Source organism: Dasypus novemcinctus, chromosome X (genome assembly GCF_030445035.2).
Source record: "Dasypus novemcinctus isolate mDasNov1 chromosome X, mDasNov1.1.hap2, whole genome shotgun sequence".
Lineage (NCBI taxonomy): Eukaryota > Metazoa > Chordata > Mammalia > Cingulata > Dasypodidae > Dasypus > Dasypus novemcinctus.
This window is the reverse complement of record NC_080704.1, coordinates 29,765,233-29,909,411: the sequence shown is the minus strand read 5'-3', so window position 1 is coordinate 29,909,411 and position 144,179 is coordinate 29,765,233. Positions and strand designations below refer to the sequence as shown.

Genomic DNA, 144,179 nt, shown 5'->3' with positions numbered 1-144,179 from the left:
CCTGTGAAGCCATCTGGCCCTGGGCTCTTCTTAGTTGGGAGATTTTTGATAACCAATTCTATCTCTCTGCTTGTGATTGGTTTGTTAAGATCATCAATTTCTTCTTTCGTCAATATGGGCTGCTTATGTGTTTCTAGGAATTTGTCCATTTCCTCTAGATTGTCATTTTTGTTGGAATATAGTTTTTCAAAATATCCTCTTATGATAGTCTTTATGTCTGTGGGGTCAGTGGTGATATCGCCTTTCTCATTTCTTATTTTGTGTATTTGCATCTTCTCTCTTTTTTTCTTTGTTAGTGTTGCTAAAGGTTTGTCAATTTTGTTAATCTTCTCAAAAAACCAGCTCTTGGTCTTGTTTATCTGTTCAAGTGCTTTCTTATTTTCTATTTCATTTAGTTCTGCTCTTATCTTTGTTATTTCCTTCCTTCTTCTTCCTGTTGGGCTACTTTGTTGTTGTTTTTCTAATTCCTTCAAATGTGCAGTTAGTTCTTCAATTTTTGCTCTTTCTTCTTTTTTGATATATGAATTTATGTCTATAAACTTCCCTCTCAGTACTGCTTTTGCTGCATCCCATAAATTTTGGTATGTTGTGTTATCATTATCATTTGTTTCAAGGTAGTCATTGATTTCTTTTGAGATTTCCTCTTTGACCCACTGTTTTTCTAAGAGTGTGCTGTTTAATTTCCAAATCGTGGTGTGAAATCTGGGCTTCTGTCCCTTGCAAATCTCCAGCTTGACTCCACTGTGGTCAGAGATAATGTTTTGTATGATTTCAATCTTTCTGAATTCCTTCAGCCTTTTTTTGTGGCCTAGCATATGATCTATCTTGGATAATGATCCATGTGCACTTGAGAAAAATGTATATCCTGCTGTGTTTGGGTGTAGCAATCTATATATGTCTATTAGATCCAGCTCCTCTAATATACTATTCAGATGTTTTGTTTCTTTGGTGATTCTCTTTTGAGATGTTCTGTCCAGAGTTGATAGTGGTGTAGTAAAATCCCCCACTATAAATTGTGGATGTATCTATTCTTTCACTTAGTTTTTCCAGCGTTTGCCTCACGTATTTAGAGGCACCCTTGTTAGGGGCATAGATATTTATGATTGTTCGATCTTCTTGACAGATTTTCCCTTTCACTAAAATGTAGTATCCTTCTTTGTCTCTCACAATTGTTTCACATTTAAAGTCTATTTTGTCTGATATTAATATAGCTACTCCTGCCTTTTTTTGGTTATTGTTAGCTTGTATGATTGTTTTCCAGCCATTCACTTTCAATCTCCATGCGTCTCTGGGTCTAAGATGTGTCTCTTGTAGGCAGCATATGGATGGGTCATATTTCCTTATCCAATGTCCCAGTCTGAATCTTTTGATAGGTGAGTTTAATCCGTTGACATTCAGTGTTATTACTATCAAGGAATTATTTGTGTTAGCCTTATTTTGATTGGATTTGTGTTTGTCATATTTTTTTTGTCTTTTTTTTTTTGTTGTTGTTGGTCTTATACTCTCCTCCAACTCTGCCTTTCCTGTTTTTTCCTTTCTTCCTGCAGAACTCCCTTTAGAATTTCTTGAAGGGGAGGTTTCTTGTTGGTATACTCTTTCAGTTTCTGTTTGTCTGCGAATATTTTGAACTCTCCATCATGTTTGAATGCTAGTTTAGCTGGATAGAGTATTCTTGGTTGGAGATTTTTTTCCTTTAGTACCTTGACTATATCATACCACTGCCTTCTTGCCTCCATGGTTTCAGAAGAGAAATCAGCACTTAATCTAATTGAGCTTCCCTTGTATGTGATGGTTTTCTTTTCTCTTGCTGCTTTTAGGATTTTCTCTTTGTCTTGAGCATTGGATAATTTGACAAGTATATGTCTTGGCGTGGGCCTGTTGGGGTTTATGACTTGTGGAGTGCGCTGTGCTTCTTGGATATGTACATCTGTCTCTTTCAGTAGATTTGGGAAGTTTTCAGCCATTATTTCCTGCAACACTCCTTCTGACCCCTTTCCCTTCTCTTCACCTTCTGGAATGCCTATAATACGTATGTTTGAGCGTTTTGCATTGTCATTCAGGTCCCTAAATCCTAACTGGATTTTTTCTATCTTCTTATTGACCCCTTCTACTATCTGTTTGATTTCTGAGGTACTGTCTTCCACATCACTAATTCTCTGCTCTGTCTCTTCTAGTCTGCTGATATTTGCTGCAAGTGTATTTTTGATTTCTTGAACTGTGGTGTTCATTCCCATCATATCTGTTATGTTTTTGCATATGTCTGCAATTTCCCCTCCAAGTGATGTCTTCATGTTGTTAACCTCTTTCATTACTGCATCAAATTTGTCGGTGATAAATGTTCTGAGTTCTTTCATTGCTTGTGCCAAGTTTTGCTCCCCTTCGTGCTTATTGGTTTGTTGATTGGATTCAGTCATGTTTTCCTGATTATTGGTTTGGTTTGTAGATTTTTGTTGCTTTCTGGTCATCTCTTTATTTTGACGAATTTAATCAGTTCCTTAGCTTCTTTGTCTGCTTTTGGAGGTTAATTAGTTGTTATTTTTGCATAGGTGTTATATCTTCTCTTTGTCACTTTTTTCTTCTTATTCAAGTTACTTGTTGTTGGTTAAGTTCACTTTAGAAGAAAGTATTAGTGTTGGGGAAAGGCAATTGTGTCAGCAAGGGAAAAGTGTAAAGTAGTATTAGTAATGTATGTTAACAAAGCAAGAATATGAGATCTGGGAGGATGGAGGTTAGATTCATGTAGATTGTACAGAGTTATAGCTGTAGGTAGAGTACCTTTTATTAAGTAGATGACTGAATATGGGCGGAATATGGTATGAACTACAAAGCTATTGTTTTCATGAGAGAGGGAAAAAGAAAAGAAAGGTAATAGTTTCAATAGTGGATAACAGACAGAAAACAGAGCAAAGGTATTAGAAATTAAGAGTTAGACACTTTGTGGATCAAAGAATGGGAGGTGGGGGTTGGAATATAGTAGAGACAGTAGATGATAGTGGATATCAAGATGCAGGGGAAGGGGGATAGTGTAGGTAACCTAAATCAGTTCACACAGAAATGAGGCAGTGGAGGATGGGAAAACCCAGCAAATGTGAGGTGTTCCCTGTAGCACCTATTGTGTACTTGAATTAAAATAAAATAAGTGGAAAATGAGGGACAAGAGGGAAAGAGAAAACCGAAAAAAAAAACTAATTATAATAAAGAAAAAAAGAAAGACAAGAAGAAAGGAAGAAAGAAAAAGAGGATAAGCAAACGGTGGGGAACAGATAGGGGGAAGAGTGATACAGGTATACACGTGTCACATTTGCAACACTATCTAAAACAACAACCAAAAAAACCCCTAAATAACTGTATATATTTAAAAAAAGGACTTTGGGGGACACGCTAGGAGAAAAGACTAGGGGATAATGCAATATTAGCAATCAGGGCGTCAAAAAGAGTAAAAAATAAGATAAAGTGAAAATAAAAACAAAACAATATGAACCAATATAGATAAAACACAAACGTTAAGGTCCAAAGCACTCAAGGATCCCAGGTAGACCCCAGAGCGTGATGGATTCAGGGGTGGAAAGTCTGAGACACTGAAGACTCAAGAGGTGTGAGTCTGGGGTGTGGACCGCCAGAGTCCAGGGGACCCAGACCTGGGAACCTCAAATCTGGTCCACGGAAAGCTTAGGAGCCCCGCAGTGCAACACAGCCCTCAGGGATCCCTGTAGCTGGGTGCCAGCCCCGTGGGGGAAGCCAGATCCCCGAATTCTAAATTGAATGTCTAATCCCTGAAATTCACCTACTCCTCAGGGTATCAGCCTTTGGACAGCTCCCTCCCTGTGCTCCCTCGCAACGGCCACTTGAGGGCGCCTCTACACCACGGCCCGTTCAATGACCCAGATCCCAAGCCCCACCGGGTGGGGTGGGCTTCAGCTGGAAACGCGGAAAACAGACTCTAAGATCCGAAATCCCAAACTTCGCAAAATATTCCCCAATCAGCTTCCAGACGTGTCCTCCTCCCTCACTGCACCCTACAACAGTCTCCCAATTGTGTCCCCTTATTGCTCAAAATCCAATTCCGTTGCAGATCGGCAGCCGGACCTGTGGGGATGGGGCTCCAGGCGGAAGCGCTTTCCCCCCTGTCCGGCGACTAAAACGTCCCCCGCTTCACAAGAAAACACCGTCTGTCTCCCCAAATCAATCCGCCAAGGAGTCTTGTCCCAACAATCCCCCACCAGCCAGCACAGTATCCGCGAATTTCTCAGCACCGCAAAGCCTCCAGATAAAGGAAAAAAAAACAAAAACCCTGGCCACCGCGGCTCCGGAGCTGCAAGAGCGCCCCCTACCGCGGCTCCGCCCACCCAAGGAGGGAACTTCCCGCGCCCAGCTGGGATCTCCGTTTATATATTATAGATGTATCCTCTCTGTTACCTTCCCACTGAATTGACGTCCAGACACCTTCCAACCAGCAAAAATCCCCGAAACAGCGCGGTCCTAAAGAGCCTTCAACGCTGCCCAGCCGCCCCCTGCAGAGACACTACCAGGCAAGCTCACGCAGCCACCATCTTGCCAGCCTCCCTGATTACATGTATTTAACACCTTTTTCCCCCTCCCCTCTCGCCCACAACGACAATCAATCTTCATTACTTGAGGGACCATATTCAGAGATACTTGCAACAATGTTGAGGGCTTGACATACTTGACTGCCCTAACCCATTGGGAGCCACTAATTCTCTCAAGAGATACAATTCCCTCTGTTTGAGAACATCAGTCCTCCCCAGGATGTGGGTATACCTTCATTCTTATTGTATGGGCCTCCACCCAATGATACAATCCACTATGACAAAATGAGCACTCACACACTCCACAGAAGTTTTCTCTGTGTCAGATGCGCCCCCCCCCCCAAGCATCCCAAACAGGCAATCTTTCATATTACATTCTCTAAAGAGTTTTCCCTGCACCACAATTTCAACCACATACCTGACAATCTCCCATGATCAAATGTTTCCCTCTCCCTCTCCCCAATTTCTTGGGCAATCTGACCCATCCTCCCATCCCTAACGCCCCTCAAGCCCACACAGCCCCACCCAAAGTTATCCCTATGCCCCCATTTTATCCCTTCCCTGTACAAATATTTCCCTCCAGCTTATCATAGATTTCACCCAAGTAGCTGTCAGCTCACAACCTTCCTCTACCCTCCAACTACCTTTAAGTTTATCATCCAGTGTCTAGCTCTCTGAGACAGCTTGGTTAACTTATTTCATATCATTAAGGTCATGTAGTATTTGTCCTTCAATGCCTGGGTTGCTTCACTCAACATAAGGTTCTCAAGATTCATCTTTGGTATCACATGTGTTTGTACTGTATTTGTTCTTATAGCTGAGTAGTATTCCATTGTATGTATATACCATATTTTATTTATCCATTCATCTGTTAATAGACATTTGGGTTGATTCCAACTTTTGGCAATAGTGAATAGTGCTGCTATGAACATTGGTGTGCATATATCAGTTTGTGTCCTTGTTTTCAGATCTTCTGGGTATATACTCAGCAGTGGAATTGCTGGGTCATATGGCAAACCTATAGCTATTTTTTGAGAAACTGCCAAACTGTCCTCCAGAATGGCTGGGTCCTTCTGCATTCCCACCAGCAGTGGATGAGTGTTCCCATTCCTCCACATCCTCTCCAACAATTGTAGTTTTCTGATTTTTTGATAGCTGCCAGTCTTATGGGTGTAAGATGGTATCTCATTGTTGTTTTGATTTGCATTTCCCTAATAACTAGGGTTTTGAGCATTTTTTCATGTGTTTTTTAGACATTTGTATACCTTCTTTGGAGAAGTGTCTGTTCAAATCTTTTTCCCATTTTTTAAATGGGCTGTTTGTTTTTATTTTCAAGATATAGGAGTTCTTTATATATGCAAGATATAAGTCTCCTATCAGATATATGGTTACCAAATATTTTCTCCCATTGTGTAGGCTCTCTTTCCACTTTCCTGACAAACTCCTTTGAGGTGCCGAAGGCTTTAATTTTGAGTTGCTGAAGGCTTTAATTTTGAGGCAGTCCCATTTATGGTCTTTATGGTCTTGGCTCTTCTATTTACGTCTTTGACCCATCTTGAGATGATTTTTGTATAAAGTGTGAGTTGATAATCCTCTTTCATTCTTTTACATATGGATATCCAGTTCTCCAGTCACCATTTGTTGAAGTGGCCATTCTCTCCCAGTTGAGAGGGTTTGGTGGCCTTGTCAAATACCATATGGCTCTCTATATAAGGATCTCTATCAGAACTCTCAGTTCGGTTCCATTGGTCAATGTGTCTATCCTTGTGCCAATACCATGCCATTTTTACTACGTAGCTTTGTAGTATGTTTTGAAGTCAGGTAGTGTGATTCCTTCCATTTCATTTTTCTTTTTCAATATGTCTTTGACTATATGGGGCTTCTTTCCTTTCCAAATAAATTCCATAGTCTCTCTAGTCCATTAAAGAATGATGTATTGATTTTTATTGGGATTGCATTGAATCGGTAGATAAATTTTGGTAGGATAGGCATCTTAATAATATTTAGGCTTCCTATCCATAAACAGGGAATATTCTTCCATTTATTTAGGTCTGCTTTGATTTTCTTGAACAGAGTTGGGTAGTTCTCTGTGTATAAGTCTTTCACTTTTTAGTTAAATTTATTCCTAGGTATTTGACATTTTTATTTACTATTGTGAATGGTATTTGATTCCTAATTTCCTCTTCAGATTGCTCATTATTGGTGTACAGAAATGCTTCTGATTTTTGTGCATTTATCTTGTAACCTGCGACTTTACTGAACTCATAAGTTCTAGAAGCTTTGTTGTAGACTTCTCAGGGTTTTCCATGTATAGAATCATATCATCTGCAAATAGTGAAATTTTGACTTCTTCCTTTCCAATTTGGATGCTTTTTATGTCTAGTTCTTGCCTCAATGCTCAAGCAAATACTTCTAAGACTATATTAAATAGGAGGGGTAATAGTGGGCATCATTGTCTTGTTCCTGATCTTAGAGGGAAAGATTTTAGGATTTCACTATTATAAATGATATTAGCTGTGGGTTTTCCATATGTTCTCTTTATCATGTTCAGAAAGTTTCCTTCTATTCTGATCTTTTGCACTGTTTTTATCAAGAAAGGGTGCTGTATTTTGCCAAATGTTTTTTCTGCATCTATAGATATGATCATGTGATTTTTTTCCCTTCATTCTGTTTATGTGGTGTATTACATTAATTGATTTTCTTATGTTGAAACATCCTTTTATACCAGGAATGAACACCACTTGGTTATAGTGTATAATTTGTTTAATGTGTTGTTGAATATGATTAGCAAATATTTTGTAAGGGATTTTCACGTATAGGTTCATTAGAGAGATTGGTCTGTAATTTTCCTTTCTTGAGGTCTCTCTGTTTGGCTTTGGTGCTAGGGTAATGTTGGCATCATAGAATGAGTTAGGCAATGTTCCTTCTGTTTCAATTTTTTGGAAGAGTTTAAGCAAGATTGGTGTTAGTTCTTTCTGGAATGTTTTGTAGAATTCACCTGTGAAGTCATGTGGCTCTGGGCTCTTTTTAGTTGGGAGGTTTTTAATGACTGCTTCTATCTCTTTACTTGTGATTGGTTTGTTGAGATCATCAACTTCTTCTTTTGTCAATGTAGGCAGTTTATATGTTTCTAGGAATTTGTCCATTTCCTCTAAATTGTCCTTTTGGTTGGAATATAGTTTTTCAAAGTATCCTCTTATGATAGTCTTTATTTCTGTCGGGTTAGTGGTGATATCCCCTTTCTCATTTCTTATTTTGTGTATTTGCATCGTCTCTCTTTTTTTCCTTGTTAATCCAGATAAGGGTTTGTCAATTTTATTGATCTCAAAGAACCAACTCTTGGTTTTGTTTATTTTTTCAAGTGCTTTCTTATTTTCTATTTCATTTAGTTCTGCTGTGATCTTTGTTATTTCTTTCTTTCTTCTTCCTTTGAGGTTAGTTTGTAGTTTTTTTAACTATTTCTTCCAAGTGTGCAGTTTGTTCTTCAACTTTAGCTCTTTCTTCTTTTTTGATGTATGAATTTATGGCTATAAATTTCCTTCTCAGTACTGTTTTTGCCGCATCCCATAAGTTTGGATGTGTTGTTATCATTTTCATTAGTTTCAAGGTAGTTATTAATTTCTTTTGAGATTTCCTCCTTGACCCACTGTTTTTTCTAAGAGTGTGTTGTTTAACTCCCAACTCTTGGTGCCAAATCTGGGTCTCTGGCCCTTGCAGATTTCCAGCTTCATTCCACTGTGGTCAGATAAATTATTTTGTATGATTTCTATCTTTCTGAATTTATTGAGACTTTTTCTGTGGCCCAGCATGTGGTCTATCTTGGAGAATGATCCATGTGCACTTGAGAAGAATGTATATCCTGCCGTATTTGGGTGTAATGTTCTGTATATATCTATTAGGTCCAGCTCCTCTAATATATTGTTCAACATCTTTGTTTCTTTATTGATTCTGTTTTGAGATGTTCTGTCCAAAGTTGATAGTGGTGTATTAAAGTCCCCCACTAGGCACCCTTATTAGAAGCATAAATGTTTATGATTGTTCTTTCTTCTTGAAAGATTATCCCTTTCACAAATATGTAGTGTCCATCTTTGTCTCTCACAATTGTTTTGCATTTAAAGTCTATTTTGTCTGATATTAATATAGCTACTCCTGCCCTTTTTTGGTTATTGTTTGCTTGTAAGATTGTTTTCCAGCCATTCACTTTCAACCTCCTTGAATCTCTGGGTCTAAGAGGTTTTTCTTGCACACAGCATATAGTTGGGTCATATTTCCTTATCCAATCTTCCAGTCTGAGTCTCTTGACAGGTAAGTTTAATCCATTGACATTCAGTGTTATTACTTTCAAGGAATTACTTATATTAGCCATATTTTCTTTAGATTTGTGTCTGTCATATTCTGTTTGATTTTCTTTTTCTGTTTTTGTCTTTTTAGTTGCTCTTACACCTCCAACTCTGTCTCTCTTGTTTTTTTCTTTCTTCCTGCAGAACTCCCTTTAGTATTTCTTGAAGGGCAGGATTCTTCTTGGCATACTCTCTTAGTTTCTGTTTATCTGTGAATATTATGAAGTCTCCATCATTTTTGAATGCTAACTTTGCTGGATAGAGTATTCTTGGTTGGAAATATTTTTCTTTTAGTACCTTGACTATGTCATACCACTGCCTTCTTGCCTCCAGGGTCTCAGATGAGAAATCAGCACTTAATCTTATGGAGCCTCCTTTGTATGTGATGGTTCTCTTTTCTCTTGCTGCTTTTAGTATTTTCTCTTTGTTTTGAGGATTGGATAACTTGACAAGTATATGTCTTGGGGTAGACTTGTTGGGATTTATGCTGTTTGGGGTGTGTTGTGCTTCCTGGACATGTACATCCATCTCCCTCAATAGGTTTGGGAAGTTTTCAGCCATTATTTCCTCCAACACCCCTTCTGTCCCCTTTCCCTTCTCTTATCCTTCTGGATGCCTGTAATACATATGTTTGCATGTTTTGCATTGTCATTCAGGTCCCTAAGTCCCTGCTGGATTTTTTCTATCTTTTTATTGACCAGTTCTATTATCTGTTTGATTTCAGATGTACTGTCTTCCACATAACTTAATCTCTCCTCTGCCTCTTCGAGTCTGCTATTATTTGCTGAGAGTGTATTTTTTATTTCTTGAATTGTGCTGTTCATCATCATCATATCTGTTATCTTTTTGTGTATGATTGCAGTTTCTTCTGTATTCTCTCCAATTGTTTTCTTCATATTCATAGTCTCTTCCTTCACCTCATCAAATTGGTCCCTAATATATGTTTTGATATCTTTAATTACTTGTTCGATGTTCTGTTCTTCTTCCTGGTTTTAGTTTGTTCATTGGATTGGGGCATGTTTTCCTGATTATTGGTTTGTTTTGTAGTTTTTTGTTGCTGTCTGGTCATCATTTTATCTTGACGGGTTTAGTCAGTTGCTTAGCTTCTTTGTCTAGTTTGGAGTTTAATTAGTTTTTGTTTTTCCATGCGTGTTAAGTCTTCTCTTTGTCACTTTGTTCTTCTTATTCTATTTCCTTGTTGTTGGCTAAGTTCACTTGAAGGAAAATATTAGGGCCAGAGAAAGCAAAAGGAGTAAGAAAAAAAAATGAATAATAGTAGTATTGATAGTAAATATTAACAGAGGAACCATGTGAGATATCGGAGAATGGATATTAGATTCATATAAGGTATAGAGTTATAACAGTAAGAAAAGTAGAGCACATATAATGAGACAGTAATCTGAATATGGGGAGGAATATAGTGTGAATTAAAAGGCCTGTGTGTTCAGGAGAGAGGGAAAGAAAAAAGAAAGGACAATAATATAAAGAGTGAATATAAGGCAAAAAACAGAACAAAGGTATTAGTAATAAAAAGTAAAAAAATTAGGGGGGCAAAAAAGAGAGATGTAATGTAAGAGAAACAATCAATGATCGAGGATAGAAAGATGTAGAGGAAAGGGAATAGTGTTGGTGGCCAAAATCAATACACACAGAAAAGAATAAATGGAGGATGAGGAAGTAGAGCAAATGTGAATCTCTCCCTGCAGCACCTAATGTAAAAAGAATAAGAAAGCAGAGAAAGAAAGAAAGGGGGAAAAAAGGGACAAAAGGGAGTGGGGAAGTAAGCAGGAAAAAGAGAAGAAAAAAAGAAAAAAGGGTCTTGGGGGGGATAAATAGGAAGGAAAAACAAGGAAAAACCAACCAAATACTAGGGAAAGTTTCAAGCAAGGAATCCTGTTTGCAGTTAAATAAAACGCTTAGGAATCTGACGTTCCCCCTTTTCTCTCTTCCTCACTTCCCTCTCTCCCAGGCAGCAGGAAAGCTGCCTGAGATGTCCAGTAGGAGATTCAAGTGGGTCCTTGTTGAATCAGCTCTGCACAGAAAACAATGACTCTTAATTTCCAGAGAGAGAAAGCACCCACACCTCACCAGGAACCCCAAGTATGCTATTGGAGGCTTGGAAAGCACCTCCTATAGGCCCTCTCCTTTAGGTGTGCTATGAGAGGGCTTACTGATTTTCTGACTCCACCTTTTCCCAGGCCAAGTTTCCTATCCCAGGGTATTTAGGTGAATCAGGCTTTCTCAGCAGATTCGCCACTCCTCTCTTTCCAGACTCTCTCCAAGCCAGCCGGTATGCTCCTCCAAGTGCAAAAAAAGAAAAAAGAAAAGAAAAAAAGAGGGGAAACACCAGAAAATTGAACCCACACTAGCCAGGCCCCCCACCAAATCCCTCCCACCCACGGAGTCAGTCCAAAACTGGAGGGCTAAGGCAATCCCGGACCACTGGGACCGCTGGACTTGGGAAAGGGAAGTCCAGGACTCTGCAGACCCAGGGCACATAGGTCCGTGGAACACGGGCTGTGGGGGCTCAGGGGATACGCACCTGGGGACCATGCATCCGGGGACCATGGGGCCCAGGAACGTCACCGCACAACTGACAGATCTCAGGAAACACGGCGGCTGCCAGCCCCAGGCGGAAGCTAGTTTTTTGTTTTCATTTTCCTTTTGTTTTTCCTACTGCTAAGCAATTTAATATTTATTTTTAAAATAAAGTTTAACAAACAGAAAAACATTTAGTAATTATTTTCAAAAGACTATGATTTATTTACTGCAAAAGATCTCTTATAGTACTATACGTGTCTTAGAGTATTTAAGAAGAATGTTCTTTGCCGCCTTCTAGAGCAAATGTCTCTTTTCAGTTCATCTCATGATGTTTTCTTTAAAATTTTTTATTTATTTCTCTCCCCTCCCCACCCCCAGTTGTCTGCTCTCTGTGTCCATTTGCTGTGTGTTCTTCTGTGTTCGCTCTTATTCTTGTCAGGAGCACTGGCAGGAATCTGTGTTTCTTTTTTTTTTGCATCATCTTCTTGTGTCAGCTCTCCGTGTGTGTGGTGCCACTCCTGGGCAGGCTGCACTTTCTTTCGCGCTGGGCGGCTCTCCTTACGGGGCGCACTCCCTGCGCGTGGGGCTCCCCTACGCGGGGGACACCCCTGCATGTCATGGCACTCCTTGTGCGCATCAGCACTGCACAAGGGCCAGCTCCACACAGGTCAGGAGGCCCTGGGTTTGAACCCTGGATCCCCCATGTGGTAGGTGGATGCTCTATCCACTGAGCCAAATCCACTACTTCATGATGTTTTTGAGAGCTCTTTCAGCAGACAAGCAACATATTTTAAAACTGTGTTATGACTTCAATTATTTTCAAAAGAGTAAACAATAGATTATCAGAAATAGTTGGATTTTTCACAGAGACTTTGGTTGCAATAACTACATTTGGATTGTTAATTGTTGCCTATTGCTGCATAATAAATCTCTACAAAACTAGTGGCTTAAAACAAACAAAAAATATGTATTATGTCACAGTTTCTGGAATTCAGGAGACTGGTAATGACTTAGCTGTGTGGTTCTCACTGAGGGTCTCTCATGAGATTGCAGTCAAGATGTTGGCTGAAGCTGAAATCATCTGAGAACTTGACTGGGGCTGAAGAATCTGTCCAAGTTCACTCATATGTCAGTTGGCAGGAGGCCTCGGTTTCTAAGCATGTGAGCCTCTCCAGGGATTGCTCACAGTATGGCAGGTGCCTTCCCCTGGGTGAGTAATATTAGGTAGAGCAAGCAAGCAGGAAACTATGGTGCCTTTATGTCCTAGAGCCTCTAAAAGCACACAAGGTTACTTTCATTTTATTTAGTTGATCATAGATCAACCCTGAAGCATTGAGGGAGGGCTATACAAGAGTCTGGATACTAGGAGGTGAGACCCCTGGAGTCCATCTGAGAGGCCAGTGACCACAGAGAGTATATGTGTCAGGGCTTGATCAGACAAGCAGAACCAGTAGTAGTGATATAGAAGAAGAGACTTTTGGGATACTTGCACAACTATGGAAGCTGGTTAAAGGAGTCTGGGTAAATCTCCTTTGCACCTGAAGTTACCAGGGTCAACAAATAAGAAAGATGGACAGAAAGTGGGGGAGAACAAAGACAAACTGGAGCTCACAAGGAAAAGCTAAAAGTCATGAGGGCAACTTGAAACCTAAGAAGATAAACTAGAAGAAGAAAAGACCAACTAGAATGTGCATCCATCTCTCATCACTTCCATTTCCAATGATGTGGGTGGCTGCAGGATCAGCTGGGAGCCCTTCAACATGGACCTGCCTCTCTGGCCAAGGATTCTGTGAAGATGAAGGCTGTAACAGTATAAAAAGTTGCAGGCCTGGCTGCCAGCCCACAGCAACATGGTGAGTCAGCACGTCAGTGACAACCCGTATAAGCTGCCAGAGGTCCTGCCTTTTATCATCCTTCAGAAGATAACAACATTTGTGCATTTATTTCCACCTTCTAAACAGCATGCAAATTTTCACTGTGGCCATCATCAGCCTGGAAATATATAGGGAAGGGAATTCACAGAACATAGTTCCAGTTTAGCTAAGTTGATGCTACAGATAGGAAAAAAAAGAAAAGAGAGTATAACTCTGTTATAGCTGTTCCTCCTGATCATATTTTTAAAAGAAGAGCTTTTTTGACAAATGTTTGAGAAAATATGTCAGTATGATGTGGGTCAAAGTGTAAGGCCTTTGTTATGTGCTTCCTTTCCCTGGTGGTAGCAGTTAAGAGGAAGATTTTAAGTCGATATTACAGGAGTGGGTGGAACTATTGGGAAGCAAGCCGACCAAGAAGAGAGGAAAGTAGAACTGAGCATGCTCAGAGGAGCAGCTAAAGTTATGAACCTATCTGGTTGGAAATTACTGGTCTAGGGCAGCTGGTTCTCCATCATAGACTTAGAGATTTGTAAATGTGTGGAGGAGAAAGTTGCTGAATTACACGTAGTGTGTGTCAGGAATTGTACACAATCACAAGCCTAGCTTAGGTACACTGACAGGAAAGTAAAACCAATTGAGCAGGAAACGTGGGGTCAGTGTGCGTTGTGATACAAGGATTCTGGCAAGGCCTCGCTGACTTTGTGATTTTGTCCAGGCCATAAAATAACATGCTGCCTTATGAAATTGTATCGCTTACAAGTGTCTTATGATATCTTCTGATCATCACAACAGATCTCCCTAGTTGTCAGGTCAGGCATTATGATCCTCTGCATTTTATGGATATTAGTTAAGTGTGAAAGAGTTTAACCTAAGTACTCAAGCTCCCAAAGATTGTGAGGCTAGCAATGGCCAGAAATGTGCATTAAATAAGGTTTTCTGAGGCCAGCGTATCCTTCCCTTGAGGGTACTGATGTCCATTTTATCAAGTAAGAGGAGGCTCACAGGACATCCATGCTGAGTTTGCAGCAACTCTTGCCACACACCATGAAAAGAATTAAAAGCTCACATTTCTTTTCATGTTTAATTTGACTACCACAGGAAGAAGCCAATTACCAAGTACACCCTCACGGTTTTTTTTTAATTTTGTGAGTCTTTTCCTGATGGTTATTATTGCACCTTGATAGAACAGTAAAGAAAATACTTCCCTAACACATCCAACTCTTCCACTTTTCAAACTTTACACCCAGTCCTTGTCACTATGAATTCATAACTCAATGTGCCATAGCATTAATAACATTTCATATCCTCCTTCTATTTCTTAGTGTGTTATAGAATAGTCTCTGAATTTTCATATCGTCTCTCTTAGGTCCTTTTTTGGTTGCCAGTATTCCGTCAAGTACTCACCCTCACTCATCAACCTATTCCTCATTCTCTGATAGGTAGTCACAGCCAAAAGTGATAATATTATTCTTTGTTATGGGTTACTTAAATTTTAAATATACTCAAAGTAGAACCCAAACACTATGACTGAATTGGTTTGGAAGCATTTTTCAAATGTTCATTACCATGCCTTAATTTCCCCATGTGTAATGAGATTAAGTAAATGTTTACTAAAGGTATCCCCCCCTTTTGTTAAATTTTTTTAAAAAGCCCCATAGTTAGCTATGTTCACAACCAGGCTTTTTTTTACTTCCCCCTCCCCCTTATGGCTTTTTGCATGCTTTCTGCTGTCTGTGTCCATTTGCTGTGCGTTCTTCCGTGTCTGTATTTATTTATTTATTTACCGCCCCCCCCCCACCTTGTGGCTTGCTCGTTGTCTATTCTCTGTGTCCATTCGCTGCACTCCTCTGTGTTTTTTTGCCTGTCTCTCTTTTTGTTGCCGTCACCTTGCTGAGTTAGCTCTCTGCAGCACTGGCAGGCCAGGCCAGCCTGCCTTCCCAAGCAGGCGCTGGGACGCAAACCCAGGGCCTCCCACATGGTAGACGGGAGCCCAACTAGTTGAGCCACAGCTGCTTCCCTATCCCCTTATTTTTCTTTTTATGTTGAAAACGCTCATTGACTAGCAAAATCTCAAGTCACTACCCCTAATGTCAACACTGACATCATGCCCTACCGAAGTCTTCAGTTCTTCAAGTACTGCAAGTGCAATTTTTTTCCTTCTCCATTGCTGGGATTAATAGCTGCTGAGAAGAGTATGTGCAGATCATGTAATAAGGTCTACAACCACATCAGCTCAGGGCACAGAAGTCAAACACAGAACCTCAAGTTTGCAAACCCTTCTTGAAGAGTGAAAATAAGCAAGTTCACTCTCAGTGTTCTCAGCTTATGGCAGATTCCATGTGTTCATGTTCAGGTTTCTCAGAATTGACTTTTTATAGGTATCACCGAGCCTTATGAGGAGCATTTGGGTGTCTGGGTGAAGGGAGAGATGGATGTCCTGGATCACTGTGCAACCAATAGTAGTCTAGGGATGGGCTGGAATAGAAGCAAGTCCAGGGCAATAGTATCATCTGTCTTTCTTGTCTTGAGTTCCTTCTTCAAAGTGACAAACGTTAGCATGCTAATCACAATTTTCATTTTATGAAATATCACACCTGCCTGGGTGGCATGGCAACAAAGAGAGACTCCACTTGTCACCATAAACCACCTTTTCCTAAGCAAGAATTTTGTGTAAAGTTATCTGTTAGCATGCACTTTTATAATAAAAGCACTTTCAAAGAGGTTCATTTCCCTTGTAGTTTTTTTGATGAAGGTCTTCATCTAATTTCTCATCTAGGAATCCAATAGTATCAGGAGTCTCACAAAATGTCTTTACTGTAAATGCATCTGCTACAGAAGAAGGAAGCTTCATTGTCCTCGCAGATTGTTTTTGTAGGCTCTCAAAAATTGCTGGTGCCTCTTGTGCTCCATTACTAAAATAATAGATGACAAATATCTCATTTTAATTTGCATTTCTTGAATGGTTTTTCATAGACTATATGCTCCCAGCAGGTAGGAACTTTTGTTGGTTTTCTTCAGTACTGTAATCCTAGCACCTTAAACAGTTCCTTGCATGTGGTAGGCAATAGTACTCTGGGTTGACTGGGCTCAGCTGGGCAGTTCCTCTGTGCCACATGATGTTCATCTGTGTCACTCATGCAGCTGCATTCAGCTGGATGCTTAGCTGGAATGGCTGGGGTATGGCAGGGCCTCTTCTCCCTTCAGCTGTCTAAGTAAAATTCTCAAATGGTGCCTCATGCCACCAAGAGACCCCAACCTAAAAGCCCAAACTACAGAATCATTTCATAAAGCCATTGAGCATTTTCCAAATGGGTTTTATAGAATCATTGATTAAATTGAGAAAATGGTATTGGGTTATTATTGTATTATATGATTATTGTATCATATAAAATATGATAATTCAAAGAAAACAAATACACTAATGACCTGTGGTATTTTTCCATAAGACAAATAGGAACTGCCATCAGTGATTGCTATTAAAAATAAAATATTGCAACATTTCACTTAAAGTACCTCAGTTTTGAAAGACATATACTAGATATGTAATTCAGAGCTTGCTTTGAATTAATTGGGATAACATATTAACATTAAAAACATTTCATCATAATGTATTTTTCAAGTTTGTTTTCAAAGTATTATTTTTCAGAAGCCATTAGCATATGAGTGCTAACAATGAAAGAGTGTCTTACGAATATCTTTCTCTTCAATATAGTATTTTACTAAATATATATTTCCCTTTAGAACCTCTCAACTGCAGAAGTAAAACAAAACATTGATTCTAAATTACAACAATTTTAGGACAAACCACTGTCTGTAACTACAGAATAATTGGAATATAACTCCTTTACAGAGGGACACAAAACCAACATTAGTAGCTACAGCACTGGTGAAATTGTGTTTTAGGGCACTGAGAAAAAGGCAGGAAATTGCAATGATTGCTATTTCTCTCTTTACAAAATCACAGCAATCAGTCAACAAAACAGATCAAAATATTGCAAGGCCTGGTTTCATTGACTTTTCTCCACATCTTGATTTCACATTTTTAATATGTGGGTTTTTGTTTGTTTGGTTTTTTTTTTTTTTAGAAAATTATTCTCTTAACATTGGCAATCAATTTAGCCTGCGTTTAGATTTGGCTAGCTCCATTTCCCACACCATTACCATGGTCTAGGAATCAATATTTCTGGCTTGACTTCAGGTTGCATCTTTAAAAATAATACTTTTCTGTTTTGCAATCTATAGTCAGCTTAGTGCATCTTTTATTAGACCAACCACTACCTTTGAAGAAATATTATTTTTAAAACTACAATTGGGTTCTTGAAATTATAAATTCCTTAAAACTATGAAAATATTTGAATTTTAATCTATCAAGATGTTGCTATAACGCTTCAATTAAGTAAGTTATTACAATGTGCACCATATATAAATTTCAAAAATCTTTTGGAAGCATATTTCAGCAAATATTTATTAGATTTCTGCTTATCTAGAATGCTGAATAATTACTGTCATATTTTGTTATATTTAAAAGGATAAACACCCATTCAAATTGAGAAATTGAGGGAGGTTACCTGTTTAAGATGCTTAAAGGGGATAATCTGATGCAGGACAGGCTTCTAGGGAGTGTGTGAGTGTTCAGTTTGTCATGGTGGGTTATATCATTGGATAGAGACCCATATAATGAGAGTGAAGGTATACCCACATCCTGGGGAGGACTGATGCCATCAAATGGAGGGAACTGTATCTCTCGAGAGAAATGGTGGCTCCCAGGGCATTAGGGCAGTCGAGCATGTCAAGCCCTCAACACTGCTCCAAGTATCTCTGAACATGGCCCTTCAAGCAATGAAGCTTGACTGTCACTGTGGGCCCTAAGGGGAGGGGGAAAGAGGTGTTGAATAGATGGAACCAGTGTAACTGTGAGGGCAATAGAAGTGTTCCACAAGAGTACGCAAGGATGGATATAAGACACATTAAATTACACCAAAAATGTATAGGGAAGGTGTTTTAAAGTAAAATGAACTTCGGATAGTAGTATATGTTTTCTTTTGTAGAACTATTGAAACAATTACTTTGAGTCAGTATTAAAGCTTCAAATAATCCAAATACTTCCTGGTATACCATCAGTTGTAGTCCTAATTAAATAAAAGACTGATCCACTTCACCCACTATTTGGTAAGCATTTTTACAATATATAATAACCACTGTTGATGTGTGGATTGGACACATGCATACATTTTTTGGTGGGAATATCAACTGAGGCAATTTGCAGAGAGAGAAGAAGGTGGTTTAACAATACCTAGAAAGGAATAGCATGAACACAAATTAAATTCAACTATTTTACTTCTAGAAATCTAACCTTCAGAGATAATAATTCAAGTAAATGCAATTAAATGCAGGGCTATTTTTTTAATTTAGCAATTTTATGTAGTAAAAATATGAAATCAAGTAAATTATCCATCAAAATAAAAATGGTCAAATTATGAAAAATTCACACAGTGGAATACTCTATAGCCATTTAAAGGATTGAGGTATACATCTATAAGTTCTGATCTGGAAAGATACAATATATTAATGGAAAAAAGGCAAGTTGAAGAAAATACGTATTGCATAATCTGGTTTTAATTTTACTTTTATATCCTGTGTATATATATGTGTATATATATGTGCATATTAGTACATGTATATGTAAATATAGAAAACAAAACCTATTACTACACAATAAAATTTAATATTGACCATCTATTTGAAGGAGTAGAACAGGGCATTTTTTATTTCTAACTTCAATTAGTTAAAATATATACCATGGGAGTTAATAATTAGAATATAGGTCACAGGGTAGAGAATGGAAAGCTGAGGATTAATCTGTGCAGAATTGGCAAAAGGCTGTTTGTAAATCTTTGAAAATGAATAGAAATGGTGAAAGCATATCATGGTGTTTGTAACTAGCAGGGCTATTTATTATATGGGTAAGACAGTGGGTGGAAGGGAAAGTCTAAAGTCATGTATATTACTAGAAGGAAAGCTAAAAAACTGTAACATGGGATTGTATAAGATAGTAAAACCTCATGTAAAACATGAATATGGATGATATTGCATATATAAAACAGTTTTTACAAAATATATTTACAAATATACTGGATAGAAGGAAAAGAATAGCAGCTATGTAAGCAGGGGAAGCATAGATTGACAGGTGATGAGTTTTGTTTGTTTTTTGTTTCTTATTATTATTGGAATAATGAAAGGGCTCTAAGAATGACTGAAGTGATGAATGCACAAATATGTGATTACACCGAATACCATCGATTTTACACTTTGGATGGATTTATAATTTATTAATCTGTATCAATAAAATTGACTTGCTAAAAAATATGCCATGGAATTCTTGGTTATTTTAACTCATATTTTTCAAATAGTGGAAAAAGAATATTGGCATTTGTGAAGAAGACTTTAAGATACAGCTATACTATACAAAAACAAGCAGCAGAATAAAAATATGAATTATAGTTTTAAAGTGAAAAAATCTTGGAACCAAAATGAAACAGGCATTACTGAATAGAGTTTTCATTTATCTGCAGCAGATAAGTGTTGTACCACATATGAGTGTTGTACCATATAAGAGTCAAAGGAGCACACTGATCCTGACCCTTGTCCATTCCAGCTCTCCTTCTGACTGATCATTCCAATATTTCTTTAAATAGTAAGTTGCCGTGGTTTAAATATTCTTCCCATTGAGAGACAGGGGAAGCCCTGTAACTACTTTGATCAGTAGAATGCAGAGGATTGGATATTATCTGACTTCCAACACTAGGTCATTAAGAAACCAGCCACCATGTAAAATGTCTGACTGCCTTGAGACCGCCATGCCAGAGAGGTCACTTTAGGTGCTCCAGTCAACCACCCCAGCTAAGCTCCCAGCTGACCAACAACATCAACCACCAACCCTGGGCATTAGCCATTTTGGATACCCAGGTGAGCCTTCAGGTGACAGTAGCCCCAGCTGACATATCATGGCAACCACATGAATGTCCCCAAAGAAAAACCACTCAGGGAGCACTTCCAGAATTCCTGACCCACAAATTCATGAGCAAAATAAAAGTTGTTTGAAGCCATTTGTTACACAGCAATAAATAACTGGAGCATGGACTCATTTAAAAGTCCAAGAAAAGTAAATGCTGGGTAGAGATTTGGGACCTGTCTCTTTAAGATCAATTGGAATGAAAATCCTAATCTTTCCCAGTTTCTTAATTTTCACTATTTGTGTGGAAGAAGAGTTTGTATAGTCCAATCAAGTTTTATAAAAGATGGTTTACTTCAACAGGATTCTTTGGCCAATATTCTACATGAGGAGTAGATGGGCTTAGGCAAAGTTACTTCAATATTCACCTTTATTTTAGACTTTACTAACCCATGAAGAAATCTATTAGAGACTGAATATGATCATGTTTTATTGTTCTTTACTTGGCCTTTCACTTTCTGTAAGGATTATATGGAAGCAGTTCAATATTGCCCCTAGCTGCTTATGTTTACATACATTTCTGAAAAAGCCAAAGCAATTGAGAAGTATTCTATTGTCAGGTCTGGTAATAAATATTAGTGGAACAAAACAGTAGTGTATTCTGCCTCCTTTGCTTCTTTTTCACATGTATGTTACTGACTGAAAACCATGTCTGAATGTGCTAGTTGTATTTCCTGCCCATTGAGGTAAATACCAAACCAGGTATTTTCCTATAGAATAATGCCATGGTTTCATTGCTCTGCCTGCTATATAATTATCATCAGAAAGAATGACTTACATTGAACTATTTTAAAAAATAACATTTTTGACACATATTTTTTAACATTATCTATATCTAGCAACGTTCTACAGCAGGTCAGATCACTTTATTTAGGAGTATAATTTGTAAGAAGTTTATCTTCAAAGATTCACTAGATATTACAATTCTTAATTAGGTAGGCGGTTGATGGATATTTTCATATTTTATAGTCATAGCAGTTGATTGGTCACATCTGCATTATATGTTTCCAGACGAAAATTATTGTGACTATGTTTTATGCCAAAGAATGTATTTGGTATCCTAAATACTCATTTGTCTCTGTGTTGTGGCAAGGAAAATATTGATCATGACTGGCTGCAGTTGATTACTTTGTCAAATTTGTATGCATGGGTGGAGCTGCCATACATACAGACAGGTTTTCCATTTAGGTTCCTCAATTTTTGTATAAGGTGTCACACTTAGGTTTAACTCATCTCTGAAGCATACAGATTTATTCCTATTCAGCTACAAAGAATATTATCATGCTGAGTTCTTGCCAGAGGAACTTACATATCTTTATTAGCCATATCTTATTAAAAGCACAAATGAAACAATTAGATTTATGAAAGATTGACAGTTGTGCAGATCATTTATTTCTTTAGTTCTAAAGCCTCTAAAGCTTCTATGCCCAATACAGTAGCCACTAGTCACATATGGCTATTGAGCGCTTGAAATGTAACCAGTCTGAATTGAGATGTATTGATATGGCAAATACCCACTGGATTTCAGAGACAGCACAAAAATGCAAAATATCACATTAATAATATTTATGTTGGGAAATGGATGTGACTCAAGCAATTAGGCTCCCATCTACCATATGGAGGGTCCCAGGTTCAATTCCTGGGGCCTCCTGGTGAAGGGTGGGCTGGCCTGCACGGCACAGAGAGCTCATGCAACAAGGTAACACAAGAAGGGGAGACATAAAGGAGAGACAGTGGGAGACACGACAGGCCAGGGAGCTGAGGTGGCTCAGGCTACTGAGTGCCTCTCTCCCACGTTGGTGAGTCCTGGGGTCAGTTCCAGGTGCCTCCTAAAGAGAAGATGAGAAGACAAGCAGACACAGAAGAACACACAGCGAATGGACACAGAGAGCAGACAGCGAGCACAAGTGGTGGTGGGGGGAAATCAAGAAATAAATCTTTAAAAATTATGTTGATGCTAACTACATGATGGAATGATAATTTTTAGGATAGGTTAAATAAAATATATTAGTAATTAAATTTCACATGTTGCTCCTCCTTGTGACTTGCATTAGGTATCTGTTGTACAGCAATGCTGTACAGCATGTTTCGATTAAACATGAAAGAATTGTGTGCAGGGACCACATAGGTTTTATGCCCCAGCCAAGCATTGCTGTATTGTTCTTGGTTTTATTGGTACCACTGGCCTGCCTTAAGGGATAAATGTAAGAAATTTTCCTTAATAAAAAAACAGTATTGCATATTTTAGGGTTGTTGTTGAGGATAAGTAACCACATAACATAGGATATCCCTAGGGGTTCTGCACAAGTCAGTGTAGGCTGGGCTGGGCTGCAGTAACAGGCAACCTTCAAAATCTCAATGACTCCAGATAACAAAGACTATCCCCTTAGGCTTTTTTCCATCACAGGTTGGAGAGAAGGTGATCTGGTCACTGTAGTCACTCAAGGACTAAGGCAGATGGGGAATCCACCATCTCACATGCTGCGAACCAGAGGGAAAGGGACGTCTATAAGATTTCATGCCAACAATAAAACAGTATAGCCCAGAAGAAACTCCAGTTACCTACACAGAGCTCTCATTCATAACAACTAGTCACACTGCTCCATCCCAAGATAAGCAATCCAGGAAGTTCAGTTTCCCACATACCCAGAAGCAGAGGAGAAACATGGGAGAGCACCCAGGCAATAACTAGCACAATGACCTATCAAAGAAATTTCTCTCCTGTATCAGTACTGGAAAGAAAGAAAAAACTTAAAATTTTAAGTTGTTAGAGATATCCATTCAATTAAAACAATGAGAGTATTTTACCATACAATATTTATCTTATTACTGATCATGTTTCCTTATTTATTTTGGCTGATCTTAATTTAGGACCAAATGTGTAATTAACCTTTAATAGCATGTTCTAGACTCCTTGGCTTCTTATTGTTCTGCCTTTAGCTTCCCTTCTCCCATATTTTCCATCAAATTATTTTAATCTGCTTGTGTCACATACACTTTTGTCAAATACTTTAGATCATTTTTGGAATAAAACATTTGTATGCACACCCATACATGAGAGAGGAAGAGAATGACTTTAAGAAAATTAATAGTGAATAATTGATATATTATGGTTTGTAAAATTATACTAATTGATACTCGTTATCACCATAGGTTTAATAATTAAAGAGTAAGTTTATAGTGTTCAGTGTTTGAAATGTATACTGGTATTGATTTTACCTATACACTCTTAAAATAAAAAATGGTTTTCCTTCTCAATAGCTAGCTCTTCATTATTCCCTCTGCTGTCCTAGGGGAGTGATTGAATTGTTCCTTTTTCTTTTTAAAGAACTTTTTTTGTTTCACTCAGTGTGTATATACACTACTTCAGGACAAAAATTCAATGATTTTTATGAGTGACTAGAAATAAACTAAATGTAAAGTGATTAGGGTAAAGTTTCCTTAAGTAGTTTATGCAAATATAATTAAACCTGAATTCAATGCTGGTTTGAGGTCAAAACTATTAAAGACCTTGTCACAACTGTTAAATCCAAAAAATCTGTTGTATAATTTTGGCCTGCTACACATATAAATCATGATGATATATTTTATTCAAATCTTAGTCTTAACCTTTCTAAACAGTTGCAATGACATCTACCACATAGGGTTAATGTACATAAAAACCATTAAATGTCCCTCTGACCCTGTGAGCATGGATCATTGGCAGTTGAAGACACCAGCATACACCTTTCAATGACCAATATCGGTTTATAAAATTACTTTATTGAAATTGGTAAATGCATTAGACACTGAGAAAACCTGTGGAGAGAGTGCCATGTTTCCCATAATTCAAAGGATATTGGCCATGCCTGCGTAGACAGGGACAAAGGTTGCCTAAATGTGTGCTATTGAACATGCATGGGGATACCCATTATCATGGGTTGGGTGTTCCCTGTTATCGTAAAACAGTATGACCAGTTTTCATTTTTCCCCATTTTTTTTCTCTTTCTCAATAGCTCATCTTTCTATTTCTAACACTGATCTCATTTTTGCTAGGTAAATGGAGACATCAATAAGATGCTACTTGTATGAGACTGCAGCCCAGTCAACGGTTTAGGGCTAGAGATATAAATTGCAAGTGGTGAAGTGGTTCTTGTAGCAGTCAGTTTGTATCATATTATGCTACAGTCACAGACAACACTCCCCTCCCCCCATTTCAGTGGTTTACACCAACAACACTGTTTATCTCCTGCATCTGTTATTTGTGGAAAGAGAGACAGCTGTGGCTCTGCTGGGCTTTGCTCAGTTCTGTGCCACGTCTTCTTCATTCTCAGAATCAGGCTGAAGGAGAAGCTAATCAGGGGAAGTTCCAGCATCATAGCAGAGGGAAAATGAGCAAGACTTTTGCTATTTAAGTGTCTGTTCCTGATTGCCATCTCTCATTCCTGTTCACATTTCTTTGGTCAATACAAGTCATATGGACTGGGAAAGTATACTCCGCCCCCTGGCTAGCACTACAAGTCTCATGCCACTGATCAGCAATAGATAATCCTCATAGAGGCAGAGGAGAATATTTGGGAACAATTATTCAATCCACATCATGTAAGGATGTGATAAAGATAGTGTACTCACTTAATGTACTCCAACATGAAGGTCAAGCATAGAGCTAGCAGAAGAAGGAATAACAGATTACGAAAAACCAGGGAGTCTGTTTTATTTCGTTTAGTTTAGTTTTGTTTTTTGAGGTACCAGAGATTAAACCTGGGACCCAGGGAGTCTGTTTTGTTTTTTTTATTATTAATACTTTTTTTTATTTCAAGCAAATCCTTTAGCTTATACAAATGTTACATTAAAAACACAGAGGATTCCCATAGTCCCCACTCCCTACCCCTCCCACACTTTCCCACATTAACAGCATCCTTCATTAGTGTGGTACATTTGTTACAATTGACGAATACATATTGGAACACTGTCACTAAGTATGGATTATAGTTTATACTCTGTCCCACACAATTTTGTAAATTATGACAAAATATGTAATGGCCTGTATCCATCATTGCAACGTCATTCAGGACAATTCCAATGTCCCAAAAATGGCCCCATATTACACCTATTTTTCCCACTGTGTTCCTCAGAATCTCCGGTGGCCACTGCCTCCACATCAATGATAAAAGTTCTTCCATTGCTAGAATAACAATAAGTCTATACTAGAATAATAGTAAGTCTACTCTAGTCCATTGTTCATTCCCCAATCCTGAGGATTCTGAGATGGTGATGCCCACTCCACCTCTAATTGAGAGGAGGCTTAGATCCCATGCAGCAGATGGAAGGGACTATCTTGCTAGCAGTTGCAGACTCTCTTTGTTCCTTGGGATGGTTATTGTCCATCATCATCTCCTTGTTAGCTGTCCTGGGTGAGTCCAGTCCAAGCAGCTGAAGAGTAGGTGTTGCAAGTCTGTTGAAATTCAGGGCCCAACTGACACATAGACAGCCCAAAGAGTTAAGTCTCTTGGATATATACCTACCAAGTCTAGTACTAACTATACCTTTAAATAGAAGGGGCAGAGGAGCCATGTGTAGGGAAACCATAAATGAGTTCAACTCTGTCACACTGGGGAGTGTAAATTCCTAAGTAGGGCCCACTTTTCAAAAGAAAAGTTTCATAATAAAGTCAATATCAAGGACCTGTCAATGGTCTATCCTCCTTCACGAGGCACTGCCCCTGTATTCGGGATTCTTGCTGTCCTATTAGAGAATGTGGCAGAACTTCCTAGGATGGGAATTTTATATTCTTTTGGTTATTGTGTGGATCTCCACTCACCATAGCAATGCCCCATGAACACATGAACACATTCATATGCCTTATAGGTATGCCCCAGGTGAACCTCCTCCATGTATCACCATCACTGACACCCCGCACTAATGATCCTCCCCTGTCACAGTTGTGACCCTTCTGTGATCTAAAACTTCTTAAAAAATGAAACCAACAAAATAACCAAATAAAATTAATAAGAAAATGAAATAATGGTAGATTTTTTAATGATTTATTTCTCCCCACCCCCTCATTGTTTTGTGCTGTGTTTTTGTCTTTTTTTAAGGACGCACCAGGAACTGAACCCAGGACCTCCTATGTGGCAGGGAGGTGCCTAATCACTTGAGCCACCTCCACTCTCTGCTTTGTTGTATCTCTCATTATGTTTTCCTCCTTGTGTCTCTTGTTTCATCAGCTTATTGCACCAACCCATCACATCAGCTGGCTGTTTTGCATGTCTTCTTTAGGAGGCACTAGGAACCAAACCCAGGACCTCCCATGTATAGGCGGAGGTCAATTGCTTGAGCCACATCCACTTCCCCAATAATGATAGTTTTAAAAATAACAAATACAAAAAATGTCAAAAAATTTGAAATAATAAAAAGATATTTTTGACATTGTCTTTCATCACTGTCACATCTATTGTCTTATATGTACAATGACATTTTCTTCCATATATTCCCCCAGTATCTTATTTTTATCATTTTCTCTTCAAAGAAGCTTTAGGTTACAGAAAAGTCATGTACAGAATGTAAGAAATGCCCATATGTCCAACATCCTCCCCCTTTTCCCCTCTCCCCTATTAATAACATTTTACATGTGGATGGTACATTTGTTACAATTGATGTACAAATATTGAAGCATTGCTATAATCATGGCTTTTCATCAAAGCTAAGAGTGTTTTTCAAGTAGGAGAGTATGGTCAAATGTATTTAGTGCTCCTAAATAGTCTGAGAATGATATGCACTTGTCCACTGTTTTTCTCAATATTAAAAAGGCTGGTGACCTCAAAAAGTGCACTTTAAATATCATTTTGAAAGTGGAGTAGAGTAAAATCAAGAGAGAATGGAGATTTCTTGTTCTGACACAAGGTAGTCTGAATTAGCATAAAAGTTATCCTATGCTATAAACCCCTAGAAATCCTGGATAAACTACAATAATAGCAAAATATATTGCTAAGCCTTAAAGAAAGAAAGGAAAATCCCCAAATGCCAGAAACAAAGAGGAGGTGGAAAGATAAAGCAATAACACTGAGCTGGTTGTTATAGAGGTGGTGGTGAATAGGGAAAGAGCTTAATAGAACCCATAAACTCCTTGTAAAGCTAAACCTTGGATTTTAAAGCCTACCAAAATATAGGGAGAAAAATGCCTTGCAGCAACATAAGGTTAGCATTAGAAAAGGTGTCCCTAAATATAACAGGGGAGTTAAAGGGCTGCATCCTTTGTGAAGGCGAATTAGATAAATTCTGCCCAACTCTCCAGAAAGTCAAAATGGAAGCTCTGGGTAGAAACAAAGTGCCCATGTAAAAATTGAAAACCACAACTATGGTACAAATGTTATGATTTATTAATTCTGGCTGATGGGTACTGTGATGGCTAGGCTAATGTGTCAACTCGACCAGGTAATTGTGCCCAATTGTTTGGTTGGGCAAGCACTGGGATAATTGTAATACAGGGCATTTATGGACTTTAGTCACCATTGACTTTACTGCAGTGGTAAATCATAGATAGCTGATTACAATTCCATCAGTCAGGGAGATTGCCATCAGCAATGAGTGACACTTTATCCAATCAGTTGAATGCCTTAAAAGGGGAAGTGATTCCAGCATTGAGTGGGAATTTCCCAGCTTGTCTTTGGACAGCCAACATCTCCCTGAACTCATCAAGGACCTTCATTGGACTTTCATTGGGGCCCCTGGTTGCAGCCTGCCTGCGGAACCTGGACTTGTGCATCCCCATGGTCGCGTGAGAGACTCTGATAAAATCTCTTACTATTGACAGATATCTCTTATTGATTCTGTTTCCCTAGAGAACCCTGACTAATACGGGTACCTAGATGATATGGTTATTCCCTAAATTTTTCTGTGTTTGGAATATTTTCTATTTAATATGATGCTAATTTGGAAGTGCTGACAGAGATGTGATGATATGACCATTATCAGATACCCAAGTAACTTATGAGGGAATAGTCAGGTTGTCAAGGGAAATATCAAAAATAATCTAAACTATATATACAGATATGCAAAAGTAAGTTTTGTGACAATAAAACCACAACAGACAAACAAAGAAACCAACAAAAACAGCTTCCTCACTCCTAAATGGATATATAAGGATAGAGAAAGAAGAAATGGAGAAGGATCAGTGAAGGGATTTCTCTGGATAGAGCTATTGCTGTGATGGAAGTCCTTATCTCCCTCCTCCACAAAAGGAGGGAAGTGGGGATGCCACCTTCCCACCGCAAATCTATCGACAGGGAACTTCTCTGAAAGCTTGATAAGTTTTTCCCACCATTGGCAAACACAATGGACAGTTGGCTGGCATAGCCTGGAGAATCTTCAGACAAAGGATTCTGGCTATTAGTTGGAAGCAGCAGAGCAGAGAGAGGGTTATTTGGAGCAAAGAATGAATGAGCTTCTCCTAGCTAGTTTCATTTTAAATGAGTACCACTCCTGCTTGCGACTTCCACAGAGAGTCTTTGTAGAAGGATCCCCAAGATGATAATAGACTGAGGGAAGTAGAGGCAGTCAGAAGCAAGTGCCTGCTGACAGAAGAGTCTGGTAGGGGAGTCTCCAGAGATCCTATGAAATATGAATCCACAATTTTGTACCTATCCACCAGCGGGTGCTGACACCAGGTGACAACTGCCCGTCATAAAACTGCTTTCACATATTCCCCTCTTCCCCTGGCTTTAATATGGAGATTTAAAATAAATAGACACATATCCACCCATACCTCAGCAAATTAGGGAAGGAAGTTAAATACTAAGAGAAGAGATCCCAAACCCATTTGCCACTACAAGGTGCCCACTCAAATCAAACCCTCCTGGGATAAGAGGAGATGATTTTATGGTTAAATCAATTGCAGAGTTTTGATTCTTGGCAGGAATTGGACATCATAATTTCTGTGTGTTATACAGTGGCTCTAGCCCTCCCAATCCTTAAGATTGAGAAGAAACATTGTTGAATTAAATCCAAATGACAACAACAACAACACACACACAAAAAAAAACAGTTAACCCACTGAATAAAATTTGACAAGACACTGGGAAACAAAAATAAAATTGGAATTTTATTTCATACCAGGGAATGTGCTTGTTCAACATATTAGTTACGCATAATTTTTAAAAAATTTAAAATGTAAATGAGAAAAACTGAATGGGAAATGAAGTAGAGACAGTAAGTATAGACAAGGATTTAAGCCTTTCTAATTCTGGAAGGAAGAGAGAAAAATGATTAATAGCTGGGGAAAGGGGAATAAGGGAACAAATGTGAAGTTTTAACTGGGGAAATATTAGAGAATGCTTGTATGCCCCCTCCAGGGATAGTAGAGAAACTAATTATACAGAAGAAAGAAGGAATAACTGATTTTAGAAAAGGCAGAGTGTCTAGACTATACAGCACAAAATGACTGTAGGCTTTTGATAGAAGGAAGAGCCTTCTTCCACTATAACAGGAAGGAAGAAAAAGAATGTGACCATGGATGTGATAGGTGTCCAGATTTAGTGATGAGTGAACTTCAGAGTTTCAGATTGTTTCTCTTTCTTATATAAACTATAAGACAAAGGTCATCAGTTGAATGTGTGTATAAAGGGGCAAGACGATGGATTAGAGGAGATGAAGTGTTTCTCTTGGAAACTGGGAAAAATTACCAGAGAAATGTATTATATATCTATTTGAAGTTTACTGTAATAAAGTAATTGACTGTAATAAAGTAATGTGATTTTTCTCCAGTGATATTAATTAAATGACATATGTGTATAATTAAAGGGGAGTTTTCCCTGGTACATATTATAGACAAAAATAAGAGCAAGATTATTAAGATTGTTTGCAAGAGAGTGATCATAAGGATGGAACATACAATTTTTTAAGCTGGTCAAGGATGTTATAGAAGATATAAGGGGCGTGATGGGGAGTGAAAAGGGTGTTACAATGAAGTAAACAATCATTTGAGTAAGAATCGCAGAATAAATGAGCAGCGAGGACAAGAGGCTCTGGTGAGAGAGTGTGATGTTTGGAATTGGTATTTCGCAGGTGATATTTACTAGTGATGCCAAAGTTTAGGACGTGTGCCTGAGATTGGAAGAGGTATAGGTAAAGATCACTTAGTGACAAGAAAAAGGAAAGGAGAGGCTAGACGCCGGCATGGGACATCCATTGTGTCTGCTTAGGTCCTCTGCTAAGTGGATACGGAGTGGGTGTCAGGAGTCCGAGAGTGTAATGGGGGAGAGCAATACATGTGAATGATAAGGAAACAAGATTGCACACAGAAAGTCCTCAGATCACAAAGTGTATCTTCCGCCTGTGAAAGGAAGGCAGGTAAGGAGAATACGGCAGGAGAGCCTTAGACTGCGATGGAGCTGAAAAAGGTTTTGCCCAATCTAATAGTGAGCTCTGGAGGACGGATTGCCCATTAGAGGAGTTCTGCCCCTGTCAGAAAGGGCAAGGGCGCTGTCCTCTCACCACACTCACTTGTCTTGGCCCTAACACTACAGAAGACCCTGAAGGTGCTGCGGCAGGAGGCAGTCAACCAACTGCACTCCTCACAGCCGAAGGGCATATTCTCTCTTAAAGAGGAATCTGAATGGCACATCTTCACGGCTGTCCCAGCCACTTGCCGGTGAAGTAGGTGGAAGCACAAAAAATAATTATAGCCTAATGGCATGGGCTGCCAAACCTCTGTGATTACAACAGAGAAAAATAGAAAAAGTGTAGCAAAAAGCAATTTGAAGCAAGGGAGAATAGTCACCCTCACTTCCCAGGAATGAGTTACATGGACTGAGAGAGAAACAAGCACACAAACTAAAAACAGTCTTCTAAAAAAATAAAAACAGTCTTCTGCTGCTCTACTGACAGAAGAAGAAGTGTTGTTAGGACAATCAAATTTCAGTTAAAGACAGAAGTTGAAGATTGAGGATACAGTGACGTTTGCTCATCACAGAGCTGGAGACCCAGAGGTGCCATAACAGGATTTGGGTGGAGGAAGTGATAGGAGACAGAATGGATCAGATCAGATGTTCTGACACTGCACATCTGAGAGTTTGGGTGGTGACAGGTTTGACCCCCTGTTGAAAGAAGAGATGTGTTCAACAATGGTGGGGTTCTCCGGAATGATTGTCCCTTCTTGCAGCATCTCATGGGGAGCATAGAACTAGGTGATGATCTCTATTTGGATGCCAGATAAATTGCTGACCCACATTAGGGTATATATTATAGGCATACATATATTGGCATAAAATTAGAGTTGGTAAGTGATTGAAAAGTAACAGAGACGAGAACTTGAAACTTGATTGTGAGGTTGATCCAAAGGAGTTTGATTTCGTAAGGTTACACTGTAGTATAGGGGCTATCGTTAAAGCAGAGTCATGCTTATTTTGTAAGACGTCCAAAGATGATTATATGAAGCGATTATGAAATTAAATACAAAAAAGAGACAGCAAATAAATGATTCTGAAAACATGGATCTTTTAAAAGACAGGGCAAGTGTTGTATTTTCATACAATGGGATATTACTCAGCCATAAAAAATTATTTATCTATGCTACAACAACATATATGAACCTCAAAAACATTGTAAGTGAAAGAAGCCAAGCACAAAAGGTCACATATTATATGATTCCATTTATATAAAATATCCAGGATAGGTAAATCTATAGAGATTTAACCTCATTTTAAAAATGAAGTAAGAGTCACATTAAATGGTTTAAAATGTAATAACGTTTTTCACTCATTTAGTATTGGAGAGGTATGAGGAATTAAACATTCTTATATGCTGTAGGGAATAGGAAATGGTTCAAAACCTTAAAAGCTATATACCAATATCTTTCTTTTTTTTTGAAGATGACTTTTTTCCCTTCTCCTTTATTTTCTCTTAAATGTTACATTAAAAAATATGAGGTCCCCATATACCCCCCACCCCTCCCACATCAACAACCTCTTCCACCGTCACAGCACATCCACTGCACCTGGTGAATACATTCTGGAGAACCACTGCACTACATGGACAGTAGTCCACATTTTAGTCCACACTCTACCCCAGTCCACCCAGTAGGCCACAGGAGGACAAAGAACATCCAGCATCCATCCCTGCAGCACCACCTAGGACAATTCCAAATCCTGAAAACTCCCCCACACCATATCTCTTCTTCCATCTCCCTACCATCAGCAGCCACCATGGTTACCCTCTCCACATCACTACTACAATTTCTTCCCTTACTAATCACAATAGTTCCCCAGCAGAACACCAGTAAATCCACTCTAATCCATACTCTATTCCTCCATCCTGTGGACCCCGGGATGGTTATGTGAGTCCCCCTCTACATCAAGAGGGGGCTTAGATTCCACATGGACGATGGATGCAATTCTCCTGCTGGCAGCTGTAGGCACTCTTGGCTCCCTGGTGTGGTGGTTGACCATCTTCACCTCCCTGTCAGCTGGCCAGGGTAAGTCCAACAAACCAGAGGATAAGAGCTGCAAGTCTGCTGAGGCCCAGGGCCTGGCTGTCACATGGACAGTCCAGAGATTCAGGTCTCCTGAGTATAAACCAACCCAAATCCCAACCACAGGTCTGGTAAAAATAACAGAAGAGGCATGTGTAGAAAGGTCATATCTGAGTCCAGTGCCATCACACTCAGGAACACAAGCTCCAAAGTAGGGCCACTGACATGGCCCTGAACTCCAGATCCATCTGCCATGATCATAGAACCTGTGGGTCTCTGCAGCCTTCAGGAGAACCAGCACCTGGGTTTCCATTTACCTTGGCTGTCTCTGGTATCCTGCTGAGGCATGCATCAGTATCACACCTCTGATGACTTCCTGACTCTTTCTTTTTTTTGGAGACTCATAGCCATATAAACTCTCACTTGTCTTTTCCATTTCCCCCTTTTATCCAAAGTCAAAAAGCAGTTTTTAACACCTGATATTACATGTAGGCTGAGATATTCTGCCGGTCTGGGTTGACCCCTTTATTCAAGGTCTTTTTCTAGTTACATCATCAGCTGGTGCTTGGTAGCAATCCCTCAGCGCCAGGGAGGCTCATCCCCAGGAGTCATGTCACACACTCAGGGGAAGGCAATGCATGTACATGCTGAGTTTGGCTTAGAGAGTGGCCACATTTGAGCACCATGGAGGTTCTTAAGAGGTAAGTCTTAGGCACCCTGCAGCTCTAGGCCTAGTTCATATTTCAGGCACACAGGCTCATAATCAGAGCCATCAGTATCAAGGACTCATCCTTGGACCATCCATCTTTGTTGGTCTTTGCCATTGCACTTGGGGGATTGTTGCTGTTCCATTGGGAAATGTGATAGAGCTCCCCTGACCAGGAAACCACACACTCTCAGCTGTTGTTTCCAACTGAAACCACTATGAAAATATCCAAACCTTTCTATGTACCCTGTATACATGCCCTGGAGAGCTCCCTCCCAACCATGTGCCCCCCACCAAAAACACCCCACACAAGTGCTCCTCCCCCACCATAGTTGAACCTCTCTGTAGTCCAAAACTTCTTCAAAAAGGAAGCTCAATATATTGCAAGATTCCATTAATAGTAAAATGGAATATGGTGATGGGTTTAAAGGTTAGATATAGAATACATAGTAATTTAGAAAAATTAAATAAAGCAACAATAAATTGGGGTATCACAAAATGAAAAAATGTAAAAGCTTTGTTTTTGACATTTTGCCTTTCATTACTGCTATAGGTGTTGCCCTGTATGTACAGTGGCAAGGCAATTTCTTCCATTTCTTCCTCAGTGTCTACCTCTTTTTCTAATTATTAAGTTTGTCTTCACATAAGTTTTAGATCACAGTAATTCACATATACAATATATGATACTCCCACATATCCAATATCAAACCCTTTGTCCCTTCCCCAGCAATGATCTTTTTTACATGTTCATATTATATTTGCTGCAGCTGATGTACAGATATTGAAACAATAGCTTTCAAACATGGTTCCATTTGGGTTTACATTATGGTTTATATTATAGACTATACAATTTTCTACATTTTTAGTTATGTTTTACATTATGATTTACATTTTAGCCTATAGACTTTTATACATTTTTGGTGTAATTTAACATGTCCTATATCCATCATTGCATGATCTTGTGGAACACTTCCATTGCCATAGTTACACTGATTCCATGTATTCAACACCTCTTTCCCCCTCCCCTCAGGGCCCACCATGACAATCAATCTTCATTACTTTGAAGGTCCATGTTCAGAGACACTTGTAACAGTGTTTCTAGAACTTATAAATGAGTTCAGTAAAGTCGCAGGTTACAAGATCAATGCGCAAAAATCAGTAGCATTTCTGTACACCAATAATGAGCAAGATCAGGAGGAAATCAGGAATCAAATACCACTTACAATAGTAAATAAAAAAATCAAATACCTAGGAATAACTTTAACTAAAGGTGTAAAAGAATTATACACAGAAAACCTAACAACACTGTTCAAGGAAATCAAAGAAGACCTAAATAAATGGAAGAATATTCCCTGTTCATGGATAGGAAGACTAAATATTACTAAGATGTCTATCCTAGCAAAATTGATCTACAGATTCAATGCAATTCCTATAAAAATCAACACAGCCTTCTTTAATGAACTAGAGAAACTAACTATGAAATTTATTTGGAAAGGAAAGAGGCCCCGAATAGCCAAAGACATATTGAAAAATAAAAACGAAATTGGAGGAATCACACTACCTGACTTGAAAACATACTACAAAGCTACAGTAGTGAAAACAGCACAAGGAGAGACACACAGACCAATGGAACCGAATTGAGAGTTCTGATATAGATCCTCATATATATAGTCATATAGTATTCGATAAAGCCACCAAACCCTCTCAACTGGGAGAGAATGGCCTATTCAACAAATGGTGCCTGGAGAACTGGATATCCATATGTAAAAGAATGAAAGAGGATTACCAACTCACACCTTATATGAAAATCAACTCAAGATGGATCAAAGACCTAAGGAGGTGTCTTTGGGACATGGAGCTGCCCTGGATGGTGCTTCAGAGGCAATCACCGGACATTGTAAATCCTCACAGGGCCCACTGGATGGAATGGAGGAGAGTATGGGCCATGATGTGGACCATTGACTATGAGGTGCAGAGGTGCCCAAAGATGTACTTACCAAATCCAATGGATGTGTCATGATGATGGGAACGAGTGTTGTTGGGGGGGAGAGGGGGGGGTGGGGGAGCGGGGTTGAATGGGACCTCACATATATATTTTTGATGTAATATTATTACAAAGTCAATAAAAAAAAAAAAAAGAGCCAAGACCATAAAGACTTTGGAAAGCAGTGTAGGGAAGCATCTACAGGACCTTATAATAGGAAATGGCTTCATGAACTTCACACCAAAGCACAAGCAGCCACAGAACAAATAGATAAATGGTACTTCCTCAAAATTAAAGCCTTCTGCACCTCAAAGGAGTTTGTCAAGAAAGTGAAAAGAAAGCCTACACAATGGGAGAAAATATTTGGTAACCATATATCTGATAGGAGACTTATAACTTGCATATATAAATAACTCCTATATCTTGAAAATAAAAAGACAAACAGCCCATTTTAAAAATGGGAAAAAGATTTGAACAGACACTTCTCCAAAGAAGATATACAAATGGCTAAAAAACACATGAAAAAAATGCTCAAAATCCCTAGTTATTAGGGAAATGCAAATCAAAACAACAATGAGATACCATCTTACACCCATTAGACTGGCAGCTATCAAAAAATCAATTGTTGGAGAGGATGTGAAGGAATGGGAACTCTCATCAACTGCTGGTGGGAATGCAGAAGGATCCAGCCATTCTGGAGGACAGTTTGGCAGTTTCTCAAAAAACTAGCTATAGATTTGCCAATATGTTTCAAAAATTAATTATCCCATCAACATGGTGACATAAGGCATCCCTAGGAAAAGTCTCCCCTCACAATCAACTAATGAAAGGATGAATCCCTCTTGCATGGCTCTCTAGAGTGTGAAAGAGATGGGAGAAAGACCCCATGAATGCTGAATCGAAGAAAGAGAAAAACAAAAGAAAACACCATAATCAGACCTGCCAGCCTGGGCCCCTCCCTCTCACTTGGTCCTGGACAGCTTGGGAGCCACACAGAGGCAGCACAGCCCAGGTCCCTCCTGCCAGGGACGGAGACCATAGAGCTGCTCACAGCAGCGAGGTAGAACCCCATGCATATCTAGTCACAGGGACCCAAGACCTAAGAGACTCAGGGCAGGACACAAGTGGCTCAGGAATACCACATAGAAAAGTGCTCCCAGGGGAAAAAAAAGAGACCACAGCAGAATTGTTGTCCAGAGTTGCACACACTCAATCCAGACTGCTGGCTGGACCATCTAAATGCAAAATGGACCTTTCTGCATTGACCCCTCTGGCTCCCTGGGGAGGGCTTCACTAATGGGGTAGACACTGGAGGCAGAAAAGCCTCACAGAAAAAAAGGGGGTGGGTTGGGGAGGAGAATAGACTGCTGTTACATAGAACATGACCCAGAACTGAAAAGTGTATGCCAACAAATTAACCCAGATTAAATGGCCAAATTCCTAGAAATACATGAACAACCTACATGAATCTAGAAGAAAAAGAAGACCTCAACAGATCAATTACAAGAAATTAAATCAGTCATCAAAAATCTCCCAACAAAGATAAGGCCAGGACCAGATGCTTCATAAGTGAATTCTACTGAACAAAGTAGAATTAATGGCAATTCTGTTCAAACTCTTCCAAAAAATTGAAAAGAAGGGAACCCTACCACACTCATTCTGTGAAGCCACCATCACCCTAATACCAAAGCCAGATAAAGATAAAGATACTGCAAGAAAAGAAAATTACAGACCTATTGCTCTTATGAATATGGACAAAAAAATCTTCAACATAATACTAGCAAAATCGAATCCAACCAATTGTTAAAAGAATTATATACTATGATCAAATGGGATTTATCCCAGGTATGCAAGGGTGGCGTTTCAGTCTTCAAAGCTGCTAGAATGCAATATTGGTTTTTACAATGGGGATTTATTAGTTTAAAAGCTTACCATTTCAATGTTGAGAAGTATGTCCAAATCAAGGCCTCATTAGGTGATGCTTTCTCCCTGAAGACCCGCTGTTGGTGATCTTGGACTCCTCTCTCACATGGCAAGGCACATGGGGCGGTGTCTACTGGGCCTCTCCCTCCTCCTCCAGATGTTGCCTTCAGCTTCCTGCTTCATGGCTTTCTCTCTGCTTCTGTTTTCCATTGATTTCAGCTTCCGGCCTCTGGGGCTTTCTATCTCAGCTCACAGGGGGGTTTCTCTCCGTGCCTCCTTCCATGTTCATCCCCTTTGAAAAGGACCCCAGTAAGAGGATTATGACCCATCCTGGGTCATACCTTACTGATGTTATCTAATCGAAAAGTCCCACTTACAATAAGTTTATAAGCACAGGAATGTATTAGCTCTAGGGACATGATATTCTGTTGTCCATTCAGCATCAAACCATCATAAGTGGTTTAACATAAGAAAATCAGTTTATAAAGTACACCACATTAACCAAATGAAGGTGAAAAAAAACAACAATTCATATGCTCATATCAGTTAATGGAGAAAAGGGAGAAGAAAAGAAATAAAAGACATCTAAACTGGAAATAAGTAAAACGTTCCTATTTGCAGATGGCATGAACTTATATACAAAAAAAATCCTGAAAATCCACAAATATTGTTGATATCAATTCTACCCAAAGTGCTTTACAAATTCAATGCAACCCCAATCAAAATTCCAACAGCCTACTTTGCACAAATGGGAAAATCAATCATCAAATTTATTTGGAAGGGTAAGAGCCCCCAATAGTCAAAACCATCCTGAAAAAGAAGAAAAAAATTGTTGGATTAACACTTCCTGATTTTAAAACTTATTACAAAGCTACAGTGATCAAAGCAACCTGGTACTGGCACACAGATAGATATATAAACAAATGGAATCAAATTGAGAGTTCAGAAATAGACCCTCATATCTACTGCCAATTGATTTTTGACAAGGCTGCCAAGGCTACTCAATCAGGAAAGAATAGTCTCTTCAACAAATGGTGCTGGGAAAACTGGATATCCACATGCAAAAGAATGAAAGAGGGTCCTATCTCACACCATATACAAAAATTTATTCAAAATAGATCAAAGACCTGAATATAAGAACTAGTTCTATAAACCTCCTAGAAGAAAATATAGGGAAGCATCTTCAGGATCTTGTGTTAGGCAATATTTTCTTAGCTTTTACACCCAAAGCACAAGCAACAAAAGAAAAAATGATTAATGGGACTGCATCAAAATTTAAAACTTTCATGCAAAGGACTTGATCATGAATGTGAAAAGAACCTACTCAATGAGAGAATGTATTTGGAAACCATATTTTGATAAAGGTTTAATATCCAGAATATATAAAGCAATCCTACAACTCAACAATAAAAAACAACAATTAAAATATGGACAAAAGACTTAATAGTCATTTCTCCAAAAAGAATACGCAAGTGGCTAACAGGCATATGAAAAGATGCTCAACATCATTCACAAATCAGTGCAAATCAAAACCACAATGAGATACCATTTTATACCCACTAGAATGGCTACTCTTGAAATAAACAAGAAACTTACAGGTTGGCGATGATGTGGAGAAATAGGTACACTCATTTATTGTTGGTAGGAATGTAAAATGGTGCAACCACTGTGGAAGACAGTTTGGCAATTCCTCAGAAAGCTAAGTATGGAATTACCATACAGTCTGGCAATCCTACCACTAGGTAGATACCCCAAAGAATTGAAAGAAGGGACTCAAACAGATATTTGTGGGAAGTAGATGTGGTTCAAGTGATTGGGCTCCCATCTACCATGTGGAGGGTCCCAGGGCCTCCTGGTAAAAAGCAAGCTGGTCTGCACAGCGTGGAGTGCTGGCACAACAAGATGACACAACAAAAATAGACACAGAGGAGAGACAGTGAGAGACCCAACAATGCAGCTAGCTAAGGTGGCTCAGGCAATTGAGTGCCTCTCTCCCACGTCGGAAGGTCCCAGGATCGGGGCCCAGTGCCTCCTAAAGAGAAGATGAGAAGAGAAGACAAACAGACACAGAAGGATGCTCAGCGAATGGACACAGAGAGCAGACAGCAAGCACAAGTGGAGGTGGGTGGGCGGGTGGGGAATAAATAAAAAATCTTTTTAAGAAAGCAGACACTTGTACACCCATATTCATATGGCATTATCCACAATTGCCAAAAGTTGGAAGCAACCCAAGTGTCCATCAACATATGAATGCATAAACAAAATGTGGTATAAAATACAACATTATTCAGCATTAAAAAGGAATGAAGTTCTGACTCATGCAACAACATGGAAGAACCTTGAAGACATGTTGAGTGAAATAAGTCAGACACAAAAGGACAAATATTGTATGCTCTCAGTGATGTGAACTAATTAGAATAAGCAAACTTTAAGAGTCAGAATCTAGAATATAGGTTTCCAGGGTCTGGGTTGAGGGTAGAGAATGGGAGTTAATGTTTAATTTGTACAGATCCTTTGTTTGGTTTGATTATAAAGTTTTAGAATGGATGGTGGTGATGATAGCCCAACATTGTGATTGTAGTTAACAGCACTGGATTATATATGTGAATGTGGTTATAAAGGGAAATTTTAAGTCGTATAAATGTCACTAGAATAAAAATTTAAAGAAAAAACCATAGGACCTTTCAACACAATAAACCCTATTGAATGCAATGGACATCACCATCCCAGGGTCCACAGGATGGAGGAATAAAATATGGATTAGAGTGGACTTACTGATATTCTACTATAGAACTTTTGTGACTCTAGCAATGGAAGAAATTGTATCATTGATGTGGAGACAGTGGCCACTGTAGCTGCTGAGGGCAGAGAGAGGGAAGAAGAGGTGTGATATGGTGGCATTTTGGGACTTGGAGTTGTCCTGAATGATATTGCAGGGACAGATACAGGACATTATATATCCAGCCATAACCCACTGAGTGGACTGGGGGAGAGTGTAAACTACAATATAAATTATAATCCATGCGATGTAGCAGTGCTCCAAAATGTATTCACCAAATCCAATGAATGTTCCACAATGATGAAGGAGGTTGTTGATGTGGGAGAGGTGGGGTGGGGTGTGGGGTATATGGGAACCTCTAATATTTTTCAATGTAATAGTTTTTGTGATCTATGTATTTTTTTAAAAAAGACAATTAAAAAGGAAAATTTGCTATAAAAATAGTAAAAAAAACCAAACCTGTTGTAAACACTGGACTATAGTTAATAGTTCAATTATAGAATATTTTTTCATGATCAAAAATACTAGCAAACTGAATCCAGCAACAAATTAAAAGCATTATTTGTATTTTAAGAAAAAGATGTAGGACTGATAATTTTTTTAAGTTTAGAAAATAAAGCTTGAATTCAAGTCGATATAAATAATCCTTGGCCATTTGGTCACTTTCAGCCCACAGATTGTTATTTTAAGATGACAAGCTACACTTGTAGCTCTTTATAGGAAGACAACTTTCATAATAGCTTTTCTTAGAAGGACAATTTTATGAGCCATACATCTTCATGAGGTGGTGTGTTTTTAAGTAACTTTCTCCCTCAGAACAAATTTCATTTTAGAAAATTTCCAGGGCCCATATGCAAAAGATTCTGAGCTTATGGAGCTTTAGATTGCTTTTGGAAGGCCTGCTTACTCTTTTTGCTCCCCTTTATCAAAGACTTGCTAATAAAGCATTTATGATTCCCAAGTTAAAATAAATAAATGATCCCATGACTATTTACTGGCAATCCTCTATTTAGATATTAATCCTACAACTATATCCCATCGTTGATATTTTATAGTACATAGGTAGCTTAAAAGCCTCTTTCCCACTATCCAAACTGCTATACACAACAGGAAATCAGTTAAAGAAAATTGGTTGAAAAGTTAGAGCCCACTCATGTTTATGTATTTTGGGCCGACAGTATGTCTTAATTATGAATTTTCTAGTCTACTTTATGCTCCATAGACATATGAAGGATGGTTCAAATTTTTAGAAATTCAAAATTTGAAGGAATCTTATCTACTGCCAGAGTTTTCTTCCCAGCATCTCTAACAAGAGATCTTTTAGACCAGGAGTTCTTTTTTTTATTATTATTATTTATTTATTTCTCTCCCCTCTCCCCCACCCTGGTTGTCTGTTCTCTTTGTCTATTTGCCGCTTCTGTTGTTGTCAGCAGCACAGGAATCTGTGTTTCCTTTTGTTGCGTCATCTTGCTGTGTCAGCTCTCCGTGTGGGCGGTGCCATTCCGGGCAGGCTGCACTTTCTTTTGCGCTGGGCGGCTCTCCTTACGGGGTGCGCTCCTTGCGCGTGGCGCTCCCCTACACGGGGGACACCCCTGCGTGGCACGGCACTCCCTGTGTGCATCAGCACTGCGCATGGGCCAGGTCACCACACGTAGACCAGGAATTCTTAACAAGGGGTCCATGAGCATGAACTGAAATTCAAAAAAACATTATTCTTATGGGTACACATTGGTGAGGGGGGTCCGTGGAACAAAAGAGGTTAAGAATGCCTGTTTTAGATCATTGTAGAAAAAAAAATTAAGGGCACAGAACTCACTACTAACTAAGGCAGTCTTCTCTGGACAAATTTAATTATAATAACTTTCTTCCCTCTGTTGCTTTAACTGCTTTTATTTTCATAGCTTTACACCATAATTGTGTCAATAGAGAGCGTGTTCACTCCCTGTTTTACCTGAAAGTTCTTGGAAGACAATTGTCCTCTAGATTGAGCATCCCTGGTTCTTTGAATCATGTATATTCAAAGCATAGATTTTTTTGAGGTAATAAACAATTGTCCACTGCACTTCCTTATCTGCAATTCAAAGAAACATATACTATTACAAATTAAATGGTCAAACACAAGACAGTTAGTTAATTACATATACTAAAGATAATCTAATCCATTTCAATATTTACTAGGCTGAAAAATAATATCAAAACTAATTTTTTTGGCATGACAAAACATGCCAAGTTAAGAGAACCACAATGCAGCTGTTCCTTTAAAAATACTCAAATTTGCTTTATTTTAAAATTAATGTAAAACCCTCGCATCTTGTTAATTTGTGAGCCAAGTTTTATACGGGGGATGATTATTATGGCTGAATAATGAATCCCTGAAAATTAAGCTTTACATAAGAAATGCTGGCACAACCTTAATTGAAGTTCAAAATGTCATTTTATCTATATAAACACTCTAATAATCTCCTTTCTGTGTATGTAAGCAGGCAGAGCTATTTAAAGACTTTGGTCTTCATATATTGTAAGTTTTTAAGACCCTTATGAGAGAAACCCTTGTCAGGACAAAATCATTCGTTTGGGCTGAATTGACGAAAAGCAAAAGAAAACAAGTACTCTGATCCCCGTGCATCATGACGATATAAGTTTTATAAAGTCCTATACCAAGGGGAGCTAGGAAAGCACCTTCTAGAATTGCTGGTGTTTGGATATATTCCCCAAGTTCAGCTTCTCTGCCTAAAAAACACCTTTATTTGCATTTTCTGCTAAAACTTTTACTTAATTCCATGCATATGCATACCACACATATGCTCACTGAATTCTGCTTTTATGTCTGCACTTAATTAAAGCAGTAGTTTTGTTTAATCTCTTCCTTCAAAAGGAAATCCAAGGAATAGCATAGCCCAGTGGATTAGCTAACACTTTGAGCTCTGAAGAAAGTATTCATAAAGCCTGTCACCATTGCATCTAGCACTGGCATCAGACATTAAGAAATGGAAAAAAAAGTGACATAGGTTTACTTTTCCCTTGCAACTGAGCTTTGGGTAAAAGAACTTTCAGGAAACAATAAATAAAATTTGAGAAAATCATCCTAAAAAAATACCGTCTTTTGAGGACTGAATCATGTCCCCCACAAAAGGCATGTTCAGGTCCCAACCCCTGGTCCTATGGGTAGGAACACGATTGTAAATAGGATTCTTGAAGATATTATTAATTAAGGTGCACCCAAACTGAATGAGGGTGGGCCTTAATCCGATATGGCTGAAGTTCTTATAAGCAATGGAAATTGGACATAGGAAGGGAAGTCACAGAAACTGGAAGTCAGTGGAACCCTAAGAGAGAGGAGATAACGCCACCATGTGCATTGCCATGTGACAGAAAAGCTAAGGGCCAAGATTAACCAGCAGTCAGTCCCAGAATGCCACAGTCTTCAGGGAGAAAGCATCATCTTGTTGATGCCTTCATTTTGGATTTCTCCTAGTCTCAAAGCCATGAGCCAATAAATTCCCATTGTTTATGTCAACCCCATTGTCTGGTATTTGTTTTAGCAACTGGGGAACTAAAACACCATCTATAAATGTACAGGGCTTAGTGGGCATTCTTTATATTATATGATAACACGTAATAGCCTGATAATATTTGGCATATCTTTCTTGAATAATAACTTAAATAATCGCAAAAATGTGATGCTACAACATGCACACACTGAACTTTCTGGTTCAGTATCTGGGGCTTTTTAGACTTTAGTTAATCATCCAAATGATGATTCTACATTTTAGGACCCCAACTTTTTTCAATATTAAGCTCACTCCATTTCCTCTTTTCCCAAAGGGGTTTCAATCAAAATGTTTTGTTTGTACACTTTTGTATTTTTATTTGATTCTTATATTATTTTACAGCAGCTTGAGGCACAAATTACATACAGTTAAATGCACAAATCATATGTATACAGTTCAATGACTTTTCATTTTTTCATCAATAGACTTCATTTTTAGAAGTTTTAGATATACAGAAAAATTGAGCTGTTAGTACAATGAGTTCCTATTATCTTGCCCTCCCTGCCACAGTATCTCCTATTATTATTATCTTCCACTAGTGAGGTACATTTGTTACAATTAATGAACCAATGTTGATACATAATTAAAGTCCATAGTTTACATGAAAGCTAACTGTTTTATACAGTTCTTTGGATTTTGTCAAATGCATAATGATATATATCCACTATTACAGTATCATACAAATAGTTTTGCCACCCTAAAAATTCCCTGTGCTCTGCCTGTTCATATTTTCTCTTCCCTCAAATCACTGCCAACCACTGATCCTTTTACTGTCTCTGTAGTTTTGCCATTTCCAGGATGTCACTGTTTGGAATCATGCAACGTGTAGCCTCTTCAGACTGTTGCCTTTCACCTAGCAATATGCATTTAAGATTCCCCCATGTCCTTCATGGCCAGATAGCTCATTTATTTATTATTTTTTTTATTTTTAATTTTTTAGTTATTTTTTATCCCTCACCCCCCCCCCCCGCGGCTTTTTGCATGCTGTCTGCTCTCCGTGTCCACTGTGCATTCTTCTGTGTCTGTATTTATTTATTTTACTTCCCCTCCCCCCCACGGCTTGCTTGCTCTCTGCTCTCTGCTCTCTGTGTCCGTTTGCTGCATGCTCATCTGTATTTTTTGCTTGTCTTCCTTTTTGTTGTGTCACCTTGCTGAGTCGGCTCTCCGCGGCGCTGGCGGGCTGGCGGCACCCCACCACCATGCCGGTGGGCCACTGGGCTCCCCGGGAGAGCCTGCCTGCACAAGGAGGCCCCAGGACATGAACCCACAGCCTCCCATATGGTAGAAAGGAGCCCAACTGATTGAGCCACAACCGCTTCCATCATTCATTTTTATTGTTGATAATATTCCATTATATAAGGATGTACCACAATTTCTGAATCCATTCACCTACTAAAACACATCTTGATTGCTTCCAGTTTTTTGGTGATTATGAATAAAACTCTCCAACAATAAGAGTAGATTTTTCCATTTCTTCTTGCAATTCTATGTTTTTGTCTCATCTATTTTGATGTTCTGTTTCTAAGTGCATAAAAGTTAAGGACTGCAATGACTTCTTAGAGAATTAATCCCTTAATCATTATGTAATGCCCCTGCTTATCCCCAAAAATTTTCCTTGTGCTATAGTCTGCTCTACCAAAAATTAATATAGCTACTACATCTCTTTTGATTAGTGTTAACATGGTATACCTTCCTCCATCCTTTTACTTGTTATCTGTGTCTTTATATTTAAAGTGAGTTTATTGTTGACAATAGATAGCTATATAGTTGGGCCTTTATTAAAAAATCCACTCCAATGGTCACTGTAATTATTTGGTATATTTGGCCCATTCACATTTAAAGTGATTATTGATATTGTTTCATTAATAACTATCATATTTGTAAATGTTACTGATTTATTTTACTTTTTCTTTATTATCCCCTTATTTTGCTTTCTCTAGTTTTAATTTAGCATTGTGTGATTCTGTTTCCTCTCCTCTCTCAGCATATTAAGTATACTTCTTTTTAATATCTTAGTGAATTCCCTTGAGTTTGTAATATAAATTTACAATTAATCTAAATCCACTGTCAACTCTATATAACTCCATGGTAGTGTAGGTACCTCATAACAAAGTAGGCCCAATCCTTCCCTCCTATCCTTTATAGCATTACTTTCATTTTACTTAGCCATATGATCGTGTCACCTAATATATTGACACTATTATTACTTTGAACAATTTTGTCATTAGGTCAGTTAAGAATAAGATAAAGATAAGATTTTATTTCACATTCTTCCTTTCTTTAGATAACATCCTACATGAATGGCCATGTTTCTGATATATGCATCAGGGCCTTTTGCCATGTCCCAAATGCCTGTGATCAAGGGCAGTCTGCTAGCGCAGAGTTGATGAACAACCTTCACCAGTTGTAGGATAGAAGCAATAGAGAGACAGCCCTGACTTCCACCTACTGAGGGGAAAAGTTGGGATGCTTCTCAGGGGATTTTGACATAAATGAGGCCTAATTGCCCACAATTACTCACCCTTATATTAACTTGTTCTCTCTCCTTCTCTCACCTCTCTCTACTCCCTCACTCCTCTTTCTTGCGATTATGCTCCAAATATATTCCCTATACCAAGTCCTTGTTTCCATCTCTGTTTTGCTAGAAACCTAAAGCAAGACACAATTTTTCTAAGAAATTTATTTATTTCATTAGGAAGAACACTGAGTCACAATAAGTGACTCAGAATTACTTAGGAACTCTGAGTGTACCTAAGGACACTTAGTAAGTACAAAGTTAAATGAGTCACTCATCCTTTTACTCCTTGGTAGAGCTAATAAGGAAGAAATTCAGGACAAGAAATAGGGTCTTCAGATTCTAGCCTAGTGCATGGTATCTTTTAATGTATAATTTTACTCATTTTCCTGCTCACATTTCCTATAATTTAACAATATTTGTTATTTGAAAAAGGGTGACATTGTTATTCAAGAATTGGTCAAATTACGAATAATGATTTCCATGTCATTTTAACATGTATCTTACATTACAATTGTTGTACAGAGTCTAAATAGTCTGCAGTCAAGAAGTAAGCTATAAATGAATTTATCAGAACCAAAACACTTCTGGACAAATACATTAGTAAATTAGATAAATGGTTTTCATCAGTTCAGATTCACTTGCAGTTATAAGATTTTTAATCACTGTCTATATAGGTCAACTAGATAATCTTTATTAACTCTACCATTTGGTTGATTCAGTCAGTATGGTGGCCTAATTAATTTGACAACATAAATTAGCCCTTATAAATGTCTGGTTGACCCTAGCATCAGGTGTAAAACCTCCTGCATGCCCGCATCCAAGTATAAATTAAAACAAAAGTTGCTTACACAATGGAGCTAACATTAGACCTTCCCAGAGTCACTCACTGAAAATCACCAGGAATACCCAATGGTCTGTGACTTGAGCTTTGGTGTCTTGTTATAGGCTGGTTTTCTGTGGAATAGGTATAGGGACAGTCAAGAAACAATAAAATATTTTCACTGTATTGTAGTGTTTTTAGAGTTTGATTGATATTTCAATTTTATTGAGATAAATGTAGATTCCCACGCAGTTGTAAGAACTGGAGAACTGCCATTCTCCTAATGGTAACTGCTTTCACAATGATAGTGTCATATCACAATCAGGATACTGACATTGACACAGTCCATTGATCTTATTCAGATTTTATCAGTTTTACTTGTACTCCTTTGTGTGTGTGTGTACTTTGTTCATTACAATTTTATCACATATGGACATTTGAGTAACCACCACCACAGTTGAGATACAGAGCTGTTCCATTACCAAAAGGATCAGTGTTGCCCTTTTATAACCACACCCCCTTTCTCCCACACTGCTCGCTTCCATCTCTTTCCCTCATCACTAACCTCTTGCAACCACTAATCTGTTTCCTATTTCTATAATGTAGTTACTTCAAAATTGTTTTGCAAATAGAAGCATAGAATATATAATCTTCTGGGATTGTCTTATTTTCACTCAGCATAATTCTTTGTAGATTCATCCCAATTGTTACAGGTATCAATAATTTTTCCTTTTTATTGCTAATATTCCATGGTATGAATATACCACAGTTTGTTTATCCATTCACCCATTAAAAGACATCTGGGTTATTTCCACTTGGCCACTATCACAAACAAAGGTGCTATGAATACTTCTGTACAAGTTGTTGTCTGAATATAAGAATTCATTTCCTGGGACAAACACTCAAGTCTACAATTACTAGATTGTATGGTAATTGCATGTTTAGTTTTTATAAGAAATAGCCAAACTGTTTTCCAAAGTTTGAAGCTATTTTTTTTCTTTTAAATTATTTTTTTGAGGTCCTTCCAGGTCAGTAAGCATACATCTAACTTTTATTATTTTTATTATTGTTAGCTTCATAACATTCTATAATATGGATACACCATAATTGACTTCACCATGTTGTTGAGGTGCTTTTGTTTGTTTGTTTTACAATTACCAACGATGTTTTCATAGACATCCTTTGATAGAGATTCTTATGTATCAGTGACTTGATTTACATAAATTTTTAGAATTGATCGTTTTAATAGATATTACTTTCCAAAATATTGCAGCAGTTCACATCCCCACAAATAATATATGAAAATAGCTATTGTACAACCTCTTGTTACCAAAAAATCATCAGTCTTCTTGGCTTTATTCTAACTTAAAATTTGTTTTGCTGTTATATATTTAAATTCAGTTGGAACTTATTTTGGACTACAGTGTAGAATAGAGGTCTAAGTTCTTTTTTTTCCAAGTTGTCCCAGTTAGCTATTACTATTTGACAAGCTACCCCAAAACTTAGTGACCAAAAACAAGTTAATATTATTTTATCTCATGGTTCTCTGGATTAAGAATTCAGACAAGACATAGCAATGATGGCCCCTTTCGACTCCATGATGTCTGGAAACTCACAGCTGGGATGACCTAAGCAGCTGGGAGTTCAATCAATTGAGGGTTGCCCAAGGATTTTTCTCTTTCTCAAACCATCCTCCATGGTGTCTCCACATAGCTAGCATGGACCTCACAGCATGGCAACCTCAGGATGGTCAAACATCTTACACGGCATCTTAGGGCTCCAAGAGGGAGGAAGCATAAATTGCAGTCCTCTTAAAGGTTAGGTCTGGAACTGGCATAATTTCACAGCTTAAAGCATAGCCTAGATTCAAGAGGAGGAGGCAGAGACCCCACTTCTTAATGGGAAGAATATACACCATTTTGTCTTCATTCAAATTTCTGCTACTGAGTCCTCATATTTCATTTTACGCCTCTGCACATCAGTGTCTTCATTTGAAAAACTGAAAACTTCTATCTTGTCCTACACTTCACTGGAGATGTTTTTCATGTAGATGAGACTATCTTAATGAAAAGGTTTCTCTTTCTCTAAAACACAGACATACAACAATATAATGTTTGATTTCTGAAAAGCTGTTAAATTATATTATTAATAAGGCTCTAAGTGTTACTAAGCCAGCTAATACAAAACAGGTATTATCAAATTATTAGATTTTATTGGTATTCACAGTTTTGATTAAAAATTAATAGTCTAAAAAAATTAATAGTCTGCTATTTAGCACAAGTTATGTGAAAAAACAAGATGCCTTAATTTAACAAATAACAAAAATGCATTGGCTTGCGAGCGAATGAGTAAATATAATTAATTCCTTATAAGTTGCAACAAAGTATATTCTAAAGTGTGTCCAGAGGAACCATGTACCTTAGTGGCTGAGCGCCTGCTTCACATGTATGAGGTCCCGGGTTCAACATCTGGTACCTTCTATTAAAAAAGTTAATTAAAAATTAGTAAGTAAAATAAAGTGTGTCCAAATCTCTTGCATTTAGTAGGTCATTTAAACTATTATGGAATAAATAATGCTTTTATGGATAAATGCAGTATATGTTTCCATACCCCTATATCAGTGTTCTTGATTCTGCCAACTCAGAGGACATTTAGCAGTCTAGAGCTATTTTTGATTATTACAACATAGGGGTGTCATTAGCACCTAGTAGGTAGAGGCCAAGGTTTTTGCTGTTAAACATCCTACAGTGCATGAAACAATGATTAATACATGATGGGCAAAAACGCAAAAATATTAATCATGAAAATCAACATAGCTCATTCATAAAAAGTATAAGTGCAAATTGCCAATACACAGATGAAGAATTTCCATTGCTAATAATCTAAAAAGCAAAATCATTAAAAATTCTTCCATACCTTATGAAACTGACAAGGATCAAATGAAAACGGTGATGCCCTTTAGTGATACCAAAGTTATGGTGAAGCTGCATCCTTGTTTACTGCTGCCTGATTCTTGCATTGATACCAATTCTAGAAAACGATGTGGAAATACATATCAGGAGCCAAGAAAATATCTACCATTCTACTCTTCATTCTACTTTTATAAATTTATCTAAGAAAGTATGGATGTGGAAAAATATTTAAATACAGAGATGTTTCTTTATAATTGTGGAAATTGAAGGCAATGCAGATGTGTAATTGGTGAGTAAGTAACCTATAATGTATTTCCATTCTTTTGGATTGTAAGGCACTAGGTTATTTAGTGATATGGAAAAATGTTAATGATATAATTTTAAGTGGGAAAATAGATTTTTAAATAATTCTTTGTGTATATGTGCATGCACACAAATTTCTTTGTGAATGTTTGGAATATGACACCAATTTTGTGAATGTGTATATATTAGCATTAAAATATTAGAAGGAAATATGCCAAAATATTAATATAAGTTTTTTCTGGGTAATAATGGGATAAGTTATTTATATTTTCTTATTTATATTCTGTTTTTTTCCCTAATTTGTTCCATCAAAAATATGGCTTCTAAGTAATTTACTCCAAACATTTAAAATATAATCAAATATTGTTGGTGGGACCCAAGCAAATTCAGAATGTATAAATATTTTGGCTATTAATGAATTAAAGTCTATTTTTCAACATATAAGAAAAATGTTTTACTAATCACATTGAATATCTAAGCACAATTTAAGGAATATGTGTATCTATCTAAAATAATATATTTAAGAATGAGTAGCTTATAGTTGATTTTAGATAATTTAGTCTCAAACTCATTTTCATAGATTCACTGTATCATACATGGTATTTTCCAGCAGCATTACATTCTCCTTTACAGTGCCATAATATTAGAGAATATTTAAAATGCAGATTCATTGCTACATAAACATATTCTTTATTACATCGAATTGGATGTTTCTTCTGTCATCCAGACAACTAAGATTTATTAAGAAGCTTTCAAATGCCCTACCCAATTAAAAACATAAAGCAGGAGTCTGTAAAATACCTTAGTATTAATTTAAGAAAGGATAAATATCTCCCACCCAGGCCAGCAAATCACCTACCAGTTCAAAGCAATTAACACTGCAGTTGAAGATACATACATCCCAAAAACAATAAATTATTGCCTCTTCCATTAAAGGTTTCAAATCTTGTCATAAGATTTAAGTTTGTGGATTTTAAATGAAAGGTGGCATTCTAGAAAAGTCCCAGAATAATACTAATTTGCAGGTCTTTTCAGCCTAAATAAAACCATCTCCTATGCCTTATAGCGAATATTCTAAACTAAACTGCCTGACATTTCCACTCAGTCCAAAGAACAGACTGAAAATGCTGAATTGTCAGCAAAGCTTTGATATAAATCAGTAGTCACAGGAGGCTGCAAAAAAGAACATAATGTAGCCATCAGCTCACCAAAAGGAAGATTTCTTCTTTTAAAGGAAAAAAAAAAATCTAACATGCTTCCTCTTAATTAAAGAGTCATTTGACCTCATTATTTTAAGATACAATTTCCTCCCCAATAAATGTTAAGATCATTAACACTGAAAAACAATTGTTGTTTTCCAATGATCCAACAGATTTAGAAAAACACAAGTCAGAAACAAACTGTTATTTGGCTGGTAAGCCTTTCTTTAAAAAAATTTAAAAAAATTTTTTTAATAATGTTTAAGCTCATGATTTTCACCCATGGGTCAAAGTTAAAGGAAAGTAAGGGGGAAACAAACTCCACTATAATGTACTTTGAAATCATTTTCTTGGAAAAACTAAAAGCTTATTGTTTTCTGAATAAAAATACTATCAGCAGACTAGATGCCTATATTGATGTGGGCTATGGGTGGGAGGCCCTTTGTCTCTTCGGAGATAACCTAAACTGTCTGTCCTGACTTGTGGGTGTGGGACAGTGAAAGGCTGCAGTTCTACCCTTGGTGACCATGGCAACGACTCCAGTACCGGGAGGCCATTTAGCAATGCAAACTCTATATCATACCAGTCAGTCCAGGGACACTCTGATGGTGGTGATGCCGAAACTTAAGGGAACTTGGACTTGGCCTCGAATGGGAGATATAATATAGCCTGTACATAAATTCAAAATCATCTAATTCTGTATCCAAGTGTGCCTAGTCTCAAGAAATCCAGTTAAGTGATATGGACTTTGAATGTTCAGAAAGGATGTAAGACTGAATGTGTATTCAAGGTTGCATCCAGACAGAATGTGGGCAAGATGCTAATTCAAGCTCACCTGAAATGTGGGCGATATGTTAATTCAAAGCCTATCTGGTACTCAGGCAAAGACCTGACTAACAAAGAAAGTAGTTTTCTTTGATAAAAGCACCATTTGACTCCCCACTCTGTATAAAAGGCTCAGGTTTGAAATAGAAAGCTCCCGAGCTGGCCTTGCTGTCAGTAAACCATTTTTCCTTCTCAAAATCATTCCTGAGTCCTGGCCTTTCTATACGCAAATAATTGAACCTCTCTCAACTTCTACAACAATATCTTTTCTTCATAAAACATGGTCTTCACAGTAGCACCCTTGGCATCATTTTGGAGCTTGCTAGAAAAATGCAGGCTCTAGGGCCTTACCCCTGAGTAACCAAATCAGAAGCTGCATTTTGACAAGATCCCCAGGTGATTCGTATGTACATTGAAGGTTGAGACAACCTGATAATAACTCAGCCTTTCCAAAGCAATGATTGGTTGTATTTTAGTGTTTACTTAAAAAAACACTCCAGACCAAAGCACAGGCAACAGTAACGGGTGAACCAGGTTTTCTTTGCACATCTTTCCACTCAGTAGAGCTGTTTTATGGGTATCTTTTTTTTTAAAGATTTATTTTTTATCTATTTCTCTCCCCTTCCCCCCCCACCCCCAGTTGTCTGCTCTCTGTTTCCATTCACTGTGTGCTCTTCTGTGTCCGCTTGTATTCTTGTCAGCGACACCTGGAATCTGTGTCTCTTTTTGTTGTGTCAATTCTCTGTGTGTGCGGCCCCACTCCTGGGCAGGCTGCACTTTTTTCGTGCGGGGCGGCTTGTCTTACGGGGTGCACTCCTTGCACGTGGGGCTCCCCTATGTGGGGGACACCCCAGCATGGCACAGTGCGCATCAGCCCTGTGCGTGGGCCAGCTCATCACACGGGCCAGAAGGCCCTGGGTTTGAACCTTGGACCTCCCATGTGGTAGGCAGATGCTCTATCCACTGAGACAAATCTGCTTCCCTATAGTATCTTAAAATCCAAGGTATATATATATATATATATTTACATACATACATATATATATTTACATACATACATATATATATTTACATACATACATATAGAGAGAGAGAGAGAGAGAGAGAGAGAGTTTTGTTTCGTTTCTTCCCCTACCAGAAGGAAAACAGTAAAGATGCTCCAGTACAATTCTTCATACAGGGCAAGATACTAAGACACTTCTCTACATTCCAGGTACTGTCTCAGTTAAGGCACATTCAGTTGCAAATAATAAAGAAAGCAAACAAGGTTGGCTTACACAAGGGGAAGTGTATTATTTTAAACAAAAACAAACACACGAAGTCCTGCATTAGGAGGACCATAGGTTGGCTACTTCTTTCTCTAAACATTATCATTAAGAATCCAAGCTCCTCTGGTATTCTCCAAGCATTGCCTTTTTGGTTGGGCTGGCTCCCTTCATGGCCACAAAATGGCTTTCACAGCCCTAAAAAAGGGCTGAACCATGAGGAAAAGTGGTATCTCAGAGTCTTCCTGGCTGGCTTCGCTATATATTTCACTAATCAAATTAGCATCACATGTCCATGCCACAGCCACTTACTTGCAAGAAAGAGGAATTGCCATGATTGGTCTCAGACTAATCAGGGTTTATATGTGATTCTTATGGTGGAAGAGGTGTATGGCAGGCAGCGTATAAAATGTCTCCCAATGATTGCAACTCCTAGAATTTATGCCTTTGTATAATCCCCACCTTTGAGTGTTAGCTGTCCCTAGTGATTTGTTTCTAACAAATAAAATATGGTTCAAGTATTAGTATGTCATTTCCAGGATTGGGTTACAAAAAGAATTTGGCTTCTGTCTCGCTCTTTTCTCTCTTTTGCTCACTTGCTCACTCTAATGGACACCAACTTTCATTTTGCAAATTGCTCTGTGGAGATGCCCACCCAGCAAGGAATTGAGGGAGGCCTCCAGTTAGCAAACACTGAGGAACTATGGCCCTCAATCCAACAGCCTGTGAGGAGCTGAATCCTGTCAAATGCATGAGCGAGTCTGGAACAGGATTCTTCCCTTAGATGAGGCTGGAGATGACTGCAGACTTGCCGACATTTTGATTGCAAACTGGAGCAAGAGATCCTGGGTCAGAAGACTCAGCTAAGGTTATGCCTGGTTTCTTGCCCCACAGACTGAGACAATCAATGTTTATTGTTTCAAGCCACTAAGTTTTGGTGTAATTTGTTATGCAGCAATTGATAACTAATACCGGGGGACACTTAACACACTGGAACTCTGCCTGAGAAGTGTTGTGGACAGACTCTAATGGGCCCTCCCATGATTCTTGCCTCCTGGTGTTCATGCCTTTGTGTGATCCTGGCCTGTTGAGTGTAGATGGGACCTGTGACTTGCTTCTGACCAATAAATCTGGCAAAGGTGATGCGATGTCACTCCTGCAATTACATTATATTATGTAAGACTCCTTTTTGCTAGCAGACACACTCTAGAGACTCTCCTTGCTGACTCAATGAAGTAAATCTCCATGTTAGGAAAGTCCACATGGCAAGAGGCGACAGGTGGCATCTAATGACTGAGGCTTCTAGTTGCTGAGGGCAGCCTCCAGACCAAAGTCCACAAGAAACCAGCACCCTTCATTACTACAACGATTCAGAGATGAATTCTGCGAACAACCCAAGTTAACTTGGAAGTAGAGGCTTTCCTACTCGAGCCTCCAGATGAGAACACAGTCTGACCTACACCTTGATCGAAGTCTATGAGATCTTGTACAGAGGTCCCAGGTCACCATACCCTGACTCCTAACCCCTGGAAACTGTGAGGTAATAGATGTGTGCTGTGGTAAGCCACTAAGTTTGCCTTAATTTGTTACTTGGTATAGCAGTTTGATATAGTTATGAATTCCAAAAATAGATACTGGATTATACCTGTACATGGTCTGTACCTGGTCATGATTAAATCATGATTAGGGTTTTGATTGGGCCACATTAGTAGGGTGTTGAGTTTCCATCCCTTGGTAGGTGGGGACTCACAGATAAAAGACATGGCAAAGGACAGAGTTGGAGTTTTTGATGCTGGAGTCTTGAGCTAGAGCCCCTGGAAGTAATCACACAGAGGAGATTGGTTGTGAGGAAAGAGAAACAAGCCCCGGGAAGAGAGAAACCCTCAACCCAGAGAGAAACAAGCCCTGGGAAGAGAGGAACCCTGAGCCTAGAATGAAGCAAGCCCCAGGAAGAGAGGAATACAAGAAGCCAGAACTCTTGGCAGATGTCACCAGCCATCTTGCCCCAACACGTGGCAATAGACTTTGGTGAAGGAAGTAACTTATGTTTTATGGCCTGGTATCTGTAAGTCCCTACCCCAAATAAATACCCTTTATAAAAGCCAACCAATTTCTGGTATTTTCAATCAGCACCCCTTTGGCTGACTAATACACTTGGCATTATAAAGCTAACAAGATAGGTAAATGAACCAGTGTCTTCTGCAGATCCTAGCCTGTTTCTATACAAGTACCTCCAGAGACCAGGAGCCCTCAACTTAATGCCCACCATTTGATAGTTGTATAACTTCATTTGGCAGATGATTATTTCTAAGGAAGAGTTAATTATACCATGCAAGGAGAAAGCACTAGGTTTAATAATATGAAACTGGCATCTTCTTGTAGGTAGAAAATGGTTGAAATTCGTGCTTTCTTATGGTCTAAATTACATATGAATTTTTTTTCAGAAGAATTGTATTCAATATCAATCGTCTTCAGACTGAAACTTTGTCTTCCTTTGGTTAGAAAGTTTTCCCTAAGTCAAGGAAGAATTATTCCTTTCGATTTTCAAATTTTTCAAAGACCTCTTTTACCACAAATATGCTCCAAATATATGTGGATGTTTTTCAAAATTACATAGAATAGTTGCATCCTTTCCGTCTTTCTTGTACCTTGGTTAAAATGCATTATTTCTTTTTTTTTTCAACAGATAGGTAATTCAAACAGATATGAGTTATCTGTATCTCAGTGTGAAAGAATATCTTCTCCTTTCTTAAACTCTTGGAGGCTATTCTTGCCTTTCTAAGATTTTATAGGAAATGCAACTTTCTGCTATAAAACTTAAGTTGAGCCTTTCTTTATTAGTATAATCTCAAATAGCAAAAATTAGTGATCTTGCTTAAAACGTCAGTATGTGGGATGTGTGTTTAACACACTCTACTATCTAGGAACCTCTAAATGGCCCTTGCAGATTGTGAAAGTAAAAACTTCAAGTTACTCCAGCGTATTCTCCAAACCTGGACACATCCTTGCTGGAAACCATACTACTTATGTTTAAATAAATGAAACATTTTAATAATTGTTTAATCATATGCATTAAGCACTTTTAAATAGGTTCCCTGCTTTTCTTTATAACAGATGTTAGAACCACAACTTTCTTATGGGTCTCTTGACCATTAAAGCAAGAATGATATTATCCTTCTAATCATTAAAATTTCTGTGGAATTTAAAGAGCCATGGATTTTTAAAAAAGGGTTTCCCAACTGGGGACCTGGGACTCATTAAACCCAGATGTAGAAATAGATCTTAACAGAATCATAATAAGCCAATTTCCAAGAGAACTGACTTAGTTCTCTGTGGACACACATTCACTCTAGATAGATTCTTCTCATTTGCCCACCCAGTGTACCCTTGATGAACATTAAGTTTTACAGCAGAGAAAAAGGAAATTCCCCAAAGTATCTTCAAGTATTAAAAATAAGATAAAATGTTTGCACAAATGAAATAGCCTCTGATTTATAAAGATATTAAGTGGCATAGGCAATAAGTGAAATGGGAAAAGACTGCCCACAGCACTTTCCATATGTTAGCCTGGGGTTCTCTAATTTTGGAGTAAATTTTCTGCCTTTAACCCCATCTCTAAACTGTCTCTTACCTTACACCATGTGCTTTCATACCTCTCTCCCATAACTAAATATCCTCTAAAAAATGTGCTACTTTTACAGGGTTTTTTTGTTCTTTTTGTTTTTCTATAATCCAAGCATTAAGTTAAGGTATATGAAAATTGGGTTTTGGAAGATAAGAAAATAAATTGTATTCTGGGAATAAGTTCGTCTTTCCTGGGGTTTGTCTCTAAATCACAATTTAAAAGGTATAACCTCTCTGTTTTAAATCTATTTCTTTAGATCCTAAAGTTTGGGGTATGCGCATCATTGTTCTAGATAATTGTTAAAAATTGGTCTTTAGCAGTGGGTATACAGTGGTTTGAGTGACTGCTTCCCATTGTATGATGTCCCAGGTTCAATCCCCAGAATCTTCTAAAAAAGAAAAAAGTCTTCACAATACTTCAGAATGAATTTTACGGAGAAGAGCAATATGCTCTGCATATAAATGTGGAACATCTCTATTTGAAGCAGGAGTGGATGGAGTCCAGGAACAATGTGGCAGTTTGAGATTATTTTATGAATCTCAAAAAGAAAAAGATTATTATTTTTTTATTTTGATAGGAAGTACTGGGGATTGAATCCAGGACCTCGTACACCAGGAGCAGATGCTCAACTATGGAGTTACATCCACTCTCCAATGAGAATTGGGTTTTGGTGGGTTTTTTTTTTTTTCCATTTCTTTGTTTTTAGGAGGTACCATGGATCGAACCTGGTACCTCAAACATGCAAAGCAGGCACTCAATCATGAGTGCTACATCCGCTCCCTGCAAGATTATATTTTTAAACTAATCTATTCCTGTGGGTGTGATACTCTTTGATTGTATTAAATTTGGTTGAAGGTCCTTTGATTAGATTACTTGATAAAATCACTTTAGGGCTTTTGATTAGACTACATCAGTGAGGCATGGCTCAGGTTGAGTCTCTGCCCTTTTGCTGGGTCTGATAAAATGGAGACACAGAGAAAGACAGAAAAAGGAATTCACCATTTTTTTAAAATTTATTTTATTTTTTTCTTTCTCTCCCCTCCCCCCATTGTCTGCTCTCTCTGTCCATTTGCTATGTGTTCTTCTGTGTCTGCTTGCATTCTTGTGACACCGGGAATCTGTGTCTCTTTTTGTTGCATCATCTTGCTGTGTCAGCTCTCAGTGTGGGTGGGCTGTGCTTTTTTTCATGCAGGGTGGCTCTCCTTATGGGGTGCACTCCTTGTGCATGGGTCTCCCCTAGGCAGGGGACACCCCTGCGTGGCAGGGCACTCCTTGCGTGCATTAGCACTGCACATGGGCCAGCTCACCACACAGGTCAGGAGGCTCTGGGTTTGAACCCTAGACCTCCCATGTGGTAGGCAGAAGCTCTTATCAGTTGAGCCAAATTCGCTTCCCTGAAGCCACCATTTTTGATCCTGCCATGCGAGAGAAGACTAGAGAATTGCTTAAGCAAGAAGCCCCCAAAAGGCTGGGCCCATGGAGCAGCTCAAGCATAGAGAGCCCTGTTAGATGCCTGATAGCTTACAGCTGACTTTGGTGCGAGAGCATCTCTTATGTTGCCTTGAGTTGGACTTTTCACAGCCTTGGAACTGTCAGCTTTTACTACAAATAAATATCCTTATAAAAGCCAACCCATTCCTGGCACTTTGCATTGGCAACCCTTTGGCAAACTAAAACGAATTGCTTAAATATCCCTGTGCTTTCATTTCCCTTAGCCTATATTAGAATTGGGGGGGGGGGATTATTCTTCTTAACTGAGGCAAATTTTATGTCGTGAATTGCATTTTTAAGTAAATAATTGAATGTATTTTGATAAATATTTATACCACCGCAATCAAGATTAGAATACCTTATCATTGGAGAGAATACCCTAGTTAAACTTTTCAGTCCATCTCCATTCTAAAATGTAACTATTGTTCTGATATCTATGAGCATTGATTATTTCTGCCCATTTCTGAACTTAAATAAATGGAATAGAAAATTCATGTGTTGATCCATGGATCAGTAGTTCATTCCATTTTATTCCTGGGTAGTATCCCACTGTATGGATATATCACATTTTATCAGTTCACATATTAACAGATATTTAGGTTGTTTCTAGTTTTAGGATATCATGAATATCACAAATATTTGTATGGAAATATATTTCCATTTTTCTTGGGTAAATATCTAGAAATAAAATTGCTGGCTTTTATGTTAAGACTATGTATAAACTTTGTAAGAAGTTGTCATTTATAGAAAATTTTAGGAAGTACAAGTTAATATATAGTGACAGAAAGTAGGTCAATGTTTACTTTCAGATAAAGGGATGTGCCACAGGGAGGGATTACAAAGAGGTATGAGGAATCTTTTGCAGGCAATGGATATATTCATTGTCTTAATTGTGGTGATGGTGTCACAGGAATATACATGTCAAACTTAAATTGTATATTTAAAATATATACAGTTTACTTATATTGATTTTATATCAATAAAGCAGTTAAACATTAAAAAGACTGAGTAAAGCTATTTGTTCCTGATTCCCAAGGTATTTTATTTCAGTCTACAAACATAAAATCTGAATTAAAGTTTAAAGATAGATGAAAAATAAATGAAGCGCTTCATCACATACGCATCAAAGATGACTAAAACAGTATCTACAATTTTCCCAAGGCCATTAATCACAATTACATTTACCTCATCACTTAAATTGAGTCCCATGTAATTAATTCTTGTTCCACCATAACCTGAATCATCAGTCTGCTATCACAACCTCATCTGCTTTTGGTCTGCAAAAAGTACTGGAAATCTTGTCTTTCATTCACGTACAGTCTCACAATTTTCTAAATAATGGCAGCTCAGAAACCTGTAGCCAGGAGTTAATTTATTTAAGGATCATTAGGCGCACCTGCTAGAGTCTTCCTCAGTAGACATCCTTGTTTGGTGGATGACATAATATCTAGCCTGTAGCTTATAGCAGAGCCTGAAACAAAGCAGGAGATTAAAGCAGAAACCACATGTTGATGATGAGACTAATAAGATAGAAAAGACTCTTACTGATTAATTCATTACAATAGCATTAATAAACAATATGAGAAAGAAGGAAAAGGAAATTCTCTACTGGGGTGTAGCTGCAGAGCAAGTTGCTCCACCTTGCATCCTGGGGACACAAGCTTAGGCAGAGCAGAAACTTTTAGCAAAAGATGGCTTGTACTTACACAAGCACAAAAGACCCAAAAGAGGAGGACAAGAGACCTGTCACGGTCAGCCTTCGGGGGAGGCCAAAAATTGCTGGGGTCAGGGATGGTAGATGGCAGCTCCGCAAGCCCCACTTCACCCCACTTTGTGTCAGAGAGGAGAGACAAAACGATGCTGCCCAAGGATAGGGTATTTATACAACCCCAGGGGGAAGGACCCTGGGGCTGAGCGTTCCCTTCTTCACAAGCAGCTGGAAGTGCTTGTTCGCTGGTTTCTGGGTTTAAGGTAAGGTAAGGCCTTTTCTTTAGAGCTAAAGCTTCCCTTGGGCTACAGAATGGAAACCTACTGAAATATCTGCACACAATAGAAAAGGGGGGTGGGGTGTGGATGAGGACTGGGAGATGGTTTCCAGGTAAGTTCGTGACTTCCCCAGCAGTGGGACATAACTATTTCCTAAGAATTTTTTTTTCCTGTGGTGTCTGCAGTCAAACTTATCCCCAGGCCCAGCACAGAGGACTCAGGGCCCATGAGCTGCAGAGCTTGCCGTGGCAGCCTTCTGGGTCAGCCCCCACTACAGCAGGAACAGGGGCTGAATTTGACTTGACTGCAGTATTTCCTAAGAAGTTAATCAAGGTTTGCCTTGAGATGAAGAATGTATATATGATGGACAGAGAGGTGTTAGAAAGAAATCTTCTTCTGGAAGAAAATAAGGCTCACCTGATTGTGGAGAAGAAAAGAATTTATTCTCAATCTTGCAAGAAGGGGTGCACAACCAGAAAACATGGCTGGTGCCCCGAACAAAGAAAAATGACACAATTTATACCGCTAAGCCTAGCACACAAGCCCTTCCTCTGTTTCTCCATAGACTGGATACTTCAGAAGTTACAGCCTATCCGAGAAGATCTAACTTTTCCACGCAAAAGTTTGTGATTAACCGCTTCCCCCATCACATTCCAACCACTTTAGTTTTTACCTGCTCCCTTTGTCAAATAAGGAATGGAATTTAGTGCTGAATTGGTATTGACTTAACTCTTTCTTGGGCATCTTTTTATTGCCTATAAGACTGGCTTAAGCTGGTTTCCTTTGTTCCTGTTTAACCCGGGAGTAGGAGACTGAGGCAGTAGGCTGCCAGGTTACATTAATCATTATTTTCTTTCTTTATGTGAAAACTAAACTAATCTTTGTTTCTTACAGAGGGCATTGAAAAATTTTCAAGGGCTTGTAGTTCCATTCAGTAAAGTGTACAATCTCTGTAACATATTTATACTAATAATAGTTTACCTGCATGAAATGAAATAAAACTAAGCTTCTTAAAAACTCTTCCCATGAAGTTCTTTCAATGTTGCTTAGCTGTTTAAGAACAGGGAGCTTTCCAAACAAACCTAATTATTTTACCAGGTTGCATTTCATAAGTTAAAAGAACAATCATTGCAGTTGATGAGGGAACTTTGGAGAAACATCAAAAATATTGTAATGCCATTTTGAAATATAAGTATTCTGAATTTGGGGTCTAAACTTGGAAAATCGAAGTCAAAAGAATTTTCAGTGATTATTTAATCACTTTTCTAAGATAGAAGTATAAGTGTCTGAGACCAAGAAATGAATTGCATTTAGCTACTCATTAATTGAAGTAAAACATTACAATATTTTTAAAATTATCATAATTTTAGAGACGAGCACAACCATAAGAAAACAGCTCTTTAGAAGAGAGAAACTCTTTGTATGCTTGTTTTTGTTTTAATAATCAGGAATATAAGATCAAAAAGCAGAGAATGCTATTTTGTTGAAGTCGGGGCATGATGGACTCCTCTAGGTCCTTGGTTATGTTACATAAAAGAATTTAAGAACATGCCGATTAGTTAGGCCAGTAGTTTATTGAGAAATGGGAGAAGAGAACAGGATTACACACCTAGACTGTAGAAGTGGGCTCCTCTAGGCAGAGAGTATTTTGGGCTTGTGGTGCTACCTTTATTAAGCTATTATTTTACTCCTCCCTTTCCTAATGTTGGAGGAAGGGCCCCAGATGTTTGCTGTTCTGATTGGCTACCCCACCTGTCCGTTCCCCAGGGGGCCAATGGTGAGGCCCCTTGAGGGCATCCGGGGTTTTCCCTTGACCCCCAATGAAATCTCGTAATGGGGTCTCACAGGGTCTTTCTGGCAGCCTTCTTGGAGCAGTCTTTCCCTCAGGGAGTTTCCAGATGGGGTTCCATGGCCATGTGTTTCACCTCCATGTTTTTCTGCCAGGTCTTAGATTCATCTTCCCTTTTCCTAAACTAATTTGCCTCAGTGGGACACTCAATCTTCATTACCTGGGCAGATTAAATAGATTAAAAAAATAACTTTTTAAAATATGTATTTTAAAGTTTTTTTAAAGATACATAGATCATACAAAATGTTACATTAAAAAATATGAGGTCACAACTATTATTATACAATTATTGTTTATGTATGAATGATATACTTCAATAATTTTTTTAATGTAATTATAAACAACAAAAAAAGCATAAAGAAACTAGTGTGAGGAAGTGGATGTGGTTCAACTGATAGAGCATCCACCTACCATATAGGAGGTCCAGGGTTCAAACCCAGGGTCTCCTGGCCCATGTGGTGAGTTGGCCCACGCGCAGTGCTGCCACATGCAATAAGTGCATGCCACGCAGGGGTGTCCCCCACATAGGGGAGCTCCACACACAAGGGGAGCTGCCCCATGAGAAAAAAGTGCAGCCCACCCAGGAGTGGTGCCACACATACATGGAGAGCTGATACAGCAAGATGACACAACAAAAAGAGACACTGATTCCTGGTACCATCAAGAACGTAAGCGGACACAGAAGAACACACAGCGAATGGACACAAGAGAGCAGACACGGGGGGGGGAGGGGAAGAACTAAATAAAATAAATCTTTAAAAAATATATATATATAAGAGGATCCCATATACCCCTGCTCCCCTCTCCCCGCCGCCCCCCCCCCCCATGACTTCTCCCACACCACGAAATTCTTTCATTGTTGTGGCACATTCACTGCATTTGGTGAATACATTTTGGAGCACTGCTACACCACATGGATTATAGTTTACATTGTAGTTACTTAGAAATCATTTAAGTATACAAAGCCTAATTTATTCCTAGTACTTAAAAGTAAATATAGAGGAAATTATATTTGACATCCCATACATGATGATCATTAATATAAAAAATGTGTGTGACAATTATAATTCAACTTAGTTGAATTCATACTTTATACTTTTTCAAACTCTTAAAAAGTATACGAAAATAAGATTAGCATACCTGATATGTAGATTAGTATAAAAAGTTTAGGAAGTTTAGATAAACTTCATATGAAAAGAAACATAAGTATTATAAAATTAAATTTTTATGCTTTTATTATATACCTCACTTATATAATTAGAAGAAGTATAACTGTTTTAAAAAATCCAGGCGGCGGACTTGGCCCAGTGGTTAGGGCGTCCGTCTACCACATGGGAGGTCCACGGTTCAAACCCTGGGCCTCCTTGACCCGTGTGGAGCTGGCCCATGTGCAGTGCTGATGTGCGCAAGGAGTGCCATGCCACACAGGGGTGTCCCCCGCGTAGGGGAGCCCCATGCACAAGGAGCGCGCCCAGTAAGTAGAGCCGCCCAGCGCGAAAGAAAGTGCAGCCTGCCCAGGAATGGCACTGCACACACAGAGAGCTGACACAACAAGATGATGCAACAAAAAGAAACACAGATTCCCATGCTGCTGACAACAACAGAAGCGGACAAAAGAAGAAAATGCAGCAAATAGACACAGAGAACAGACAACTGGGGTTGGGGGAAAGGGGAGAGAAATAAAATAAATAAATAAATCTTTTAAAAAAATCCTTGAGAAGCGTAAAACTAAATTTCTAGGTGACAGGTGATGGAAGATGAGAGAGGAAAGGAAAGTGGAGAACATAGAAGCACTGGTAGCCCCATCCGTATAGGAATACTAAGTACATACATTTTACAGAACAAGAAATCGAGGTGTGAAGATATTACCTAACATGGTAAAGTTATCCAACACAACATAGTTCTAACCATCAATTATTTGCAGACAGGTGAGCTTAGGCAGTGAAATGGGCTAAAGTTTTCAATTTCCCATTGAGCAGTTAATAGATCTGTTTCCCAAGTCAATCAAGGAAGATGTAGAATTATAAGCAATATATATATAGTTTAAGTTTGGGGAATTACTTCAAGAAAAGTCATTTTGGGAGTGGAACATGGACTAGGGATAAGTGACCAAGGCTACTAAAGATTTTCAGAATAAGCCCCCTTGTATTAATTGATTTTTAATATTGATATAAATGTATGCACATAAAATATTTTTAAAGTGATAAGAAAGGTATTTACATGCTAAAAAGTGTAAGAGCCTTTACTAAATGTTAAGAAGAATAAAGTAGAATTTACAAGATACAAGAAAGTGAAAATGCTTCCTTTACCAAAATACAAATTTTTAACTCTTTTGGTATCTAAATTTTTCCTACAACTGTCAAGATTTTTCCCATTTCACCACCTAAACACAAAGCACTAGTGCTCTGAGCCATCAGAAATTATAGGCTATAAACTTTGACCAACTGCCATTTTAAAATTGTAAGGTAATATTGTATTTGCTCTAAAGCCTTGTAAAAGAGAAGTAATCTTATGACCCTAAGTACATAAAAATTTTAAATGCTATGCTGAATTGTCCTTCTAAGCCTGATAAAGAAGATGAAGATGAGGTTGTATAATGTTTACATTCCTGTAATCATAGACCAAGGGCACCATTCACTCTACCCACTCGGGAGACAAGACTCAGCAAGATAGAACTCTACATATATGCTCTATTCATTATTATTATAATGCTTACAATTCCTTTCCCTATGTTTGAGTGTATTTAATTAAAATTTGCAAAGAGAAGTAGTTTTTAACTTTATAACCACAAGGCTTATAACATTTTAGCCAGTAAAGATGATAATAATAGTAATGGACTTACTGGTCTCATGTAATTGATTTCTCCATACAAACACTGCTTGACTCCTATGTTGGACAGAGAGCATTATATTCTGTTTAGTCTGACCTTTCTTCTACTGCTGCAAGAATTATGCCTCTTAGTGCTGCCTGTGGCTGTTCTGTTCAAATATAATGTGAAGTTTAATTTCTTCCATAACTTCATGGAGATTTTAGCCTTGATTCTTTGTTTCCCTGGTCCCAAGCTATGTCCATATAGATTATTTCTTTTTAAATACCCACAACATGGAAGCTGGTTTCTTGGATAGCTTTTCCCTTTTATGTCCAACATGTCAAGTGAAAAATGTAAACTCTTTCATTTGGTGCCCCACCACTGATCATTCCAATCTATCAGCTCTTGGTAGTTTCAATGTGGTTCAGATAATAAATGAACTTATTCTTCAGTTGAGATTCCGCCAGTGTAAAGCTAAACACTTGGCCTAACAGTGTTTGAAGGGAAAAAAGGTATTTAAAATTATAACCCCAATGCCTAATCCTAAAGATATAAATGCATACATTAATCAAACTGCTAGATATCTCATAGGTGTACCCGAGGTTACTAGTCTGCATTATAGACTGTAAAAAACATTTTCCTTCTCTCTTGAAACACTTTTATCCACACTTAGATCCTTTGGAATATCTACCTCATACCTAGCCCTTACTTTAAATAAAGTTTTCCAAGGCAAGTTCAATCAACACCTCCATTTTTAAGGTGCTTCTCCATATAACTACCATGCTGAACAGATTGGTTAAATGTGCTTATTTCCAATACATGAAATCTTGACCTAGTTTTTCTCTTCTAGTATGCATCCTAACAAGCCTTTCCTTCTAGTTCTTTGCATAATTTAATTTTATTTCCCCTCTCTCTTGTGCCTTTTTCATTTCGATCAGATTCTTTTTTCTCCCACATCCTCTCTTAGACCTAGTTCATCTGTCCCAATAGAACCCAATGAATCTGGTAGGCAACTGTTGTACTTGCTCAAAATTGCAAGTACTAAGCAGCTGCATTTACAAACGATTTTCTTTAGAGTTAGTGTATCCTTGCTGAGTTGGATGTTTATTGGATTGTGAAAATTTTCAGCAAAATTAACAGAAAAAGATCATCAAGTTTAGTCTTATCTTTTTAAAAACTGGAAATTATCAGATAGTGTGAATATCTTTGTTTTGGGAGGAGATATGCATTCATATATTGGATAGCTCCTTAAGCAAAATATGGTCATGGATAGATGCCTTAACACCACTCTTTAGGGTTGGACGTTTCAAATATGGTAAAGACATTACAGAGGAGTTCTAAATAATAAAATTGAAAATCAATGTTTCCCCTTCAAGGAAACTGAGCTAGGAGAAATAAAACATGATTCAAAATCTGAATTCAGTCTCTTAATATACCCTCTGCTCTGTGTTGCTGGAACCATACATATGGCTCTATTTCTCATTCTACCATAAAAGAATCCTAAAAATGCAATCCCCAAGATACCACCTTATCATTCCAAAAGAGAATTTTAATTATATTCCATGTCTTCCAATGCAGTGATTCTAATAAGTCTTTGTTACCTAATGTCCCTAAATATTATTTGATTCACAGGATGGCATCGACATTAGCCTTAGTTTCCCCAAAAGGGTTGAAAGGAAAGAGAGCCACTATTTTTAAAAAGGCTAACTATCCTCTGTTGATTCTTTCAGACTCATTCCAAGCACCCTTTTCCCCCAATGGAGGAAAATACATAATTGGAAATTATATATCCTCTTTGGAATTCTCTTAGTGCCCTATTTTTTTCTAGGCCATATTGTCAGCCACTACATTATTAAGAAGTTATATTTTATAATCATTGCATTCCTTGCTATGGGATTTTAAAAAGTTATTTGAGAATAGGATTTCTTTTTTGTTCATCTATGTACCCCAATATCAGCAAACCAAATCCATAGTGTTAGATAAATGTTGAACTGAACTTAAAATTCACTTTCCTTCTCAACTGCATTAAAATACTTATACATTTTTTCTGGATAGCATTATCAGTTGAAAGAATGCTACCTGTTTTTCTTTTTGATATTTTCTATAATTAGTGTGATTCTGTGACTCATTGGATAAAAGTTATAGGCTGACCTAAGAATTAGTTCAGATCAGTCTGTTATTTCTCATCTGCAATAAACAGTTTTTAAAGTAGAATTCCTGGTTAAAATTTTATAAATATGTGTGAGAATGTCAAAACAATATGTATCAGTGTGAATTTTATATAACATTGCTTAGTTTATCTCTGAAGTTAGAATAAAAATAGTTTAAAATGCATGTAAGGGCAATCAAATTTCCATTTTGCTTGATTTATTTTGTATGTTGTTATAAAATGTTGCATTTTAAATATATGATCAGAAAGGAGCTATAAGATTCAAAATAATGACCCATAATACAAGTCACTTTAAAATTGTCAGTGTTGCTCCAAAACAAGCTATTGTCATCTGAGTATTTTGAATTAACCATTTCTCAATCTATGATATAATTACATTCTTAGTAATGCTACAAACCAAGGATCAAATCAAACCACAGATTCAATGACTAACCAGAGTCCAAAGTTGGATTTCATTTTTTGCCAAAACATAAATATTTAAAATAAAGGTAAAAAGATTTCCTTAAATTATATTTAAGATAAAATATAAAACACAATTAAAGATAATTCATTTTGTTAAATATGATATCAAAACAATTTACACCAAGTTTATGTTTAAAGAATTTATTCATTCAGGAAATATTTATTTTGTAACTACTTTTGGCCGTGAACATACCAGGCAAAGTCCTTGCATTCATCAAGTCCATAGCCCAGCAGGGAAAAAAAGATATAGAAGTAATAAAAAATATGACAAATGCTAACAAAGAACATTTTTAAATTAATCATAGATACAAATGGGCATGGATTGCCTTTTATGGATTTTCCAAAGCATCTAGTAAAATAGCTTGTGAATAGTATATGATTGATATATGTTAAATGGGCAAATGAATTTAATATATAAACATAATATCCATATTGAATGCCTAAAGGATAAAATGGTATATGAAAAATGGCATGCAAATGGAATTACATGAGGACTAGAATGCAGTTCTCAAATATGGTTAGAAACAGAATAAGAACAAAATCAGATTTTCAAATAAAGAGTGTGGGACTTAGAATAGATCTAAGGAAATCTATCCAAAGAGTGACAGTCATTAAACATTATAATTTATTTCCAAATGAAGTTGTCAAATCCTTTTTACATGTCTTTGAAAATAAGATAGGAGTTTCATCTGTTCAGGATGCTTTAATTGTCTCTACATTATGCCAAAACATCTGCTAGTTTCAGTCAATAGTAAAAATTCCATACTGTCAATTCAAAGAAAAAAATCAACTCAATCATTTTTCTGGCATCATGTATCCCCAACAAGCCTATTGATTGACACTTTTACTTTTCTGAAAATTATTTTAGCTTAATGGAAACTCCACACTCTGGTTGTTCTGTCCTAAGGAGGCTTGATGAACTAAGTAAAAATTTTAAATGCCTTTTTAGCTCTATATGCATAAAAATGTTTTCCATTCATGAGATATTAGTATAAAGTATATGGAATCTTAATATATTTTGAATGGAAAATTCCTTAAGTACACTTGAAATATTTAAAATGGGAAAATGTCAATATCCACATTTAAGTATAAAGGCAATTGCCAGAACTCAATAAATTGTACTAAATATTTAATGATGAGTATATTGTATATACTTGACTTGTATACTCATCAGAAATAGTGACAGGCAGGTGAAAAACTTTGGAAACAGCATCATTTGTACTAGAGGTGATCGCAAAGAGGAGGAAATTGCCTTCTTTAACTTCTGGAGAAAATAGGAGCTTAAATGATGTTCATTGAATACCTAATTGATAAATTAATCAGCTGTTTGCATGGTGAGGCAGTGAGCTGAAGTACAGATGGTAAGAAATGGTATAATTCATCTGTCAATGAAATATTTAATCCTAAATTTTTGGCTAGGGGAATTTCCGGCAAGAAGAGGTTATTGTACAGTGATGGTGGCTAGGGGAGAAAATCACCACTTGTTTGATACTTTGCTTGAGTTTGTGCCCTATGTTTCTTCTTATAAAATGATTATTGATAGTGTGTCAAATAAATTGGCTCCTTTGAGTGTCTGTATATGTATATAAATAACCAATATTGCGATTTAATAATAGTAGACGTGTATGAAAGGTTTTCGTATATGAACATTACATTGACTAAGTTCTTTACGTATCTTTATTACTTAGGATTTACATCAACCACATGAGACAGGTAGGTACCCATTGTAAAGATGATGTAATTAAGATAGGAAAAGGTCAATGGCTCCACAAATTTATGTTTATTTTTATTTTTTCAAATTCTACTCAATTTATTCATTTTTTAAAAAGATATTACATTAAAAAAAATATGAGGTCCCCATTTGCCCCCACCGCCCCCACCCCACCACTCCCCCCACAGTAACACTCTCCCCCATCATCATGTCACATCCATTGCGTCTGGTGAGTACATCTCTGGGCATCGCTGCACCCCATGTCCTGTGTTCCACACCATAGCCCACACTTTCCCACGTTCCATCCAGTGGGCCATGGGAGGACATACGACATCTGGCAATTGTCCCTGGGGCACCACCCAGGACAACTCCAAGTCCCGAGAATACCTCCACATCTCTTCTCTTCCTCCCCTTCCCCGCACCCAGCAGCCACCATGGCCACTTTTTCCACATCAATGCCACATTTTCTCAATTATTAACCACAATAGTTCATGAATAGAATATCATTAAGTCCACTCTGATCCTTACTGTATTCCTCCTTCCTGTGGACCTTGGCTTGGTTGTGTGCATTCCACATCTATGTCAAGAGGGGTTTTAGATTCTACATGGATATTGGATGCAATCCTCCTGCTTTCAGTTGTAGGCACTCTAGGCTCCATGGTGTGGTGGTTGACCTTCTTCAACTCCATGTTAGCTGAGTGGAGTAAGTCCAATAAATCAGAGTGTAGGAGCTGTAGTCTGTTGAGGTCAGGACCTGGCTATCATATTGTCAGTCCAGAGATTCAAATCCCCTAGATATATCTTAAACCCCAGCACCAACTACAATTCCAGTAAAGTAGCATGAAAGGCTTGTGAAAAGAGATCCCATCTGAGTCCAGCTGCATCACGCAGAAACACCAGCTCCAAAGAAGGGCCAACTGACATGGCAGTGAACCCCCTCTGCCATGACCATAGAATCTGTGGGTCTCTTTAGCCCTCAAAAGGACCAATACCTGGGGTTGTATCAACAAATTTATGTTTAAAAACAACTACTTCCATGATCAGTTATAGTCCTTATTCTCATAAAATAATATAGAATGTGATTTTTATTATAATTATTCACTTAATGTTACTTTTGTAAGCACAAAGGTCAAGGAATAACTAGTATTTAATTGTTAAATATAATATGACACCAATACATTTGACACCAAGTTTATTTTTAAAGAGTTTATTCATTCAGGAAATATTTCTAGCCGGTCAATATTCCTAACAGGTAAACCTCAAAACTTAACCTTACAAAAGATTCTTCTTCATTCACATAGACCAAAGGAATGTGGCAGCCTCTAGAGACTGGAAAGTGCAAGGAAATAGATCCTTCCCTAGCGCGTCCAGAAAGGAACACATCCCTTCTGACACTTCGATTTTAGCCCAATGATATCTGTGTCCGACTTGTGAGCTACAGAACTGTAGGACAATAAATTTATGTTGTTTTAAGCCACTAAGTTTGTGGTAATTTGTTACATCAGCAATAGGACCCTAATAAAAACACTAATTCTCTCCCTCCATAAGTATCCAGTATACAGTGCCGGTGCTGGAACAGGATAACTGCAAAAGCATTCCCATTTAGAAAATGGGAGCAACCCAGCAGTACTGGAGCATGGTGGCAATGATAAAATGTCGAGATGAAGGCATCATGAGCCCCACTCTGCCCTAGCAGCTAGGAGAATTTCTTGATTACCGAGTTTGTTTACTGGAAGAAAATTCCTTCTTCGGTAGTAACCAAGGCTCCAAGCTCCACCTTCTGCAAGGTTTCTCCTCTTTCTTGGAGAATATGCTTTCCTTAGGTTTTGCAGAGTTTGTACACCCTGCTTCTTGTTCATGTAAATCAGGAACCGTGGGTTTTTTGATAATATTACAAAAACAAAAACAAAAAAATTTAGTAGGCTTAGTTTCTATTCAGTTCTACATAGTTCCAGTGCCTATAACCACAATGAAGTTGTTTTCAAGACATAGATCTAGAATATGATGCTTTCTTTGGTTTATACCAGTGTTGTGCTGTAACCAGCTGGTACTAGCTTATGAGAGCTCTTTATTAAATTTTCAGGAATTTTGCAAGCCAGTTGATATCATGTTGGTAGCTTGAAATTGGCTGGGGTGAGAGTAGTTATACCAAGGTCATTGGCAATATTTACTTTCTGAGACCTAGCTGTTCAAATTTAATAACACATCACTGACTATGTCTCCATTTCTCAATTTAGTAGAAGCTAACTTGACTCCCTCTGAAGGAATCACTGGGAATGCTGCCTAATCTAATCTTTGCTGCAAAGCTGAGTTCTGTTGTTCGACTGAGAAGTCTTACTGGGCCTTTCATTCAAAACCTTTAAAAATCTTACCTCTTATTCTTTGCTGTTTAATACAAGTCAGCTTTTTTGCTCTTTGAGACCCCAAATTTCTGAACTTACTCTACTTCTTCAATATTTCTGCTTGCAAACACCAGCCTATCATTTTCCAATATTTTACCTTATGATATCTTACAAAGTATTTGGATTAGTTTGGAAATATTTGCCATATAATTACAATTATTTTATTTTTTACATCTATAATTTGTAATCATAAGGAAATTTCTGAACATTTTACATATTGCATATATTTTGGTTGTAAATTTTATTTATTTATTGGTTTTTATATTTTACAGCTTTTAGTTTGCATAAGCAAGGTGGTAATAGTGCCCCAAAATGTGGTAATCACTTTGTTTGACCCATAAATTTCAGCAATGTATTACTAGAATTTAATTGCATTTAATTTAATTTTAAATTTGTCATATATGTTTGTATATCACTTAGATTTTTAACAAATGGCAGGCCTCTGAGTATACTTTAGAAACAAAGTAATATGTCAATGCAAAGGGCATCAAGTGAATATATTTACATTAATATGATAAAGATGAACACACTGGTCAAGATTCATGTAATAGTACTGGGTGGTTTGCTATTTCCTATTAAATTATATGCTTTCTTACAAAATACAAAGCAAGCCAGTCTCTGACATAAATACATTTTTTGTTCCACTAAGAATTCTATGTTAATGATCAACTCCCCCATAAATTATCTTGTTTTGCAGAGTTTTAAATTTTTTAAGTGGAATGGCAGCAGCATCCTCATGCATTGTCCCCTGGCGACTGATCAAATTTTCATTTCTGGAAATCACTATCTCCAAGGAAATTCATAAGATAAAAATATAATGTGCAATACCATATATCTGTTTTACCGAATAACTTCACAGCAAGTTTTCCGATATCTGGGAAAAGAATGTGATGCATATTTAAATCAAAGGAGATTAAATGATAGTGGTTAGACATGTGAGCCATAGAATCTGACTTCTTGAGATTAATTTCTGGCTCACTATAAAATCCTACTTTAATTACTAAATCTCTTTGAATTACAATGGTTTCATCTGGAAAATAGGGACTAAGAACAGTAACTGTTTTATAGGAGTGTTATGTGGATTAAACAAGAAAATATGTATAAATCACTTAGCTCAGGGCTTGAAAAACATAAACAGTGAAAAATTTTAGCTATTATAATTCCTGAAAACTTTTCTCCTTGAGTTACTGACATCACAAATTTTCTTCACTGAGGAGTCACTAAGCCCTGTTCCACCTGGATGTTGGTGCTGCCCTACTCATCCAGCACTTTTAACTCCACTGATAAAAAGAGGAGTTTAGGTCACATTGAAATGATCCTCCCCTGCCATAGTTGTAACCCTTCTGTGATCCAAAACTTCACCTGTGCATATATGTAAGGTATATAAATATGTTCAAATGTTCATGGGGCATTGCCACAGTGGACAGCGATTCACACAACAACTGAAAGAATATTGAATTCCCATTCTGGGAAGTTCTGCCACAATTCTCTAATGGAACAGCAACAATCCCCCAAGTACAGGGGCAATCACTAGTGAAAAAGGATTGTCCATTGATGGGCCCTTGATATTGACAATAATGCTTATGAGCCTTTTGCTCTTGAATTTGAAACTTAGCCTATATTGTAGGATGCCTAAGAGTTACCTCCTGAGACCTCCATGTTGCTCAAATGTGGCCTCTCTCTAAGCCAAACTCAGCATATAAATGCATTACCTTCCCCCCAGCATAGGACATGACTCCCAGAGATGAGCTTCCCTGGCACTGAGAGATTATTACCAAGCACCGGCTGGTGATGCAGCTGAAAAGCAACCTTGAATAAAACTGGAAAAAGGTAAAGACAGATTAGTTTATATGACTAAGAGACTGCAGATTTAGTCAGCAGGTCATCCTAGAGTTAATGCTTATACACATCTCAGCAGGATCTCATAGACAGCGAAAGTAAGTATTACCTCAAATAGTAGGGCTCCTGAGGGCTACAGAAACACCCAGGTCCTGCGGTCATGGCAGATAGCTCCAAAGCCTTACCAGTGGGTCCTACTTTGTAGTTTGTGCACCCGAGTGTGACAGAGTTGGACTCAGATGTGATTTCTCTACACATGCCTCTTTAGTCCCTTTTATTTGAACCTATAGTTGGTGCTGGAGTTGGTAAGTGTATGTCTGAGAGCCTTGAATCTCTGGGCTGTCCATGTGCCAGAGACTCAGGGCCCAGCAGAATTGTAACACCTACTCTCCAGTTCATTGGACTCACCCAGGACAACCAACAAGGAGGTGAGGATGGACAACCACCACACCAAGGAGCTGAGAGAATCTACAACTGCAAGGAAGAGAGTCCCATCCATCAGCCTTATGGGATTGAAGCCCCCTCTCAATTAGAAGTGGAACGGGCATCACCATCCCAGAATCCTCAGGATTGGAAAATAAAATAGGGATTAGAGTGCACTTATTGGTATTCTACTATAGACTTATTGTGGTACTAGCAATGGAAGAAATCATATCATTGATGTGGAGACAGTGGACACTGACGGTGCTAAAGTCACGATAGGGAAAAAGGTATGAGGGCATTTTCAGGACTTGGAATTGACCTGAATGACATTGCAATGACAGATACAAGCCATTATATATCCTGCCATAACCTACAGAAAGGAGTGGGAAAGAGTGTAAACTACAATGTAAACTATAATCCCTGCTTAGTGGCAATGATCCAAAATGTGTTCATCAATTGCAATGAATGTACCACATTCGTGAAAGAAGCTATTGTGGGGAAAAGTGGGAGGTGTGGGGCATGGGCCATATGGGAATCCCTTATATTTTTTTATGTAACATTTTATGTAATCTAAGTATCTTTTAAAAATAAAAAGTATATTTTTAAAAAGTCACATTGCACTTCACTACCAAATATTGGAATTTTTCAGATTTATTTAAAAGATAGTCTTTTACATGTTTATTTCTATGGTTTAGGTACATACATTATGTTTCCCCAAAATAGATTTTAGATGGATAAGCAGTCAACCCATAATCACTTGAAACCTACCAAAAAACAACACACACACACACACAAAAAGAAGAGTGGAAGAGTGATCACAACTTGGAAGAAGAGAGAAAATAGCATGTGCACATCCATGAGCCAATGAGATCTTTGTGATATGAAAGTGAAATTCAAGCAATGCCTGACCAAAGTCTTGCAGGATAATAGTTAAAAATTCCGGAGTTCTTACTGTATGTCAGACACATAGGTAAAAAGTATTTTCAATTCTGACTCATAGATTAACTCATTCCATATTCACAAGCACACTAGGAATTAGGTACTATTATCACCACTTTACAATGAGCCAAGTGCGGCATGATAAAAATGAACAATTGTACAAGGAGCAAAAGGGCAAAAACAAACATGATAGACCATCTCCAGTTTTCCCCTTGCCTTCAACCTTTGTTCCCTTTTCTTTCTTTTACTATCTCCCTCCTCTACCCTGTGAAATTTGACTAGCTGATAAATCGTTAAGGCTTACCAACCAGTTATCAAAAAATACTATTTCCAGTGGTTATCAGGACCTCAAAAGAAAATGAAAATAGAAACAAACCTCAACCATGAGTTTTGGGTAAGTAAAAAATCTGCTGCCTAAGCCAAAACCTGAAGGACATGGACTCATGTTCTCTTATCGTACAGAATCCTCCTATCCTACAGAATTCTTCATTTGAAGAATTACCTGGTATACAGGGGCTCCCTTATGTAATCAGCTGAGTAAGGCTCTTAACTTCTATTTAAGTCACTTAAAATCATTTTCCTTTGACAGGGTAACAATGCCAATAACTGGCAGGGTCAGAGTTAGCATGAACCCAGGCGTTCTGGCTCAAGCTTTGATGCCCTTATGCACTTTATTTATTTATTTATTTTTAAAGATTTATTTTATTTATTTCTCTCCCCTTCCCCCCGACCCAGTTGTCTGTTCTCTGTGTCCATTTGCTGCGGTTTCTTATTTGTCCGCTTCTGTTGCTGTCAGCAGCACAGGAATCTGTGTTTCTTTTTGTTGCGTCATCTTGCTGTGTTAGCTCTCTGTGTGTGTGGCGCCATTCCTGGGCAGGCTGCACCTTCTTTCACGCTGGGCGGCTCTCCTTACGGGGCGCACTCCTTGAGCATGGGACTCCCCTACGTGAGGGACACCCCTGCATGGCAGGGCACGCTTTGTGCACATCAGCACTGCGCATGGGCCAGCTGCACACAGGTCAAGGAGGCCCGGGGTTTGAACCTTGGACCTCCCATGTGGTAGACGGACGCCCTAACCACTGGGCCAAGTCCGCTTCCCCCTTATGCACTTTAAATTCCTTTTCTTAAAAAAAAAAGCAAAATTTTTTCATTTAAATTTTCATACATACACAGAAGTAGAGAAAACCCTATAATCCCCATGCACCCTTCATCCAGTTTCAACAAGTGTCAATGTGATGTCATTACTGTTGCATTTATTATTCACCCCAATATATATTTGGGTTTCTTGTTTGATTTCCTGGTATATTAAATTTATGGAAGTATATCACTCATACATAAACATACATAAACAATAAGTGTATAGTAATAGTCATGAACTTACAAAACGAACATATATAATATCATACAGGCCTCTTGTACCTCACCCTACCACCAACACCTTGCATTGTCATGAGACATTTGTTACAAATTATGAAATAATATTGTCAAAATCTTACTACTGATTATAGTCCTTATCTTACATTTGGTGTATTTTTCCCCCAACCCACCCTATTATTATTTTTAAAATTTATTTTTATGACAGAAGTTGTAAACTTATAAAACAATCATGCACATGTGCAGAATATCCAAACAACACCCTTCCATCAACACACCACACTGTGGTGGAATATTTGGTACAGATAAGATAAAATTATCTGATTGTTATTACATTCCTAGTGTACATTTGTTACATATTTTCTATCCTTCCCCATTATCAACACAGTACGGCTTTGGTATAGATACAAGAATATTATTTTATTTACTGCTAACCATAGTCCATAGGTCACTCCAGTTGTATTCTTCCCATGCTTCTCCACATTCCCACCACCTTACAATAGTGATGTACTAACTAACAAAGGACACACTTGTATCTGTACCATCAACCACAATTCTATTCCACCTCTTGGTTTACCATGCTATTCAGTTCCTAGAATATTCTCTAGCATTCTGTCAATTGGCATTTACATACCTAGACTGCCATCTTCAGCCACATTCCCAATTTATAAACTAGCTGTTACTCACCATGTGTTACCATCCACTCTATACATTTCCACACTTTTACCATAAAGGTAATTAAAACTAATACATACATTAAACATCAGTAGTCCATCTCAGTCCTCCTCTTATTTCCTTTAAGAATCCACCACTTACCACCAGGTTTGAAGATATTTTCCTACCATTTCTTCTAGAGCTTTATGGTTCTTGCTGTTATTTTTAGGTTCTTGATCCATTTTGAGTTAATTTTTGCATAAGGTGTGAGATAGGGGTCCTCTTTCCTTCTTTCAGCTATGGATATTCAGTTCTCTCATCACCGTTTGTTGAATGGACTATTCTGCTCAAGCTGTGTGGGTTTGACAGGCTATTCAAAAATCACTTGACCATATATGTGAGGGTCTGTTTCTGAACCATCAATTTGGTTCCATTGGTCTATGTGTCTGTCTTTATGCCAATACCATGCTGTTCTTACCACTATAGCTATGTAATATGATTTAAAGTCTGGAGATGAGAGTTCACTTTCCTTTTTAAAAGTTTCTGGCTATTCAGGAACCCCTACCCTTCCAAATAAATTTGATAATCGTGTTTTCAATTTTTTAAAAAAATGCTGGTGGGATTTTTATTGGTATTGCATTGAATCTGTATATCAATTTGAGTAGAATTGACATCTTAATGATATTTAATCTTCCAATCAATGAGCATGGAATGTTCTTCCAGTTATTTAGGACTTTTTTGATTTCTTTTAACACTGAGTTGCAGATTTCTAAATACAAGTGCTTTACATTGTTTGTTAAGTTTATTCCTGACTATTTGGTTTTATCTGTCATATTTTATTTTCACCATTCTTTTGACACATTGCTACTTTTATTAATATAATCTTCATTCTAAAATCCTTCCAGGCCTCTCTTCTGTATCTCTCCTTCTCTGGCTCTAGCACATTCTTTAGAATTTCCTGAAAATCTGGTCTCTTGCTTAGAAATTCTCTCAGTTTTTGTTTATTTGTGAATATTCACAACTCAGTCTCATTTTTGAAAGACAATCTTGCTGGATATAAGATTCTTGGCTCAAAATTTTTCTCTTGTAGTATCTTAAATATACCCTACTACTGGTCTTCTTGCCTCTTTGGTTTCTGGTGAGAGATCAACACTTAATCTTATTGGGTATCCCTTATATGTTATGCATTGCTTTTCTCTTGCTGCTCTCAGAATTCTCTTTGTCTTTGGCATTTGACATTCTGATTAATATGTGTCTTGGAGTTATTCTATTTGGATTTTTTCAGATGGGAGTACATTGTGCTTGTTGGACATGGATATCTATGTCCTTCTATAGGATTGGGAAATTTTCTACCATTATTTCTTCAAATATTCCTTCTGCCTCTTTTCCCTTCTCTTCTACTTCTGGGACATCCATGACATATATGTTTGCATGTCTTTTACTGTCATTTAGTTCCCTGAGACCTTGTTCAATTTTTTCCATTCTTTTCTTCATCTGTTCTTTTGTATGTTTGCTTTCAAAGGCCATTTCTTCAAGCTCACCAATCCTTTCTTCTGCCTTCTCAAATCTGCTCTTATTTGATTCCAGTGTACTTTTCATTTCATTTATCATGTCTTTCATTCCCATAAGAGCTGATATTTTTCTATGTATGCTTTCAAATTCTTCTTTGTGCTCATCCAGTGTCTTCTTAATATCCTTAATCTCTTTAGCCATCTCATTGAATTTATTAAGGAGATTTGTTTGAACATCTATGATGAGTTGTCTCAACTCCTTTATGTCATCTGGAGGCTTATCTTTTTCCTTTAAGTGGGCCATATCTTCCTGTTTCTTGGTGTGGATTGTAATTTTTGGTTGGTGCCTTGGCATCTGGATTACTAGAGTATTTATTCTGGGTGCAGTTTTTCTCTTTAGTTTAGGGCTTCCTGCCCTTTCTCCCTTGCTGGTTGTGCAGTAGGAGCCAAGGATGTAGTTAGTGCTATCAAGCTGCCTTCATTGCCCCAGGGACCAATGAATCTTCTCCCACCTTTCTCCTTTGCCAGGGGTAGGGACAGAGTCACAGCTGTATGAATAATCCAAGTCATGCAGGTCTAAACTGTAGTTGTCCAGAGAGACTGATGAAGCTTCATGCCCCTTTCTCCCCAGCCTGGTGCGGGGATGGAGCTGCAGGTGTGGGCAGCAATCTAGGCAGTGTGGGTCCAAGACAACCGCAGTTGCCCCGGTAGACTTCTGATTATTCCATCTGTGCCAGTCAAATGTACCTGCAGTTACCCTGCCAGAGGTGGGGCTGAAGCCTAGTCTAGGGCTGCAGACTGATTTGGGTGAAAAGAACTGGTTCCTACCATCACTGTGATTTTCTGTCAACCTGGCTTCCCCTCATGCTGGGGCCAGAGTCAAAGGGCAGCCACCAGCCTCTTTCTGACTTGGGCATATTCATACTTTAGCTGTTCTTAGGGTTATACTTTAACCAGCTGTATTTACTAATCAGTAGCTGAAATCAATGGCCTACCATCCCTTCCTCCCCTGTTTTGGGAAATGGAGCTTCCAATTCCAACCACAGAACAGCTCCTGGGGCAGCTTGCACTGACAGAGTAGGATGATCACCGGCCTCCACAGCTTGTCTGGTAATTTCCTGGAGAGGCTGGCACAGGTCCCTGCAGCTTCCTCCCTGCTGGAGGTGGGGCTGGGGCCTAGGCTAGAGCTGCAATCTGACCTGGATGAAAAGAAGCCAGTCCCCACCCACACTGTGATTTTCAGTCCGCCCCACTTCCCCTCGTGCCAGGCGCAGAGTTAAGATGGTGGCTCCTGGCCTCTTTCTGACTTGGACAGGCTCAAACTTTGGCCGTTCTCAGGATTATACTTTAGCCCACTGAATTTACTCATTAGTAGCTGAAGCTGGTGCCCAACTGTCTCTTCTTCCCCCAGTTTTGGGAAGTAGCATTTCCAATTTCTGCTGCAGAATAGCTCCCAAGACGGCTTGTGCCTCCAGCAGAGGATGGGCACCGGCCTCCAGGGCATGGAGCACTCTAGTTAAGAATCTTCTCTGCAGATGGGCAGCTTCCTTCTTCCATTCCCTCAAGGATGTTTCAGTATGCTCTTCTGGCCTCCTGGAGCCCCCCAACAGGTGCTTCAGCTAGCTCCAGAGAGCCCTGGGTGTTTACTAACTGCCCTGTAGCAGGAACTGACTCTAGGAGCTCCTTCCTCCCTTGCCAACTTGCTGATTTTTTCCTGGTGTATTTTAATAAAAATCCAAGACATCATTTTCATTTCAATCAGTAAAAACTTCATTGTGCATCACTCTATGATAAGGGCATTTTCTTAACATAAGAAAAATACCATTAGCACACTTAGGAACATTAAGGATAATTGCTTAGTATCATGTAATACTCAATCCATATTTCAACAATGGTCTCAAATTTCAGCAATGGTCTCAAAGTTGTCCTTTTTTTTTTTTTTTTTTACCATCGTGTTGTTCAAATCAACAGACAAAAATGTCCATATGTTGCATTTCATTACGTTTCTTAAGACTCATTTACTTTGTAAAATCTCCCAACTCTCCAATTTTATGCCATTTATTGACAAGCTTCTTTTTACCTTGTACTAAAAGGAGAGTTGATTAATCCATTTCATAGCCACATCTACTAAATTTGATTTGCTCTATTTTAAGTTATCATAACCAACTATGTATTTAATTTACTCCGTTGGTCATAATTTCAGTAGTCCCATTTCCTTTTTGTCTTATTGGTTCTTGCCCCAAATGCCTGGAACTTGCTTCATAGTGCATATGTCCAGTCAATTCCTTCATCAGCATCAGTCAAGAATCATCTGTCTGAAGATGGGGAATGAACAATGGACTAAAGCAGACTTTTTATTATTCTATTATACACTTATTATTACTTTAGCAATGGAAGAACTTGGATCATAAATGCATTGGCCACCAGAGGTTCTGAGGGGAGAGAGAGAGAAAAATTGGTATAACATGGGGACATTTTCAGGACGTTGGAATTGTCCTGCATGACATTGCAATGATGGATACAGGCCATTATACATTTTTTCAAAACCTATGAAATTGTGTTGGGCAAAGTGTAAACTATAATGTAAACTACAATCCATGGTTAGTAGCAATAATTCAATATGTGCCATCAGTTGTAACAAATGGATCACACTAATGAAGGATGTTCTTAATGTGGGAAAATTGGGGAGGGGGAGGGAGTGGGGCATGTGGAAATCCCCTAAATTTTTAATGTAAGATTTATGTAAACTAAAGCTTCTTTAAAAATAATATATATATAAATAAATAAAAATAAAATAAAAAAGAATCATATGTCTGATGAGAAAAAGGAAGCCCCGATCTTCCCAGATAGCTGTAATTGGAACCTTGGGTTTTCCCTTTCAGGGGTTTCATGTCCTTTGGGGATCCTGCATAAATAGTTTTCAAAGTGTTGTTGCAGTATCAGCATCATCAGTAACACTTGGGAACTTACAAGAAATACAAATTTTAATGCCCCCCTCCAGACTTACTGAATCAGAAACTAATTTATCCAGTTTTTAAAATAAAGCATTTTGGGTTTTGTTGTTTTTTGGCATTTTATCTTTGTAAAAGCTTTTAGGATTTTAATTGCTTGTCTACCTTATAAGTTGGGTAATTTTAGTAGTTCATTGCTCATCTTTTATATAGTATTCAAATTATTAGGAAAATTTTCATTTTCTAGACAAATTTATCAATATTTCCCTTTGTTTCTATACCTCTTCTAATATTTATAATATACACATCCAATCCACAGAGCAATAAATATCCACCTATATTAAATTCCAGTTTTTTCAAGGTTTTTTTTTTTTAACCTTTAAATTTTTAAGTCATCTGCAATGTACCTTGTTGTCAGGAATGAGCTATTTTCCTAAATTTCCTTTTATTCTCAAATTTATATTTGCTTTCCAGTATACAATTTCCCATCCCCCCGCCCCCGCCCAAATCAGTGGTTTTGCTCGTTGTTTTTGTTCATTGTTTGCACTCGTTGTCTACTTGTTTTTTGTTGTTGTTGTTGTTGGTTGCTCGTGCATTGTCTGTTTTTTTTTTCTTTAGGAGGCACTGGGAAATCAACCCAGGACCTCCCATGTGCTTGAGCCACATCTGCTCCCTGCTTAATTTTTGTTTTTTGCTCATTGTCTTTCCATTGCTTGTTTGTTTTTTCTTGTTGTCTGCTCATTATTTTTTCTTGGTGTCTGTTCATTGTTTGTTTGTCTTCTTTAGGAGGCACCAGGAACTGAACCCAGGACCTCCCATGTGGGAGGCGGGCACCCAACTGCCTGAGCCACATCTGCTTCTTCCAGTACACCACTTTTAAAAATCTATCCTTTCCAACTCATTTGAAAGTCCATCTTTGTAATAGTTTATCTCCTTATTCATGCAGGCATATATGTAAATTTTCAATTCTGTTTCATTCAAATAATTACCTTTTGATATTTTGATATATGGTACCATTCATTCTTCTTTTGCCAAATATACTTGAGCTTTCATCTTTTTCCTCCTCTAAAGGAATTCTAGTATCACTCTGAGACATTCATTTCCATCCCTCAGAATCATGATAGGAATTTAATTTTTTATTAATTTAAAGATAATTTAAATCATATAAATAACAAAATATATCCTTCAAAAAGTGTTTATAACTTCCTTTTTCCCCTAGATATATCTTAAACCCCAGTACCAACTACAATTCCAGTAAAGCAGCATGAAAGGCATGTGAAAAGAGATCCCATCTGAGTCCAGCTCCATCACACAGAAACACTGGCTCCAAAGAAGAGCCAACTGACATGGCAGTGAACTCCATCTGCCATGACCATAGAACCTGTGGGTATCTTTAGCCCTCAAAAGAACCAATACCTGGGGTTGTATCTACTTTATCTGTCTCTGAGACTCTGCTCAGGTGTGCATAAGGGCAATCCTTCTGACAACCTCCAGACTCTTTTTTAGAGACTCATAACCATAGAAACTCATTTGTCCTTTCCATTTCCCCCTTACATTAGGAATGGACACAACCAATCCAAAGTCCACAGAGAAAATGTGGCATTGATGTGGAAAAAGTGGCCATGGTGGCTGCTGGGTGCAGGGAATGGGAGGAAGAGATGACATGTGGAGGCATTTTCGGGACTTGGAGTTGTCCTGGGTGGTGCTGCAGGGACAATTACCGGACATTGTAGATCCTCCCATGGCCCACTGGATGGAACGTGGGAGAGTATGGGCTATGATGTGGACCATTGACCATGAGGTGAAGCGATGCCCAGAGATGTACGCACCAAATGCAATGGATGTGTCATGATGATGGGGGAGAGTGTTGCTGTGGGGGAGTGGTGGGGTGGGGGCAGTGGGGGTGAATGGGGACCTCATATTTTTTTAATGTAATATTTTTAAAAAATGAATAAAAATATATATAAATAACTTCCTTTTTCCATGTATTATTTTATAACTCATTTAGAGTTTTCTACTTTTCTTAATGTAGGCCCTCTTGTTATAGCTAAAGCATATTAATAGCTGTTTTATGTATAAAGTGCTAACTACAATGAATGGAAAAATATCCCATTAATTAAAATAAATTATATTAAACTTCAATCACAATATAATATATGAATATATTCTCAATTTTTACAAAAGAATATTAAAAATAAGGCTCAATTCTTTCTTGAACATCTTACATCAATGTGTATCAGTAGACTCTCCCATTGATTTATTGATTTATCTGTCTTTGGCACAAATCATATGATATTTAAAAATATAACTTGTATACATCATTCTGTACTCACTTTTATTACCTTGGTTATAGTTACAACTCAATACAACTTATCAACCACAAAATGATTAATTACTGCAGAGTATTCCATGGTATTGTGCAGTTTTTGTCAATACCCTATTGTTGGACATTTAGCTCTTTATCCATGTGTCATTACTAAATATACGAATGGAAAAAATAATAAATACAACACTTTTGTGCATGCCTTCTAGGAGACATGTATGAATGTATCTCTAAAGTAAACACTGAGAAATGAAATGGTTGGGCAATAAATACGTGCTTTTTGTTTAAAATATTCTATTAGATTGCCCTTGAAAGTGGTTTTGAAATTTACAATCAGCAAATTATGGAATCATCTCTTCTTCCTCACACATCATTCCCTCCTCAGAATTATCAAACTTTAAAAACACATTTGCTACTCTGTTATTTTTTTTTTCACAGCTGAAACCAACATTTTATTACTAGGCAAGTGACATTATAAAGTAATGATATGACAGTTCACAGTTTCAGATGGTTTCAGCAGGTGAGCTCAGTGGCTTGGTGCCTGCCTCCCATGTATAAGGTCCCAGGTTCAATTCCCAATACCTCCTAGGAAAGAGGAAAAGAAAAAAGAAAAAAAAAGTAAACAAGCCTTCCTGTTTCCCAGCCACAGGCCCAAAAGAATTGTCTGTGATTGCTTCGCTTGTTAGGTGCACCAAACCGAACCTTAGAAGTGTCTCTTTAAAAAAAAGTTTCTTGGTGTTACTTTTCATAGGATATTATTACCTAGAAGGTGTTTTGAGTATTACCTAATACGTCCTTCATTCTGTACAAGAAAATCAATGCCTAAAGCATGCCTGGCTGATATCGGAGTGGATAATAGTTTCTCAATAAAAGTTCTTCAAATATACACTTGTTTTTTAGTAATTTGCCCAATTTGAGTTAGACAAAGATGAAATCTAAGATTTCTGATATGAAAATTTTATTTCCAATCGTATAAAACTTGCCTTTGGTCTAAGAAAATTGCACTAACTAAAAATAATAGTGTTCTTTCTGATGAGTTGGCAATCTTATAGAATTCCTTTTGTGGGGAAAGTAACTTTAGAAAGTCAGGAATGGATAAAATTATGGAAACCTAACAAGTAGGTCATTCTAATTCAATCTGTAAGCATGAGGACCATAGAAAGTGCCTTTACTTGATTGTTTAATAAGGTTTGTTTGCTTTGTTTCTTTGTTTCTTTTTAGTGATTTTCAAAATTTTATAGGTAGTGCACGTTCATTGTTAGTAGAAATAGTAAAATTATATTTTTAGTTGTCCTAAGATAACATTTAGAGAGAGTGAGAGTATTAACATTTTGATTTATTGTATTTGTGCATGACTATGTGCATTATATATCCATGTTTACATATTCTTCAGAATTATATTTTGTACAGGTTTATGTTTTTTTCTTTCTGAATTCATACACATATATGGATAAATATGTACACATGTACATATATAAGCATATATATTTGCTTGCCTATGCATAAACATTCAGGCTTAAGTACATAATTACCTATAAACATATATACATATGTATATACGCATATGTCATTCCATTTTGTTGTATCATTATATAGCCTTAAGTGGAAGATGGTAGAGTTGTTAAGAACAAGGCATATACAAGCTTCAATTTGATTCCCTGGCTCTGTCACCTATTGGCTATGTTGACTTTGTGACATACTTAACCTCCATGATGCTGAGTTTAGTGCCACCTTATTATTACAAAATGATCAAAAGTCCTACTTAATTGGGTTCTGATTGGTACTAAATGGGTTAGGTATAAGGAGTTTTCCATTTCCTTCTAGAATTAAATATTGAAGAGGAGTGTGCATTCTTCTGAGGTTTAATTATTTTGTAGAAAAAGCACATTAGTTTTGCGTTTTATTTTTCTGCAATGATGCATACGGAATTTTTCTTCATCTTTATTTTTAAATATTTAATTGGTCATATCTGATGATACCTCTTTCATGAAATTTTATTTGCCTGATCTTCAAAATCAGACTTTTCTGAGGAGGTTTTCTCCTATTTTACATATATACACTTTGAGTCCAAGTGTCCCATAAGATGTCTAAGAAAAGACTACTGATGGACACTTAATGATAAAGAGTCAGAGTCTGAAGTACGAGCAGGTGTTCTGGGACCCTTAACAAATAAGTTATTTCCACTGAAATCATTTTTGCTACCATAGCCAGCATCCAAGAAAGAATGTAATATACATGATGGAAACATAAAAGGTTGGGATTAAAATTATAACACAGGGAAGACTCATGTAAATACTAAAATATAACTCATGGCCCTATTTTTGGCCTGAATATATAAAAACCACACTCATTCATATCATCAACTTATAAAGTCAAAGCAAAAATCAAGTACAAACCTACTAATGCAGAGAAAAAGGGAAATGTATAGGCTTAACTCATTGTATAAAAATTTTTAAAGTTCTGAAATCAGTTATCTCAGATGCCATCATAGGAAGCTAGAAAAACAAGAACAAATTTAGCTCCAAGTAACTAAAAGTAATGAAACATCAAATAAAAGTGAAGATATTTATAAATTTTAAAAAGAAACAGAAGAGTAAAGCCAAAAACTTTTTATTTGAGAAGAGCAATAGCATCAAGTTACATGGGTCAAGATTTTTTTTAAAAGATGCATTTTACCAGAAAGGGTTTCATTCAGGGTCCCCCAGGCATTAAAGGGCAATACAGGAATACTATGAACAAATTTATGGCTATAAATGGATAATTTAGAATACTTTAGATGAATTGTGTTAATTCCTTGAAAGACCCAAATTACCCAAACTGATAAAGAAATAGAAAATCTGAACACCCCAATATCTATTAAAGAAATTGAGTTTGTCATAAAAAAAAAAAACAATTTTGTCCAGTTAAACTCTATTCATCGATGACTTTACTGGTGAATTCTAAAAAATGTTTAAGGAAGAAATATCATTCCTACTCAAACATTTTCAGAAACTAGAAGAGGAGAAAACACTTTCTAATGCATTTTGCAGAACTAAGATTGTATTCATACCAAAATAGAAAAATGAATTACAAGGAAAAAGATGACAGACCAATATCGCCCTGAACATAGGTGCAAAAAACCTTAATACAATCTCAGCAAATTGAAACAAGCAATATTTAAAGAGAATAGAGCATCAAGCCTCAAAAGGATTCATACCAGAAATGAAAGTTTGTTTTCACATTCAAAAATCAATGACTATAATCATCATATTAACAAAATAAATGAGAAAATCCTATAACCATTCCCGTATATGTAGAAAAAAACATTTGACAAGATTCAACAAAGGAAGAATAGAAGTGAGCTTCCTCAAGCTCATAAAGATCACCTATAAAGAACTTACAGGTAGGGGAATGGATGTAGCTCAAGTGGTTGAACACCAAAATAAATGAGAAAATCCTATAACCATCCCCGTATATGTAGAAAAAAAACATTTGACAAGATTCAACAAAGGAAGAATAGAAGTGAGCATCCTCAAGCTCATAAAGATCACCTATAAAGAACTTACAGGTAGGGGAATGGATGTAGCTCAAGTGGTTGAACACCTGTTTCCCATGTATGAGGTCCTGGGTTCAATCCCTGGTACCTCAAAACAAACAAACAAACAAAAACCACTTACAGGTAAAAATCATATTTAAGAGAGAAAAGTTGACTATTTTCACCCATAAGTTGGGAGAAAAGACAAGCATATCTGCATTCACCACTCCTATTCAACATTATATTGGGGGTCTTAATCCCTTGCAAAAAGACAATGAAACATATTAAAAAGTACACATGTTGGAAGCAAGGAAGAAAACTGCTTTTAATCAGAGATGGCCAGATAATGGTACACAGAGAAAATCCTAAGGAATCTAGGGGGGATAGAAGCTATTATAAACATTAAGAGAATTTAGCAATTCCTCAAGATACAAGGAAAATATGACATTAATCATTGTATCTCTGTATTCTTGCCATGGGCCTCTAAAAGAAAACAAAGCAGCAATATGACAAATAAGCCCACGCATATATGGTCAATTCATTTTTGAAAAATGTGGCAAAGTAATTTAATGGGGGAAATGATCTTTTCGAATAATGATGCTGGGAAGAACTGGACATTCACATGAAGTAAAGAAAAGAACCTCAACCCTCACCTCACTATATACACAAAAATTAAGTCAACTGTATCATATGTTTATAAGTAATAAAACTGGGGAAAAAGCAGAGACAATCTTGACAACTTGTCATAGGCAAATAATTTTTTCAGTAGTGTACATTCGCATATACATTTTATTTTTATTTTATTTTTTTATGTACCCTGGATATATGCCCTGTAGAACTCCCTGCCAACCATGTGTCCCCTGTCAACAACATCCCACACCAGTATTCCTCCACTGCCATTGTTGAACCTCTCTGTGATCCAAAACTTCCTGAAAAGTGAAGCCCAATTTATTGCCAGGTTCCCTTAATAGTAAAAAGGAATATAGTGATGAGTTTAAAGGTTAGATATAGAATACATATTAATTTGGAAAAATTCTACATCCTTTTTCTTTTCTTTTTTCTAATTATTAAGCTTATCTTCACAAGAGTTTTAAATCACAGTACTTCATATATACAATATACAGCACTCCCACATATCCAACATAAAACCTTTTCCCTTCCACAGCAATAATCTTTTCGCATATTCATACTATATTTACTGAAACTGAGATGTACAGATATTGAGACAATAGCTTTCAAACAAGGTAACATTTGGGTTTACATTGTGGTTTATATTTTAGACTATACAATTTTCTAAATTTTTAGTTATCTTATGTTTTACATTATGATTTACATTTTAGCCTATCAGCCGCTATATATTGTTGGTGTAATTTTACATGTCTTATATCCATCCTTGCGTAATCTTGTGAAACACTTCTATTGCCCTCACAGTTACATTGGTTCCATTTATTCAATACCTCTTTCCCCCTCCCCGTAGGGCCCACAGTGACAGTCAATCTTCATTGCTTGAAGGGCCATGTTCAGAGATACTTGCAACAGTGTTGAGGGCTTGACATGCTCGACTGCCCTAATGCCCTAGGAGCCACCCTTTCTCTCGAGAGATACAGTTCCCTCCATTTGATGGCATCAGTCCTCCCCAGGATGAGGGTCTACCTTCACTCTCATTATATGGGTCTCTATCCGATGATACAACCCACTATGACAAACTGAACACTCACACACTCCCTAGAAGCCTGTCCTGCATCAGATTATCCCCTTTAAGCATCTTAAAGAGGTAATTTTCCTTATTATATTTTTGGAAAGGTTTTCTCAGCATTATACTCTCAACCAAATACCTGACAATCTCCTATGTTCGTATGTTGCCCCACCCACCCCCTTGCATATACGTCTTAGAATCAGATGGTCAATTTTTATTTTTAAAAATGACTATTGGCATTTTATAAGGATTGCATCAATTTGGAGAGAATTGTCATCATAACATTGCTTCTTTGAAAATATGAACATGGAATGCCTCCCCATTTACTTAGGCCTTCTTTAATTTCTTTCAGCAACATAATTTTCAGTGCACAAGTCTTGCACTTCTTTTTAAAAAGTTATTCCTTGGTAATTTATTCTTTTTGATGTTCTTGTGAATATAATTTTCTTAAATTTATATTCAGATTATTTTTACTAGCAAATAGAAATACAATTTTTTACTATATATTGATCTTTTATCCTGCCAGTTTGCTGAATAACCATTTCTCGGTGTATTGTATAACTTTGATTTACAGAAACCTAAACTGGACACTTTTCACAATTAGTTCAGTTTTATTGTTGTTTTCTGAGGTGGGGATTTGCCAAAGTCCTCAGCCTACAACATCGAAAATCCCACTACATTTTTAACAGTGAAAAGTATTAAGAAAATAAATGGAATAATTCTTGAAAGTGATTATAGAATATCTCCACCTGGGGTGAAATATAGTATCAAGTAAAAACTCTGCTATATTGTCTATAAACAAAGATAATTTTAAGGAATTATTTTAATATTTCTGTGCTGTGAAAATTGGACATTTTCTTGGTCAGTAAAATATAAAGTAATGGGAAATTTGAAATACAAGAAAAACATTGAAATTCTTATCAATTTTTCCCCAAAATGAATTTTAACACTTTCTTTTTAAAAACATATTATAATGCCTGTTTTCATTTGGAAACTATTACGTGATTGGGATTCCTTGTTGAATCCGGAGCAGGTGCTGATTATGAAATCAGAGGCTTCTGAGAATCTAATATGCCCAGATCAATGCTGATGAGAGCTGGCCATACCTAATAGGTTTCATTACAGGAGACATAATTGATGATTACGCTTCACACAAAACCCATCAAACTCAGAAGATTTAAGACTGATAAAGCCACCTGGCAGCTTTATGCATTTATCAGTAAAGAGCAGATTTTGCCCTTTTATTTTAAATATAATAATTTTAACATGTATTTTAGGGCTAATGTAATAGAACAAAAGTTGCTGTTTGCACCTCATATTTAGAAAGTAACATGAACTAAAAGCAGAGCTATGCCAACAAAACCTGGCCTACAGGGATCACAACTGGCTGACGGTGACAAGGAAGCAGACACTTGGTTTGGGAAGAAGATGGCTGGGAAAAAAGCCAAAAGACATGGTGCATGTTGGAAACAAAATACCCATCAACTCATGAGTGAAAAAAGAAAATGCAGCGTTTCCCTACAATGATACATGCTACAACATGGATGAAGCTCAAAAATATGTTAAGCGTACGAAGTCAGACACACAAAAAAACACATGTTGTATGATTCCATTTATATGAAATGTCCAGAAAAGCCAAATCTATGAAGACATCAAGTAGATCAGTTATTGCTTGGGGCTGGACATGGAAACATATGAACAGGTATGTGGGATCTTAGTGGGGTGATTAAAATGTTCTACAAAACTGGATGGTGGTAATACTGTCACAAGTTGTTAAATTTACCCAAAAAAATCACTGAACTGTATACTTGAAATAGGTGAATTTTATGGTATGTAATTATACCCCTGTACAGGCCCAAAGATGGCCATGATCACCAAGAGAATGTGAGCATCAGGCAGTATAGCAGACTTATTAGGAATTTGAATCCTGCCTATGCCACCTACTGGTCATTTAACCTTGGGCATGTTTTTTGACCTGTCTAGCCTTAGTTTGTCATCTGCAAATAAGGCACGATAATAGTATTAACCTCAGAGCTGTTGTGAGGAATAACTGACATAAAGCATGTAAACTATGTCTGGCACGTAGTAACTGCTCAATAAACATGAATTGCTATTTTTAAAAATAAATACTACTGGAAGTATCAGGGTGGTTTCCAAAAGCCTTCTCTAACTTCAGGATTGTACCCCAAGAGATGGATGCAAGGACTGGTGAAGAAACAGAGAGGGCAATATAATTCAGGCTAGGGCAGGGTAGAGGTGAGAGTAAGCAGGGAAGGTTTCCTCAGTATCCCGCTGCCACACACCGTGGCTCAGTCACTAGGCATTGCTGATGGGAAGGGTAAAGAAGAGAAGACCAGGGAGAACTGAGCAATGGGGAATTCTACCTGTGGCAGTATGAAATTTTATGAATCCCCAAAGAGAAATATTACGTGTAAAATCAGTACATTCCTGTAGGTTGAAACCCATTTAACAGGATTATGTCAGTGGGGCATGATTCACATTGAGTCTCTGCCTTCTTGCTGGGTCTGATATAATGGGAGACACATAGACTCCGACAGAGGGAAAAGGGAGCCGGCACATTTGCTTCTGCAGCGTGAGAGAGGCTTGCTTAAGTACCAAGCCCCCAAGAGACTGGGACCACAGAGCAGCTCAAGAAGAGACCAGCCCTGCTATGTGCCCGATACCTTACAGCTGACCTTGGGAAGAGAGTGGAGCAGCCAAGACTGATACAGAAAGCCCGGAGAGAGAGACAAGCCCTATGCCTGGTTGCCCAAAGCCGAGCTCCAAGAGCTGGTAGATTCTGGAGGGGAAGGCAGACACCTGCACAGAGATTGGCGATCATCTTGCTTCACCATGTGGCCAAAACGCCAGGATCAGCAGAAGCTGACTTTGGTGGGAAAGTACCTTATGGTACCTTGAGTTGGACTTTTCACAGCCTTGGAACTGTGAGTTTTCACCCCAAATAAACACCCTTTATAAAAGCCAATACAATTTCGGCATCGGCAACCCTTTGACAAACGAATACACTGCACAAATGGACCTGGGGAGAGGAGATGACCAGGTATCTAAACTTCATTCTTCAAGGTAAGCTTTCCCGTTGAATGGGTCTGTTCCTATGGAGGTGGGGGGATTGGGAATGGGACTGGTAGGGACCATCTGCAAAGAATAGGCAACATCTGTGGGCGCAGGGTGGGGGGGAGGTTGTAAGTCTCTGTTGCTTCTTACACTGGGAGCAGGACACATCCTTCAGAAGAGGGAGCTGTTAGCAGGTCAAGATACAGAATATGACACCAGGGCAGACTGGGAAGACCCAGATGAAGGGAGCTGTAATATGGGATGGTGCAAAGACTGGACGAACTATGGCTACCTAGACAGTGTCAGATTTCAAGGAAACCCTAGTGTGGGTAAATGAATCCAGTAGACAATCTCCAAATTGCGTTTTTTTGTTTGTTTGTCCCCCCCCCCCCCCCCACGGCTTGCTTGCTGTCTGTTCTCTGTGTCCATTCACTGCATGCTCTTCTGTGTTTTTACTTGTCTCCCTTTTTTTGTTGGGTCACCTTGCTGAGTCGGCTCCCTATGGCACTTGCGGGCCAGCAGCACTCCGTGGCGCCTGGGCCGGCGAGTTTCCGAAGTGTGTGGCCAGCCTGCCTTCACCAGGAGGCCCCAGGACGCGAACCCAGAGCTTCCCACATGGTAGACGGGAGCCCAACTGATTGGGCCACAGCTGCTTGCCTCCAAATTGTGTTTTATCTACAATTACCTTCCTTCTTTAGGCCTACTTTCAGAATGTGGGCTGCCAAAGTCTTTCTCTTTAACTTATGAGAGATCTTATGGAGTAGAGGGAAGAACACTGAATGAGGAGAAGCAAGACCTACCAAAGGCCGGGAGGAGAGGAGACTCTGAGTTCTAGAGGAAGTAGGACAGTCCAGCTTCTGTCACTTTCAGCTGTGTGACCTTGGATTATTTCCTAAGCTCTTTGAGTCTTAATTTCTTTTATTAGAAAGATTAAACATATGCAAAGCACCTAGCCCACTTACCCATGTATTAAATCTTTAATAAATGAAACCCATTACTATTATTAATGCTGATTCCAGACACTGCTACTTTCCCTTCTGGATTTTTAAAATTTAAATATGAAGCAGCTTTCAGGGAATCTAAGGTTTCTAGGACCCAGAATACCAAAACAGTCAAAAATGCTATTTAGCAAATAAAACTAAGCCTATTGCCTCACCTCCAGAGAGGGTGCTTTAATTAGGGTGTGGGAAAATTAAAGTACCATGCACTCTTATAGTCTCCGTCTTTCACTCCTAGCTGTATCTTCAACCAAACCATTGCAATTTCCACTCTTTTTACATCCACCCAAAACCCAGTCCTTGCCAAACTACTTTCAACAAATTCCAATTCCCTTATAATGTAGTGGGATCTGACTCTCTCAAGTCACAGGAATGAGTGCCAGCCAATTGGCTTCCAAGGATCAGGTCAGAACAGTATAATATTTATTTTTTAGGAACTCCTTGGAGTTGATGTTTGTAAAACAATTGCTTTGCAAACTGTTTTCAAATGCAGTGGGAAAAGTGACCAGAGGGAAGCGACTGTGGCTCAATCAGTTGGGCTCCCATCTATCATATGGGAGGCCCTGGGTTTGTATCCCAGGGTCTCCTTGTGAAGGCAGGCTCGCCCGCATGCTGTGGAGAGCTGCTGGCCCAGATGCCACGGAGTGCTGCCTGGCCCGCAAGTGCTGCAGAGTGCCACCTGGCTCGCAAGCACCATGGAGTGCCAACTCAGCAAAGTGACACAACTAATAAAAAGGGAGACAAGCAAAAACACAGAAGAGCATGCAGCGAATGGATACAGACAACAGACAACAAGCAAAAAGCCACAAGGGGTGGGGTGGATTAAAAAAAAAAAAGTGTCCAGAGCACCTACCTTGCTTCCTCCGTGAAGTTTCTCTCCAGTTGATCCAGAATTCAAGGGTAACCACTAAGAGCCATCTTCCATTCCAGGCTTCAGTCTCTCAGTTCTGATACAGACCTCTGAAGGGCTGGCCACTGTTCACCCCTCTCCCAGACTTAACTTGCCATGACACAGCTAAATTTAAAGTTCAGTCCCACTGTAGAACTTGGCAGTTTCCCAAATGGACTCTCGCCTTAGGACATTTGCACTTGACTGTGGTCATCTGGATGGACTCCAACCCCTCCTTCAAAATTGATCTTTTTAAAAAAATTATTCCTCTAGTATACCATATCTCACCATCTTCCTTACAAGATTATTGCTCCTAGACACACAAAAAGCTAGCATCCCCAGGAATAGCACAGTGTCTTTCAAGAAGTAGGTGCTCGGCCCTGGGTTCGCTTCCCAGGGCCTCCTTGTGAAGGCAAGCTGGCCCGCGCCTGCGGAGAGCTGACAGCCTGTGCCCGCGGAGAGCTGGAGCAGCAAGATGACATGACATGGGGAGACAAGCAGACGCAGAAGAACATGCAGTGAATGGACACAGAGAGAAGACAGGAAGCAAGTGGCAAGGGGGGCATAAATAAATAAATCTCTTTTTTAAAAAAAGTAGGTGCTCAACTAATGATACAGGGAATAAATGGGGCCAATGAGCACGGTATCTCATTTATAAAGATTTAATTTCTCTTATATTCTTAATTAAGCTAAGTAAACCCAGGCATGTATCATTTACTTTTACAGAGCAATAGACTAAAAGTAATAGGGGAGCCAAGAATTAATAACGTTTTATTTTATTTTGCTCTATTTCTTAATCTGAACAATTAAACTGCTGATTTATTTCATATTTCTGAAGAAACCCCTACTCCAATGCTGGGCTATACTGTTTCAGATCACAATGTATTATGGAAGGTTTTCCAATTTGGATCACAAAACAGAAAATCTCCTACTTTTCAGCCTGATACATAATAATAAATGTGTAACCAAAGTGATTCATCACCTTATACTCAGAAACGATATTTAAACCTTCCATAAGAAAAAGGACATTTTTTAAAATAAGTAAAAAAGAAAGGGGACAGGAAGAAAAGAAAGGTCTCTGAGTTACCACATTAAATAGGAGGACAGAGATGAGATACATCCACGGCGAAGGAAATGACATCAGGGAGTTGAAATGCTCTGTGTCAGGGCTAAGCAAGTGACAGGGGCTGTGTGTGCTATGGGGAAGAGGGTGTAACCTTCAGAGGTGGCAGCAGTGGAGAGCTGGGTCAGCAGGCCAGGCTCCATGGTCGGAGAGGCCAGCATGCTGGGCAAGATCTGGGGGAAGGGTGCTGTAATGTGGAAAAGAGCTGGCTGGACAAAAGCACGAGCTCCAGGGCAGAGCCCGCGCTCAAGGAACCTGGGGGCAAGGGACAGCAGGACCCCAGGTAAATGAAAGCCACAGCCAATCCCCAGATTTTGGTTTATTCTCATAGTAACCTTCTTATTTTAGGTCTGCTTTTAATGCTTTTTGGTTACGGGGCTCTTCTTTTTATTGCTTGAGATGGCCTTTTGGAGAACCGAGAAGAAAAGTGAATACAGAAACACAAGGTATGTCTCAGGCTGGGAGGAGGGCAATAGCGTGGCCGCTACGTGACTTCAGACCAGGAGTCTAGTTCCAGCCCTGTCACTTTCCAGCCATGTGAATGTGAGAATATTGCAAATTCTCTATCTGCCAAGTGAGTTGGATCAGCCCCATCCTGTAGAACTTTGGGACTAGAGCATCGAAACTGCAGGAAAAAAAAATGATCTGGTAAAATGACTGGCAGACGTTAGGTCTTTAATGAATGAGAATTATGACTATGTGATTTTGACCCAAAATATTCCACCCTCCTTTCTGGGAAGTTATTTTCTTTTAATCCAGGAAATGTCAGAGAATATGCAAGACTCTGGGACAAACCCCAAACCAGCCAAATATTTACAATAGCAAATAAAAGTAAAATTTCCACATTTGTGCATCTGTTATTTAATTTGGATATGTAAGGGTCTTCTCCAGCTGGATGCAGCCCCAGTCTTCTGGAATGTGAGTCAAGGAACAATTCCGTCTTCTCCTTCCAGGGGCCATTTCATCCAGCCCCTCCCCCCTTTTTCATTCGATTCCCCACCACCACCACTACCAAATCTAGAACTCCCTTAAACTTTGCCAAACTGCCTTCAAATAACCTAATTAAAATACCCACTTTATGGTGTGGGGATTGTTTCTCCTAACCCAGGAAAAAGAGTGCCAGCACAGTGGCTTCTTGGCATCTCACCTCAAGGAAGTATCACCCTTCTTTCTCAGAAACGCCCTGAAGACCAAGTGCATAAAATCCTCACTTTGTGCTCTGTGTTCACATTCATTGGGACAAGAGCAAAGGCCACCTTCCATTGCTGCCCCAGGTGAATATGTCTTTCTGGTTTATCTACAATCCCAAAATAACTTGAAAGAGCTGTTTTCCCTTCCACGGTTCTGTCTCTTGAACTCTGAGACACACCAGTCGAGGGTCTGAACCCTGCTCACCATTCCACAGCCTTACCCAGCCACCACCCGGCTTAATTTAAAATCACCTCCCACGTGGGGAGGTGGCTGTGGCCCAGTCAGTTGGGCTCCCGCCTACCATATGGGAGGCCCTGGGTTCACTTCCCACTGTGGAGAGCCACTGGCCCGCAAGCACCGCCGAGAGCCGACTCAGCAAGGTGATGCAACAAAAAAGGGAGACAAGAAAAAAAAGAAAAATGCAAAAGAGCGTACAGCGAACACGGACACAGAGAGCAGACAGCAAAACAAGCCACAAGGGGGGGTGGATAAATAAAAATAAATACAGACACAGAAGAACACACAGCGAATGGACACAGAGAGCAGACAGCACACAAAAAGCCACGGGAGGGGGGGTATGATAAAATTAAAAAAAAAAAAAATCACCTCCCACAGAAGCAGTTTCCCCAAGCCCCAAACTGCCTTGCCTCTGGATGTTTGCTCTTGACTGGTCTCATCTGAAACACCCATCTTCTCACTCGCTCTTTCTTACTTTTCCCATAGGTCAGAGAGGGTATCTCCACATCTTTATATGATCGCCACCCCCCAGATTCTAAAGTTCTACGGGTAGACATGTGTCCTCTTTATCATAGCATTCTTAGCACTAAGACAGTCTTCCAAAGAATAGAGGCTCAATTAATATTCGTGCAACAAAAGAACCAGTGTACAAGAGGTCTCATCTATTCTGATTTAATTTCTCCCACGTATATGTGAGTAAACTAAGCACATTGAGGTAGAAATCATTTAATTTTCCTAAACAAAAGAAAAAAAGGAGTAAGGGAAGCCAAAAATCAACCATGCCTTTTTTTCTCTATTTCATTATCCCAACTATTTTACTGTGGGATTTGTTCATATTTTAAGAAAGGCCCTTTTTTCCACAGCATGTATTATTTTGCAATTAAAAGAAATTTTTTTCAAAAAAAAAACAATAAAAGAAAGGCCCTTTTGTGTTGTCACATCATCTTGAATGATGAAAAAAGATTTAGACCTCACCAGGGGTCAGTGGAGCTGCAGGACATGGACCTGGTGCTTCATTTGGGCAGGCATGAGTGCCAGCCCTGGCTGCCATTCTGGCTTGGGCACGCTCTTCCTCTTCTCTCATAGCCTCTTCATATTGGGATGAGAAAGCCCCGGGAACTGTATTGTTGACCTTGGCCAAAAACTCCAGAACTTTCATCTTGCTGGTTTCTTGCTTGGCTCTGGGACCCCATAGGAATTCATAGAGTGGAGGATCACTGTGGGGCACCCGCCGGTACTCCAGGTACTTTAGTTTCACCAAATCTCCGGTGATGAGCTTCTGGGGCTCCCCATAGAAGAAGTGCTTCCTCCCAGCATATATATGCATCATATTCAGAAATTTCCAGATCTCTTTCTCAGTGGCACAGTTGCCTTTCACGAAGATCATGCCCAGGAGAGTCATCAGGAGACCAGTCTTGGGCAAGCCCCTGCTACCACTCACCCTCCCATTGTTGGGGAGGTCCATCTTGCTGACGAGGTCATAGGTGTGACTGGTGGAGTCGACTTCTTTCACATCAACCCCAAAGACCACTTCAATGCTCTCAGAGGCTCTCTGGAGGATCTCAGGAAACTGATCCTTGTACTTTTGGTTGACAATCTTCATCATGTCTTTCTTCATAATGGGCTCTCTCATTTTAAACTTATGCAGGATGAACTGCTTCAACAAACCCACCTTCCTGGTTAGAGGATCTCTGCGTGAGCTCTTAGTGGAGAATGGGGCCTGGGAGGAACTTTTTTCCTTATCCCGGCTGTTGGCAGCTTCACCAGCGCTTGTGCAAGAGGGGCCTTTAGAATGAGTGGTGGCTATTGGTAGTTTCTGAGCCTCCTGGGGAGTGCTACTTAACCCAGCAGCAGGCGAGCTCTGGGCAATATCCCCAACAGGAGGAGAGGAGAGGAGGAGGGACCGCTTTGCCTTGCCATGGGTCTGGCAGCGTTTCTCACGGGTGTGCAGCTTACTCTTCCTACCTCGAGGCATGATGGCTCTGTTCGGGGACAGCAGGCAGGAGTATGGTTAGAAGGGCAGGTGATGTGGACCCACTCAAGGAGGGGTGGTGAGATGCTGTGAGCCTGTTCAGCAGGGAGATAGTATCTTGTTCACCTCGTCAGCCTGTCCCCTAAAAGCCTGTGGAGAAAATTAGAGTGAGCATTAGGCTGCAGCCTGCCAGTCCTGCCTGGGACTTCCTGGGGCTGACAGCAGGTGCTGGCAGTGGAGCTCTCTCTGATCTAGGGTCTGGGGTCCTCTGAGTTCTCATTCAGAATCATCATGTCAATTGCTGGCATGGCCTGGGGCCCCTCCGCTCTATTACTCTGAGGTTGATACCTCAAACCAAGGCCATCACCTCCCTGGGACTAGAGAAGAGGAAGTGAATGGGGCCCATAAGTCCACCATCCCTGCTCTGGGGCACCCAGTGCTGGAAGTTCTGTGGAACCCCCTGAGTCCTGAGTAGAGGGGGCCTCTAAGTTCTCCTTCAGGACCTTCCTATCAATTGTTGGCCAGGCCTGGACACCTTCCCCTCTGCTGCTCTGAATATGACCTCTCAAAACTCACTGTGACCCACAAGAAGGAATTTACAGGGATCCTCAGCTCACTACCCCTGGCAGGGAGAACCAATCACTGACAGTTCTGTTGAACTCTTTCTGTCTGGGGTATCTTGGGTCATCAGTTCTCATGCAGGGTCTGCACCTTGGCTCCAGGTTGGGCCTTGGATGACTTCTTCCTGCTGAATAGTGACTACACCCTCAGACCAAAGGTCTCACTTGCCTTAGACTAAAGCTTGGGGGACCCTCAGACTGACAAACCTATCCTGGGACTTCAAGGGCTATCACTTCTATTCATGGGTAGGTGGTCCCCTCAGTCCCCTGAGGCCTATGCCCTTTTACTAAGGCCAGCACTCTCTGAGACTTCTTCGAAGGAAGTGAGGGCCTACTCATCTGACCATACCCGCTGGTGTTTTCCCACAGCTAAGCATAGGGGATGGATTCTATGATGCTCCCTCCTATTGTTTCGAAGTGCATGGTTCTCTCTGGCCTCAGAGTCCTCACATTGATCGTTTGCTGCAGGCCTACAAATCCTCCCACTACTGACCATCCCCCTTTAAACCATGCCCCACCCCCCGATGATACCATGGCAAGGGTGAGCGTGACACATCACGTTGACAAAGCCCAGATATCCGAGTGCTGCCGTAAGGGTTGGGCTCTGGGAGGCCCCTTAGTTCTGGCGGCGTTTCCCTCAGCCCTCGCTCAGGGCCCTCACCAAGACTCCCGGCCAGCTCTGGGACTCCTTCCTTGCTGACACCAGACTGCACCCCTCAGACCAAAGCCTTCACACTGTGATGCGCTCAAAGCGATCACCTCCCTCCTGGGGCCTCCCAGGGCTGCAAGCAGGGGCTGGGCACCACTCTGCGCCTTCTCCCATTTTCTGAGACGGCGGTAGCTTTCGGACCTTTTCAGGGTTCTGTCCTCGACTCCTGTTAAAGCCTACTGCCCCTCCCTCTGTTATACTGGGGACAGCCTTATACCAAGGTCGTAATCTCCCTGAAACCCTCCGGGCAGAAATGAGGGGGTTCTTCAGAATGACGGCGCTCCGCCCCGGCCTCCAAAGACTGAGAAAAGGGGCGGGGCTCTGTGCCGGCCCCCACTTTTCTGAGGTGAGTGGTTCGCTCACGCTCATTCCTGGTCCTCACCTTGTAGCCTGGTAGACGCCATCTTCTGTGGAGAAAGCGCCTCGCCTTCCTGAAATGCCCTCTGAGGAAGTAGCGCTTCTCGACGTATCACAGTGGTTGGGCTTCCTGGGGCAGACAACAGGAGCGGAGATCTCTGGCGCCTCCTCTGTATTGGGGTGGGCAAGTCCCCTAAGTCGTCACACAGTATCCTTATTTGGACTCGTTCCAGGTCCTGAGACTTCTCCCACTGCTGCTCTGGGGCCACCCTCTTTAGGCCAAGGCCCTCACCTCCCTGACACTCTCCTTGAAGCCGTAAGCATGACAGCCCTGTACGGGGCCTCCCAGAGTTGGAAGTAGGGCGGTTCTGTGCCACCTCACTCTTCTAGAGTGGGTAGTCCTTGCAGTGCTCACTTAGGGTCCCTGCCTTTGATTCCCGGCACACCTCCCTCTACTGACCTATATCTCACAGCCACAGTCCAGGCCCCACGCGTTTATTGGGCCCGTGGTGGGATGTTAAGGAATGCCAAATAAGGCTACCCCTGCCTGGGGCCTCCCAGGGTAACATCAAGTTCCAGAATCTATATTATTTTATCCAGAGAAGGGACTGTCCAAGATAAATTTGTAAGTCTGATCATTTGAGGTTAACAGGCATTGCATAAGTAAATGATCCTATTGTCACCTAAGTTTTTTTTTTTTATCGATACCCCACATTCCTTTTGGAATTCTTATGATTAAGGCTGCGGGTTCCAAAACAGTACTTGTGTACAAGGTCCTTCTTTTTATTGCCTGAATTACATTCTGGGGTAGGAAGAAGAAAACAGAATTAAGAAAGAAAAGGTCTGCTTCAGGCTGGGAGGAGTGGAACAGAGTGGACTCTAGATGAATTCAGACCAGGGGCTCTAGACCCGGCTCTGTCACTTACTAGCCATGTGCACTTGAGAATATTGCAAGTTCTTCATCTGTGGAGTGGATCTCATAAACTATCATGTAGAACTGTAATAATATATGTCGTGTTCGTAAAGCACTTAGCAGAGTGACCGACAGATATTAGGTCTCGAAGGAATGGCAGTTTTACTGTGATTATTTTGATCCCAGATGATACCAACCATCCCTCAGAGAATTAATTTTTCCAAGAGGTCCTAGAAAATATGCAACACTCTTGTTCAAAGAAAGCCACATCAGCCAAAATGCTGCTTAGTATGATGAGCTAAATTTCCCCTTTACTGAATGTGTTATTTAATGTGGGTGTGGACTTGTCTTCTCTGGCCAGATGCAACTCAAAGCTCCTGTCTACATTAAGGACCAAGAATTTCCCTCCTTCCTGCAGCCTTTCCCTCCAAACCAATTCTATTTTCATTCTTTTCATCACCATTCAAAATCGAGTCCACCTTAGAATGTGCCAAATCCCACTCCAGAAATCCTGATTAAAGGGCCTTTGAAAGGAGTGGACCCTGGCTCTCCCAGCCCAGGACCAAGAAAGGCAGACCAGCAGCTTCTGAGCATCCCACCTCGAACATGTATCGCCTTTATTTCTGAGAAACTCCCTGGAGATGTGCAGGAAACACCCAGGGTTTTTTTTTTGCATTGTTTTAAAAATGCATTTGGAAAAGAACAAGGGACACCTTCCATTCCTGACTCTGGTTGGGACTTTTCTCCAGTTTTACTCTCAATTCCTAGGAGCTGTCACGAGCAGTTTTCCATCCCAGGCTCAGTGTCTCAACTCTGGAACTTGCTGTCTGAGTGCTGGCCTCTGCTCACCATCTCCACAGCCTCATCCAGCCCACCACCAGGGAAATGTACCATTACCTCCTTCTGAGGGATTTTGTTTCCCACAGCTCCAAACTGCCTCGCTTGAGGGAATTTACACTTGACTTCTGTTATCAGGAACCTCCCTCATCTCCTCCTCCATTGATTTTACTAGTGTTTTAGGTAAAAGAGAGTGTATCAATGTTTTCCCATATGCATACAGCTTGAAGACTCAAAAATTCATTGGGGGTGTGGCTCAGCCTTCTTTTTCTTGCCATCCCCAGTAGTAGCAGGGAGCCCTTCAAAGAGCAGATTCTCAATTAATGTTTGGGGGAATAAAATAAAAGAGGCAATAAGTAAGAGGTCTACATTATTATGATTTAATTTCAAGTGCATTTAGTTCATACAATAAGCAAAAGAATGTTTATATCTTTTAATGCTACACACAGAGTAAAAGGAATAAGGCAAACTAAGAACGTTTTTTTCTATTTTGTGAATGCAACTCTTTAACTGAGGGATTCTTTCATGTTCACATCTCTGTGAAAATCCCAACATCAAAGAGAATTTATACTGTTCCAAACCCCTGACTCTTAAATGTGATAAACAGCAATAAATATGTGATCAGTGACACTAGTAAACTTAAATTTTGAAGCTAAATAAACTTTCTATTAAAAAGAAACATTTGGTTCCTGCATTTTGTACATAATTGTTCTGTAAACACAGAACTTCTCTAATAAATATATATATTCTATTTTATTTTATTTTAATTTTTCTGTGTTCTAATTTCTGACTCCAGGAATTTGCACATTCTATTTATTTCATATAAGTGAGATCATACAACATTTGTTCTTTTTTTTTTTTAAAGATTTATTTTATTTATTTCTCTCCCCTTCCCCTCCCCCCCAGTTGTCTGTTCTCTGTGTCCATTTGCTGCCTGTTTTTCTTTTCTGTCCACTTCTGTTGTCAGCGGCACAGGAATCTGTGTCTTTTAGTTGCATCATCTTGCTGCATCAATTCTCTGTGTGTGTGGCACCACTCCTGGGCAGGCTGCACTTTCTTTCGCGCTGGGCGGCTCTCCTTACAGGGCGCACTCCTTGCGCGTGGGGCTCCCCTACGCGGGGACACCCCTGTGTGGCAGGGCACTCCTTGCGCGCATCAGCACTGCGCATGGGCCAGCTCCACACGGGTCAAGGAGGCCCAAGGGTTTGAACCGCGGACCTCCCATATGGTAGACGGACGCCCTAACCACTGGGCCAAGTCCGCTTCCCATATATATATTTTAAAGGAACATTTTGAAAAATAACAAAGGAAGAGGAACCTATTAGACATAGGCATCAGATGTTCAGAACATGAAAAAAAGGAGACATATACTTTGTTCCCTCCAGCCCAGCTCAGTCACCACTCCTCAGAATGTCGCAGCCCTTTTCAACCCCAAAGTGAAGAACTGGCCTCAGACTTCACGCCCAGGAGGGTCATCAGGAGACCCGTCCTGGGAAAGTGTCCACCCCTACCCCCCCTCCCCCAATTCGGACTCCCTGCATTGGTGATTCCATTTAGGGTTTCTGGCTACCTGAGTCCTTCCACCTCTGACCAAAGTCTTTATTTTATGAGAACACTGCATGGGAATTGGGGGTGTTGGGTTTAACAGCTATGTCTGGGACCTCCCAGGGCCGACAGCCCGGGTGGAGTGGGATGGGGTTTGGTGGGGCCGTCTCTGTTCTGCATGGTGTCCCTGCAGCTCTAACTCAGGATAATCACCTTGACAGCTGATAGGTCCTGGGACGCCTCTTCCACATCTTTTTGCTGAGCTAAGCCAAAGCTCTCACATGAAAGTGTCAACGCCCACAGCCAGTGGAGGAGGAAGTCCAGGTGAGCCACTTCTGTCCATCCCACCTGAGGTCTCCCAGGGCGGACGGCAGGTGCAGGGCTCTGTGCAGCCCTCCCCACCCTGTTGGTGGGGGGAGCGGGAATTCTCATAGAACAGACAGGCCTTTCCGTGAATCCTGGCTGTGAGACCCCCTAGGACAGGAGTTCTTAACCAGGGGTCCGTGAGCTTGAAATGAAATTCCAAAAAACATTATTCTTGTGTTGGTGCCGGTGTGAAATATTAAATAATACACAGTAGAGTGTGGACTTCCTAAGGGGCCTGTAGTTTTCACCTGATTGACAAAGTGGTCCACGGAACAAGTGACCACAGTAGTTGCTGAGGGCAGAGAGAGGGAAGAAGAGAAGTGATGTGGGGGCATTTTGGGGACTTTGAGTTGTCCTAAATGATACTGCGGGATCAGATGCTGGACTTTATATATCCTGCCTTAACCTACTGAATGCACTGGGGGAGAGTGTGACTTACAGGGTAAACTATTATCTATGTGGTGCAGCAGGGCTCCAAAATGTGTTCACCGAGTGTGATGAGTGTGCCACAATGATGGAGGAGGTTGTTGGTGTGGGAGGAGTGGGGTGGGGGGGTGGGGGTATATGGGAACCTCTTATATTTTTTAATGTAACATTTTTTTGTGTGATGTATATATCTTCAAAAAAATACAATTTACAAAAATAGTGGGGTGGGGGGTGAGGAACTGGGTATACGGGAACCTCTTATGTTTATGTTTTTTTAATGTAACGTTCTTTGTAATCTATTACCTTTAATTTGAAAAGTGTAAAAAAAAAAAAAAAGAATCCCTGCCTGAGGAGGATGGAAGGGTGAGCCTGAGCATAACAGCCTCTCCTGGGGCTTCTGGACAGTGATCGTACAGGCAGGACTCCTTGGGAGTCTTCTGTCCTAGGGTTAGTGTTACTCTCGGTTCCTCACTCAGTGTCTTATCCGGGCTCCTACAGGCTGGGCCACTTGCCCTCTGCTGAGCTGAGGCCACGCCCTCAGGCCCAAGGCCTGGAGTCCTTGATACCCCTGAGGTACACCTCGTGGCTGCTTCTGCCTGGCCTGGCAAGGTTGACTCCTGGGTAGGTGTTGGGGGTGGAGGAGCACACTCTGCCGGGTCCGCTCTCTTCTGGGGCCCAGAGCCCCTCAGTTTTCACTTAAGAAGAACTGCACACTGACTTCTGCCAGGGTCTGCGATTCCTTGTTTTTCTGACCTCAGGTACACCCTCCACCCATCAAGCCCCTTAAGACCCCACAGGAGAGAGTGAATGGGCTCCTTAGCCTGACAGCTCTGTCCGGGACCTCTCTAGACTGACACTGGGGGCAGTGCTTGAAGGTTTCAGGAAAGAATTCCTCCCTCATTATGCGGGATTCAACGTGATACTCGCTATTCCATTTTAGTCCTTCCCTTATATGCTATTAAAAGCAGCATTTAAAAGGCCAGTTTTTACCCACTAAAGAGGCTTCAGGTGGTTATTAGCCCAGCCTCTGTGGTCCTACTGCCTCAACCAACCCCAACTTTTGTGCTGTCCTGATATTGCCCCCTGGCACTGGTGCCCAGTCTGAGATGCTGCCTCAGTTTCCTGCAGTGAAGGAGTCAAAATTCATTATCCCGAAGCACACTGGGAAGACTCAAGGACAGAACTTGAAAAGCTTTCCTCCAAGGGATCCTGTTATATCCCCTTCTGCTGCTGGCCACAGACCTGTCTCAACTCAGGTAAGGCCCCCACCTGCCCACAGTCAGATGCTAATTCAGCGCAGAATTAGTGTCCCTAAGAGGTTTCTCTTTTTTTTTTTTTTTTTGGGGGGGGGTTGTTTTGCTGCTGTTTATATTGTTCTTTCTTTATTACTTTTTTAGCTTCTCCACAGTTGATTTGGGAACTGGGACACAGAATTTGGTTGCCATCTGTATTAGTCAGCCAAAGGAGTGCTGATGTAAAATACCAAATATCTGTTGGCATTTATAAAAGGTATTTACTTGGGGTAGAAGTTTACAGTCACAGGGCCATAAAGCGTAAGTTACTTCCCTCACCAAAGTCTATTGCCACGTGTTGGAGCAAGATGGCTGCTGTTCTCTGCGAGGGTTCAGACTTCCTCTTCCTCCTAAGGCTCCATGGTCCTAGCTTCTTCTGATCTCAGCTGTAGGCTAGCATAAGGCTTGTCTCTCTCCCTGAGGCATGTTTCTTTCTGGGCTTTCTCAGCTGTTCAGGGCTCTGGTCTCTTCAGCTGCAAACTATCAGGTGAACATTCAGGTCTCTCCCCAGGGCTCCAGCTCCAAAACTATATCTGTGTCTTGTTCTAGGCTTTATTGGGCATGCTTATAATATTCCTCATAATTTTGCTTGCTGTATAATTCATACATTTCCTTCTAATGTAAGTTTTCTAAAATTTATTACCATGGTCTGGTTTTGAAGTTTTATCAAAAGATTTTTCTTTACCTCTGTATATGATCGAATATTTCTTCTCCTTCTTATGCCAATTCAGTGATTTCCAATTGACTGTATTTTATAATGTAATATAATCTTTGCAGCCCTTGAATACAGCCTATTTCTTCATTTAATTCACTGCTATATTGAATATGCTATAAATGTATTTAGGATATTTGTCTCTATGTGAGTGTGAGTGAACTTGGCTCCAGTGTTCTTTCCTTGGGGCACCCTTCTCTGTCTATATAGATCAAGTTGAGCTACCCTACCTCCATTTATAAAGGACTCCAGTAAGAGGAATAAGATCCATCCTGGGTCCCACAGTATAATCAAAGGCCCTTAACTGAAGTAATCTAATCAAAAGGATCTAATAAAAAACCTAACTGAATCTAATCAAAAGGTCCCATCTACAGGCACAGAAATGGGTTAATTTAAGAACAGGATTTTCTGGGCTCCACAAAAAAACATAGCACCATTTTTCATTTGGGTTTTTTTGGCAAGTTCACTCCAGAGGTGACACTATACTCCCATTAGAAGACACATAATAGCTGTTGTTTCCCTTTGTAGTGACATAGGCAAAAATTGAGGATCATTACCTTTATCCATTAATCCATTAGTGGCTGCAGAATGGTAATTCTAATTCTATAATTCTTTTAGGTTTATTACCTGAGATTTTTCTATATGTAGAAACTTTTCCTTACCCACCATCTGTTGTCCTGAGATACTGATAAATTCATTTACAGTGTCTTCTTATAAATTTTAAATCTCTTCTGCACCTTTATCTTATAAATTTTTATTTATCTAATATCAATGATTTCTACCTCTTTCTTTCATAATTGCTAATATTTATAAAAATTGTTGTATAAATGTCTTCAAGAATTGTCTTTCATTAATTGACTCCATCGTCTCCTAATTCATCACTTCTGCATTTATCTTCATTATTTCTGATCTTCTGCTTCTTTGGGTTTAATATGCAGTTCTTTTTCTAGCTTCTTGAATGTTTGGATGTCTTAAACATTTTCCCCAATAAATATATTTAAGGCTATAAATAACCTTCTGAATACCACTTCATCTGTATAAAGCAGATAGTGCTATAGAGCTTTATGTGTAGTGCTCAAAAATTTTACAAGTGAGATATAATAGATCTCTCTATTATAGTCTTATAATTTTGAATATCTCTAGGTATATTTTATACTAGTGGGTGTAAAAAATATTTTTGAGGCTATAAACAGAGGAGGGTTCAGGGTCCAAGGGGTATTTTACTTTCTTTTATTTATTAATAGAATTTAACCATGAGTGACAGATTTAAGATTAACCTAGGAATGAAAGGATTGGCATTAAAAAATCAATCAGTACATTTGGCCAACTGCAATATTCAGGGAATATCCAAACACAAACTCTTCTAAATATATAATTAGAGGGAATTTATTGCAGGAGAGTGGTTATTCAAGTGGTGGAGAAGGAAATGAGGAAAGAATCGAGCAAAATAATACTAAGCAACTTGAGGAAGTCATTCCTACCTCTAGACTAGAAGTACAAAAAGAGGAAGCAGTTTTACTAGAACCTGGTAATTGGGATACAACCATGGCGAACTGGTCTGATGGGGTCTGTAGCCGTGCAGAAGATGTAGTGCTTGACATAGAAACTATCTGATTCTGAGGGAGAGAATGAGAAAAACTCTGGGCACTCCCATTTTCCTGGGCCCTAATCTCCTGTTACTGCCACCTCTTGGCTAAACCAAGCTGGCATCCAGACATTGGAGATAATAGGAATTGGAAGCCAGCCCTTTATAGTAGAGAATAGAGCAGGGGAAGCATGAGAAATGGATTTGAGGGCAAATAGGTCCAGGCCTAGAATACCTCATGGGCAGATTAGATAAGAAAAATCTTATCATTTGATACAGAAAAGTGTTTCATAAAAACCTACAATCACTTCTGGTAAAAAGATATGTCATCATACTAGAAAAAGGATATCTACCAAAGGAAAAAAAAAACTGAAAGTTAAAGTCTTAATGTGGAGATGTTGAAACATTTTCATTAAAATTGGGAGGTAGACCATGATGCCTGCTATTCAACATTTTAATGAAGATACTATATAGTGAAGGCGTGGAAACCAGAAGAAATCAATGGACTGTGGATCAGAAATAAAGAAACAGAGTTATTATCATTAAGAGATGAGAACAATTGTATGTGTAGAAAATCTACTAAAGATAAACTCTCAAATCAAAAAGTATTTTGAAAGGTTGCTGAGATAATCACATGACTATGCATGGTGTTTCTGCATCAATAAACATTGTAAAGATAAAATTAAGGAAAATAAAACTTGTAAATTACCATAACAAAATACCTGCTATCTAAGAATACACATAATAAAAAAGTATAAGTGCAATATGGGAAAACTATACATCTTTTATTTAGAAAAAATTATGGAGACCTAACAAAATAGAGAAATATTGTATGTTCATAGATAGGAAGATTCAATATTGTAAGCCTGTTAATTCTGACCAAATTTAATCTACAGATGAAGATAACCCCTTGCCAAACACACGAAAAAAAAAACCAATAAGCTCTAAGTTAATGTACGTGTGTGTGAAACTTGACAAGCTAATTCTAATGTTTAAATTGATTAGCAAATTTTCAGTAATAGTCAATATACTCTTGACCAAGAACATAAAAAATATACTCTTCCAAAAATTAAGGATTATATGTTTTAAATACTGTAGTAATTAAGAAGTGATATCATAATAGAGGTGTAGGGAAAAGCGAATAGACCAGTGAGACAAAAACAGGCCATATGCATGGACTCCTGATTTATTAAAAATGACTGTACAGAGAAGTGGGGCAACAGCAGACTTTTTAATAAGAAATGACAGTGGAGCAACTATTGAAAACAAAGTGCATTGGAACCTTATCTCACATGGGATACAAAAATCAGTTCCAGGTGAATTTAACACATTCCTTAAATTTTTTTATTATAATGATTTTCAAACATAAATGTTTTAGTCTCCTGGCTGCTAAATCAAATGCCATACAGTGGTTTGGCTTAAACAATGGGAATTCATTGGCTCACAGAATTGAGGCTAGGAGAAGTCCAAAATCAAGGTGTCATCAAGGCATGCTTTCTCTCAGAAGACTGGTGTTCTCAGGGGAGATGCTAGGATCTTTGGTCCTTGGCTTTTCTGTCACATGGCAATGTACACGGCATCCTCTCCTGGCTTATCCTTTCCCTTCTGGGCTCCACTGACTTCCAGCTTCTGGCTGCTCCTTCTGGTTTCTCTCTCCTGTCTGAATTTCATTCTGCTTCTAAAGGACTCCAGTAATAGGATTAAGACACATCCCCATTCAGTTGGGCCACACCCAACAGGAATGGATTAAGATTAAAGAGATGTTTTTCTGGGCTACATAGCTCTAAACCACCATAGTCCACTCTTTGGATCCAAAAAAGACATGTTATTCCCACATGCAAAATATATTCTTTCCATCACATCATCCTAAAAGCCTCAAGTCAATTCAGTAACAATGCTAAGGACAAAGTCTCATTGTGGCTGCATTTCCAACCCTGACTTCCACCAAAATGGCTGACTCGGTCCATGTTCAGTTAAACTCTCATAATACGTAACAGTAGAGACTAGAAAAAGGATCCTTGTGCTCTGTCAATGAGAGAGCCATCAACAAAGTCAAGCAGGGTTCTGGAGGGAAAAGGACTAAAAGAGTCTGGGGACATTGGTCAGTTAAGAAACAGTAAGGCTGAGGATGATATGAGCGAGAAAGGAAAAGAAGTTGCAACCCATTCTGAAAAATGGCAGTTCCTTCAGCACCCTTTTCCCCACATTAGTGGGCCTCAATACTATCATGGGCAGTCACATTCTAACAATAGTGCACGAGACTTAACGTTGGCTTCACAGCTGCCAGTGCCAAGGATCTGTGCAATCCATGTACCTCAGCACCCATGCCCCTGTTGAATTGTGGATCTCTAGACCTCCAAGAAGTGTAACCTGGACTAGACTGTCCCATAGAGTAGTGACCAGGGAATAAAGGGCTGATGAATACAGACACACTAAAAAGAACCAAGAAGACGTTTAGTGACTGAGAGGTAGATACAGCTTGCCCAGATATGCTAGGAGCACTTTCCTACCTCCTCCCCCATCAGGATAGGTTCTCCTTTCATGGAGTGAGGAAACTGGGGAGGTGGGCCTCTCCCCATTTGTTGCCCAGGTGAAGGTGTTTGGCACAGGCTGCTGTTTAGCACAGAGACCCTCTTGTATAGGTCCTAACTGGGATTTGGAGTACTTAATGTAGCAAGGGAGAGGTCTCTCTCCTTGCAGACATCAGAGCTGCTCTGAGTGGAGAAAGGACAGAAAGCTAGTAGTGACCCTGAGCTAATTCCATAGTGGGCAGACAGCTTCTAAGGATCTCATTGGTAAGGCCTTCTTCTCAAGAAAATGAATTACTACCACTCAGGCAGGATATGTCCTGGAAGTATCCAAATGAGGACTCTCCATCATACAAATGGTATTATGGGCATCCTGGTTGGAAAAGTTTAGGCTGACTGTCACCCTAAATGTGGAAAGGGGCAACAGAAATAGGTCCATATAGACATAAGTTGAAGGGAAAGTGGAAGATGATAGATGCCATCTGCATCATGCCATTAACCATGAACTTATTCCTGCCTGTCACCAGATAACCACTTTAGACTGAGAAAATTGGAACACAAGGAATGAAGAAATGATTAATATCTGGGTAAATAAATTAACATGTTCTTCTTGCATTATTTTTCCATTGCTGCATTACATATTACCACAAATTTGGCCGTTTAAAAAAAATGCAAATTTTTTACCTCACAGTTTCTGTGTGTCAGCTGGGCTATGTGAAGTTTCACCTGGAGAAGTATCCACTTTCAAACTCACTCAGTTTGTTGGCATAACTCATTACTTTTTTCTGCTGGAATAAGAGTTTAATTTTTTTCCTGAGTATTGGTTAGAGGCCAGCCTCAGTTCCTAAACGCTGCCTGCTGTTCCATCCATGTGGCCATCTCCATAATTTTCTCACACATGGCAAATGAACAACTTACAGCAAACAAGAGAGTAAGAATGCTATCTTTTAGCAAAATTATGGCTTATATGAAGTCCATAATCAGGGGAATGACATCTAACCTTTGACATATAGTGTGATATAATCACTGGAGTAACATTCTATCACCTTTGCCATAACCTATTGGATAGGAGCAAATCACAGAGTCTACCCAAACTCAAAGAAAGGAGTATATAAGGTTTAACCAGGAAGTATGAATCATGGGGTCCACATACAATTCTCTCTGCCACAGTCTATCCTGTAGCCTTCATGCTTCATGTCTCTGCCTTATGCAGGCTACATTCACCCCTCACAAGATCCCCAAAAGTTTGATCCCCTTACAGCATCAGCTCAATATCTAATCAGATCATTTAAATCCAGTCCACATGCATATGATGAGGCTCTTGGAGTCTAGTTCTCTAAGTATACCAACTAGGCACAATACAATATTTGTGGATCTGTGAAACAAAAGAGAGATGTTATCTTTACCAAAACACCCAACTTATAATGTTGTGACAGGACTGGGATAATACCTATAGTCATTCCTTTTTAAAAACAGTTGAAATAAGAGATACAAAAGAGTTACTGGCCAATAGCAATTTTCAATTTTCACTAAAGGAAAGAAAATTATTATCTTGGTTATTAGCTCTATCTTGTGGGCTCTTGATTCCACCCTCTGAGTCATCCTTTTGTTATTATGGGAGCCATCATGTGTTTGGAGTTAAGTATGTAAACAATTGCATACTATGGTCAAAGGCATTGGACAAGTACACAGGATACTGACCTTACCTCCCCAAGTGGAAAGTTTCTCTTTAGTTTATCTAGGGTTCAAGAGTAACTGCTAAGAGTCACTTTGCATTCCAGACTTTTAATCTCTCAACTCTGAAACACACTATCTGATGTTAGGTAATTGTTGCCTACCTCTAACTCTACCTCACCCACCTCACAAATTAAAGCATCAGTCCCACTGAAGAATTTCAGTTTCCCAAATGCTCAAAGAGACTTTTCTCAGTCCATTTACACTTATCTGCTCTCACCTAGACCCCGACCTACTCACTTCCCCTTTCTAATTGTCCCTGTGGGCTACCGTGATGCCTCACCAACATCCAAATGTTCCTATCACAAAGATCCTGTGCAATTGCACAGTGTTTTCCAAAGAGCAGATATTCAATTAATGTTTAGGGAATAAACAAGGCAATGACTATGATATCTAAATTTATTAACATTTAATTTCTCTAGGATTTTTTAATAGTTAAGCAAATTCAAGTATGTATCTTATTTTATATAATGACAAAGTATTGGGAAAGCTAAGAGTTGATAGTCTTTCAATTTATTTATCACTACTTCTTGAGCACAACAGATTCATTGCTGAGTTCCTTCATAGTGTCAAAGAAACATCTACTTGCATATGACATTATCTGGATCACAAAACAAGATGGAAGTTTTCCTAATTTGTTTTACAAAACACCATATCTCATACTCTTACCATGATACACAACAATGTATAACCAAAGTGATTCATAAATGTATATTCTGAAGCCATTTAAAACTTCTATTAAAAGGAACAATACTTAAAAAAACAAAAAAGGGAAAAAGGAAGGAGAGAAAGAAGGAAGAAAAGAAGGGATAGAGGAAGAAAGGGAGGAAGGGAAAAAAGGTAAATTAAAATTTCCAATTTACCACATAATACATTAATAGAAAGATATTCCTTCCAACCTGAAATCAACCTCCACAACTTAGAACATTGATTGACTTCTTCGACTACAAAGTGAAGAACCTGCTTCAGACTTGATTAGAGGTAGGAAAATCTGCTGGATGAGGATCTGTAATGTGCACTGGCTATGGTAGCAGTGCCAGGCCTGACTGCAACTCTGATTTGGGTTCTCTCCTCATCTCTCAAAGCCTCATCATCAGGGATGGGAAGGCCCTGGAGATAGTATCATTGACCTTGTCCTACAACTCCAGGACTTTCATCTTGCTGAGAAAAAAATCACTCCCCATGTTGTAGCAGAGTGAAGTTGGGTGTATGTGGTATTGAAGGCCAGGATGCAAGAAGCTGAGAAGGAAGATTTATTATGACCGGCCAGACTTGGTGGACTCCTGTCCTAATTAAAACTGAACCCCAAATAGGATTTTTGGGTCCCTTTTATACAGAGGATGTAGGAGTGAGGAGTCAAATGATGCTTATATGCAAAAGGACATTTTTGTTAGTTTCTTTAAGTGTTTTGTCTGAGTATCAGATAGGTTATATCTTCCAGGTAAGCTTGAATTAACACATATCCCCCACATTCCAGGTAGGCTTGAATTAACACATTTAGTTTGCATCCTCCCTGAATATCCAAAGCCTATAGGGTTTACCTCTCCATCCGCTTTCCAGGGAACTAGGCATACTTGGATATAGTATAAATTTGAATTTATACACAGGCCATATTACTTCCCCCTTGATGCCTGCTTAAGGTTAATAAGCTTCAGCATCACTTTTGTGTCTCTCTGGACTGACTGGTATATACAGCCATGAGATGGGCAGCTCTCTGTGTTTTTACTATACCATTTATTAGGGTGCATATCCTGTTTATGATGAAAGGCAGGAGGCAAGGAAGTATGGTGCCTCCTCCTATGAGGAAGGCAATTATTCCCTCTAGAAGCTTGAAATTGTCTGCTATTGACTGCCAGCTTCCAAAGGGATTACTTAAATTCCAACCATTCCAGGTCTGCACTGGAACAGGAGCAATTTTTACCATTTTGCTTGTAATTTCATTAACTTTTCCAGTGCTGTCTAGTTCAAGGCAACAATTAGAGAGATTGAAATTTTCCACAAACTCCCCCTTCAGCTGCCAGAAGATAGTCTAGGGTGAGACAGTTTTGATAGATAGCATTTCTAAATTTAGTTTGCTGTTAAGCTAGTAAGTTTAGAGCATGTGGTTTCATTAATTATTTCTACCACGACTTGTAAGCAAATGATTCAGTTTAGCATATAGATAGGGGTTCGATAACCTCACATGCCATCCTCTGCCCAAGTCACTGGCCCATAGTACTGGAGATTATATGTTCAAGGGGCCATTCTTCACCTCCCCCTTTTTTCTCTTGTATTTTGATATACTGGCTGGCTTAGCTGTTTCCCTTCTGCTAAGGGAATGAGGAAGAAGGAGGGTTTTATTGTACCAAGCATACAAGTACCACACCAGTTTCGCAGAAGTTCTCAGAATGCAACCTTTCCACAAACCCAGTGCAGACTATTTGGGGCAGTAAAGGGGCCCTTTGCAGTGGAGTTCCGCACTGTGACTAATTTAGGCAAAGTACGATTTATGAGAATGAGTCAGCTTCATTCCATGTTCCCCAAGGCTCCGTTGTATTGGTGGTATAATTTTGGAATTTCCCCCCATATATATTAGGTTTCCAACAGATATAGAGGAGTTTAGGCAGGCCCTTGAAGCACAATATTTTCCTATGACAGAAGTTTGCAAGGGCCACATACTATCTTGGGGGATGGCCGGGAGGCCAGTTTCATTATATGGTTGACTGTAATTGTATTCTCTACTTTCCCAGGGCCATTGGTTTCCCATATTAGTACCTCCACATACATAGTACAAGGAGACATTTAAGGCTGCCCCTACTACTTCAGCTAGGTTTATGAAGAGGGTTTTTGCTGCTTATGGAATGGAAAAGGGCTTTTCCATTTCTTCAAGGAAGGAGTGGAACACAGAGTGGGCTTTACTTGTGAGTGGGTGTTCCCAATACCCAACCCAGATGTAGGCCCCTGGGTCTACTCCTCTACTGTCAGTGCAGAAGTCCATTTGCACTCTCTGAGTCTGCAGGGATTCAGGGTTTAGGATGGTGAGGTTTAAGGAGTTACATTAACCGCATGGACGGTTAGCCAGGGCCATTCCTTTAGTGAGGACAGCTGTTTGTTTCATGGTGTCTGTGCTCCAGGTGGCCCAGGTGACACAGGACCAGTAGGGGCGGTAGTATGCACCTATGTATTTGCACCAGAAGCCCCCTCCTCAGGCTGCACTTTTCATTTCTGCAGCGCACATATACTTATTGTTATGAGTATATTTCTGCTCCTAGCTGAGCTCTCCACATTTGGTATTCCATGGTATCCCAGAGTCTATAACTTGACATGGGTCAAATAGGAGGGACACTCGTTGGTTCTGGCTAGTGACTGGGATGGAGTTAAGTAGCTCCCCGTTTTGATTAAACGCCCTTATTTCCCATTTACAGGAGACTGTTGGGGGCTTGGGGTCATAGCAGGTTATTTGGCTGGATACATTACAGACACTATAGGAGATTCCCTGAAACTGGCAGGTGGTTATATGGCCCTTGCAGGTGTACTGGCTATGATATATTAATGTGGTATTGACATTGGCCCCCGTTCGCACTTCTTGGATACATGGCTTACACTCTGTGGTGTCGACCTGGGACCTGGGGAGGGTCAGGGCTAGGAGTAGGGAAAATAACTGAAAGGGCATTGTAACTGGGATTAAACCAGATTCCTACTCTTCAGCTATGCATAGACCAATGAGCTTCGGGGGTGTGATTGGAGCAGAGCTGGGTGTTCTGTCCTCAACCTTCACCGGTATATGGACCAGTCAGCTTCCAGGGTGTGACTGAAGCAGGGCTTGGTGTTTTGTTCTTTTGCAAGATGAGTTTGGTTGAGTTGTGGGTATATGGAATAAAGGTCCCGGACTCTGGGGCAGCTTGCTTGACCCAGCTATGGTGTATGCACAGGCTGATTTCAGCTACTTTACCTGCACTGGGAGTGGATAAAATGACAAGATAGGGTCCTCGCCATTGAGTGGAGCTGATTTCCTGTCTTTGACCCAGACTGCATTTCCCGGCTTGTACGGGTGTATGGAGCTGCTTAAGCTAATGGGGGCCCTTTCTTGGACCCAGTGATGCAGGTTTTGTAGGTTTTTTCCCTAAGCTGATCATTTGCTGAGCTATTGGTAAGTTTCCTCTTTTTCTGAGATCCCCTTTTATATTTCAGATTAAGGCCTGGGGGGTGGGGGAGTGGGGGGGTCTCCCAAAGAGGGTTTCATAAGGGGTTAAGCTTAGCTTTCGGCTTGGGCTGGCCCAAACTTGGAGGAGAGCACTTGGGAGTACTTGAACCCATGTTAGCCCAGTTTCTTGGCAAATCTTGGCAATATGAGTTTTTATTGTACAGTTCAATCACTCTACTTTCCCTGAGCTTTGAGGATGGTAAGTGGTGTGCAGTTTCCATGGGATGCGCAGGGCTTTGGCAATCTTTTGAGTGATTTTGGAGACGAAGGAAGGTCCATTGTCAGAGCCAATTGAGAGGGGTAGCTCATATTGAGGAATGATTTCCCTGAGGAGAACTTTGGCCACTTCTTCAGCTTTTTCTGTTCGAGTGGGAAAGGCTTCCACCTAGCCAGGAAAGGTGCAAATGAGGACTAGAAGATATTTATAGCTTCTGGATCATGGCATTTCAGTGAAATCAACGACTAGATCTTCAAGAAGCATGCTGCCGATTCTTTGGACTCCTGGGGCTCCCATGGGTCCCTGGTGAGGGTTATTTTTTGCACATGTCATGCATTGCTGGCATACAGCATGGCTGATAGCAGGTAGACTTGGGATGTAGGAGAATCTTTCTAACACTTCTTTAAGATGGGTTTTTCCCAAGTGTGTGTTTTTGTGGTAGTCTTGAACTACGGTTGTGGCTAATATTCGAGGCATGACTATTCTGTGATTGGGCAATGTCCACCACCCATTTGCTCCTTGTGTCCTGCTCTCAGAGAGTATCCATTCTCTCTCGGCTTGGGTATATTGTGGTTCCTGGTGATTCAGAGGCTGCAGGACAAGAACAGGCAGTGTATACTGGAGTTTCTGATAATTAAGAGGTTGAAGAATGAAGACAGCAGCCAGGTTTTTAGACAGGGATCCTTCCCATGCCTCTCTTTTCACTTCAGTGTCTGCCCTCTGATTTCCTTGAGTGGTGGGGCTGTGGCTTGTCTGGTGTCCCTTGCAGTGCTTCACAGCCACTTTGATAGGCTCCCAAACTGCTTCTAGTAGTTCCAGAATCTGTGTGCCATATTGAATGCTCTTTCTTTCCCCCTGAGTTAATGAGTCCTTTTTGTATGTATAAGCCTCCATGCATGTGCAGGGTAAGGAAGGCATATTTGGAGTCTGTGTAGATGTTAACCTTGGCCCCAGCCACAAGTTGTAGGGCTTGGGTGAGGGAAATGAGTTCTGCTTTTTGCACTGATGTGTTATCCAGGAGATGCTTCTCTGTGGTTTCAGAGGTTGCTATAGCATTTCCCACTTGCTGGTCACTGCCCTGAATAAAGCTGCTCCTATCCATGAAGAACTCCATGTCAGGATTTGGTAGTGGCTGGTCTTGGAGGTCCAGCCAGCTGGAATATACTTCTTGCAATGTTTTCAGACAGTTATGAGTTGGAATTCCTGGCTCAAGAGGTAGCGGGGTAGCAGGATTTAGGGTTTTTTACAAGTTTCATTTGAATGGATGGATTTTCACATGATAGGGTTTGATATTTAACCAGGCGGCTGTTGGTAAGCCAGTGTGTTCCTTTGACTTCTAAGATTGTGATTACTACACGTGGAACCTGAACAATTATGGGCTGCCCAAGAGTTAATTTTATGGCTTCTAGTCTTAGCATTGCTGCAGCTGCTATAACTTGTAGGTATGAGGGCCATCCCTGGGCTACAGTGTCCAGTTGTATGGATAGATAGGCTACAGGTCTTTTCCAGGAACCCAGGTATTGAGTGAGTACTCCTACTGTGATGCTTTGGCGGTTATGAACATAGAGGTAGAACGGTTTACTGAGATCTGGAAGCCCGAGGCTCGGTGCTTCCATTAGAGCCTGCTTGAGAGCGGTGAAAGCATCTTTCTGTGGGCTTTCCCAGAGCAGGGGATCATGAGCTGCCCCCTTTGTGGCTTATATAAAGGGTGCATGAGGACCCCAACATTGGGGGTCCAAATGTGGCAGAATCCAGCTGCTCTGAGAAATTCTCGCAACTTTCAACAAGTACCAGGTTTGGGGAGGCTACAGATTGCTTCCTTTCTTTCAAGTCCCAATAACCTAGATATTTGACCTGAGGTAGGCAGATTTGGGCTTTTTTCTTGGACACCCAATAGCCCTTTTGTTGCAGATGTTTTAAGAGAGCGTGGGTTCCGCTAACATAGTCTCGGTAGGTGGAACTTCCAAGCATGAAGTCATCTACATACTGTAGGAGAAAACAGTTATAGCTTTCTGATTTAAAGGATTTGAGATCACCGGCCAGGGCTTGTCCAAAAATAGTGGGCACATTCTTAAATTCCTGAGGGAGCCGTGTCCAGGTTAGTTATTGCTTTTTGCTGGAGCTCAGATTGTCCCACGTAAAGGCAAAAATTGGTTGGCTCTCGGGTGCTATTGGAATGTAGAAGAAGGTGTCTTTAAGATCTAGGTATAAAAAGTAGATTGTCAATGAGGGTATCCAGCTGAGGAGAGTGTATGGATTAGGGATGGCCGGATGGAAGGTTACTACTGCTGAGTTGACTGCTCACAAGTCCTGGGCCGGGTGGTAATCCCCATCAGCCTTCTTACCTGGGAAGAGCAGGGTATTCCATGGACACTGGTACAGCTTTAGTATGCCTTCATTCAGCAATCCCTGAATATGTACCTGGACATTTTCTTGTGCTTCACATGGAACTGGATATTGCCTTATGCTTACTGGGCTGGCTGTGGGCTTTATTTCAATAATAACAGAGGAATGTCATGTGCCATCCCCGTTGGGTTGCCCTCTGCCCATACTTGGGGTATATCATCGAAGGGGAGCCATGCAGCCATAGATTGCCGGCTTCGCTGAGGCAGAACAGTCTCCATTCCTCTTTCAGAGGAAGGGTTAGTGCTATTTTCGGAGGGTTTTGTGGTCCCAATGTTAATGTGGATTGCTGCACGGCGTTAAAGGTAATTTGAGCCTGTAGTTTAGACAGCAGGTCTCAACCCAAGAGAGGGACTGGGCGCTCTGGGAGATATAGGAATTTGTGAGTGACCTCCTTACCCCCAATGTTACAGGTCCTGGCTTGGAGGAAGGGCTGCTGGGTACTTTTGCCAGTTGCCCCTATGATAGTGGCTTGTCTTTTTGATAGAGGCCCCAACTGGCTTGGTCATTACAGAATGTTGAGCCCCAGTGTCGACCATCATATGTATGGTGCAGCCCCCAATTTGGACTCCGACCATAGGCTCTGCAGGGCTGAGAGAATAAGAGCCTGGTCTGTCCTAATAATCTCCATCAGAGTTTTCTATTCCCATAAGCCCGAACAGCTGATATGCAGGTTTTCCTTCTGAATTTTTGCAAACCCCGGGTTTAGTTTGTGACTCTCTGCTAGCTCTCCTGGCTAATGCTTTGGCCATTTTTTTTGCAGCGACAGGGTCAAGTGGCCTGTTAGGGCACTCCTCTTTCCAGTGCCCCTCCTCCTTGCAGTATATGCACTGATTTCACCCTAGAGGTTGGCCCTTTCCCTCCTTGGGGCAGGGGCTTCCCAGTTTACTTTCCTTGACACAGGATTGCTTTTATTGACTATTGCTGCTGTGAGAAGTTCTGCTTTTTTTTTCATTTTCTGGTTTTCCTCACTCCTGGTTTCTACATTGCAGTTGATGTAAACCTTGGTGGCTACTTCCATGAGCTGAGAAATATTCATACCAGTAAGCCCATCTAACTTTTGCAGCTTTCTTCTGATGTCAGCCTGTGATTGGGCAACGAATGCTGCATTGACCATTGTTTGGCTTTTGGGAGTGTCTGGGTTAAAGGGCGTGTATACACAAAATGCCTCGCACAGTCTCTCATAGAATTGAGCCAGACTTTCATTGAGAGTTTGTAGGATTTGGGTGGTTTTTGCCATGTTTACTGCTTTTTGGCTCCCAGCTCTGAACCCTTCAACTAAGGCCCTATGGAAACTTTCTAGTTGGTTGAGCCCCATCGTGTTATTGGGATCCCATTGGGGGTCCTTGCCTGGGAACTGTCTGCAGGCATATTGGTCACTGTCCAGGGTTCCCTCAGGTGGGTGCTCCTTGAGTCAGGTTAGAACCCCTTGTGTGACTCACATTTTCTCCTCCAAGTTGAGTAAGGTCATGATGAGTTGTTTACAATCAGCCCAGGTGGGTTTGTGGGTCTGTATGATGGACTTGAAGAGGTCCATCATGGCCTGAGGCTTCTCCACGTATGGCGGGGTGTGGCTTTTCCAGTTAAAAAGGTTGGTTGTAGTGAAGGGCTGGTATATGAACATTCGGTTTCCTCCTTGCATCTGGCCATCTGCCTCATAATAAATTGGAACTCAGGCTTCATGAAGAGGTAACTGTAGAGCAGCTCTTCTCCCTGCTCCACCTGCCTCCGGGGCTCCACATGATCTGAGTTGTTGTTTTTCAGGGCTCCTTCCTGACTGATGGTTGGCATTATGCTGCCAGGGGCAAACTGTTGTGGAGGCAGCTGGCATGCATTTCCCAGTGCGGATGGTGGCAAAGACAGCTGCTGGGATGGTGTGGATGCACTTCCCAGCATGGATGGAGCTGGGGGAGCGCTACTTAGGGAAATTGGCTCATCCCCACTCCTCAGCACTGGCACAGTAGGAGCAATTTCATAAGGTGGTGGGGGGGGGCGGGAATCATTTTCATCTGGCCCTTCTAGAATGGGTGGGTTGGCCCTGGATTTGGGGCTCACTTCCTCTGGACCCTTTTCATGGTGCTTGTTTGGCCTGGTTCCTGGGACAACACTTCTGGGCTTTTGTATTGGGCAAATCCTGGCTTCTTAGGTTGTACATTTCCCTAACCAGGGCAGACTTTGACTCACAGCATCCTGCCAGGCATTGATGTAAGGGAACTGGTCAGGGTGCCTGGTTTTCTGGTTACTACGTCGTGGACTTTACAGATGATCTGGGGGTCAAAGATGCCCTCCTGGGGCCAGCCCATGTCGAAAATCGGCTATTCTAATTCACAAAGCATTCTAAGCTTTTCTGACTGGAACTTTATGCCGTATACATCTCCATGGAACACTCGGGGAAAGTTTTTCAGCATACAACCTAACGGGGTCCTACCTTGTGTGTTTCCCATCTTTCCACCCTGTGTTGATGCTGCACAACACTCACTCAGCCTTTCGCTTCATCTGTTTCTGGCTGCATCCCTCGCAGGAGCTTAAGGCACCTCTTAGCCTTGGTGGGCCAGTATAAACCCCTGAATCAGAAGAGGGTCCTTTTGCAGGGATGCCTTCCAGACCACTCTTGACCAGATGAGATCACCACGGAACTGCAGATCAGGACTCAGCACTCGCCCTGCAAAAGTGTGTTTCTGCTTCTCACTGATTCTCCACAATCACACGCACACAACTACTCTCTTTCATTTCCTTTCTTGGACCTAGATAAGATGGCTTCCTCCCTTCTCCTCAGGAGTACTGGGGTCTTCTTCAAGAGCTGATCAGGCTCCCTTCCTTATTTTTCAGGATTAGGCTTTTCCTGTACTATGCCCCTGGGGTTCTTACCCGTCTGGCATACATAGCTCCTTGCTTCATTCTCAGGGTCTCCTGAACCTTCCAGTGCCTCTGGTTTCTCCAGGAGGACTCTGGCGGAGTCCACAACCTCTTTCTGGACTAAGGGGAGTCCAAGATTGCCCAGGACTGGGGTTCACCTGGGCCCTCCTGGCCTCCTCAGAGACATACAGGAGAGTCAGTCAACTGTTGCCATCTCTGGCCTTCTTTGCATATCCTGGGCAAGCCCCCAGAGATGTGGTAGCAGAGAGAAGTTGAGTGTATGCAGTAATGAAGGCCAGGACGTGAGAAGCTGAGAAGGAAGATTTATTACGACTGGCCAGACTTGGCGGACTCCTGTCCTAATAAAAACAGAGCCCCAAATAGGATTTTTGGGTCCCTTTTATACAGAGGATGTAGGAGTGGGGCGTCAAATGGTGCTTTTATGCAAAGGGACCTTTTTGTTAGTTCTTTAAGTGTTTTATCTGAGTATCAGATAGGTTATATCCTCCAGGTAACCTTGAATTAACACATATATCCCACATTCCAGGTAAGTTTTAACGTGTACCCCCCACATTCCAGGTAAGCTTGAATTAAGACATTTAGTTTGCATCCTCCCTGAATAGCCAAAGCCTATAGAATTTATACCTCTCAGTTGGCTTTCCAGGGAACTAGGCATACTTGGATATAGAATAAGTTTGAATTTTTGCACAGGCCATATTACCCATGCCATATGAGTGCATGTTAAAATTTTTGCAATCTGCATTAGATTGCAGTTTAGTTAATGATATTGTACCAATGTCAATTTCCAAGTTTTGATAAACATACTATCACCACCAAAACTGATAGCTTTGGGTGAATCTGGGTGAAGTATTCCCCGGAAGCATCTGCACTATTTTTATAATTTCTATGAGAATCTAAAATTCTTTAAAAATAAAGTGTTTTGAAAAACCAAGGAAGCTAGAAATTATGGTTCATGTTGGTAGTGTCAGGTTCATCTCCCCTTATAGGTCTGCATTTCTCAACCCTCTTGCCATCATTTGGGCCACCTGAAGTGAATATGCATGTGATAGAGGCAGTGATTTAATTAAAATGCAGAGCTGTACAAAGGCAGTGGGATATGTTAATATTGCTTATGTAAATGTGGAAGGAGCAGCAGGAAATTATCTTGGGTGATGATTGCTGGAAATACTCAACAATAAAGAATGTGGGGGGTAAAACTGCTAAGGGGAGAACATACCAATTTTTCCCAAATAAGTAATACCTGTAAATGTTTACTCCAAGGAGAGGATTGAGAACAATGTATGTTGAATAACATTATTTCTTCTTCTTGTGTTTAAGAAGCCACAGGATCTCTCTCTCTTCCTCTCTCTCTTTCCCCATCCACACCCCTCCCATTACCACTAATACTCTCTTTCTTGGTCTCTGCCTCCCTGTCTCTCTCTTTCTCTTCCTCTCACACACTACTTGTAATACAGAGAGAAGAGCTGTGCCAGACAACAGCTTTGGTTTTTGTCTTATGAGCATTGTAAATTACTTACATATATGTGACTTCTTTTTAGCGTTGGATGTTAGAAACAATAGGAACAAATTTAGGCCCCAAATGAAGAGGGCTACAAAACAAAACTGTACTGACCTCCTTGTTGAGTTCTACTTATCATATCTACTTTCATTGTTTTATCTGTTTTAAAAATCATTTACATCTTAAATTTTTATGTTCTCTGACTGTACAGTATGTTTCTCAATTAAATCTTGTTAAATTGTTAATGGATCAAATGAGGTACAACTACATTAATGAATAAGTCAGGTCATATACAAAGGGAAGGCGAAATGCTTAAGAAAAGCATTTGGAAACATTTTTCAAAGAATATAGCATACAAAGGTATTGGGGGAAAAAGTAATGTCAGATGGTATGAAATTGCCATAAGTTGATTATCAAATCAGAGTAAAATGCAGAGGAGTTTGGAAATTTGCTTGTGGAGATATGGACATGCAGGGGCAGAGAAGCTGAATATCCCAAGTCAGTCTAAACCAGGGGTTCAATGAGCTTGAATTGAAATTCAAAAAAACATTACTCACTTGTGGGGACATGTTGGTGCAGGTGTTATATATTTATTAAATAATGCACAGTAGAGTGTGGACTTAGTAAGGTATCTGTGGTTTTCACCTGACTGGCAAACAGGTCCATGGAGACAAAAGATTAAGAAACCCTGGTACTAAGCAATTAAAATAACAGAATGTTGAACAGAAGTTGCTTTGGACACAGATAAAACTTTAGGAAACTTCCCTGTTCAGCAGGGGGTATTTACAGCAGGTGTTTGCAGAAAGGGCAAAAATGGCAGTACATATATTATAACCATGTAAAATAATAATCACTGCCTCATGATCTAGTAGTAATGTGTTAATGTTTAAAAGTAAGGAAGAACCAGCAAGTCATTTATATTTACAGCAAATGCATCTTAAGGAAACAATGAGAGAATGTGCAGAAAAGAAGGAATATTTTTTATTTGGTTGAAATCGTGAACAGTAATGGAAAAAATACTGGTGTTTATTCATTCCTTTTCATCTTTCTTTGAGAATTACCCATATCTTTAAAGGAGGAAACAAACATTGTAAGATAATTTCACTGCCCCCAAAATAATGTAAATGCCTTTTATAATGAAATATCTTCAGAATTCCTGTTGGATCAAAAGTATTTGGTAAAACTAAAGGATTAATGTGTTGTGGAAAGAGAGCCAGGGTTCAAAACATAAAAAGAAAAATGCTCACAGGGAGAGAAAGCGTATGTGGTTCTTCTAAAAGGGAAAAGAAAAAAACTTGGAACAGAAAATATATGGGGGGGGGGGATTTCTTAGGTAAGAAACCTATATGGAATCTTATCAAAGTGAGCAAAATTATTAATGACTTTGTTAGCAGGAAAATGTCTGAATGAAAACTTCATAATAGTGGGATTATTAATGCAGAAAATAAGTGTGTTATGTATTACTAACAACTAGGAATGTAACAGCCTTTACACTAGAGAAGAATTAAGACAGGCAGGAATCCTGTTCTGTTTACATGGTATTCACTCTGTCAAATATGTTCACAAGTTAAATTCATTAAAAGAAGAATAATAGTCTATGAAGTCTATGGTGTTGAATAATAGTCTATGAAGGAAACTGATCATTTAACTTGCACTGGACTTTTAAAAGCAAAGATTTTAAAATATAAAAGTACATTTCAGAAACAACTTGGAATTAATGGCAGCAATGAAGAAAGAATATATTTTAAAATAACACATTTTCTGTATTATAAGCTTGCACTAGAAACATACAAACACAAAACTTATAATGCTAAAAGTGATCTGATTGTTTTTTGCTGCCAATATTGCCAGCATACAGTCCTTCATATTGTATCCAATCATGTCCAGGGAGAATATGTTTTAGATGGAAATATAAATTCCCCCTTTAAAATATGTTAATGCTTTTGCTGAAGGTGGGGGGCACTTTACATTGGTTGAATGCATATAACCCAGCACTTGGATTTCAAAAATTTGTCCTATTTATAAAAGAGATAAGTAAAGCAGCAGCTGAAGAGAATTCTTCAAGAAGTTGATCTATTAAAAAATAAAAACACTGAAAGGATGTGTGTTTATTTTTGGTCTCTAAATAGCATTTTGAATATTTATTATTTTCTAATGCATATGTGTTTCAGAAGTGTCATAAAACATTGATAGCATAAATAGGATAAGTAAATCACATAAATTTCCACCAGCAAGAGAGGATCATTGTTGACATCTTACTGTACAAGTTTATATTCTCCTCAGTCTATATACATACATATGTGTGTGTCCCAAAGTCTTTCAGTCCTAGCTTTAAGTAAAACATATTTGAAATGCCAGTTGGATTGCACTATTAGGACATGTGTCTGCCATAATAATTTAGATTCTAAATTTGGATTATACTACTTCTGGCAGAGGGACCAAATTTAATCACATGCCTGAACTAACTGAAAATCCAGACAAAATCATAAAATATATATGACAATATTTTCACTATGTTGGACATCAGGCAAAAAAGACAGTGCTCCCAGAGAAATGGAGAGCAAATGAGCTGAGCCTATAATTGCCCTAGCTGGCTGCCTTGAGCTCAGTCAATCCCAGGGAGGGGAACTCAAGTGAAACCTGATGGACCGCTTGGGTTAGGATGATAGAGCTGAAGGTCTAAGAAGGACAAGGCGGCTGGAGTTCGCAGTACAAAGTACCAGGGAGTAGGCAGCTGTACAGGGAACTTCAGAGTCCACACAGGGCTGAAAATACTTCCTGCTCCCACCAGTCAGAGTGGAAAGTCGTACCGTTCCCATTGCATCAGGGAGAGTACTCAGAGTTATACTAGACCTACGCTATTGTCGTCACACCCAGCAAAGCTTATATCTGAGTCCCAGAACCAAACTCGAGAGTATGTATGCACTGAAAAAGAGTATCCAGCACAAGGATGCTGAGAAAGTGTGAACTGGGAAATCCAATAAAAAATGATCAGTCCTGCAGAGGAGCAAGAAAATATAAGTCGAATGATTAATTGACCAAAACTGATCTAGAAATGATGCAGACAATAGAATGAGTAGACAAGGGCATCTAAAGAGTTATTACAACTATATTCCATATCTTCAAGAAACAAGAGGAAAGATTAACCATGTTAGTGCCATGATGAGGAAAAAAAAATCCAAAAGAAATTTCAAGAGGTGCAAACTACAATGAATAAGATAAAAATATACACTATTTTGGATAGAAGAAAAGAAAGGTGAACCCATATTGGGAGTGAGTTTTCAGGGCACCATAGAAACTTTCTGTAAATGTTCTCTTTATTGTATAGAACGAAGAGTCCAGAAAAGGCAATTCTCCTTGTCACTTAGCAGCTGGTCTCCCGGGATAGTCAAACACTGCCCTGGTTCTGGGGCAGATCCGGGCTAGAGAGATGGCAGCTCCACATACCCCACTTCACCCCTGAGAAGACAGACCAACCTAGGCTGTTGAGTGTGGTTTTTATTGACCTGGGGGGAATCCTGTTCTGATGAGCATCTGGGGTTTCTTGTTCCAGGATTCCTGGTTTGAAGTCTGGCTGGTCCTTGGCATTAGACTTAACCTCTACCCCAGTCTGGGGAAGAGCATGCAGTAGAAAAGGTGTGGGTAGTGGAAGACCTGAAGATGGCCGCTTAGCATGTGTTTGTGACTTCCCCAAAGAAGGAGGTGGGGGTAGGTGAGGATTGGGTGATGGCTGCTTAACAGGTGTCTGTAATTTCCCTAACACCATACATGCTGAAAAATTACAACGTATTTTTCTCTTACTGTATCAAAGTATGAAAAAAAATCAGCTTTAAAATAATATCTACCAGATGCTAACTGTGTTCACCACTGAGGAGGGTGTCAAATTTACTAGCAACACTATAAAGGGGGCAATTGTGATTTTTCAATATTGTTAGAAGTTCTTGCTACAAGAATATATCCACCACTATCTTTGAAATCAAAATATTTAAATAAGCTGACAACTGGAACAGTAGCTGTGTATTGGTCAGATAAAGTAACTGCCAGCTGATACATCAGACAAAACCTGAAAGCTGAAGAACTTAGCTCAGCAAAAATTTATTTCTCTTGCACCTGAAATTCACTGGGGTGCAGGTGCTGTCAGCCACAGGTGACCCAGGGACCTGGGCTGCTTCTATCATGTGGTTCCACATCTCAACAAGGGGTCTCTAAATAGACAGAAAGTGTGGGGGTGACATACTGGCTCTCAAATGCCTTGGCCTGTAAATGCCAAATATTACTTTTGCTCCTATTTCAGTGCCAAAAGTAATCACATGGCCCTTCCTAATGACAAGTGGCTGGCCACACAGTGTCTCCATGGGGGAAGACAAGATATGGATGAGCCCTTGTCATCTCTATCATCACTGTTTCATAGCAGGTGCCCAATAGTGAGCATGTATTAGAACTTGTGGTGGAAACGACCCTCTTTATTTCCTGGTGGAGTTTCTGAGGAGGCTAAATTTGCCTTGCAATTCTCAAAGTCATGTCACAAATACTTCCTAATACAGGATCACATCTAATTTCAAAATAATACCCTAAACCCTCAGCAGGGAAGGCTCATCGTCTTCACTCAATTGTCCCCTTCTGCATTGACCTTTCTACTAACTTTTAGTTGTGACAATAGAATGAGAATGGTCTCCTTCCTTTTGGGACATGGACAGTATATTAACTTGTGATTCCCTGCCACCCTCAACATGACTGAGCATACCAAACTCTTTTTCCAGTTCTGGTAGGCACAAAAATTTGAGGATTTTCCTCAGGAGCCAGAACTGAGATTTTAAAAAGTCAGTTTTTCCCCCTCCTAGAAGGACTTAGTGTTTTCACAAACTCAGCCTCAGTCAGTGTTTGCTACACAGTGATTTTTGTGGTCTTCCATCATCTACAGCTTACGAGGGAGGTTTTGCTTACTGAGTGCCTAGGTGAGCCCACTCGGTCTTATGTGTTCAGCAGCCTGTCTAGAAAAAGGCACACCATTCAAGTGCTACTGCAAATACCAGGGTGGTTTCCACACCCACTCTCTAGCTACAGGGTTATATCCCTAAACTAGTTGATTCTGTGCTAGCGCAAACTCTATCAGCCCATTTGGAAAACATTTGGAGAGTGCAGTGGAGTCACCCAGTGGTCTAGATCTCAATGACCAAAGTGACCTGGTACGTGGAAGGGCCTGTGGTTCTGCAAGGGCTTCCAGGGTGACGGAAATGTCCACCTCGGAGGTGGCATGCTTTGTGTCCGCGTGAGGGCGGGTGATGACGGGCTTTGTTCTGCTGGGAGCAGGGCACATCCTTCAGATGAGGAGGCTGTGAAGAGCTGGTCAGCAGGTCGGGATCCAGTTTGGACAGGAGGGACCCCTGGGGAGGACGCAGGGGAAAGGTGTGGGAATGTGGGATAGAGCTGGAGCTGGACGAAATGCCAGCCCCTGGGCAGAGTTAGCTCTCAGGGACCCCTCGGGCTAGGGGCTGCAGGCCCCTTTTTAAGTGTAGCCCATAGTCAACTCTTTTTTTTTTTTTTTTTTTTTTTAATTTTTTAATTTTTTATTGACTTTGTAATAATATTACATTAAAAATATATATGTGAGGTCCCATTCAACCCCACCCCCCCACCCCCCCTCTCCCCCCCCCCAACAACACTCGTTCCCATCATCATGACACATCCATTGGATTTGGTAAGTACATCTTTGGGCACCTCTGCACCTCATATACATTGGTTCACATCATGGCCCATACTCTCCTCTATTCCATCATGTAGGCCCTGTGAGGATTTACAATGTCCGGTGATTACCTCTGAAGCACCATCCAGGGCAGCTCCATGTCCCGAAGACGCCTCCACCTCTCATCTCTTCCTGCCTTTCCCCATACCCTTTGTCCATTATGTCCACTTTTCCCAATCCAATGCCACCTCTTCTATGTGGACACTGGATTGGTTGTGTCCATTGCACCTTTATGTCAAGAGGAGGCTCAGATTCCACCTGGATGCTGGATGCAATCCTCCCATTTTCAGTTGTAATCACTCTAGGCTCCATGGTGTGGTGGTTGTCCTTCTTCACCTCCATCTTAGCTGAGTGTGGTAAGTCCAATAAATCAGATTGTAGGTGCTGGAGTCTGTTGAGGCTCAGGATCTGGCTATCACATTGTCAGTCCAGAGATTCAAATCCCCTAAATATATCTTAAACCCCAACATTAACTGCACCTCCAGCACATTAGCATGAAAGTCTTATGAAGGGAGATCCCATCTGAGTCCAGATTCATCACACATAAACACCATTTGCAAAGAGGGGCCATCTGCCCTGGTAGTTAACCCCATCGGCCATGACCATAACTCCCATGGGTCTCTTTAGCCCTCAAAGGAACCAATATCTGGGGGTTGTATCTGCTTTATCTGTCTCTCTGACTCTGCTCAGTTGTGCATGAGGGCAAACCTTCTGCCAGCCTCCAGACTCTTTTTTAGAAACTCGTAGCCATATAAACTCATTTCTCCTTTCCATTTCCCCCTTACTTTAGGTCAAACAGCATTTTAAAGTCATGGTATTTTATGTAGACATGGATATTCTGCTGATCCGCATTGAACCTTCCGTATAAGGTCATTTTCCAGTTGCATCATCAGTTGGTAGTTGATAGTGGTCCCTCGTTGCCAGGGAGGCTCATCCCCGGGTGTCATGTCCCACGCTGGGGGGAAGGCATTGCATTTACATGCTGAGTTTGGCTTCGAGACTGGCCACATTTGAGTAACATGAAGGCTGACAGAAGGAAATTCCCAGGCACAAAGTTGCTCTAGGCCTTGTTATTATTTTGGGTTTATCAGCTCACAAGCATAGTCATTAGTATCAGGGGCTCACTGTTGAACCCTCACTCCCTCCCGGTCCCCACCACTGTACCTGGGAGACTGTCGCTGCTCCCCTAGGGACCACGACAGAGCACCACTGGCCAGGAACCCAGTACCCCCCCTACTGTGGTTTTTAATTGTTGCCACTATGAGTATATCCAAACATTACCATGCACCCTGGACATATGTTCTGTACAGCTCCCTGTCAGTCATATATCACCTGTCATTGGTATCCCATACCAGTATCCCTCCATTGCCATTGTTGAAACACTCTGTGATCCAGAACTCCCCGAAATTTGAAGCCCAATATAATGTCATGGTCCCTTACTAGGGAATGGCATATAGCGATGAGTTTAAAGGATAGATAAAGAACTTGGATAAAGTTAGATAAAGAACTTAGATAAAGAATGTTGACTTGAAAAAATTCCACATCCTATTTTTTTCTTTTTTTTTTTTTCCCCCCCCCCCCTAATTATTCAGCTTTTCTTCACAGGAGTCCTAGACCACAGCAATGTATATATATAATATACAGCACTCCCACACATCCACCAGAAAACCTTTTCCCTTCCACAGTGATACTCTTACGCCCTATTCATATCATCAACTCTTGAATTGTGCTTTCCCTCATATCAACAGTCCTTCCTTAGGACTGCTTTTAGGACTTGGGCTGCTTGGTCTTCTTTTGATCTGTTTAGAAACACTTTAGTGAGAATCAATGTGAATTAAGAGATGCATGGTCAGCCTCTGACTGGGAGGAATGAAACGCGGTGGGCTCTAGGTGAATTCAGACCAAGGGTCTACCTGAGCTCTGACACTGACCAGCCATGTGAATTTGAGATAGTAGCAAGGTCTTTATCTGTAAAGATAATTGGATAAGCCCTATCTTATAGGACTTTTAGAAAATACGTACTGTATATAAAGCATTTGGCAAGATGACTGGCAAATATTGGGTCTCTTAAATATGCCAAATTTACTATGATTATTTTTTCCCCATGTGACATCAATCTTTCCTCAGAGAATTTATTTTTCCAGAAAATGGTAGACAATATGCTACACTTTAGTTCAAAGAAAGTCATATCAGCCAAAGTGCTGCTTAGTATGAAAAACTAAGTACTATTTCTCCATTAGTACATCTGTTATTTAATGGGGTGTGGAGTTGTCTTCTTCAGCTGAATCCAACTCTCACCTCCTGTTTGCCTCAAGGATCAACAACTTCCCTCCCTCCCAGCTGTCTTTCTATCCAAACCACCCCTATTTTCATTCTTTTCATCATCATTCAAAACTGAGGCCTTTCTTAGTGTGTGCCAAGTTCCACTCAAGACATGCTAATTAAATGACCTTTTAATGATGTGGATCCTGGTTCTCCCAAGCCAGGAAAAAAAAAAAGAGGTACCCAGGGGCTTCTGGGCATCCCAGTTCAAAGGAGTATCACCCCATTTTCTGAGAAACTCCCTGGAGACAATGTGCATAAAATCCCTAGTTTGGGCACTTGTTTACATGCACTGGGACAAGAGCAAAGGGCACCTTCAGTCCTGGCCCTGGTGGAGGTCTCTTTCTGGTTCATCCACAATCCCAAAATAACTTGCAAGAGCAGTTTTCCAATCCAACTCGGAGGCGCACCGTCTGAGGATCTGGCCCCTGTTCCCCACTCCTATAGCCTCCGCTAGCCCACCACCCAATTTAGTGTAAAATTACCGCCCCCCCCCCAGTGACTTTTACTTCCACACAGCCCACTGCCTTGCTTCAGGGATTTTACATTTAACTGCTCTTATCGGGAACACCCATGTCCTCACCCATTCTTTTTACTTTTCTTTAGGTATTAGAGAGTATCTTAACATTTTCTATATGATTTCTACATCAAGACTAAAATTTCAGGCTTCTTATTACCATCTCATTCTTACTGTTTTTTATTGTAATAGCAGGAACAGATCTTCAAATTATGTGTGGAAAAAAAGAGAGTGAGCAAGAGGTGTATTTTATTATAATTTAATTTCTCATACGTCCTTGAATAAACTAAGCAAAACCAGGTAAGTATCTTTTAATTTTAAAAACAGAGTAAAATGAATAAGACAGACTAAACATTAGTTACTTTTTTTCATGCATTTTGAGATCTCCACTGTTTTATTTTGGTATTCTTTCACATTTCCATGCAAATCCCTATACCAATGCCAGGTTATCCTGTTCTGAAAGAACAAAAAATATTTTACGCTGTTCAAATAATTTCACGAACACAAAAACATGAAGCATTAAAACAAATAAACAGCAGTAAATGTATTAGCCAAGCCATGCTTAAATTCTAAAGCAAAATGAATTTTGTTATAAAGACATTTGAACATGATAAACCAACAAGTTTCTCTTATGGAAGATGAAAATAAAGATGTCTTTTGTTCCCTCCAGCCCCTCATCAGCCCTGCACTACTTAGAAGGTTGACTGCTCTCTTAACCCCACAATGAAATCCACCTCCACTTCACTTGTGGGAGTGTCTGCTGGCTGAGGCCCAGGGCTGAGCCCTGACCAGGGTGGTCACACTAGCCCTGCCTGGAATTCTGGCTGCAGCCCTCTCCTGCTCATCCCTCAAAGCCTCTTCATACAGGACAGGGAAGGAACTAGGGACCGTATCATTGATCTTGGCCAAAATCTCCAGGACTTTCATCTTGGTGGTTTCGGCATGGGCCCTGGAACCCCACAGGAATTCATAGCATGGAGGATCGCTGCGGGGCACCTGCCGGTACTCCAGGTACTTTTCCTGCACCAAATCTATGGTGAGAAGCTGATGGGGCTCCCCAAAGATTAAGTGCTTCCTCCCAGCAAATACCCCCAAGGCATTGAGGAACTCCCAGACCTCCTCCTCAGTGGCACGGTTCCCCTTCATGAAGATCACGGCCAGGAGAGTCATCAGGAGACCCGTCTTGGGCAAGTCCCCCCCACCACCCAGACTGCCCTCAGTGGTGAGGTCCAATTTGCTGACGAGCGAATAGGACTGACCACTGGGGTCCACTTCCTTCAGTTCAAGGCCAAACACAAGCTCCATGCGCTCACACACTCTCCGGAGGATCTCAGGGAATTGATCCTTGTACTTCCTGTTGACAATCTTCAGCATGGCTGCCTTGCTGATGGGCTCATTGGTTTTAAACTTCTCGGTCAGGAAGTCCACCAACATATTCGCCTTCCTGGTTAGAGGATCTCTGCGGTAGCTCTCCATGGGGCCCGCGGCCTGAGAGGGACCTGGGTGTGTCTCCTCAGGGCACCTGGCACCATCATCGACTCTTAGGCTAGCAAAAGCTTTAGTGGGAGTGGTGGGAGATGGGGACCTGTGAGGCCCCTGGGGCCTGCCAGCAGCAGGGGAGCTCTGGGGAGTACCCCCAGAAGGAGGAGAGGAGGGGGGAGTGGTAGGAGATGGGGGCCTGCCAGCAGCAGGGGAGCTCTGGGGAGTACCCCCAGAAGGAGGAGAGGAGGGGGGAGTGGATGCCTCCTCCTCGGCTGCAGGGGCCTGAGCGGCCTGGAGACCCGGGGTCTCACCGTGGGCCTGGCGGCGTTTCTCACGGGCACGGAGCTTACTCTTCTGGCCGCGAGGCATGGTGGACCTGCTGGGAGAAGAGGCAGGAATGTGGGCTGGAGGGTAGGGCAGGGGCTGTGCGCCCACTGTGCCAGGGCGGGTGAGGCACGTGCTCACGGTCGGGAGGAAGATAAGCTCCTGGCCTGTATGGAAACGAACCTCGAGGTTCCTTGAGGTCACGGCTCTAGGAACGCACGAGGCTGCTGTGCTGATCCGCCTGTCCCCTGAGGACCCTGTGGAAGGAATTGGAGTCTGTCTCAGGCTGCAGCCTGCCAGCAGGTGACAGCAAGGGTCTGGCCAGGCCCTCTCTGCTGAGCTGCAGGGTGCGTGTGCATGCGCGTGTGCGGAGGGCCTCTGGTGCCCCGGACAGGCCCATCCTCTCGAGTGTCGGCGGGATCGGGGACCCTTCCCCTCTGCTGCTCGGATGCTGACATCTCCACGTCTCCTTGGAGCACGCCAGGCGGAAGCCAAGAGGCAGCTCAGCCCACACCGCGGCAGGGGCACCCTTAGAGCGAGGGCCCCACCTCCCTGGATCTCTGGGTGCAGCAGCGGGCCCAGCTCAGCCTGCCTGGGCCTCCCAGGGCCGCCCCAGCCCTGCGGCGGGGCTTGGCGCCCCCCCCCCCTTCACTCGGGGTCCCCTCCTCAGCTCCATCTGGGATGTCTTCTGAGGACCGGAGTCTACTACCTCGGACAGAAACCTTTATTCCTGAGACCCAGGGGCGGATGCGGATGTGAGGGGCCATGGGGCAGAACAGCCCTCCCTGCGGGGGAGTGGGGACACGGCAGAGAGGGGCGCGCGGGGCTGCGGGCCTCAGGTCTTGAGTGGGCCCCACCTCGGCGGCTGTAGCTCAGGAGAGTCCCCTCGGCCCCTGCCCTCTCCCGGGGCCCTCCGTCGGGGGAGCTGCCCTCCCGACCCGAGTGCAGTACTTTGAGAGCCAGAACTTTATTCCCTGAGACCCCGAGGAAGAACCGACGGTCTTTGGCCGAAGTCAGGCCTGAGCCAGCGGCAGCAGAGGGCCGCGGCGCGGGGCCTGCGGGGCCTGCGGGGCCTCCGGGGCCTCGGGTCTTGGGCCAGGCCTACCTCGGTGCCTCTCCCTCAGGCTAGTCCCCCGCACCTGCCCTGTGCTGGGACTCCTCCCTCTGTGGAGCCGAGGCCGCACCCCTCAGCAGGCGTCGACGCCCACAGCCGCCCGGCGGAAGTCCCGCTGAGCCGCTTCCGGCCCCCGCCTGGGGGCTCCTGGGGCTGCGGGCAGGGGCCAGGCGCCCTGCCGCCCCCTGAGGTGGTGCAGGCGGGGCTGCTCGCACAACGCCCAGCCCTGAGGTGGTGCAGGCGGGGCTGCTCGCACAAAGCCCAGTCCTGAGGTGGTGCGGGCTGGGCTGCTGGCACAACTCGCAGATGGGTCTTTCCTGCGCTACTGGCCCGGCCTGGGCTTTGTCCGGCTGCTGACCCGAGGCAGCCAGCAAAGCCCTCACTTCCGGAGACACCCCGGGGGAGAAATGGGAGCCTGCGCTCAGCAGCTGTGCCCGGGGCACCGCAGACAGGACAGTCGGGCGGGGCTCTCTGGGGCGTCCTGCACTGTGGGGTGTGGGGGAGGCCCTCAGTCCTGGCTCACCCGTTCTCAGGTTGACTTGCTGCCCCTCAGATCAAAGTCCCGGACTTCTTGAGACTCCTGCTGGAGAAGTGTAGGTGCCCCTGTACAGCAGACTTTGTGGGGCCTCCTCCCTTCTGGGGTGTAGAAGGACCTCACACTGACAGCTGGCAGGGCCTGAGAGTTCTGCCTTTCCTGGTCCGAGGTCATCCCCAACCTAGGCAAGGGCCCTAGAGACCCCAAGTAGAAACTCAGAGTTCTTGGCTTGAACGCTGCATCTGGGGACTCCTTCTGCTGACACCAGGGGCAGTCCTCACACGTTCAAAGGACGAGCTCATCCCCTTAGTGTGTAGGACTCACTGTGATCCTTACCATTCTGTTTTAGCACGTTCCTTCTGTTCTAGTAGAATGACAGTAAAAGGCCAGGGTCACCCACCAAAGAGCTTGTCTTTAGTTAGGAGCACAATTCCTGAGTCAGAGTAAGTGATTCAGGCTTTTGTGCTGTCCTGGTATTGCCCATGGTACTGGCACTTGTGGTCTGCGGTGCTTTCTGCAGTGGAGTTGAAGTTTTTCTGAGAACACTGGGGCAAACGAGGGCACAACTTAGAAAGTCGTCCTCCAACCGGCCATGTCATCTGCCTTCTACTGCAGGCTACAGACGTGTCTGAACTGAGGGCATCCTCCACCTTCCCCGCACAAGTGCTAGTTGAACACAAAGGTAAGGTCCCTCAGGGGGGTGTTATTTTTGATTTGTTGCTGTTGCTTTTGATATTGCGCTTTGTATTCCTTCTTCTGTTTTGCTAAGATTGATTTTGGGCACGGAAATAGCAGCCCGGGTTTGTTGGTCGCCTTGGCAGCTATGGGTAACGCGTTAAGTGTGTAAATAAGAATTAAATGAGGAATAAATTATGGAGTATTATCTTGTTTGTCCCATGAATAATCCTAGTATAGTGCTCTACTTGGGACTTTTACCTTATTCTATCAGTAAATTTTTATAGTTTCCTCTGCAAAGATCTGATACATTGTTTTTAGATTTCTTTTTAGATATGTTTTGGATATTTTTGCTGGTGTGAGTCCTACATTTTCCATTATTAATTAATTATTGATTTTGAGGCAGCCTCCTGATTTTGCTATAGTGATCTTCTGTCCATTGGCTCTGAAATTTGTCATACGTTTTGAATAGCATCTTCTGTGCCTATTCCCGTTTTTTTTTGTTGTTGTTGTTTTTAATCACACCCACTTGTGGCATTTTTACATGCTGTCTGCTCTCTGTCTATTCACTGTGTGTTTTTCTGGGTCTGTATTATTTTATTTCCCCTCCCCCCTCGCGGCTCGTTTGCTGTCTACTCTTTGTGTCCATTCCCTGTTGGCTCTTATGTATTTTTGCTTGTCTCCCTTTTTTGTTGCAGCACCGTGCTGAGTCAGCGCTCAGCGGCGCTCTGCAGCTTGCGGCCAGCCTGCCTTCACAAGGGGGCCCCGGGGGTGAACCCAGGGCCTCCCATGTGGTAGACGGGAGCCCAAGTGACTGAGCCACAGCCGCTTCCCCCCCTGGGTTTTTTAATGAGAGGATCATATTTCCTTTTCATTTGTCAAAACTTGTATTTATATTGACATTCTTGCATATGGCGGTGCACTTGGTATCTATTCTTTTCCAATTCCCCCCTATTTTATAGTAGACTAGTATTATGGCAGTTTAAGATTCCCAGAAAAGTGAGCATATACACGCAGAGGTCCCATATTCTCCCTCTCTCCCCACTGAGGGTTTTCTTGATTCACGTTTTTTGTCAGTTGGTACATTTTGTTACAATTGATGAACCACTATTGCTACGTTACTTTTAACCAATGCCTGGAAAGGGATGCACAGTTCTATGAGTTTGAACAAATGTATAATTCATGTAGCCTCCATACAGAATGATTTGACTGCCTTAAAAATGCACTCTGTCCCACCTATTCATTCCCCTGCCACCTCACCCTGAACTCTGGCAACCACCGATCTTTTACTGTTTCTATAGTTGTGACTTTTCCAGAATGACATATACTTGGCATCATACAGGATATAGCTTTTTCACACTGGCTTCTTTTACTTAGCATTATGCATTTAAGCTTGCTCCATGGTTTTTTTGGTAGCTTGATAAGTGATGTCTTAAATTGTTGAGTATGATTCCATTGTATGGGTGTACCACAGTTTATCTGTTCACCTATTGAAATCTATCTTGGTTGCTTCCAATTTTGGTAATTATGAGTAAAGTGCTATAAACCTTTTTGTGCAGGCTTTTGTGTGGATATATGTTTTCAACTCATGTGGGTAAATACCTTGGCCAGTGATTGCTGGGTCAAGTGGTAAATCTATGTGTACCTTTGTAAGAAACTTCCAAAATATCTTCCAAAGTGGCTGTACTCTTTTGCATTCTTACCAGCAGTGAATGGGTGTTCCTGTTGCTTCACATCCTTGTCAGTATTTGGTGTTGTCAATGTTTTGGATTTTATTCAGTCCAATAGTTATAGAGTGGCATCGCATTGTTTTTTAAATTTGAAATGCCCTAATGATGTATAATGTCAAATGTTTTTCCATAGGCTTATTTGCCATCCATATATCTTCTTTCATGAAGTGTCTGTTCCTATATTTGCCCAATTTTAATTGGGTTGTTTTCTTACTGTTGAGTTCTTTTTGTATTTTAGATACAAGTCCTTTTTTTTTTTTTTTAATTTTTTTATTTTTTATTGACTTTGTAATAATATTACATTAAAAATATATATGTGAGGTCCCATTCAATCCCCCCCCCCCAACAACACTCGTTCCCATCATCATGACACATCCATTGGATTTGGTAAGTACATCTTTGGGCACCTCTGCACCTCATATACATTGGTTCACATCATAGCCCATACTCTCCTCCATTCCATCCAGTGGGCCCTGTGAGAATTTACAATGTCCGGTGATTGCCTCTGAAGCACCATCCAGGGCAGCTCCATGTCCCAAAGACGCCTCCACCTCTCATCTCTTCCTGCCTTTCCCCATACCCTTCGTCCACTATGTCCACTTTTCCCATTCCAATGCCACCTCTTCTATGTGGACATTGGATTGGTGATACAAGTCCTTTTTATCAGATAGGTGTTTTGCAAATATTTCTCCTAAGTCTGTGACCTGTCTTTTCATTCTCTTAACACTGTCTTTAACAAAGTAGAAGTCTTTTGTTTTAACTTTAATGAAGTCCAACTTATTTATTTTTCTTTTGCGGATTTTTCTTTATGTGTTCGATCTAAAATGTCATCAGCAAATCACCAAACACAAGATAACCTAGATTTTCTCCTCTTCATTTTCTAAAAGTTGTTTAGTTTTAATTCTATATTTCAGTCTATGAGCCATTTGGAGTTAATTTTTTGAAAGGTATAAGGTCTGTGTCTAGATTGATTGCTTTGTTTGTGGACGTTGAGCTGTTCCAGCACTATTTCTTGACTAGATTAGCCTTCGTCCCTTGAATCGCTTTGCTCCTTTGTCAAAGATCCATTGACTATACTTGTGTGATTCTATTCCTGAGCTCTCTATTCTGTCTAGATAGATCTATTTATCTGTTCTTACACCAACATCATATTGTCTTGGTCACTGTAGCTTTATATTGTCTTGAAGTCAAATAATGTCAGCCCTCTGACTTTGTTCTTCTTCATTCTTATATTAGTCCTTTAGTCTGCTTGGTGTTCTTTGAGCTTCCTGGATCTGTGCTTTGGTAGAACATTAACTTAGAAAAATTCTCAGCCGTTATTAATTCAGATATTTTATATGCTTCTTTTTTTCTCTTTTTCTTTCTAGTATTCCTGTTATGCCTACGTTACACCTATAATTGTGTTGGAGATAATGTTCTGTTGTTGTTTTTTTTTTAATTCTCTTTTCTCTTTGTGTTATAGTTTGGGAAGTCTCCATTGACAATTCTTTAAGCTCACTGATTCTTTCCTTAGCTGCATCCAGTCTACTGGTGAGCCCAGCAAAGGCATTCTTCATTTATGTTAAAGTGTTTAATTCTTAGCATTTCCTTTTGATCCTTTATTAGAGTTTCCACCTTTCTGCTTATGTTATCCATCTGTTCTTGCATGTTATTCATTTTTTCCATTAGAGACCTTAGTGTTTCTATCATAGTAATTTTAAATTCCCAGTTTGATGATTCCAAAATACCTTCCATACCTGTGTCTGGTTCTGGTCTTTGTGTTGGCTCTTCAGATGGTGCTTTTTCTTGCCTTTTAGCATGCCCTTTTTTGTCCAAAACTGGACATGATGTAGTCAGTAATGGTAACTGAGCTAAATAGGCCAGAATTTATGATTATCTGGCTAATATTGACTCTGTGCTTGCTGTTTGCTGTAACTGTAGGTATCTGAGACCCTCTGTTTCTTCCTCCAATATCCTTGTTTTTCTCTCCCAAGTTGTTTTTTTAATTTCTCTAGGAACTATTTCCTAAATAGAGTCTGAGCCCTGCAGTTCTTAGAGTTGTCATTTGCTGTCCTTATACGACATTCCTACTGATGTGCTGATGTGGTATGGTCAAAGAGGAAGCATTCCATCATGCTGTGATTAGGTCTTAGTTCAGTGAGCCTTTGCTCTTGGGCTGTATCTCAGCTTTATTTCCCTTTTGGGTGAGCCGGAAATGCTAGGTGGGAGCTGGAATTGACTGTTTCCCTTCCACCATACCTGTTAGTTTCTAAGAATGTAATTTCTCTTAAATGCAGGTGGAGCACTGAATGCCCTGGGCATATTTCAAAATGGTTACTTTTCCCTTTCCCCTGCTGGAAGCACAAAAGGAAATTTCCCCCACTCTTCATTGTGAGAATCTGGTGTGGGACGCCTGGCAGTAAAACTCATCAAAGTTTGGGAGCCAAAGGTTGAGCCCCCAGGAAATTTTCACCTTCAAGCTAATCCACACGTGGTCTTCAGAAGTTGGCTGATTACAGGTTAAGTTTTCCTACCTGTACCTGGCTTTAGTGGCTTCTGCTCCTGGTAAATCGTGATTCTCTGTATTAACCCGTCTCTAGTTTTCAGGGTGTTGGCTTACCCTGTGTCCTCAGTTCTCTGATATATCTAAAGAGTGATTAATTTTCAGTTTGTTCAGCTCTTTCTTGTTGTTAGAATGGAAGTAATGACATCTTGGCTCTTTATATGAGAGAGCAGAAATACTCGTGTCGAGTTTTCAACACTATAGGTGTTGCTTTATATCTGTATCTTTTTCCTCACTTTATTGAGAATGCTTGTAACATTTCACATTTAAGTATGTTTACTGCAGATTTTAAAAGTTGGAAATCCCCTTCTAGTATACATTTGCTAAACATTATGACCGGAAACTGGTGAACAGTTTTTATCAAAGCCTTTTTCTTTACACATGGATGTTAGCAAATGTTTTCTATTCTCCTTTTACTGCTAACATAATGTTTCCAGTGGCATTATTTCTAATGTGATAATCACTTTGCATTCCTTGGATACAGCATATTTCTTCATTTAATTCACCACTATATTGGATATGCTATTGTGGTAGTTTGAATTATATACCTTAGAAACACACGTTCTTTATCTTAAGTCATTCCTGTTAGAAGGAAGCCATTGTAAATAGGACTTTTTGAAGATGTTATTTTTAGTTAAGGTATGGGAAGCTGAATCAGATTGGGATTTAATCCAGATTATTGCAATCCTTTATAAGTAGAATGAAATTGAGACATAAGAGAAAAACACAGGGGAGCATAAAGCTGGAATTCAAATGAACCCAAGATGAAAAAGGCGAAGACACTGCCTTGTGCATTGCCAGGTGACAAAAAAGCCAAGGACCCAAGAATCACCAGCAGTCAACCCCAGAACTCCATAGTCTCCAGGGATAAAGTATCAACGTGATGACATCTTTTTTTTTTAGATTTATTTCCCAACCCCCTGGTTGTTTGCACTCACTGTGTACTCTCTGTGTCTTTTCATTGTGTGGTCTTCTTCTTTTTAGGAGGCATGGGGAACCATACCCAGGACCTCCCATGTGGGGAGGGTGCCCAATCGCTTGAGACTCCTCCATTCCCTGCTTGTTGTGTCTCTCATTATGTTTCCTCCTTATGTCTCTTCATTGCATCAGCTCATTGTATCAGTTCACTGTGCCAGCCTGTGGTATCAGCTCACTGTCTTGCTCATCTTCTTTAGGAGACACAAGAAACCGAACATGGGACCTTCCATGTGGTAGGTGGGTGCCCAACTGCTTGAGCCATTCTGACATCTTAATTTTGGCCTTCTCCTAGCCTCAAAACCGTGGGTCAATAAATTCCCATTGTTTAAGCCAACCTAATTCATGGTGTTTGTGTTGCAGCTGGGAAACTAAGACAGCTATGAATTTATTTAGAATAATCGTCTCTGTGTGAATGATCCTTATTGATGTGGTCTTTACTTGGGGCATCTTTACATGGGATTTGGGTCAAGGACAGCCAGCTGTTTAAAATAGTTAAGTAATTTGCCATCTTTCTGCATGGTTTGGAAGAGTGTACATAAGATGTTGTGTAATTTTTCCCTGACCATTTGATGTAACAGGCCTCCAAACCTGGTTGGTCCTGGAGCATTTTGAGGCTCCCAGTGATTCAGACTAGAGTTTCAGCTGTATTGTTTAAGTTTTATCTGTCTTTATGGACATATTTATTTATGTATATTTTGTTAAAAATTGTGCCATTTCAGGTGGGTTCTCAAGTGCAAGGCATGATATTTACTAAAAGCTCCTTTGATATTATAGAATTTCTCAAACGTATACAACAGTATGAGTAAAGAAAGTGAACCCGAGGTACCTGACACTCAGCATCAAAAACCACATTTGTTACATAGAAGCTTGATCGGATTAAGGATTATTTGTTTGTTTGTTTATTGGAAGTTCACTCCAGAGGTGGTGCTGCGTACTTTCATCAGGACAAAAATAATGTCCATGTATGCATTGACCTTTAAGATCATTAACTTTATGCATTAATTCATTAAGGGCTACAGAATGGTAATTCTCTAATTTCATCATCCTTTGAGTTTCTTACTTCGATATCTGTAGATTGAATCTTTTCCCTTGTCACCATTTGTTATACTGAGGTAATGGTAAAACTTATTTATAGCGCTATCTTTTAATCTTTAAGACTCTTATGCACCTATATCTTGTATAATTTTATTTACTTAATATCACCTATATATGCTTATTTTTTTGGTAATTGATAATGCTTTTAAAATTATCATGTACATCTCTTCGAAGAGCTGGATTACATTAGTTAGCTCCAGTGTCTCCTAATTCAAAATTAGTGCATTTTTTCTTTATTTCTGACCTTTTGCTTTTTTTTTGCATTTAATATGCTAGTCTTTCTCTAACTTCTCGAATTGTTTCAATGTTTTTTCTAATAAATACATTTAAGGCAAAATATCTTTAGCCATACATATATTTAAGAGAACTGCCTGGGTTGTTTTGCACAGGTAGTATTAGAGAGTTTTATGTGTAGTGCACGAATTGTTTTAATGTATCTATTATATTCTTAGGATTTTTGAATATATATGCATGTATTTATATGTATATATATTTATGTCTCAATCTTTCTGCATCTATATATATATATACACACACACACAGACACTATAGTGAGTGTAAAAATTATTTTTGTGAAGAGAAAGAGTAGGTTTAGATGAGATTTCAGGATCCATGAGTTATTTTGCATTATTATATTTATTAATGGTAGAAGAGACATGAACATATTTATGAAAGAAGGTTATTGCATTTAAAAACAATCAATATAATTTGCCAGCTGTAACAGGGATTTTCCAGCAAAACATAAACCACTCTAAATATATAACTCAGGGGAACTGAATGAACGAAATTGATTACTCAAGTGATAGATAAGACCATCAGGAGAGTCAGGCTAAACAATACTTTTCAAGTTGAAGAGGTTACTCCAACCTCTAGGCCATAAGGTACAAAGAGAAGAGGTAGCGTTACTGGAGCCTGGGGCGTTTGGATCAAGAGAATCTGCAAATGTGGGGGTCCAGTCTTATAGGGGTTCTAACCTTGGAGAAGAAGTAGCCATTGAAGTAGCAATCAACAGATGTACAGAGGGAGAAAGAGAAAATTCCTGATCTCCCGAGCTGTAATTTCCTGCTGTTGCCACATCTTAACTAAGGTGGCATCCAGATTTTGGATGGAATAGGATTTGAGAGTCAGCCCTGTATAGTAGAGAACAGAGTAGGGGAAATACAAGGAATGAATCTGAGGGCAAATAGGTCCAGAGCGGGTATACCTCACGGACAGATTAGCTGAAAAAAGTCATATCTTAATTACAAGAATAGTGTTTTATGAAATTCAGCATTCATTTGTGCTAAAAAAAGGTAGGCTATCAGAGAAGATAAAGGACATCTAAAAGAAAGATTAATTTAATTAAATATAGAAACATTGAAAGGTGTTACTTTAAAATTGGGAAGTAGACAAGGATACTTGCTCTGAACATTTTTATTAAATATTTAAATGGAGATACGATATAATGCAGTAATGGGAATCAGAAGAACTAGAAGGGATGAGTATCACAAAAAAAGAAACACAGCTACATTAACACATGTTTAGAATTTATCCAAAAATAAACTCTTTTGAAACTTTATTTT

General features: G+C 40.0%; 2 protein-coding genes, 1 long non-coding RNA gene and 1 other non-coding gene across 5 annotated transcripts; all 4 read right to left on the bottom strand.

Moving 5' to 3' along the window:
* Positions 1-39,667: 39,667 nt before the first annotated feature.
* LOC111758622 (uncharacterized) lies at positions 39,668-94,367 on the bottom strand. 2 transcript variants are annotated; one of them, XR_009184346.2, is made up of 6 exons: positions 94,200-94,367; positions 49,957-50,070; positions 49,459-49,518; positions 47,069-47,174; positions 42,103-42,222; positions 39,668-41,842 (listed from the first exon to the last, which is right to left on the bottom strand). It is a non-coding gene; the product is annotated as an uncharacterized lncRNA (long non-coding RNA). The 2 variants fall into 2 exon arrangements; XR_001117926.3 differs by lacking the exon at positions 47,069-47,174 and having other exon boundaries at positions 39,670-41,842.
* LOC111761564 (small nucleolar RNA SNORA5) lies at positions 60,820-60,955 on the bottom strand. Its single transcript, XR_002794892.1, has one exon. It is a non-coding gene; the product is annotated as a small nucleolar RNA SNORA5 (small nucleolar RNA).
* Positions 94,368-97,750: 3,383 nt separating the features above from the next.
* On the bottom strand, positions 97,751-98,858 carry LOC101419830 (melanoma-associated antigen B5-like). Its single transcript, XM_004482250.2, has one exon. The coding sequence runs from the start codon at positions 98,759-98,761 to the stop codon at positions 97,751-97,753; it is 1,011 nt and encodes a 336-aa protein (XP_004482307.2). The 5' UTR covers positions 98,762-98,858.
* A 33,949-nt stretch (positions 98,859-132,807) lies between these two features.
* Positions 132,808-134,208, bottom strand: LOC101420269 (melanoma-associated antigen B1-like). Its single transcript, XM_058291175.1, has 2 exons — positions 134,132-134,208; positions 132,808-134,003 (listed from the first exon to the last, which is right to left on the bottom strand). The coding sequence occupies exon 2, from the start codon at positions 133,991-133,993 to the stop codon at positions 132,884-132,886; it is 1,110 nt and encodes a 369-aa protein (XP_058147158.1). The 5' UTR covers positions 133,994-134,003; positions 134,132-134,208; the 3' UTR covers positions 132,808-132,883.
* Positions 134,209-144,179: the final 9,971 nt, after the last annotated feature.

Bases quoted from the DNA above. Each gene is read 5' to 3' on its own strand.
- LOC101419830 (XM_004482250.2), bottom strand. From the start codon at position 98,761: ATGCCTCGAGGTAGGAAGAGTAAGCTGCACACCCGTGAGAAACGCTGC.
- LOC101420269 (XM_058291175.1), bottom strand. From the start codon at position 133,993: ATGCCTCGCGGCCAGAAGAGTAAGCTCCGTGCCCGTGAGAAACGCCGC.